The 131,224-nt window shown below is 42.2% G+C and overlaps 7 protein-coding genes and 1 long non-coding RNA gene across 11 annotated transcripts in view; 4 read left to right on the forward strand and 4 right to left on the reverse strand.

Moving 5' to 3' along the window:
- LOC147200950 (tubby-related protein 3-like) overlaps nucleotides 1-3,626 on the forward strand; it is a 17,140-nt gene extending 13,514 nt beyond the window's left edge. For both annotated transcript variants that reach the window (XM_086118356.1, XM_086118357.1), the window contains 5 exons: nucleotides 37-149; nucleotides 609-717; nucleotides 790-888; nucleotides 1,524-1,695; nucleotides 3,479-3,626. In XM_086118356.1, coding sequence (XP_085974482.1) covers nucleotides 37-149; nucleotides 609-717; nucleotides 790-888; nucleotides 1,524-1,695; nucleotides 3,479-3,612 — 627 coding nt within the window. In that variant the 3' untranslated portion in view covers nucleotides 3,613-3,626. The remainder of the gene's footprint in view (nucleotides 1-36; nucleotides 150-608; nucleotides 718-789; nucleotides 889-1,523; nucleotides 1,696-3,478) is intronic.
- A 30,260-nt stretch (nucleotides 3,627-33,886) lies between these two features.
- On the forward strand, nucleotides 33,887-68,536 carry tead3b (TEA domain family member 3 b). The gene is made up of 14 exons (XM_086117373.1): nucleotides 33,887-34,017; nucleotides 45,666-45,730; nucleotides 48,136-48,198; nucleotides 48,356-48,418; nucleotides 55,859-55,870; nucleotides 57,322-57,447; nucleotides 57,526-57,569; nucleotides 57,715-57,771; nucleotides 59,160-59,224; nucleotides 59,308-59,444; nucleotides 63,336-63,509; nucleotides 63,963-64,106; nucleotides 64,196-64,348; nucleotides 65,403-68,536. Exons 1-14 carry the CDS (start codon nucleotides 34,011-34,013, stop codon nucleotides 65,514-65,516), a joined length of 1,224 nt encoding a protein of 407 aa, XP_085973499.1. The 5' UTR covers nucleotides 33,887-34,010; the 3' UTR covers nucleotides 65,517-68,536.
- Nucleotides 68,537-69,007: 471 nt separating this feature from the next.
- On the forward strand, nucleotides 69,008-80,101 carry smpd2b (sphingomyelin phosphodiesterase 2b). The gene is made up of 11 exons (XM_086117930.1): nucleotides 69,008-69,316; nucleotides 70,923-70,991; nucleotides 71,066-71,162; nucleotides 71,612-71,688; nucleotides 71,983-72,076; nucleotides 73,433-73,522; nucleotides 73,601-73,683; nucleotides 75,407-75,539; nucleotides 76,663-76,767; nucleotides 76,897-77,065; nucleotides 77,372-80,101. The coding sequence occupies exons 2-11, from the start codon at nucleotides 70,942-70,944 to the stop codon at nucleotides 77,776-77,778; spliced, it is 1,305 nt and encodes a 434-aa protein (XP_085974056.1). The 5' UTR covers nucleotides 69,008-69,316; nucleotides 70,923-70,941; the 3' UTR covers nucleotides 77,779-80,101.
- A 155-nt stretch (nucleotides 80,102-80,256) lies between these two features.
- On the forward strand, nucleotides 80,257-91,543 carry pkp1b (plakophilin 1b). The gene is made up of 13 exons (XM_086117929.1): nucleotides 80,257-81,173; nucleotides 82,411-82,475; nucleotides 83,057-83,424; nucleotides 83,545-83,686; nucleotides 85,035-85,242; nucleotides 85,460-85,628; nucleotides 86,670-86,787; nucleotides 87,037-87,213; nucleotides 87,281-87,451; nucleotides 88,344-88,497; nucleotides 89,361-89,547; nucleotides 91,087-91,171; nucleotides 91,324-91,543. The coding sequence occupies exons 1-13, from the start codon at nucleotides 80,978-80,980 to the stop codon at nucleotides 91,396-91,398; spliced, it is 2,115 nt and encodes a 704-aa protein (XP_085974055.1). The 5' UTR covers nucleotides 80,257-80,977; the 3' UTR covers nucleotides 91,399-91,543.
- A 1,712-nt stretch (nucleotides 91,544-93,255) lies between these two features.
- On the reverse strand, nucleotides 93,256-101,000 carry LOC147200954 (troponin T, cardiac muscle isoforms-like). 2 transcript variants are annotated; one of them, XM_086118117.1, is made up of 11 exons: nucleotides 100,985-101,000; nucleotides 98,114-98,134; nucleotides 98,007-98,025; nucleotides 97,744-97,807; nucleotides 97,517-97,633; nucleotides 97,362-97,439; nucleotides 97,058-97,159; nucleotides 96,884-96,990; nucleotides 96,725-96,815; nucleotides 94,695-94,735; nucleotides 93,256-93,412 (listed from the first exon to the last, which is right to left on the reverse strand). In XM_086118117.1, the coding sequence occupies exons 4-11, from the start codon at nucleotides 97,786-97,788 to the stop codon at nucleotides 93,373-93,375; spliced, it is 621 nt and encodes a 206-aa protein (XP_085974243.1). In that variant the 5' UTR covers nucleotides 97,789-97,807; nucleotides 98,007-98,025; nucleotides 98,114-98,134; nucleotides 100,985-101,000; the 3' UTR covers nucleotides 93,256-93,372. The 2 variants fall into 2 exon arrangements, with proteins under 2 accessions (XP_085974243.1, XP_085974242.1); XM_086118116.1 differs by lacking the exon at nucleotides 100,985-101,000 and adding an exon at nucleotides 99,397-99,412.
- A 2,103-nt stretch (nucleotides 101,001-103,103) lies between these two features.
- On the reverse strand, nucleotides 103,104-103,762 carry LOC147200955 (uncharacterized). The gene is made up of 3 exons (XR_015101636.1): nucleotides 103,530-103,762; nucleotides 103,407-103,458; nucleotides 103,104-103,307 (listed from the first exon to the last, which is right to left on the reverse strand). It is a non-coding gene; the product is annotated as an uncharacterized LOC147200955 (long non-coding RNA).
- Nucleotides 103,763-107,560: 3,798 nt separating this feature from the next.
- LOC147200956 (troponin I, slow skeletal muscle-like) lies at nucleotides 107,561-110,170 on the reverse strand. Of its 2 annotated transcripts, none has more exons than XM_086117645.1 (5): nucleotides 110,041-110,170; nucleotides 109,835-109,966; nucleotides 108,096-108,182; nucleotides 107,852-108,028; nucleotides 107,561-107,790 (listed from the first exon to the last, which is right to left on the reverse strand). In XM_086117645.1, exons 1-5 carry the CDS (start codon nucleotides 110,047-110,049, stop codon nucleotides 107,689-107,691), a joined length of 507 nt encoding a protein of 168 aa, XP_085973771.1. In that variant the 5' UTR covers nucleotides 110,050-110,170; the 3' UTR covers nucleotides 107,561-107,688. The 2 variants fall into 2 exon arrangements, with proteins under 2 accessions (XP_085973771.1, XP_085973770.1); XM_086117644.1 differs by having other exon boundaries at nucleotides 108,096-108,185.
- Nucleotides 110,171-111,180: 1,010 nt separating this feature from the next.
- Nucleotides 111,181-115,977, reverse strand: csrp1b (cysteine and glycine-rich protein 1b). The gene is made up of 7 exons (XM_086117643.1): nucleotides 115,959-115,977; nucleotides 115,777-115,865; nucleotides 115,183-115,292; nucleotides 113,820-113,988; nucleotides 113,151-113,280; nucleotides 112,982-113,075; nucleotides 111,181-112,573 (listed from the first exon to the last, which is right to left on the reverse strand). The coding sequence occupies exons 3-7, from the start codon at nucleotides 115,289-115,291 to the stop codon at nucleotides 112,497-112,499; spliced, it is 579 nt and encodes a 192-aa protein (XP_085973769.1). The 5' UTR covers nucleotide 115,292; nucleotides 115,777-115,865; nucleotides 115,959-115,977; the 3' UTR covers nucleotides 111,181-112,496.
- Nucleotides 115,978-131,224: the final 15,247 nt, after the last annotated feature.

The raw sequence follows: 131,224 nt of genomic DNA on the forward strand, positions 1-131,224 counted from the left end.
TGATGATGACAATTAATAGTTTACATTTCTTTGCAGACATTTCTGTTGGCTGGCAGGAAGAGGAAGAAAAGTGCCACCTCCAATTACCTCATTTGCATTGATGCCACGGATTTGTCAAGAGGTGGTGATAACTTCATAGGAAAACTGAGGTACCTCGGCCATTTTTTCAAGGATGCATTTACACTGCAGGTCCAAGCACCCAAATCTATTCCCATGCACCGTATCTCACAAAAGTGAGTAAACCCCTCACATATTTGTCAATATTCTATCATAAGTTACAAACTGTAACACTGAAAACTGACACTTTGCGACAATGTAAAGAGGTTGTATAACACCTAAAATGTTACACTTAACGCACAGCCGTTGATGTCTGCTGAGAACAAAAGTGAGAACACCCTTAAGTGAAAATGTCCCACTTGTGCGCAAAGTGTCAAGCATTTGCATGGCCACCATTAGCTGTTGTTCGGCAGTGAGTTTAGCAGAGCTTCACAGGTTGCTACTGGAATCCTCTTCCCTGTGTAACTTGAATCATGCGGTGCAAATCCAGCCAAAAATGCAGACCCAAAGTAAATACTGATTCAATATCTGCTTTTTCATGTATTTTCCAGGTCTAATTTAATGGGCACCAAGTTTACTGTCTTTGACAATGCTCTAAATCCAGAAAAGGCCCTTCCAGACATGTCCAATGCGCGGCAGGAGTTAGCAGCAATAATTTACGTAAGTTATTAAAAATCTTCAAAAAGCTCCACATGTCACACTGAAATTGAAATCTCTACTTCCACGCATCAGGAAACAAATGTTTTAGGGATGAAAGGGCCCAGAAGGATGTCGGTCATCATTCCAGGCATGGACAGGGACAACGAGCGAGTACCACTCCGACCCAGAAATGTGAGTGAGATGAGCTCAGAGCTGCAGATTGACTAGCAACAGACATTGGGCTCTATTTTGTGCCAGTCGGGCACAAAACACGGCGTAAATCTCTGAAGGGGCGGGCTGAACTGATTTTCACAGACCCCCGCAGCTTGCTGCAGTTTATAAGGATTGTTTTGCGTGATGTGAAAAAAGCTGACTTGATTTGCTGCCGGTTGAGACAGCTCCTCTCATTCGGCGAGCAGAAGGAGAAACTGATTTGCTGGAGTCACAGGAGGTGACACAAAGGACATTTATAAGAAACTGCAAGCAGAACTCCATGGGCAGATGATTTAAAGTTGGCTGGACTGTAATGGCCCACAAGATGCCATCAGATAGCATCAAAGCAAAGCTGTGTACAGTTTCAGTGACTAAGCAACTTTGCAAATACTGCAAATACTCATGTAGGTGTTCACTGTTTTCCTTTCTTAAAATTAATTGGGTGATTAGTCTGTGTATGAGCATCTGGGTATGAGTTGTGGTATGAGTACTTTCATTTGGAATTTGTGTGGAAATTACAAGTTGGAACACTTGTAAGTCAAGGTCTCAATGTATACATAACATCAAATCATGGGAAGTGTGGTGTTGTTGTATGATTTTATGAATCTTCCCAGGACTATGACGGCCTGTTGATACGACACCAAAATAGAAGGATGGAGAATCTGATTGAGCTTCACAACAAGACACCTGTGTGGAACGAGGAAACAGCATCGCATGTGCTCAATTTCAATGGCAGGGTCACCCAGGCCTCCATCAAGAACTTCCAGATCGTCCACAGCAAAGATTGTGAGTTCCAGTCGGGCTACCTTGCTGTAAACACTTACATATTCTCCCATTCACGCTTTGTCATTTTTTTATGCACCTGGCTTGTGCACTTTTATGCTGAAGTCAGACTACAACAAATGTAGCCCAACTTTGAGCCAACAGACGTGTCGTAGACAAACTTCGTGTCTCGTAGACCAGCGATTGCCAACCCCGGTCTGCAGACCGGTACCGGTCCGTGGGTCATTTAGTACCGGGCCACACAAAAAGAATAAATAACTTTCGAAATCTGAATGATGTTTTATTTTGAAAAATTACCAGATTCTCTGGAACGGGGAAATAGTGGAGATTTTTAAGGACGGGGGTGATGTGATCACGAGTGCGGGTGTGGGTGGGAAGGCGGGGGGCGGCATTCTGAATGTACTGTAGTTTATTGAGGAGTTTGGAGGCTGTACCGTAGAGCAGGGGTCCCCAACATCTTTTGCCCCACAGGCCGGTTTATGTCAGAAAACATTTTCAGGGACCGGCATTTAAGGTGTGGCGGATTAATACAACAAAATAATATGGTATGAGCTGCATGAAAACTGTGGTGTTTTCGAAATATCATGATAAACACAAGGAGCGTCTAATCTGGACGCAACACTCTGATCGCTGTGGTAATGTTTAATGCCTACAAAATACGATACAACGCAAATTCAAAGTGCATGAAAATGACGACTCACCACAGCCCCGAGCTTGATTTTCTGCAACCAGACGGTCCCATCTCGGGTTAATAGGAGACAATGACACCTCAAGTGTGTGGTTTATGTCCAGTCGACTTCGTAATTTTGTTTTAGTCGTCGTTGCTGCAGAAAACCCCGCCTCACACAGGTAGGAAATATCAACAGTTCTATTGTGGCGATCACAGAGTATTCAGCCATAACTTTAATCCAGTTGTCTCGAACGTACTTTTAAGGCCGCTGTCATTTGCGATCTCCAGCAGTTTTTTTTTACTCATTTTGCGAGCTCAAGCGTTTTGTTTTTAGCGTAATTGGTCACGTGACGGAGAAGCATGGCTTGACGTGAGTCAAGCGTGACACAGACAGATGTAACGGAGAATCCGGTAGTTTTTCAAAATGAAATAACTTTCGTAATCCGAAATAAATAAAACTGAATTAAGGCAAGTTATTTCTGTGCGGCCCGGAACCAAATGCCCTGCGGACCGGTACCGGTCCGTGGACCGGCGGTTGGGGACCCGTGCCGTAGAGGATGCTATTGCAGTAGTCAAGGCGGGAGGTGATAAAGCCGTGGATGAGGGGTTGAGCGGCATTGAAACAAAGTGAGAGGCAGAGGCGAGAAATGTTTTTGAGGTGGAAGAAAGCAGTTTTGGTGATTTGGGTGATGTGTTGGTCGAAAGAGAGATTCATAAAAAGAGGACAGTAAGCTTGCGACAGTGAGAGGAGGGGAACAGCGTGGAGTTGTCGATAGTGAGGTGAAAGTTGGAGGCTGTTTGGGTAAGGGACCTCAGACCGATTATTAGCAGTTGAGATTTAGTGCACATTAAACTGGTCCGTCGGGCAAAAAAGGTTGGGGACCGCTGTTGTAGACGATTTTGAGTTGTCTAGACTCATCACAGCCCGTTTAGTGTGACATACTCAACGATTGGTCGTGAGGCGTCCGAGACGCCACATTTACATACACACACACACACACACACACACACACACGCACACACACACACATATCGATAATTTTTTTTTAAATCAAAACAACAACCACCTACCTCCCTACTGTCTCTACCTAATCTTTCTTTCATCTCGCCTTTCAGTGGACTACATTGTGATGCAGTTTGGCCGAATTGCTGACGATATTTTCACCCTGGACTACAAGTACCCCATGTGTGCAGTGCAGGCCTTCGCCATTGCGCTTTCTAGCTTCGATGGGAAAATCGCCTGCGAATGAGTCCCGATTGTTGCCTCTAAGGATCAGATTCATTACACACACACACACACACACACACACACACACACCTGTCAGAATAACCCAGGCCTTTCGATATGCCGTCGGACATTTCTTAGTGATGTGCGCTGATAACGAATGACAGATGTGTGAACGTGACAATACCTGCTGTTGTTCCCGCCCCGGAGGAATTCAAAGCAAGAAAAAGATGTACACGCTGTCATTTGATCTGCCTTGGCACAAGGAGAGTCCTCTTTTGATTCTAATTTTAATCAGTGGAAACATTTTGTGTCATTCAGTATGTTATCTCATGGGTCACTGGAAAATTCATTGCCATCATCATCATCATTATTATGGGAATTTTTTTTGTTCACTGTTGCAACATACAGTATTTGGTGATTTATGACATGGACATTTGTAGGAGGCTAATTGAAATATGAAAATACCCACAAAAGGGATGATGTATTTAAAACAAAATCACGACTATTTTGACGATAATTTGAACAAATGTGCAGATCATTGCTGCCCTAGAAAAAAAACCCATACATCTCAATTTTTTAATGGGTGAAATATGTCAAAATGCGAGAATAAAACACCCCCAAATTTAAGATTTGGAGATACAGTTGCTCCAAAAAGGCTGTACATCCCTGTTCAAATGACAGGAGAATCCTAGTAGAACATCTGAACTTTATAAAGGGTTAAGTGAAGGCACTTCAACTCGAGGCTGGTACATGCTCCTACCCATTTAACATCAGTTTGACATCCCAGTAATCAGGGGGTGTGCACACTTTCGCGACCACATGATCCGGAAACATGGATTTATTTTCGGTTGAGCTCTCCAGGTTATCAGCCACAATATGGTGGAAAAAGTTTGAAATGGTTTTACAAAAACCAGGAATTTGAACCAGGGTGTGGAGAACGTTTTTTTTTTTTATTTAAATATCAAAGGTCAATTTGTACAGTCAATTTGTCACATTCTGAACATATTTCTGGTTTTATTAGTTTACATTTTTTCCCTGCTTTAATCAGTACAAGCAAATATCTCATACATACAAACTGTATCCAAAATGTGTTTATTTTTTGTTGTATCGTGTTTCTTTTACCTTCTGTAAGGTACCTGACTGAACATTTTTGTGACATTGGATTTTGTTGAATTTCTCGGTCTTCTATGACAGTGTTTCCCAACCGACACTGAGACATGGTTTTATTTTACATGAACTAAAAATGGTCATTGGGGTTCACACCGGTAGACGAGAGGGTTGCCTCCCTCCGCCTTCGGGTGGGCGGACGGGTCCTGACTGTTGTTTGTGCATATGCACCAAACAGCAGCTCAGCATACCCACCCTTTTTGGAGTCCTTGGAGGGTGTGCTGGAGAGTACTCCTGCTGGGGACTCCCTTGTTCTGCTGGGGGACTTCAATGCTCACGTGGGCAATGACAGTGAGACCTGGAGGGGCGTGATTGGGAGGAACGGCCCCCCCGATCAGAACTCGAGTGGTGTTTTGTTATTGGACTTCTGTGCTCGCCACGGATTGTCCATAACGAACACCTTGTTCAAGCATAAGGGTGTCCATATGTGCACTTGGCACCAGGACACCCTAGGCCGCAGTTCGATGATCGACTTTGTAGTTGTATCATCGGATTTGCGGCCGCATGTTCTGGACACTCGGGTGAAGAGAGGGGCGGAGCTGTCAACTGATCACCACCTGGTGGTGAGTAGGCTCCGATGGTGGGGGAAGATGCCGGTCCGTCCTGGCAGACCCAAACGTATTGTGAGGGTTTGTTGGGAGCGTCTGGCGGAATCCCCTGTCAGAAGGAGTTTCAACTCCCACCTCCGACAGAGCTTTTCCCATGTTCCGGGGGAGGCGGGGGACATTGAGCCCGAGTGGACCATGTTCCGCGCCTCTATTGTTGAGGCGGCCAATCTGAGTTGTGGCCGTAAGGTGGTTGGTGCCTGTCGTGGCGGCAACCCCCGTACTCGCTGGTGGACACCAGCAGTAAGGGATGCCGTCAAGCTGAAGAAGGAGTCCTATCGAGCCTTTATGGCCTGTGGGACCCCAGAGGCAGCTGACGGGTATCGACTGGCCAAGCGGAAGGCAGCTTCGGTGGTCGCCGAGGCAAAAACCCGAGCGTGGGAAGAGTTCGGTGAGGCCATGGACGCCGACTTCCGGACGGCTTCGAGGAAATTCTGGTCCACCATCCGACGTCTCAGGAGGGGGAAGCAGTGCACCACTAACACTGTGTACAGTGGGGATGGGGCGCTGCTGACTTCGACTCGGGACGTTGTGAATCGGTGGGCAGAGTACTTCGAAGACCTCCTCAACTCCACCAACACGCCTTCCTTGGAGGAAGCAGAGCCTGGGGACTCTGAGGTGGGCTCTCCTATCTCTGTGGTTGAAGTCACCGATGTGGTCAAAAAGCTCCTCGGTGGCAGGGCCCCGGGGGTGGATGAGATCCGCCCGGAGTTCCTCAAGGCTCTGGATGTTGTGGGGCTGTCCTGGTTGACACGCCTCTGCAACATCGCGTGGTCAACAGGGAGAGTGCCTCTGGATTGGCAGACCGGGGTGGTAGTCCCTCTTTTTAAAAAGGGGGACCGGAGGGTGTGTTCCAACTACAGAGGGATCACACTCCTCAGCCTCCCTGGTAAGGTCTATTCAGGGGTGCTGGAGAGGAGGGTCCGTCAGGAAGTCGAGCCTCAGATTGAGGAGGAGCAGTGTGGTTTTCGTCCCGGCCGTGGAACAGTGGACCAGCTCTACACCCTTAGCAGGGTCCTCGAGGGTATGTGGGAATTCGCCCAACCAGTCTACATGTGTTTTGTGGACTTGGAGAAGGCGTTTGACCGTGTCCCTCGGGGAGTTCTGTGGGGGGTGCTTCGTGGGTATGGGGTACCGAACCCCCTGATACGGGCTGTTCGGTCACTATACCACCGATGTCAGAGTTTGGTTCGCATTGCCGGCAGTAAGTCGGAATCGTTTCCAGTGGGGGTAGGACTCCGCCAAGGCTGCCCTTTGTCGCCGATTCTGTTCATAACCTTTATGGACAGAATTTCTAGGCGCAGCCGAAGCGTTGAGGGGATCCGTTTTGGGGGCCTCAGTATTGCATCCCTGCTTTTTGCAGATGATGTGGTGCTGTTGGCTCCTTCAAACGGGTCTCTCCAACTCTCACTGGAGCGTTTCGCAGCCGAGTGTGAAGCGGTTGGGATGAAGATCAGCACCTCCAAATCTGAAACCATGGTCCTCAGTCGGAAAAGGGTGGAGTGTCCCCTCCGGGTCGGGGAGGAGATCTTGCCCCAAGTGGAGGAGTTCAAGTATCTTGGGGTCTTGTTCACGAGTGGGGGCAGGAGGGAGCGGGAGATCGACAGGCGGATCGGTGCAGCGTCTGCTGTGATGCGGACGTTGTATCGGTCTGTCGTGGTGAAGAAGGAGCTGAGCCAAAGGGCGAAGCTCTCAATTTACCGGTCGATCTACGTTCCAACCCTCATCTATGGTCACGAGCTATGGGTCGTGACCGAAAGAACGAGATCCCGGTTACAAGCGGCCGAAATGAGTTTTCTCCGCAGGGTGTCCGGGCTCTCCCTTAGAGATAAGGTGAGAAGCTCGGTCATCCGGGAGGGGCTCAGAGTCGAGCCGCTTCTCCTCCACATCGAGAGGAGCCAGATGAGGTGGCTTGGGCATCTGATTCGGTTGCCCCCTGAGCGCCTCCCTGGTGAGGTGTTCCGGGCATGTCCCACCGGGAGGAGACCCCGAGGAAGACCCAGGACACGCTGGAGAGACTATGTCACCCAGCTGGCCTGGGAACGTCTCGGGATCCCCCGGGGAGAGCTGGAAGAAGTAGCTAGGGAGAGGGAAGTCTGGGCTTCCCTGCTAAAGCTGTTGCCCCCGCGACCCGGCCCCGGATAAGCGGTAGATGATGGATGGATGGATGGATAAAAATGGTCTGTCTCAACTATTCACCAGTGGACTCGGTGTGAAATGTGGTCCTGTTTAGATGTACACAAAGCTATTAATCAGTTCTATGTATGACAACAGATGGGTACACGTCTTTAGTTGTACCTTCTGCCATGTAGTGGAAGAGCATTGAATTGTTCTGCCGCTCACTTTTCATCGCTAGCATAGAATATAGGGATATAACGATATCTAATTGTCACGACACAATCTCCCGATATGAACTTGTCAATACGATAATTATCACAATATTGTGGCTAGGGTGGCAATTTCTTTTTGAAAATCGCACGAGTATATATGAACTCACGATATTGTATAAAATGTTAATGTTATCTTTTTGTACATCAAAACTGTTGTGATCAAGAAATAGGCTTGGCCAATTAGTATTTCAATGTTATGGATTTTATTGGCTCAGCGAAGCAAAGTATCATGAGCTCTGTTGTTCACAATGCTTTGTTCGGCTGAAGCGGGCGAAGAGTACGGTAACATTTTTTTTGATGGAGATGTTCTACTTTTAATATCAGTACATGAGGATGATGATGATATTATGACAATTTTAATATCGCAATATCACCCATATCGTTACATCCCTAATGAATAGATGATCAAAGATAATTATTTAGTCGTAAATAACCTTTTTTTTTCCATGTAAGCAAAATGGGCCACAGCACAGTGGTTGGGGATCACTGTTCCATGAAAACATGATTTAATAAAGTACAGTATGTCAAATCAATGTCCTCCACTTCAGCTTTAATTGTGTCATGAGTATGCATGTATCAAGAATACATTTTTTAACCAATCTTACCATGACTACAATGACTTTAACTGGGGACAAAAACAACTAAGCAGGTTGCCCTCCTTGACTGGGGCCATGCCCTGCAGGCTTTGTTGACGTTTTAGATTTATATTATAAACGTTTTACAGATATGTTCTGCGTTTCGCCGGCGGCTTGCAGATCATCTGACAGGTTTGAGTCGCCCCGAAGCTGCGCTCCAAATGAAAAACCTGTTTGAGGTGACAGCTTGGAGGCAAAGTGAGAGAAAGGTGTGTATTCTGCCTCAACCTGCTCAGGCAGTTGTCCAAACTCGCAGGTTAAATGAAGCCTAAAAGCTGGTGCCTTTACAGGATGGACGCTCTTAAAAGGAGAGTTCTTCCTCACTGTGACCGGCTGCAACAAACATTGCTGTTTTCCTTTTTTAGATGTTCATCAGGTCATCTGTTCATCTTATTTGTCCAGGCTGTGGAGGAATTATTCTTTCAGAAATGCTGCAACCATGTTGTTAACCAAAAGAAGGAGCTGTTGCAGAAGGAGAATTCATTGATGGGCTGCTGTTGTTTTTCCCCTAAAACAAAACACACATTGAATTTTTGAATTATTCTGCTTACACACACAATAAATGCAAGGCTGCCTTTTTATTATTATTATTATTATTTTTACATTTTATCAAATAGCGTCTTCAAACACCTCCATCCCATAACATATTTCCCCATTAAAATGAGTGGAAACGCCATTAAGCTCTTCAAGGCCCCATAAAACCCTGAAAATGTTGCAACATGAATTTTCTGAAGAAAAATGACACTCTATAGTACTGTTCATCATAATAACATAACGGAATAACATAATTTAATAGATTGGAAAGATTCAAAGTGTTTGTAAAGCATGATTGTTGGCATTCATTTTACATCTCCTTGTGGTATGCAAACTTTGGCCAACAGGTGACACTATATATATATATATATATATATATATATATATATATATATATATATATATAGGTGACAACAGTAGTCCAGTGGTTAGCACGTCGGCTTCACAGTGCAGAGGTACCGGGTTCGATTCCAGCTCCGGCCTCCCTGTGTGGAGTTTGCATGTTCTCCCCGGGCCTGCGTGGGTTTTCTCCGGGTGCTCTGGTTTCCTCCCACATTCCAAAAACATGCATGGCAGGTTGATTGGACGCTCTAAATTGTCCCTAGGTGTGAGTGTGGGCGTGGATGGTTGTTTGTCTCTGTGTGCCCTGCGATTGGCTGGCAACTGATTCAGGGTGTCCCCCGCCTACTGCCCGAAGACGGCTGGGATAGGCTCCAGCACCCCCCGCGACCCTAGTGAGGATCAAGCGGTTCGGAAAATGGATGGATGGATATATATATATATATATATACAGTATATATATACAGTATATACAGTGTATATATAGATAGATAGATAGATAGACACAAATACACACACACACACACACACAAAAAGATAAAACTATACTTTTTTTCTTTTTCAATGCATATATAATGGCAGTTCATTATGTGTATTTTCACTATTTGCTGGTTAGCCTATCCCCTTTGAATAGCAGGGGGACTCTTGTTTTTCATAGAGGATAAAGAATAATGCCAATATGAGTATTGTTATATTGTCTGTCTACATTAGCTGCTGCATCATTTGGTTTCAAAATTCAATTCTTAAGGGGTTATAATGCTGCAACATTAATGGTAGTTTCGTTATCCCATCTATACTGTTTTGCATTGGGAAGTTTCGTAGCATTTGATTAAATGCAATGTGCAAACGCCGTCTTTGAAACAGGCACTTGGCCTATTGTTGAAGAATTGTTTACTATTTGCCAAGATGCTGCTTGTTTTGAAGCACCCGGAGAGATCTTGTCATTTTTACTCGCAATCCAAGACAAATAATCAGCCGAGTGATGGATTGTATCTCGACACACTGGTAAATTTGGTCACTCGCAAGTCGAGGCACCACTGATTTCAAGATAATTTTAGAGCCAGCTACATTTTGTTTCAAGACAAGTACCTGAGGTCAGCCCTTATCCCCTCTTGCAGGATGGATATTGGAGTAGATACGGAGCGGGAGTAGTTCTTGCTGGAAGGGAGGACATTTTTAGCTAATGTTAGGATTTAATGAGCACATTGTGGACCTTCACTTAACAGCGTGACTTGGATAGCAAGCTAACTTGGATAGCAAGCTAACTGTTTCACAAATATATGCAGAATTTCTCAAAGGGCTTTAAAGCAATTTAATATTCCACTACGACAGAGTGGACACATTTAGGTGGATAACATCCATCTACACACATTTCATGAAAATTATGACACTTATTTTGCAAACACCACTGAAGATAGGCAAAACGAAAGTGAAAACATCAGACAATTTCTTAAAGCAGTGGTTACTTCATTATGAGATGCGGACAGCATCTTCAAAAACCATGCACATTATTCAATATGATATTTGAAATTGAATGTACTTTACATGATCAAAATGTTGTCTTTATTTGACCCAAATAACTTATTGACAATAAAGACATGTATGTCTAATTGATTTGGTATCCACCCAATTATTACACACACTGTAGTTTGCAGAACAATGTGTGGGACATGCCAAAATCACATACATTCCATTTTAAAAATGATTATTAAAAAAATGAAGGAAACATACTTTAAGAGCTCAATCAGTGTACTGGTATGTGTGCAAATGTTTGGTCAGCAATAATAAAAAAACAAGCTCTAGAAACAAAGTTGAGTTGAGTAGGGATTATTTGACATTATACGAGAGCTACTATTGCTAAAACTCTTACTTCTAAAATGTTCTTCAAATTCTTGAATGTTCCAAAAATGAAAATTCATCAGAAAAAATAAATACAGTTGTGAGTTGAGATATAAGTGACCTCTTACAATTTTTAGACTTTGACTTGAGAGCAAAATTTGAGAGGTGAGTGCTGCACTACACCAAAAGGAGCAGATTGGCAGAAAATGACCAATTTCTCAAAGAAAAGAAGCTTCAAACTGTTTATTGCCACTCCTAGTCAAAGTCTACTGTCAATGTAAACAACTCAAAAACAGAAATACGTTTTTAAAAAAATGTAAAACAAACAGAATTTTACCTTCTGCTAGCTTAATGCTATCAGACAATGCAAAATGTGATTGATGGGAAAAGGATAGCATTGGTTGTCAAGGCGATAGAACCCTTTGGGCAACTGATGTTTTGAACACAAATGATGCAGCAATACATGTAGACAGATGTAATATTCAAATGATAAATATTACAGTTTACTCAGTCACAATAGTTGTCAAAGTCTTTGTCAATGACTGCATGGGCCCCTGGTGGCCAAGTTGCAATGAATTAATCATTACACACAAAAGGATTAATATCTTGCTTTCTATTTGTATAATTACGATGCTTGATTATTTAAATATTATTGACAAATTGAAAAACACTACGATATTTTGCATTTATCTCATTTATTAGTGTGGGGCTATAATGCATTTATGGCATTTTCATAAATTTCAGTCCTGTTTAACAACTAGACCACTGTTGTTGATTAAAGCTCAGTTACGTTCTACTTAAATACAGTAACGAAGTACAGTATCCCCTCCACGGCAGAGAAATGAGTAAGTTTGTCAAAGTCCCGCCCCGAAGTTTGTTGATTGACGCACACCAATGGCTCCTCAGCGGACGTCTTTTTTCTTCCTCGCTCGGTCTCTCTCTCTCTTTCTCTCCCTCTCCCTCCCTCCTCCCTTCGCCTTCCAGTGTAGTGCGTTGATTTCATACCAAAGTCATACTTAACATTCCACTTATACTGTCAAACCTCTGGAGAAAATATTGGAGCAAAACAAGGGCGCCGGAATTGGCCCAAAAAGTTGGCATATTGAGCAAGTTTGTGTGGCGGGAAGAGCAAATTGTAACAAGGTAAGTTCCACGCAAAATGCTTCTTCATACCACCGAGGTTTTTTTTCCTCCCTCAACGCTCTCTCGCTCGCTGCTCTCCCTCCGTGAAGTTTTCGGATCATTGTCATTTTTGACATTTTTCCGCGGAGCGGGAGGGAAGGGAAGGAAGGAAACGCGCTGGTGTTGCTTAGGCTGTTCTGTTGGACTCCTTTTACCGGAGAGTGGGATGTCTGCTGTGGGGAAGAACCGCCAACAAGCAGGGGGGACGAAAAGCGACAAAAAAGAGCTCCGTGATGGTGTTTTGACAGCGAACAATCGCACCAACATGTGTGCTTTGTGTGTGTGTCGTTCCACGCAGCGGTTCCACCAAACAAGCACAGCAGAACCGTTTTGGAGCGACTTTAAAGTCGATCGGTTGAGTCTGGGTCGGAACTCTGCTTTTGCTGAGGTAAGAGAAACGTTTTTTTTTTTTTACTATGTTTGTCCGAAACTTATCATGTGGTTATAGAACAACGCGCACATTGTTAAATATTTTAAAAGACACTCAAAATAAAGTCTATCTATCTATCTATCTATCTATCTATCTATCTATCTATCTATCTATCTATCTATCTATCTATCTATCTATCTATCTATCTATCTATCTATCCGTCCATCCAAATTAAAATTGATTTCTTGGGACAGCTCGGGACCGTGCGCATTTTGTCCATATCCGATAAGATTTAATACTGGTTTAAATGCCTGGTTATGCTCAATGAGATTGTCGGTGTCAAATTCAAATTACACAATCTAGCCATCCAAATCAAATTTGATTCCTTGATAGACCTCATGAACATGCATATTTTGCCAATATCAGACATGATTTAATGCTGATTTAAGGGTCTGAAATAGGGTGTCAAATTTACATGTCACTCTAATTATCCATATAGATGTCTCTCTATCTATACGGGAATGTCTGTATTACTGGATCAGATCTGCAGTGACTTTGGTTTCATGTTACAGCCTGTGAAAGAAATTTACCAAGTCTGATCGTATTTAACAGATTTTCAAGTGCTTTGTCATCTTTTATTGGATTGGTGGTGTAACATTGAAGTTGAATTAGATTTGGATTTAATGTGCTTTCAGGACATAGACAAAATTGGATTTGATTTAATAATGGTTTTACGGCCTGGTCTTCCGAATAGAATTATTGATGTTAACTTCAAATGGGATCAGTATATGAGCCTGCATATACTTAATTATCTATCAATATATCTATCTACGGTGTACGGCAATGCCAGTGTTAAATTCAAATAATTGTTTTCATTACTTCAAAATTAAATTCCAATTGGATCAGATCTGGAGTGTATTTAGTTCATGGGAAATCTGAAAGTCATGATTTGTCTAAATCAAATTAATCAGCAATTTAAGTGTCTGTTAAATGGATTCTCAGCATTAAATTCAAATTGAATCAGATCCACACTAAATTTGGTCTCAGGATACAGCTTTTGCCAAACTGTCAAGCCATCAAGCTGCCAATCTGTTTTATCGATATGGGGACAACAGTGTTAAATTCAAATTACTGACTCCAAATTAAGTTCAATTTGGATTGGATCTGGAGTGAATTTGGTTTCATATTACAATTTGTGAAACTCATATTTTGTCCAAATCAGATATTACTCAACAGATTTTTAGTGCCTGTTAATCAGAATCAGATTTATTGGCCATGTATGCAGAAAATACACAAGGAATTTATTTCCCAGTTACAACCCGTTTAGAGGAACATAGACAAGACAGCAATAACCAACATGGGGAAAACAGAACGATACGTCTGTCGGCTCGATGTTAAGCGCCCCAATATCTTAGCTGTGGAAGGAAAACAGTCGGGAAGAGGAGGGGAAAAAAACCTTCAATGGGAGGATCGTTTGAGCTAAAGAAAAAAAAAACTCAGCACATAATCGGATTGTTTGCGTAAAATCCAAAGTGGATAAGATCTGGTTAGCATTTGGTTGATGCACGATATGGCTTCAGACCCGCACATTTTGACTGAATCCGATACAATTTAACTCATGGCTGTTGGTAGTGAATTTGATTGTTTGTCTCCAATTCAAAGTGGATCTGTGTCTGACCTGCGTACAGCTGTCTAATTATGGCCTTCTGAATCTGTATGAGAAAGTCAGTTTTAAATTCAGATAGTTTGCATTGCATTAAAACTGAATTCAAATTGGAACACATCTTGTTGTAAATTTGGTTTCATGTTACACTTTGTGAAACTCTGATTCTGTCCAAAACAGATACAATAATATTGAAGAGACCTTTAAGTGCCCGATCATGCGAAATGGGATTGTCAGTGTTCAAAGTAAAATTGAATCAGACCTGTGAATTTGGTTTTGTGTTACAGCATGTGCCGCTGCATCGCAAACTTAGTCCAAATGCAATAATTTAACAGGTGTTAGGGCTTCTTCGTGTTAAATGGGATGGTCAATGTTAGGTTTAAACCGAATCTGATCTATCTATCTATCTATCTATCTATCTATCTATCTATCTATCTATCTATCTATCTATCTATCTATCTATCTATCTATCTATCTATCTATCTATCTATCTATCTATCTATCTATCTATCTATCTATCTATCTATCTATCTATCTATCTATCTATCTATCTATCTATCTATCTGTCTGTCTGTCTGTCTGTCTGTCTGTCTGTCTGTCTGTCTGTCTAGGAAGCTAGGTTCCTACTGAGGTCCATAACTATGCTTATGTTACCCAGGAGTGCTAATTATTGTGCTCCAGTTTGTACTTTTTTTCCCATGGCAAAACTGGCACTTGTGTGTTCGCAACTTGTAAAAGTGTTAAAATATAAGGGTCACATGTACAAAAGCAGACACGTTCGAGTATACCACCCAATGACAAGCCATAGTAGCGGGTTCTTAGGCCAATTATATATCAACAAGGAGTGTCACCTCACCCTATAGCGGCTTCTTGCTTTTTTTTTTGTTCACTCCTCTTTGACACGAGCCAAACGTTTAGCCCGGATGGCACTTTTTTTTTTTAATCGTTTGCAGCTAAAATCACAGGTTTGACACAAACGGTAGAATGTAGTCTGTCAGGTTGGCAGCAGCTGAGCCGAAGAACCTGTTAATGTTTCGGTTTGGGTGCCTCATCGTTACAAACTAATTATGTTGTCACTTTGTCATTTTTAGTTTGTGGGACTGTTAAAATCAATACTGCAGACATTTAACAGACATTTTCTTCTGCTCTCTCACTTTATTTTTTTTACATTCAACATAAGTTCTTCAGTAACTAATCCATGCATCATCACAACAAAACAATTAAAGTCTACCTTTGTGCACATCAAAACGAGGGATGCACTGATGCCGCCTTTTCTCTTGGTACAATTACTACATATGAGTACTTGCCAATTCCAAGTACCAATACTTGTGAATGCCATTACGTAGTTACATACTGTAGTTACCAGAAAAGCGCACAGTCAACTTCTTCCTTTTCTTCTTCTTATGTGTTTTTTCTGGAAGACGAGATGCCCCGTTGCACCGTACTGCCTCTCACAGGTCAAATTTGGAACCATGCCAGAATTGTAGTTTGGGAGAGGAGCTTCACCAGTGAAATATCGTTTTCAGGACAACGTGATTAATCAGCTGGGCAATTAAACTGGCCGATGTTATCTCTTTTAAAGTTGGCAAAAAAAAAAAAGGGATTTTTCAGATTTTTTTAAAAACACATTAACACATTACAAAACAAGATTAATATAATTATATTCAAGGATTTCACCCCCACTCTGCCCTAAAAAAAAATCATTTTTATTTTAGTTGTAAAGTTAAACAAATACTGCAGCATAGTGTATTGTAAAAGAGTCAAACGTTCTGTCAGTACCGTAATTCCTATCTAAATAGTTGTATTTAGGGACCAAAAATAAGTCATCTGTTCCATCCATCCATCCATCCATTTTCTGATACGCTTATCCTCACAAGTGCCCGGAAAAAACCCACACAGACACAGAGAGATCATGCAAATTTCACACAGGAAGGCCAGAGCCGGAATCGAACCCTATGAGGCAGACACGCTAACCATTCTTCCACCAAGCCTCTCGAAGTTATTTGTTCATCATATATTTTTGTAATTGATGGGCTGATTAATCAATTATCTGATTTTTATTCTGGAAAATCTTGGAAACGGCATTGCCCTTAGAAATCCAGATTGGTTGGGCCCCCTTAATCGCTATGCGGGTCGTAGGCTATATTGGTGCTCTTGAGTACAACTCACGAAAGGAGAATTTTTTTGTCATAATTTGGTGTCTCTCATGTTTTTTAAAATAGGTTCAGATGCTTAAAATGAGAACTTGTTTGTGTGGGAACTGCTTAGTGACAAGCTGCCGTTTCAGCCATCCTGATAGGCGACTGTGGACATGTGGAAGTAATGTTCTTAAATGCAAACAAGCCGAGCCAAACATTGTTGTCCGGGTAAAACGTGACACGCCAAGAAGATGCTTTATATTAGATGCTGTTGGGGAGAGAAAATCTGCAAGGGATTAAGTATTTTGCTGCTCTGACAGATTTTCTCCATTGTTCTTAAGAAGTGTGAATGGTTGCGGCCTCCACGTGTTTCTCAATCACTGCGGATATACTGTAGCTTGTGCGAAGGCAAGGTTTTTCAACTCAGCCCATGTTATTGAGGTCAATTAGATTACTTGGTAGTTTTTGTCTCCTCAAAGTGTGTGCTTGCCTTATTTTTTTTTTCTTTGCCCCCTAACCCGTACCCAGCTGTGTTCCTTCAGGATGTTTCAGCTGCGCAGAGATCACGTTTGTTTGTTTTTTCTTGAAGAGCATCCACAAATAAAGAGAAAGCATCTCATTTCGATGTCATGGAGGAGCCTGGAGTGCATCCTTTTGTTTGTTTGTTTTGGACACTGGGCCGTCGACCGTTTGGTAGCGGCGACTTCACCCATTTGTGTTAAAATCCGAAGAAGAAGGGTTTAATGAGCTCTGGACCCCCATTTGTGCGCAGCTTGCTTTTTCCTTTTTCGCAGCAGTCCCAGAAGTGGTCGCACAGCCCAAATGGTGGACACTTGCCCTTCTGTCGAGCCAGCCTGGAACCAATACCACTTGTGAATGTGTATGTGTGCGATGAGCACACAGCGGGCCTCACAGTGAAGCGCAAGGCTCTCAGCACAAGGACATTAATCTGACAATTATGCGGCACAATATGCAGTTTGATGGACACACTGCCGAAAGGCCAGATTGTGCTCCACATGCTGGCCCTTAATGTTGCGTGCTCAATTGGCAAAAACCTCCTGAAAGTATCTGGTCGATGAAGCTAATGTTTTATAATACAATTGTTCTGTGGCTTCTATAACGTCAAGGCCACTACAGCCTCCAAAATAGTCTTTAAAATAAACCCATGTGGATAAAATGGAGTGCAATGCAACAATCCTTTACAGTTATTTAAGCCAATTTTGTACAAAACATGATGCAAGGGGACTAGTGGAAATCTGACTATGAATAAGCAATAATAGAAATGTAAATTGATTTCATACTAAATGTTCCAGATTTTGTATCCATGACAATTGGTTACCACAGTGTGGTCACGTATAGCCTTCAAATAGATTAAATGAAATGCAACATTTATTTGGAATTCTTAATTACAGTGCTTTTGATTTAAGTTATTGCATTACTGGTTAGTAGGTAAAGGAAATACCTGCTCACCAGGTCTTTGCCCTCCAAATCAAAAGGATTTTCAACTAAAACTCGGGCACTGGAATTGGTGAGGATATGTAGTTTTTTTTTTTTAATGAATGAATTTTACGGCAGTGCTAGGTCAAATTGATAAGGCTAACTGATGTCTTTATGAAATGCTTCTTTGTGTCATACTTATGTTTTTTTTTTAATTCGCCCAACACAACAGGTTGAGTTGATGCCAAATAATTCAATTTTGGGCTAATCTGGCCACAGTCCTTCTCCCAAGCCTCCTTCAGGTCATTTATATGTTCACTGGCTAACTTGAGGTGGGCCTCACGAGCCTTCCCAAGCAGGGGGGACCTTGAGAACACTGGAATCCCTTCCGCAGTGTGTTACCAACTGTTTACTTGGTGGCTGGGGTCCCTGCCTTCAAATCATTAGCAAGTTCTTGTCGTGTACTTTGAGGCTGCTCCCTTAACCTTTCCCATGATCATGCCTAGATCTTGCGTGGAGCTCCAGAATGAGAGCTCCTGATGTTGATTGTGTCTTCCACACGGAAATAATGCCACCAGTAGCTGTCACCTTTTCAACAAGCGTTTTTTTCTGTTGGTTTTGTTACTCATTCCAAGCTTGTGCAGTTCTTGTTGCTGACATTATTTGTCAGCGCTTTAGATATGGCGGAAGAGAGATTGGATGGTAGGAAAGTGATTCATCGGACAGGTGTGCTGAAAACACATGTGCAGTTAAGATCAGGAATATTGGTAATTGGTTGAGGTTGCAAAGCTTTGTGCCAAATAGGCAGCAGCCAATCTGGCCAAACTGTAAGGAATCAAGTACTTTTTCATTGTCTTTTACATTTTGTTTGTTTGTGTGTGTGACTTTGAACACGCATGCGCACACGCATGCCATGATGAGCAAGAGCCATAATGGCCCCTAACATGAACGGAACCGAAAAATAAAGTACATTAGAGATTTTGTGAGTTTGTGGAATAGAAATCACTGCCTACCTTAGTAGAGACCTGCTCGAAGGCACGGGACACATTCTTTGCCAGTGCCATCGGTGAATTGCAGATGAAACAAACTTTCAATAATAATAATAATAATTTTAAAAATATATATTGCAACTACTTTGATGCAAGCTGCAACTAACAACTTCCGGTGATGCAGGTCATGCACCACCGTAGGTTATAGATGATCTTCTTTTTTATTTTATTTTATTTGTTAAATACTTTTTTGTGAACATGAAACTGACAGGAATGCTAAGCGGCTTCAGTGTGCACTAACACGAACATATATAATATAACCCTTTCAGGGACAACGTTTTCCACAGTGGACAGTTTATCATGTCATTAGAGTGTACGAAAGGGATAGTAACACGCACACAGACACACAATTTTGGGTTGGTTTTTTTTCTGCCCCAATTTCCTTCAATACCCCTTGTGATAATCTTGGGACCATTCCCTGGGCTACAGGTTGATCGTGAGCGACTGTTTGGGCACCCCTGGTTTAGGTCGACATTATACTGCAATAGTTGTAAAAGAGTGTCTCGTCCACTGTCGTTTGTGTGGATGATAATACGTGGCACAGGTTTATATCTCCTCAAGCCCATGAGCTTTTCCCAGATAATTCGCTCAGGCGATGCAGGGGAGTGTTCGGAAACACTGTTTTCTTTGTTTTTGACTACTTTCGCTGTGCCCTCCGATTGATGTTCAACATAAAAGTACCCTAAAAAAATGGAAGAGTGGAAATAACGGGCTATGAGGTTACAAGTGTGTGGGCTACTGTGATAAGCGTTGTGGGTTACATGCACATGCTTGCATGCACGCACACAAACTCACAGTGTGTCACACTCCAGTTCTGGTGACCCAAGGGCACTCATGTGAAACCACTTTAATCCCCTCGTTCAGGCTGTTTGGGTTGGGGGAGGATCTCCCGCTGTGTCTCAGGAGTATTAATCTTAGTTGCTCTTATTATAACAGTGCGCGATTGTCCAAATGGTAGGCTTGTTCTAAATAGGCCCACATTAAGTGTGCACCAAACTTGGCTCAGTTCCCTTGATGAAAATGCCTTTTCACCACCACCCCTCCCCTGAAACCCCCGTGCAAACAAAGCTTGGCGGCATTTAATCGCTTCTTTCTGCCAAAATTTTTATGTTGAGATGAATCCACTGGCTGCAAGGCCGTGCATGTCCTGGAGCGTTCACAAATTATGACTTGTAACCGCTCCTAGCCACAAAATGACCAATCCAGACGAAATTGGTTTCCCTCCGCTACATTCTCTGGAATGTTCCCGATTTTTTTTCCCTCCCAAAATATGCTGATTCAGGCTTTCAGGAGCAAAAAAAGAAGAAAAGAAAGAACAGCAGTAAGACTGGCGCGCTGCTCGCTTCACTGCTTGTCAGTCTTTCCTTTCCAGATGGATAAATGTTTAATACTTACACAGAGGATGACAATTGGAAGGTGATCAAAGTAGTGTTTGTTTCCCTTGACGGACAGACTCTGGTCCGCTTTACACTGCCTGTAAAAACTGGGTATTTTTTTTCGTTATCCATCCATCCATCCATTTTCCTTCCCTTGGGGCCAGGTGGCAGGGGCAGCAGCTTGATCAGGGACGCCCAGACTTCTCTCTCCCCAGCCACTTTGTCCAGTTCTTATGGATGAACCCAAGTCTCGCCAGGAGACATAGTCTTTCTGGCCCGTCCTGGTTTGTCCATGGTGTCTCCTCCCAGTGCGATGTGCCCTGAACAGGGAGGCATCCTAACCCAATGCCTGAGCCCAGCTTAACCAGATGCCCGACCCACAACCTGTGACCAGCGGTGTGGGTAGGAACGTAGACCGACTGGTAAATTGAGAACTTCGCCTTTCGGGTCAGCTCCTTCTTCACCATGACAGACCGATACAGAGTCTGCATCATTGCAGATGCTGCACTGATCCGCCTGTCAATCTCCCACTCCATCCTCCCCTCATTCGTGATACTTGAACTCCACTTAGGGCAGGATCTCATCCCCGACTTAGAGAGGGCAATCGACCCTTTTCTGACAGAAGGCCATGGTCTCAGATTTGAAGGTTTTTTTATCCAACCGCTTCACAATTGGCTGCGAACTGCTCCTGTCAGTGTTGGAGATTGCAGTTTGATGAAACCAACAGTACCACACCTGCAAAAAGCAGAGATGCTCTCTGTGAGACCACCAAACTGGAACCCTCAAGGCCTTGGCTGCACCCAGAAATTCTGTGTGTGTGTGTGTCTATCTATCTATCTATCTATCTATCTATCTATCTATATACTGTATATATAAAGTATATATCAGTGGCGGGCCGTGCATTTCAACCTTAGGCCTTCAGTGACGTCACGTACATTAACACAATACAGTATAGGCTCGTCAAGCAGCTCTTAATTTCAGGAGCATTTAAAAGCATCAAGTATGCATTCACAATTAAGAGCAGGAAACTAAATGTATAGATATTGTCAAAAATAAAAATATGATTTAAAAATACTAAATAAAATGCCACCCAATTACGCTGTGTGGTCTTAAACAAGTCTGTCCAATAAATTGGGCAATGTCGCAGTTTCAGATAAGACACCAACCAAACAATAACAAAACAAACTATTCTTTGAAAATAAAGGAAACAGATTATTGGCATTTTGAGAATCGGCTATACAACAGCAAATAACTGACAATGTTGAGCAGCTGAGATTGAACGAACTTTAGTGCACAAAGGTGACTACAATGCGCCATTATAAATTGCAGGTGAGCAGATTTATTTGATACATTTTTGTATCTTTGTCATTTTATTTCGTTACCATTAATTTAATACGTACGAAATAAAATGACAAGAAGAAATGTAAAATAAAATTCATTTACTCACCAATGTAGTGCCTGTTCACTGAGCTGCACATCTACGCGAGTGTCCCCAAACGTTTTTAAACGCACTGTAGTTTGTAAGTGCCAGCCGTGCTCTGATGTTTCCTTGCTGCCTTGGTAAAACAACTTAAATGGATAAATCCAGTGTGGCTCCAAACACCAAATCGGTCCGTTGCAAGCGATCGGCTATCCCAGCAGTACAATTTGAAGCGTTTCTCAGAGGCTGTGCGCCATGGGTACCGTTCATAATTGCTCGTCTGAATATGACGGACAAACCCTTTTCCTTGCTGGGACAGGCTAGCTAGCGCAGGAGTTGGGCAACCTCTTCGCACAATATCCAGCTTTTCGTGGAAGGTCCGTCTTGAAAATTGTGTGGAAAGTAGTTCTGCAACCAGATCAACGTCTTCTTCTTCGGCCATTTTGGGTTAAAATGCATTGATAGCTCCCTCTAGCAGGCGCTAATCCAATCACCGAACGCGCACGTCCAGTCTCGACGTAAGGCATTCGAGCTGGCCCCGGTGCGCAGATCTGATGATATGCTATTGAAACCTGACTGTGCCCGTTCATTTACAGCACACAGGGGCCTGCTCTGTTTAATCTGAAGGCCCCGAGCAAATTTAATTTACCTAGCAACACAAGCTAGCTGAAATATGATTGGTTAAAATCTCTACCATAATAAATAAGTTATTTATCGACCTCTTCAATGTTATTTAAAATAACATTGAAAGCCACTCGACTAAGTGGAAATAACATGACGTAAAGAATACAGAGAATAATTTTGTTTAGATATTTATGAAAATAAAATAACATGAATTAAATTTATGTTATTGTATGAATGTTTAGGCCAGCAGAGAAGGCCATGCTGGCCCTGAGGGTCCGCCATTGGTATATACAGTATATATATACTATATATACAGTATATCTGGCATCTCTACCAATGCCATTCTGTGCTTCGCTCATGTATTGGTCCATGTGTCCACTTATCTTAGCCGCAATGATGCCTGACATGAGCTTCCATGTTGTGGAGAGACAGGTTATTGGCCGATAGTTGGATGGGACTGCACCCTTTGAGGGATCCTTCATGATCAGGATCGTTCGCCCTTCGGTTAGCCATCCTGGGTGAGTCCCATCCCTCAGCAGCTGGTTCATTTGTGCTGCTAGGCGCTCATGGAGTGCTGTGAGTTTCTTTAGCCAGTAGGTGTGGACCATGTGCCTGGTGCTGTCCAGGTCTTCATATCTGAGACTCTTTCCTGTATGTCTGCCACTGTTATGGTAACTGGGTTCTGTTCAGGGAGGTTGCTGTGCTCCTCTCTCAGGGTCACCAGCCATTGTTCACTGCTGTTATGTGCAACCTCCTTCTCCCATATGCCTTTCCAGTACCTTTCAGTTTCCAGTCTTGGTGGGTCAGCTCTATTGTTAGGACCCTGCCACTGAGCGTACACTATCGCAGGTTGTCTTGCGAACAGCCTGTTTATTCGTCTGGTCTCATTCTCTTTCGTGTACCGCCTTAGGCGGCTGGACAAGGCTTGGAGCCTGTGTTTGGCAGTTTCGAGTGCTTCAGTTATGGTCATCTGGATGTACCTCTCGGGTATCGGCCTTTTCATCACACCTCTCTGGGCCTCCATCAATTGACTCACATCTTTCCGAGCCGCCTTGATCTTAGCCTCCAACCGTCTTTTCCATGGTGGGTAACGTATCTCATGGCTTCTATGGTTGCTCTTATAGCCAAGCATCTCTAGGATCACTGATGCTGAAGCGTATATCAGCTCATTGGTTTCCGTGATCGTTACGGTAGGGATCGCCCTCAGTGCTGCATTCACACTTTCCATGAGACTTTCAGGTGGTACTTCACATAGCCGTTGTAATCGGTTTCTAGGTTGCCCAGCTTTCATTCTCGCCATGATCTTAGCTTTCAGGTCAGTTGCTGCCTTGCTCAGCATTTCATTCATTGGGGCTGGCCTCCCAATCTCATCATCTGCATTCATTGGGGCTTGCCTCCCAATCTCTGGTATGACCTCCTCCTCTGATCTGGCAGCCTGGGGCCCTTCACCATGGAACCTGCGTTGTACCTCATCAATCGCAAGTTGTGACAGCAGTTGCCGTTTGTGGATATTGGAACACTGAGCTACTAGTTGTTTCGTGGTCAACCGTGACTGTGGGTTTCGAAGTAACCATTTAGCCCACATTCTCTGCATGTAACCCCCCTGACTAGGGTTGCTTGAGTAGTAGCATTCCAACAGAGCCATGTTATCGCATCTCGCCCATCTCCGCTTTGTTCCAGTAGCCCATTTTTCATCAAGGAAAATGCAGCACCTTACGCAGACCTTGTTTGGCCAGGCGACGTCTGAGCCAGCATGTCATTCGTTTTATTGTCTCTCATCATTGTATGAGGTAGGCATTAGCGTGAAGGATCTTGCCCAAGGACCCACACTGGATGGTGTTATGTGCTCATGTTTTTTTTTTGCCCCAAGCCGTCTCCCGTATGGCAAACCGATGCCTTACCAACTGAGCTATCCAGCCGGATGACGTACTCAGAGAATGTGTCAGACAATGGGGAACAGAGGATGAGGCACTGGAAGAGGGAACATCATGGGAGCACAACCCCCTACACGGGATGTACCACCGGCCATAACCAGGTGGCTGGCATAGTCTACCGAAACATCTGTGCTGAGTATGGACTGGAAACCCCAAGGTCAAAATGGGAAACACCTCCGAAGGTGGTGGAGAATGACAGGGAACACGAGAAACTCAAGAAATACCAAGGGCTCAGAGAGGAGCTGGAGAGAGCCTGGAAGGTAAAGGTGACAGTCGTGCCTGTGGTGGTCGGAGCACTCGGGGCAGTGACCCCCAAACTAGATGAGTGGTTACAACAGATCCCGGGAACAACATCGGACATCTCAGTCCAGAAATGTGCAGTGCTGGGAACAGCAAGGATACTGCGCAGAACCCTCAAGCTTCCTGGCCTCTGGTAGAGGACCCGAGCTGAATGAGGGACGGACACCACCCGAGGGGTGAGACGAGGATTTTTTTTAATGTGTGTGTGTGTGTGTGTATATATATGTATGTAGATGTGTATGTATGTACATGTATGTATGTGTGTGTGTGTGTGTGTGTGTGTGTGTGTGTGTGTGTGTGTGTGTGTGTGTGTGTGCCTCTCCCTCTCAGCTCTGATTGTTTCCTGAGCTCTGCGCCAGATAGGAAGTAGGAGGAAGTTATTGCAGGAGCTGAAGCAAATTTATTAGGGCCAAACACACACTTACGAGGAGGAGGAGGGCAGCGTGGTTTAAATTTTTGCATATTCTGGAAAACGGTAAGCAAAACGTCCTTTAAATGGCGTGAGGACGGGGCTAAAGCCATGTTCTTGTCACAGAGCAGTAAGCTAAAATGTTTTCTTTCTCCTGTAATACGACCTTTGAGAGCAGCTGCTTCTTTCGCCTGCCAAGTCCTGTTGTTTCCCCTGTTGTGTGTGTGTGTGTGTGTGTGTGTGCGTGCGTGTGTGTGTGCGCGCGCGCGCATTGAGGAGTTGTTCATGTCTCTCATACAGACCAAAATCGCTTATTCTACATCTGTGGGCGGCCTTCGCCACTCAAAGAGCTTGTGGTTTAGCGTCTGGAGACCAAACATTTCAATTTCAAGACAATATCAAATGAAAAAACCCTCACTGATAAACACAACTGACTTGGTGGAAATGTGTTTGTGATGGGAAAGTGAGTCAGGGTGCTGGTAACTACGAAAGACACCCAACATTGAATTACGTACTTATTCGACCCCCATTCACATAGGTGTTGGGGAAGTTCCAGGACTAGCATCACAAAAGATCAATTTCAAACCCAAACTACAAATGACAATTTTTCCTCTTCAATATGTGCCAGACAATCAAGCAGCATGTCTGCAAAGAAACAACATGCTTTCTCGCAGTGCCCTGAGAATCTGACAGTTCCGGGCCGAGAAGTATATCACCATGTTGTTGCTGGCTCCATGTTCTTTCTTTATTTTTCATCTTTACTAACCTCAAGGTGGTTATTAACTCATTAACTGCCGTGGCCATTTAGATTCATTGCCTGGAATCCAAGATTGTACGACCACCGACTAATATATTCATCAAGTGCGTTTTTCAGAGGGTCTCGTTCAGCTTGTCTATTAAATCATCTTAGAAAAGCATTGTAATGACCAAAGGATCCCTACAGATGGCACCAATGCATTGGATTGGATTTGAGGTCTGCGCAGCTCATGAGTAACAGGTAAAGATCGGGAGAGATTCTCGGCTTGTCACGTCGATTGTGAGGAACAGAAACGCCAACTTTAGGCACCTCATGTTCGAACGGCATATTCATATATACAGTGTATGCTATAAACCAGTGTTGTTTGAGGTAATGATGTTCGCTGTATTATCGATACATTGCATAATTTCATGCTATCTATTGTTCGATATAACGATACAGCCATCTTGTCTCCCGTTTGAAAATAATTGGCTTATTGTTCTGCCAAGAAAAAAGCAAACACATTGCTCTGTTGTCCTTTCTTGTAAAATGTACAAAATAAATTGTTGTCGTCTCGTTTGCTGTTCTCGTCATTCCCTGTGCTGTACAAAGTCCCTTCAATGGATTCCCTTTTTTCCTGGAATACCAGCTGCTTTCCTCCATGTGACGCAGCAGCCCAGCAAGTGACTCAGTAGTAATGACTGGAATCAGTGGCATGTTTCGAAATTCACAAAATCCTCTCCCTGAAGAAGAAGGGAAACGGCAATAACATTCATCCGGTTGCTAGTGGGACTCACGGCTGAGCTAATCCGATTGCCGAGAACAGGAAGTAGCGAGATGGCCGTGGTCGGGTGCTGAGTACACGGATAGGAAAAAAGGATTGTGTGCGTTGGGCATGAAAGGCGGCATTTGAATGAACGCGCGCATGCAGCAGCACTATTTACATTCCTGCTGCACATTGGAATTTTCTTGCATGTTGGTTTGGCTGTCCCGTGGCTTGACTCCCAGAATGTGGGAGGAGTGTTGTGTGTCAAGTTTCAGTGTTTCATTGTGTGTCATCTAATCACAATGTGAGGCTTTTTGGTTTTGAAGTTTTTAGTTACAGTGTCAAGTTGCCTGATATTGTATGGTTCTCTATAATCAATGGAAAATAAAATGACCCGATTTTTGAATTTCTTCAGTTCAGCAATTTGGGTTAATTGTTAATCACCGGAGGTGTGAAATCCAAATCTAGAAAGTGAAAACCCTGACACAGTTTGTCTTTAGCCACATGTGGTTCTACTCAAGAGCTCGTTTACCTGTCGGTTTCGTCGAAGCACCTCTGGCTCAAGACAAACTATGGGAGGGTTTTTACTTTCTGGACTTGGATTTGACACCTCCTGTTAATCACTTTTGATACTTGTCACAACCAAGAGAGGCGCTGTTGATTTGAGGCTGAATTAATTTGCACTCTAAAGAAGAACAACACACTGTCGAATTAATTTAAGCGGTGTACACACATTCAAACAATTTGGTTTGAGTTTTGCATTTTTCCTCCCTGCAAAGTCAGCCAAGATTCCCATGGCTGAAACAATTATTCAAAAAGTTGAAGCAAAGTGTTGCCCTCAAAGCATAGCAGTGTAAATTTTCACGCACGGACTCATGTTACTGCATACTCAGGGAAGACCCACTCTGTGTTGAAATAAACTGGCACAGTAGCAGAGAGCTAGGATGAATTTTGTCTCAATACTTTATTTATTGATAGAATAATACATATATTATATAGCTGCAACCCTACAGATGTCCCTGAAAAATTATTCTGTGAAGGCTGACCTCACTATCTGAAACATTGTTCAAGCCCAATGTTTACAGAGCGGCGTGAAGTTTTGTTGGATGCACAAATTTGCATTGCTTTAGGGGGAGCACATACCTGAATTCTCTGTGAAAATGTTGGCATGATGGGAATGGGAGGGTGTGATTTGATGTTTCTGCAACATGAACCACATGCACTAAAGTGTTTCAAGTGATGCCGCAGCAAGTGAGAATATTTTTATTAACTTCATGAGAGTTGGCCTTCTTCATACACTGTGGGCTCTGCTTCCACCAGGAGAAGGTACTTGTCTCATTCAATCTTACAATGAAAGCTGAACTCAGCATTTTTTCCACCTTAGAGGATGACAGGATGGGTGTTCGCTCATTTTCATAAAATTAATTTAAATAACGGTGTGTATTGTAAGTCTTGAGCATTGGGGTATTTTGACAAACGCCCTTCAGTCATAGGTTATGAAGACACTTGAAAAAAGTTTTAAATTCTGTAAAAAAAAACGAGAGATAATAGGGGATATGTTTCTTTGTCTCTTGTCTACTTGTCTACAGTAAACCCTGCTATGTATTTATTTTGGGTGTAATTCCTCTTTCGTCCACTAGATGGCTGTACACTACTGTGTTTAACACCATCTAAATTTCAAATTAAAAAAGTGGAAACAGAAAGTATTTCAACTTCCACCAATTTTTTTGCGGGCGAGATTAAGAAAAGGATATTGAATGTTTCAGTCCTGCGCAGTCATGCTTTTTATGCCTACAGAAAGCAACACCTGTATGTTAATTTTACAGTGAACATCTTTGGATATATTTATTAATGTCCATTGTGCACATGATGTGTTAAATTTGTTGGGAAAAATGGGGTATATGTAAACACAGAGGGATCATTACACTCCTACAGTGTGCAATATTTTGGTCTTTTCCATTGCTGTTAGTCTTTCTGTCTACATTCAATGTTTAAAAACGGTATTTCTGTGTTGGTCAGGAAAATAACCCCTATGATGGAAGGGGTTTACTGTACTTCTTTTAGATAGTGCTCCCTACTGTTTAGACCTAGACATCATAGAAACCAACATTCCTTGTGTTGCAGGCTACATAGTGAAAATGGAATGTGTGGGAAGACTTTTAGGAATAAGACACGGTTGGATGTTAAAATGTCAATGCAGTTGTTTTATGTTCTTCAACAATATTTGGTTAAAATTAAATTATCATCACAATTGCAAGACATAATGGCATTGTCAAGTATCTGTATTCTATTGGTGAATACGCAGATGTAAGAACTTGTATATGACCTCAAAAAAGTGGTGTTGATGCATCCCTAATTTTGTCTTTCTTTCAGTGCTTGGTAGAAATGGTGAGATGTAGAACCAGTGGATGCAGTGAAACAAATTGTAGCTCCACTTCCAATGCCCCCACCCCTTTCACTGTGCTGATGTTGCAGTCCCTCTGTTTTCCAAACACCAAAGTGGAAGCCAAAATTGGACAACACCCCCACAACAAACCCCCGTTGGCCCCCTCCCCTCCTCAGTTACCCCTCCGCTCTCCCGACAAACTAACCAACTCTCCGGCCGAGCCACAACCACCCCACTCCTCCCTTACACTGGTCTCTTGTCCTTATTTGGGTAGAGACGTTCTTAACACTGGGAGGGGAGGTCGGAAAGGGAAAGGGGGGAGTCTATGTCGGGGGCGTCGGTTTGACACAGGGGAGGCAGGAGGAGAAGCAGTGAGCACTCGCAGCCCTTTCTTAATAAGGACATGTCTGGAATTCAGGCCGCGCTCTGGGCAAAGCACCTCACTTGACCAAGATCGTGGTGCCCTCACATCTGCATGTTGTTCTTCCTTCTGCTGCTCTCTTAGTGGGGGGACAATTCTTCTAGTCATCCCACCCTCCACTCACCACTCTATTATTATCATTTTTACCCAAAGCCTCACACCAAGTACCTACCGTATCCCCTGGGGATGCCTTACATGAGTGTCTCCTAGGGGGGCTCAGTTTGCAGTGTTGAGTTCTAACGCCATGAACCTGTTTAATGGGGTTGCCGCCAACGAGGGTTCGCCTGTTTAATTTAGCCACCTGACGCAGGGTAATTTGTCAAACTCTGGTTGGGGTTCGGTGATATCGTGTGTGACTGAATGCTGCTGCGTCACTCGAGAGCAAAATCAATTAAAATGAATACCTTCCTCTTAAATCAATTTTGTCCATAAGCAAAGTTTCCAAAACTCAATTTTCAACAAAAGCTATAAAAAACAATTTTTCGAATTAATGTTTTTTGTGCAAGTTAGGAGGAGTTCCCTAAAAAGATTTTGAGTAGCAAATTTTCCGAATAGCGCGGTGCACTAGTGGTGAACACATTTACCTCACAGTTGAGAGGTTCTGGTTTTGAATCTATGCAATTTGCATTTGTCAGGCTTCCTAACCCACATTCCTAAAAGTGTTTGATTATCAAAGACTCTAAATAGGTCAATAAATGTGAATGTGAATATGAATGGTTGTTTGTCTATATGGACATTGCATTTTGCCAGTGACTAGTCCAGTGTGGACACTTCTCGCCTTAAGTTAGCGCAGATATGTTTCAGCTCACTCGTAACCAAAGACCAGGGGTACACATAAGTTGTGCCCTGGTCCGCATGGGCACTGGAAATTGAATATATCACCTCAGTTCAAGTCAGTCATTGCATTTATGCACACTAAAAATAGGTCAGCCCAGACTTAAATAGAAGTCAAGTGAGTCAACTTCAAAATAAAATCTCGGTCAGGCATTGCTATCCATGTACACTATTACTTGTTGCAGCTGCTGAGGTGCCAGCACGGGGCCTTGCCTCATTAGCCTGCCACCATAGAGGTTGGGAAGCACAAGAGACTCACAGCCTGTGAGACGATCACTCCTTGATTGGAGGTGGAGGGATGGTTAGGAGCAGGTCGTGACATCTGTGGCTCGATGGACTGTGCCTGAGTCTGCTGGGTCCACAACTGGTCAGTATGTACTGTCATGTGAGGAGTGGAATTAGGACCCAGGAGCAGACATGACACGAAAGTTGAAAAGTCAAGGTCTTTATCAATGAAAATACAAAGTAACTACAGAGAGTAAGGCTGCATGCAGAAGTCACGGAAGAGCTGTCACTCTGATGGAAAGCTCGACGTACTGACAACCTGTCACCTAATCATGCAAGTTTATAAACTGTGAGACATCAAGCCTATATGACAGAATAAAGATACAAATACTATACAGAGTGATCCTTGCTTTCCGACAGAGTTCCGTTTCTAAGGCGACAGTTGTAAAGTCATAATTACAGCGAATATTTTCGATTTCATTTGGACATTTCTTCCACCCTGAAGACAATTCAGTTTCATTTGAGCTTGTACGACTGGAACCTGTTTGTTTTGTTGAGCAGCTTTTATGGTACATGTACAGTATCAGGTTTAATCAAGATTAAGTAGTGTGGCGTAAATCATTGGGAAGTTGGGTATCCGTTTCGTTTTTGATATTTTCCATTTCTGGTGGTCAAAGTGGTAATAAGCATGTACTCCTTACAGTTTTGAGTTTCAAGGTCCGAATCTCAGCTTTGGCTTTCTGTCTGGAATTGTTGCATGTTCAATTTCTGTTTGGATGACTTTTCCTCCGGCTACTCCAGCTTCCTCCCACACTCCAAAAGCAAGCACATTAGCTTAATTGAACACTAATTTGCGCAAAACTATTAATATTAATGTGAATTCTACTTTGGCTATCTACTCTGTGACCTGCAACAATCTGGCGGCCACTACAGGATGTACCCCACTTCCTGCCCAAAGTCACTTGGGTTACGCTCAACCTTACCCACAACCCTCATGACGACAAGCGCAAAAGAAAATGGATGGGTGGTTGTTTACATATTTTCCCTCATAAATAATCCCCTGCAAATGAGATTATTTTCTAGCATGCCGCTTTAGGCAAGCCACGAGAAATCACGTTAATATTGCGACCCTAACATCATTACGAGAAACATTGATCATTTCTTATTCATCCTTCCCACTCAACTGCATCTGCACGAACGCTTAAGTAGAAAAAGAAGCTCCCTGCGGAGGGAGTCTTGTGGTTACTTCATAGACTTCCATCTGGGAGACAATGCAAGGCTGCGGAGACAGCTTGAAAAACACTTTGGATTTCTGCTCGCCGTCGGCCGCGATCTGACCGCGTTGAGACACAGTTCCTACAGTTCCGAGGCCACAAACATTCTCCGAGGCCAGTCCTGATTAGTTAGTTCTTTAAAGTTCATTTCATGGTCTATCTTGAATTTATTTTCATTCATTCAATGTAAAGACACAAAATTTGAGGAATGATTTGTCATGGTGTCATCTGTGGCATTGCTATATGGAGGATAAATTATTGAACTTGTTGGTACTTTTATCTCAGACAAGGTTTTTTTTTTTTTTTTTAGGTTGTTTCGGCAGAAGTCTTTTGCCTTATTCAGAGTGTCACATGATGGTGTGTGACTCATCTTTATCATCTGATGTTGAATGAATTAGGATAACCAAATGGAAGTTAAAGATATATAGGACAAGGTGAATTGATAGATGTAGTTCTCACCGGGCCTGCGTGGGTTTTCTCCGGGTACTCCGGTTTCCTCCCACATTCCAAAAACATGCATAGCAGGCTGATCGAACACTCCAAATTGCCCCTAGGTGTGAGTGTGAGTGTGAGCGTGGATGGTTGTTCGTCTCTGTGTGCCCTGCGATTGGCTGGCAACCGGTTCAGGGTGTTCCCCGCCTACTGCCCGAAGACAGCTGGGATAGGCTCCAGCACCCCCCCGCGACTCTTGTGAGGATTAAGCGTATCGCAAAATGGATGGATGGTATATTAACTCATTCAGTACCAGCCAATTCTGGACCGAGTCTGAAAAGACGTTTAAAAACGTCTTTGGGAGTGAATGAGTTAACAAGTACAAATCATCTTGTTTGTACGTGACTTCTCGGATCACATCCAGACTGAATATGGTTTAATGTTAACTTTTTCTGGGCCTGCATACATACATATGACAGGATGAAAATGTTTCACCAATCGGCACATTTCTGAATTTATGGGACCAAAATGACTATTGTCAAGATAAGTGCAAATCCGTTGAGAGATTTTTCTTGGGGTAGGGGGCTTTTGGCGTTGCGTTTGAGCAAGAGGGGAGAGAGAGTGACCTGCGCGACAAGCAAGTAGTTAAGCAATTAAAGAGCGGAACGGAACGCTCATAAGAGATTAACAACCCGTCAAAGGTGTTTTGTTTTTGTTTTTTTCTTGTGCCTTTTCCAGTGTGCGTCCATGCGAGGTGAGTGTCGTTAATCTGTTGTGTTCATTTATTGGTTACATTTAATTCCTGCTGCTGCGATTGGCTGGCAACTGATTCAGGGTGTCCCCCGCCTACTGCCCGGAGATGGCTGGGATAGGCTCCAGCACCCCCGCGACCCTAGTGAGGATCAAGCGGTTCGGAAAATGGATGGATGGATGGATAATTCCTGCTGCCGATGGATGTACATTAGCGTACATCCATTGGCAGCAGCAGCAGTTTGCATTAGCTGGCGCTAAATTGGCCTAGCGCATATTGTCATGCGTGCCTGTTTATCTAATTTAATGTGCCTTATTTCTTTTTCTGTTTGTTTGGATGAGATCTTTATTCAATTTGCTTTCATGTTGCAACTGATTACCCAGCATACATTCAGCACAGTTTGTCAAATTTAGATATGAGTTGACAGATTTTTGCCTTGCTCAGCATATTAAATGTGATTGTCAGTATTGTATTTAAATTGTACGCAAACATGTTACAGTTTCTTACTTGAAGACACACACATTTTATCCGAATCAAATAATTGGAAGTATATGTTCATGTTAAATCTAAGTGGATCATATAAGAATTTTATTTGGTTTCATGTTAATGTTTGCGACAGTGGACACACATCAGGAATCAGCTCCTCTGTACTTTCTGGTGTTTTTGTGTGGACACTGAATGTTTGTTTTAAGCCGCCATCGTCTCACTTTTTATGTTGTGTGTCTCTTGTTACCATCTCTGATGTCGTAACATCTTGGGACCATGTGTTCTTGCATTAGCATTTTCTTTTGAGGTCTGCCTCTGTAAATAAATAAATTAGGACTTTCATATGGCTTTGTGGAGAATCACGCAAAACGTTTCCTCTTTCCTTTCAAATGTAGTCAAAACTAAGTGCTTCACTCTGTTGTTGTTGGTTTTTTTTTTTTTTTACAGCTTTCCTATCGATCCTTTCGTATTGGGGCTCGGGGTCGGGCCCAGGGGGAGCCGCCACCATTGCGTCCCACGATTGGAGTGCCAACGGAAGCCCAGAAGATGGGCTTGATGGCGGGGACAACGAGGACAAAGCCATCGATGGCGACGCCGAGGGGGTGTGGAGCCCGGATATTGAGCAGAGTTTCCAGGAGGCCCTCGCCATCTACCCTCCTTGCGGCCGGAGGAAAATCATCCTGTCAGACGAGGGCAAGATGTACGGTGAGTCGACTGTATGACGAGCGATGCCGCCACAAAGCTTAAACGGTTATTTGTTGAATTGTTACCAAATGTTTGCTCTCGATCGGATCCAGATGGGATTTAGTTTGACAGTCCAGTTTTCAGTTTGCAATCACATAGCAAATGAAATCAAAATCTGACAAGTTGTAACAGCGATGTCCATCCATCCATCCATTTTCCGAACCGCTTGATCCTCACTAGGGTCGCGGGGGGTGCTGGAGCCTATCCCAGCCGTCTTCGGGCAGTAGGCGGGGACACCCTGAATCAGTTGCCAGCCAATCGCAGGGCACACAGAGACGAACAACCATTCACGCCCACACTCACACCTAGGGTCAATTTAGAGCGTCCAATCAGCCTGCCATGCATGTTTTTGGAATGTGGGAGGAAACCGGAGCACCCGGAGAAAACCCACGCAGGCCCGGGGAGAACATGCAAACTCCACACAGGGAGGCCGGAGCTGGAATTGAACCCGGTACCTCTGCACTGTGAAGCCGACGTGCTAACCACTGGACTACCGGGCCGCCTGTAACAGCGATGTAAGGACCTAAACATGTAGATTGGGGTAGTCCCTGTTTAATTCAAATTAGATCATATTTGGAGTTAAATTGGTTTGTACCTCAGAGCTTCTTAGCCGGAATATATATCAATGTCATTTTTTTCCACAGCAGATAAGATTCAACACATTAACTGTAAGTAATTTTAAATGGGATTGTCAGTATGTATTGGATTTAAATTAGATTGGATCTAGACTGTATTTTGTTGAATATAAATGCTTCTGGCACTCATTACGCATGACAAAATTTTGTCCAAATAAGAACATTTAACAGATATGGGACTGGTGTTGGATTTAAATGGAATCAGATTTGGGTTGAATTTTGTGTCGCCTCAATATTGAACACTGGATGAACATGGCGAATTAGACAGAGGTGTCAGGACCTGAATTTGTCAAACGTGATTGTCGTGTTAGATTCAAAGTTGCTCAGATTTGGATTGAATTTGATTCATTTTGCAGCTTCCAAACCTGCAAGCATATTGTAAATTACAGTATATCAAAATCAGATCAGGGTCGACAGCGATGTCAATGTCTGATCATGCTCAATGGCAATGTTCCGACTCAAATTTGATCAGATCTGGGTTGAATTTGGTTTCAAGTGTTAAGTAAACTTGGTCAACCCTCTTTTGATTAATACTTGTGGCTAAAACTATTTTCAGCATATGTTGTTTGTTTTTTTGTTTTTGTTTTTGTTTTTTGAAACACAACCCTCCCGGGTTCATATTTAGAGCCATAGCAAACGCGCTTAACAACGACAATACTTTTGTTCGGCAATCTCCGACGTGTGACGTAATTTACAGAATGCAGAGTCATCACTCAGCCATTGACCTGCATTGTTGAATGTCCCGTTAAATGTTCTTTACCATTCTTATCGTGTATCCTGCGAAATGCCTCCGCACCGTGTGGCAACGCACTCTTCACATTCAGGCAAACACAAAAGAAAAGAAGAAGGCACATAAATGTCTGATCCTGTCGATTCGTCATGAGATTTTCAGTGTTGCGTTCCAATTGGATGCTGAACGGATTGAAGTTAGTTCCATTTTACAGCTTTTGACTTTGTATGTTGTTTGACGTTTGGCTTTGAAGTTCCTTTTAGTCAGGGGTTACAACAGCGAGTTACCTGTATGAAATATATTTGGCACAGTTTTTACGCTGAATGCCCTTCTTGATGCAACCCACCCACGACAGTGTATGCAGTGACACATTTGTCCATACTAGACACATTTAAAGTTCCTGATCATAATACCGGTAAATGAGATTGTCAGGGTTATCTTGAAATTGGGTCAGAGATGGATTCAATTGATTTCATGTTGCAGCTTGGCACCCTGCAAGCGATTGGTAGATTTTGTCCAAATCGGATTTAGGTAATGGGATTGTCAAAGATGGATTTGAATCAGATCAGACACGGACAGAATATAGCCTAATGTTAATTCTTGTGACCATGCATACACTTGGCAAATCGTGTTGTAGTCCAGTATCTTCAAACTTTACACAACTAAGAACCCTAAAATTAAAGAGCATGGACTAGTAATCAAACCATAATTAAAACACTATAGAATTGTGCGAACAAAGCAAACCTGTCATTTCTTTCTCTGGCGCCTGTGTGGCAGTTTCAATATGAGAGCCAGTTCACTCTCCACCCTCAATTCTATGCAACAAGTCTGTGCACGTCATCCTGTGACCTGGGGGCAGGTTCTTCCAGTCGCACCAGCACTCGGAGCAGGTTTTTGCTGTTTCGAGAGCATCTCTTTGCTTTATTTACACCAGTCCCTTTCTTTCTCTTTTGCTGTCGCTGCAGTTTGAGTCCTGAATTTGATGTAGGACATTTACAGGGAACTATCATAGTCGGAATCAGGACGTCTCAATGCAAAACAAGTACACATGCTTGTTTAGAGTCGTTTCCTGTAGTTTGTTCATTAAACTGCAAGTGTTGAGCCCCTAATGTCCCACAGAGCTCTAGATGGATTCGTTTTGGCAAGTCCTCATATCGAATAAGTGGCACACAGGTGTGGAGAATTAAAAGCCTCACCCTCAACTTATTCTGATGTCTCACTCTCATCTCGTCTAATGAGATTCTGAGGTCGGAAATTTTGCCGAGCAGCAGTGATTGTTGATTGACTGGAAGCATTCTGGGCCCTGCACTTGGGCCCTGTCCTCAACAACCCTCTCAGTTTTTTTCGACTGTTATTTTCACCAATGAAATGAATCTCTCCAAACCCTTCCAGTGGTGCTTTGTAAATCTTTTTCTTGCCCTTTAATTATTGTCCATCAAGTCCCAAAAAGTTGAAATCGATGTGGCCATAAAGAAACATCAATCACGTCCAACAGAACATGTATTTTAGAGGCATTAGTTTTCATTTTAGTGCTTTTGGGTGGTTTTGCTACTGATGAGATCACATTCTTTGTGGGTTTTCAGTTGGACAAAACTGTATTATTATTATTATTATTATTATCATATGTGTTATTATTGTTATTACTGCTATGATTGATTGTCGACCAGTCCAGGGTGTATTCTGTCTGCCTTTTGCTCATGTCAGCTGGGAATGGCTTCAGCTCCTTCGTGAACCCTATACAGGCTAAGTGCTCCAGAAACTGGATGGATGGATCCTTAACAATTTAATTGTTAGTATTTAACTGTATTACAATAGATTTAGAAATCTACATATTCAACGGTATCACCTTAGGCCCTAAGAAAAAATGAGTTGATACAGTCGTATAGTTTATATATTCTGAAACAATTAATTTTGGAAAAATCCCAATTCATCTTTTATTTTGGAATTTAACGCTGAGGTTCTTGCGGAGTCAGCACTCAAAACACTTTCAACCACTTTTTTCCTGGCTTTCCTTATTGTGGGCGCCATTGGTGAGATGTAAGCATGTTTTCTCAAGATTCATCATAAGCATTTTTGAGCTCATGTTTCAAAATCCATATTCAAATCAGGCATGTGTGGCTGTCAGATGTCTTGCTCGAATATCTGCTGGACTGTGGACAGTTTTCATGCATGTGCTTTCAGTGGTTTTCTCCATGTACGCCAGTTTCCTCCAAACACATGCTTCTTATCTTGACTGAAGACTCTCAAATCATCTATGGGAGTTTGAATGTGAGTATGAATGGTTTTGTTTATATGTGCCCTGCTATTGGTGGGCAACCAGTCCAAGGTATACCCCGTCTTTCACCTCAAGTCACCCACAAGTAAAACGAGGGCAAGCGGGACAGAAGATGGATGGATGGATGGATGGAGCGGTGTTCATGCAAAGGTGACACAGAAACGTGAACCTGGCACCTCTTGACTATGAAGCACACATCCACCGTGCTGGCCGGAAAAATTCTCAACTTCAACAAACTTTCTGGAAAAAAAAAAACACTAAGTTGCATGCAGGCGTTTCAGCTGATTCTGCTTTAATTCCTTTTTCTTTGTCGCACATTCAACAAGTTTCCTGAAAAAATGCCAGTAAGGTTTGGGAGAAATTCAGCTCAGTGATTTTTTTAAATTGTATTTATGATAAGTTTTCACCTTTTGGCATTTAACCCAAACCTGGCTTAGTGGGATTTAATAGCTCTCAAGTCGTGTTTAGCAGAGGAGTGTTGCATCTACATTGTGCAGTGGTGCGTTGACAAAGAGGCAATGCGCTCACAAATTGGGCCCCCTTAGCGACAAACTGTCAAGACCCCCTCTTGCAGTCCCCCCACCCCCACCCCCCTCCCCTATTTAACACCATGCCCTCTGAGTTGACAATCCAGTTGAAACTCAGATGTCTAAAAGCTGCTGTGACGTGAGCTTATGGGAATGTTAACAACTACCATTTTATTTTTGCAGTCTCACTCTCTCTCGAACGGCCGCCGAATGGGCGCTAGTCATCTGTGACCATTGGGAATTCCAGACATTCTGCCCAGACGCTTCTGGCTCGGTGGGAAAGCCTTGAAATTTCCATTGCCTTATCAAGGGGCCTGGCTACAAATATCGTTTCGGCTCCACGCGGCCGTCTAGACTTCTCAGTAGCATCGCCAGTCATTTCCATAACGTTGGCGGCGTGGCGGCCAGTTCAAGCAGCTTGACTCTCCAATGTAATAAGTCACACATGTTAATAATAATGTCGCTTCTTTCTCAACATGAATGATTCTCTGTTGAGCCTTTACAACTGTGATAACAAAATTAATTATAAATTATAATTATTAAAGCATTATGGTATCCTTTCAACCAGTCTTTCTAGCCCGTTTTGAAGGGGTGGCCCAGTGGCATAGTTAGGATGGCGAGAATGACTTTGGGGCATTCTTCTGTTTTTTTAACATAGTCTTGTACTAGGCTAAGCCGACTGTGCTGAGTCGACGTTTCCAACTATCATTGTTGTCACTTTCCTTTTTGACATCGAATGATTTATAGCCAGGAAATCTCTACCGCGGATACTTCAAGGATTAGCAAAGCAAAAACACTTTCAATGCATTCGTTTCTGTTGTCACACAATTTTGCGAGGTGAGTGTGTGCATGTGTGTGTGTGTTAGCAAAGTTAAAAATGTCACCTGGCTTGTTTTTCTTCAGGGCTGTTTTTTTCACTCACCAACAGGTGTTTCAAGTACATTCACGCACACACGCACGCATACACACACACACACACGCACACGCACACACACACACACACACACACACACACACACACACACACACACACACACACACACACAAATTCCGCTTCCAATAACTTAGCTGTGCAGCTGTCATTGCTGCAATGCACTCTGGGTAGTGACAAATAAAACTATTAGTCTTGAGGAAAGCATAGATCACCTTAAATTGTTTTGTAATAAAAGGTGTGCAAAGGTCAACGCGTACAAAAGTAGTGCTTGTGAAGTTCCACGGTGATGACGGCGCATGCCTGGTGCTTCCCTCTCAACCCTCACTGAGATTTTAGGAATGTTTCCAGTCATTGCAGAGCAGTATGCTAGCAATTTAGGATTACCTCAATGTTATGAGAAAGAGGGGAGGAAGGGCAGAGGCGCAGTGGTGGGCTGGAGAGAGTTGCTGGTGGGGAGGGCTGTTACGTGGCGTGAAAAAAGAGATTACCTTTTTGCTGACTATTTTAGCATGGAAGTGGAAAATTCCAGTGGTGGTGCGGTTGAAAAAAAAAGGATGATATGGGGGGGGCGGTGTGGCCTGCCAGGAAAAGAGGTTGCAGCAGTCTCAGGGGGATGTCGAGGGATCACAAAAAGACACGGAAGCAGCACCCTCAGTCGTTTACTCCCGCTGTGCCACCGCTGCCCCCACACAATAGTGTGTTCTGTTGAAAATTACTCATCATAGAACCAGTCCGACTGGCTCATTGTTCTGACAGTACGTGGTGAATCATTCATGATCACCTCCTTGTACTGTTTGTACTCCTCAAATGATATACACGCTTCTTTTTTGAGAGGATTCCCATAATTACCGCCACTGAGGACATTGTGTTTTAATTGTTTAATTTTGTTTACCAGATTGCTTAACTGCTCAAACAACTTTATTTCCACAGAACCTTGTGAAGGTGGAAATAAGACTTACATGGGCCAAGTAAGTCTTGTTTTTGCCGTGATGGGATTTCCATCCATCCATCTATCCATGCATCCAACCATTTTCTATTCCGCTTATCCTCACAAGGGTTGCAGGCGTGCTATCCCAACTGTTTTTGGGCAGTAGGCAAGGTACAGCCTGAAATGGTTGCCACCCAATCGCAGGGCACACGGACACGAACACCCATTCGTGCTCACACTCACAACTTTGGACAATTTTGATTGTTCCATGAACCAGCCATGCATGTTTTTGTAATGTGTGAGGAAACTGGACTGATCGAAGAAAGGTCACGCAGGCACGGGGAGAACATGCAAACTCCACACAGGAATGGTGGAGCCAGAATCAAACCCTGCACCTCTGCACTGTAAGGCGGACTTGCTAACCATTAATCGAGTAATTAGATACAATTTGATTTATTTTCTAAAACTAATCAAAACTAACCTAGTGCATTTTCAAAAATAAAACAAATACAAATTATCAAACTAATTAAAAATAATTGAAGTAAGAAAATAACAAAAGTCAAAATTTAATAAAAACAAACGATAATGAAAAATCCCAAACTATTATAACCCTGGTGCCTGGGCGTCAGTTGTAGCCCTTGTGCATTGTGCCTGTGGGCAACATTGATCACTTGCTGGGGCAACTGTTGACCTGCTGTTTTGGTACCCATTGCTCTTTATTTCCCTTGTTATGTGTCTTTTACACACACTTTCTTTGTGGCTCTTCACCATCGCGCCGATTTAACAGTGAATCACGTCGTATAGTTTCCAAAATGAATTCAGCAAATTCAGGAATGCCGAACTTTGAAACTACAAGGGTTCACTACTTCACTGGATTCTTTGGTGGGGCACCACCTGTCATGGTGGCCAACCAATAGCAGAGAACATGTTGACACATTCAGGTAATTTAGTCTTCAATGATTCTAACATATGTACATTTTTTTGGAATGCAGAAGGAAAGTCTGGGTGCTTAGAGAAAACCTGTGCAAACATGGGGAGAACATGTAAACTCCAAATGGGAAGGCTAGAGCTGATATATGAACCCTGAACCTTGGAATTGTAAAACAGACATGGTAACCTCAATTCCACTGTCAATTTCAACGGGTCTAAATTTGAACAGCATATCATTTTGTCAGTTTGAAGGAAACTGTTTTCACGACTGAAGGTGTGCAATGAGACATTTGTGCAACCTGTGGCAGAAGTGACGAGATTCAGCGTGACAGTTGGTGGGCTTGGCATTGTTCTCCTTCTGCCATCATCTACTTGGATGGTCAGCAGCAGGTGTTGCCGCCTGCTTCGTGCCGGGTCACACAGTGGTGTTTTTTGGCAGGGGGTGGACTGCCCTGGCCCCGTCCTCCTCCCCTACGGCCAGGTGGCAGTTGTTGGCAGAGACACTGATTGCTTTGTGTTGCCTCCAAGAGTTACAGCATCAGCTGCCCTTTTTGCCCCCTTGCCCTCTTCCCCCCTCAACCGTCAACCTTCCACCCTAGTAGACCCATGGCCCTCACCCCGACCGTAACCCCTGATGTTACCCCTTCGCCTCCCTGGGCTACTGGATGTGTGCGTGTGCGTGTGCGTGTGTGTGTGTGTGTGTGTGTGTGTGTGTGTGTGTGTGTGTGTGTGTGTGTGTGTGTGTGTGTGTGTGTGTGTGTGTGTGTGTGTGTGTGTGTGTGCGTGTGTGTGTGTGTGTGTGTGTGCCGCCAAGCTCTGGCTGTGTTTGCAGGCCCGGGCCAACCAGACTGGCTCGCACAGATGTGTAAGGCTTGGAGGAATGCAAGGAATGTGGAGGCGCCGGAGCGGGCGTGGCCATCCTTTGGCCCCAAGCGAAAAGTGGGCGGCGCTTGTTGGGTATCGGGCAGGCTGTTTGCGAGGGCCATGCTGTACTTTTATGGTCACTGCGAGATGCAGGGCCCTCTGGAGGCTACGTGCTAAAAAAGTGGGTGAAAAAACAGGACACCTTTCCTGTTGTGTTTCTGCATGGAAAGTTCTTGAACAATAGCGTTAATTACATGTGGTACACACTAATGATGCACTGATACCAATTTGTTTGGACCCAAAATGGCATTTAATCTTGTACATTTTAAAAACAGTAATGAAATAAGTAGACTGTTAACAGTTATTTCTTTTGCCTCATTTCTTGCTTCATTTCAATGGACAATGTGCTGCTCCTTTTGGTTGCACGCTTTGGCTGGCTGGGGTCAGACACATGAATGGATGTACAAGGATATGGTGGTTACAGCACAGTAAACAGCAATACTATTAGTTGTTCTTCACAGAGGAAAAAGAAAATATACCAATGAGTTTTATGTAGTATATGAGTAGGTTGTAAAAACTGTCTCTACGTATTGCTCTTTGTCCAAAAATCCATTGCTAAAGGGGTTATAACCGGCCCGGAACCGGCCCGCAAGGAGGTTTGATCAGGCCCGCAGGATAATTTAAAAGTGAAAAAAAATGCATAAAAGACACGGAATGAATATTTTTAACAAGGTGCAATTCATGGAATATCTGCTAGGGGGACACACTGTTTTGATCAGAGGAAAAGACAACATTGTTTTGATCAGAGAAGAAGACAACAGCAGCCTCAGTCTGTCACTGAGACAGACCCAACACAGCAGACGCTATCAAGGACATGTGAATACTTTATTCTTTACACATATTATAGCACTCCCCTTAGTTTGTAAGGTGTAGGCAGGGATTACATTTACATTTTATATGCTCATGTAAATAGTTTAAAAATTCCTTTCTTTATAAATCTCGTTTAATCTTAAAAGTGCATTACTATATTTTTCAATACCAATTACTTGTTAAGGTTTTGTGCCCTTGTCCAGTCAGTGGGATCAGTTGCAATGCATATACTGTATGTGAATGATAAAAGTCAATTGCAAATTTGTCTAAGGAAATCTTAGGTGCTTCATGAAATGTTTTGTAAAATATATTTTCATTAAATTTCAACATTTTCCTCGTGTTCTTGTGCTTCTTTAGACCAAAACAAAGGACAGACATATTATTTTCGTTATTTATAGCAGAGTATGGTATAATTTTTAATGGTCCGGCCCACTTGACATCTACCGAGGCCGTATGTGGCCCACAATGTGAAATGAGTTTGACACCCCTGCTCTAGGATATATTATCTTTTCAAGCCACTTGTTTGAAGAATTGTTCACTGTCTGCCAAACTGCAGCTTTTTGAGTTGAGTTAACCGCCACCATACAACGTTCGATTTTCAAATTTGTGATTGCAATTCAAATCAAAAGAAAAATTGGCTTGAAATCTCTAAAAAGGCACTCTAACCATACTTAATAATATACCATGGCATTAGTTTCACTCAAATATAACACTTATTAGACGAACAATTTATCAGTAGTGACATTTTACATCAAGCATTGGCTTGTGCGTTGCAAGCATTTCTCTTCTGTAAAATGGAATCACAGTTGTAATTGACCTCAAACTGTAAAATCCATATTTTCAATTGTGAAGAAAGTAAATGGTGGTTTGACCCAATTTTTATATTGTAGCATTGATACTCTATTTCAATATGTTTTTTTTTTGATGGATAAAACACGTTTGAATTAAACCCTACCCTCTACATTTACATACACATTGAAAACTGTTTATTTGTGTATTATTGATACCAGTCTCATGTTTTGAGGTTATGGCAGGCTTCAGAGCATTTTCAGATTTCAAACAGGGCCTCGCCGCTCTTGGGAAGGACTGTGTTACTGTTTGATTCTAAACATGCAAGAGAAAAACGTTGAGCAGTTTTCCTAAGTCCAAGCTTATGTCCACGAGTGTATTTTTTTCCCTTTGAGTAGGTTTGATGTTTATATTGTCACAGAACAGAATAGTCTATGGGTTATGTGCTGAAACCGCGGGCAATATGGGGAGTTCTGCTTTGAAAACTGCTGGCAGTGAATGACTTGATCATCTGACCACCTGTGCTTAACTGTCTCTGAGCTTTACCTCAGCCAACCCGTTGTTTATTTACTTAGGTCTTTGACCATGGAAAAGAACAGTTGAACGCAAGATGATAATTTGCTGATAAAATTGCTTTTCTGCGGAACAATTTTTACCCCACAACCGACCCAATGCCTCCCTTCATTGAAAACCCATGGCTACACCCATGGCCACAGGGCATCCAGACTGCCAGAAGATACAAAGAAGAAACATTTGTAGGACACTTAGGAGCCCTAACTAGAGGAAAAAATCACTCTTAACGCATCCGACACCGCAGGGTAATCCCTCAGGATAATCTTTCACATCCGACAAGCTGCCTTTTGCTGACTTTAATTGGAAGGGGTGAAACATGCTGACATTGTTCGGGATTGTCAGCAAGTGTGTACACTGCTTTAGTTTCACCTGGGTGCTGTTGTCCACCGTCTGAGACCTCTGCCTTTGGCCTGCTTTGAAGTAACAAAAACTGGCGTGACTTGAAATTAAGTAAATTTTTTTCCTCCGGGATCATATTTTCAGCACTTGTCATACACCAGAAACATAAGGAGAATCACGCGTGCCCAAAATAGACGTGCAAACAGTTTGTGCAGAATGTCGCGAGTGGATGTGATGTCTGTTCTGTTTTCCATCTCGGTAATTAGGCTTGTGGTGAGAACCTGCTTACTAATCTCCAATTTAAATACCTGTGGGCCATTACGTGCCAAATCACTCAAAAATCTGACTATTTTAACCAAGTAAAATTGAATTTTAATGAACCTCTCAAAATTTAGGTCTGTCGAATCAGGGATTTCGGAGCTATGGCCTCCTTATTGCTGCTCAGCAAAATAAATTATATTTCTGAAAGCTAAATATAGTTTAGAGAACACGTGAGATTACCATTCATCCATCCATCCATTCTCTACCGCATATCCAGGGCTGGGTCATAGGGGCAACAGCTTCCCTCTCCTCTGCCACTTTGTGACATAAGAGAAATAATTTACATGTTTTATCCCATCATCCAACTAAATAGCAGAAAATACTCCATAGCCCACTTATGTTGTCATTTCTACGTGTGCCTTCATCTACTTTCAAGATTATACACACAACAAGATAATGAATTGACAGTAGCCATGACGTTAACCAAAACAACTTAAGCCTTAAATTAGCCCATTTGCGTCAGGAGTTACGTGGAAATCTTAAGCTTACAATGATATATCCATTTACAGTAGCATAAGTTATCAAGTATCAAGTACAACTTTATTGTCAAGTTAACAGGAGTGGTTGTGACTTACCTGTGAAAAATATCAGCCTGGTTACAGTCGTCTATAATGAGTTGTGTTGTTTTTTTCTGCTTGGTTGTACAGAAAGTATGAGAGTATGAGAATTTTGGGAAAATATGTTAATTTTCTCGAACGCCGAGCATATTTACGGGCTGGTTTTGGGCATCGCCCCTCTTGTCAACAATTTTATTTGGGCACATTACTGATGCACTCCTGCTGCGACTACGTTTCAAAGCATGATGGCAGCAAACACCCATGCACGGAATCAATACTTTTTCTCTACAGATTCCTGGAGGTTCGTGTTTACTAATTTGCCTTTTTCTCCACACAGGTCGCAATGAATTGATAGCGCGGTATATCAAACTGAGGACGGGGAAGACTCGCACTAGGAAACAGGTAAATCATTTTAAGCGTTGTTTGAGTGTTAAACAAATTTAATGGATCATAGATGCATTATTTTTCAATTAATTCACACCCCTACAACACCGGAGATGCACAATCACCTTTTTAATAACAAATAAATAACACCAGAATTATTGTTTTCTTCTTGCATCAGTCTTTTTTATGTTAGTGATAACACCATGTTGTAATGCTGAACAGTATATGTATACTGTTGTATATTTCAGTAAATTAAAATGTGGTAAAAATTTAATTTATTTCACTCTTCCAATTCAAAAAGTGAAACATACCGTGGCACTCTGAGACATGAGTTTAATTCGGTCCGCTCTATTTCCTATTTTATCTCAATTCACTTGCCCATCTATGGCGTTTTGCATTTGTTTGTTGTCAATCAGCTCCAGTGAACAGTTTTATCTAAACAAATGTGGTTGTTTTAAATTGTAATTACACTGGTGAACAGCACATTTTAATCAGAGATGGCTTTGTGTCCCTAAATATACTTTAAAAATGTCTTTACTTCTTCTCTAGTTAGGTTTGAAGATATTTTCATTTTTCATTTTTAAGTGTGACCTATAAATGCTTGGGATTTCACCAAGTGTTGTAATTTCCAGCTATGACGTTTCAGAAAAAAATGAACCTAACCTTACATTCAGAAGTATTGCGAAATACATGACTACATTTTGTTGTTTTGTTTTTTATTTTTTATTATTATTATTATTATTGTCGTTTTATTATCATTATAATGAAATCATGATGTACTAGAGAAAACAAATGAGGGCAATTTCAAAATTGGCTCAAAGAAATCATCTACAAAAATGTACTTTCATCCCTGATTTAAACAAATGTAATGTAAAAAGTAAAAAATTGTTGACTAGTGTTATCTTTGTGACATGTCTAGTTTGACACTAAACTTTCATCGTTAGTGACAATAATCAGCCTCAAACCTCTTTTCATATGAACTGTTCACAATCTGCCAAAACTGTCGTTTGCTGTCAAATGAGTTGACATAAATTCACTGCCACTACACAGCGCTCGCAGTCAAAGTGAAAAATCAGAAAAACGACTTGTCTCGTATTTCAAGACATCACTGTACCATACAGATTCATTATATGAAGTGATGAAAAAGGAAAATACTTTTCAGAAGGAAAACTATTACGTAATTTCTCTGTTTAAGATAATTTGCATTGTTTCAGATGTAATATTCAAGCTGTAAGATGCATTTGTTGCAAGTAAAAGATGGTGGTTCATGGTGCTTCTTATACTTAAATTGAATTCTACATTTGTTTGCATGAGCTGTTTGTTCATTAATGTAAGTACAGTGGGAAGTCTAAGATCAGACACATGAAAAACAACATTATAATTGTAAAGACAGTGTTTTCAGTCCCATTCTCAACATTCTCAAGTGTGAAAATACAGTATGACATTATGTTCCATAAAAACAATATACAGCGCCCTCCATAATTATTGGTACCCAAAGCCCCATACTGAAAATTGTAGACTTGGTTTGCCAGACACAGGATCAAGCTCCTCCCATGGCCATCTCAGTCCCTAGACCTCAACCCCATTGCAAAACGTATGGCGGGGGCTATAGAGGAGAGTGCATAGAGAGGACCCAGGTCTTTGGATAATTTGGAGAGATTGTGCAAAGAGGAATGCTTGAAGATCCCTCTTTCTGTATTCTCCCATTTTATGAAACACGATAGGAGATTAGGAGCTGTTTTGTTGGCAAAAGCAGTTTGTACAAAATATTAGCATGAGCGGTGCTAATAAATGTGGCATGCATGATTTTTCTTTTAACATTATTATTTCTTAAAAGGGAAGTCAACTCAAAAAAAAGAATCTTTACAATCATGTTTTTTTTGTGATATAATTGTGATTATGATATAATAAGTATTTGTGGACGATAAAATAAGCAGCAAAATCCAGCAGTTTTTAATCCATCTGCGGGGGCAGCCATTTTGCCACTTGCTGTCAACTGAAAATGAGATTACAGTCGCTCAGGGCTCAGGTCATGACCAATCACGGCGCAGTTTACAAATGTCACATGACCAAACTCAGAAAAAAAGGTGATTGGTGGTTACCTGAGTTTGAGCAACTGTGATGTCATTTTCAGGTAGATCCAGCCTTAGATGCTGACTGGGCTGAAGTCTCACGAGATTTGCCAAAATTGTCCAACTTTAGAACTTCCACTGTACAGGTGTGAAGGGTTGCACTCCGAATGTGCGTGTCTGTGTGTGTGTGTGTGTGTGTGTGTGTGTGTGTGTGTGTGTGCGTGTGTGTGTGTGTGTGTGTGTGTGCGTGTGTGTGCGTGTGTGTGTGTGAGTGTGTGTGTGTGCGCGTGCGCATGCATCCTAATGCATGTTGTGTTTCTTGTGTTCAAAAACTTTCTCACACCCCCATAGGTGTCTAGTCACATACAGGTGTTAGCACGGAAGAAAGTTCGTGAATACCAGGCGGGTATCAAGGTAGGTGATGGCGACCTGCCCCCCGCCTCTCCGGCGACACTGAATGGGCGTCTCTTTCCTCTTTTGGTTACGGCGTCTCTCTTCCCTTCTTCTTCTTCTTCTTGTCTTCTCTCTCCTTTGCCTCCTTCCCTCCCTCTTTGGCTATTCTTCTGTGCAGGTTTCTAGCCACTTGCAGGTTCTCGCCCGAAGAAAATCTCGCGAGATCCAGTCAAAGCTAAAGGTATGCGCTTCACGGCGGGCTCAACTGGGGCTGGACCATACAGCTTGGCTTTGCACTAACCACCTCATTAGAGTCATAGCGCTGAATTAGACGCAAGCTAGGCTGACAAAATCCCGATTTGCATTGAACTAATTGCAGATTTATTGAAGAAGATTCTAAAGAAAATACTCTTGCATGCTGTGGTCAGACAGACAGCACTCTTTAACATCTATGTCTAACTGACAAGTTTTAAAGGGGACATATGGTAAATGGACTTGTCCTCAGTATATGGTGGAGTTCCGTTCCAATAGTGGTGACATAAGATGATTTTGTGCGGATATCGGAACACTCTATGGTGTAGCGCTTTTTTACCCCCCTTTTTATGGGAAACAGAGCAAAGGCTACTACAGATGTGCATAATAGGCATGTTTTGAAACTTTGTAAAGACAAGCAGGTACCAGAAGTAGAGAAATGTTTTTATGCGCAATTGACAATGTTGTTAATACAATCCCCGGTCTCACACAAAATCGACCAAAACGTTTTAAGGTGCATGCCAGGCCACGAGTTGGTGGTGGTCTACACATTTGTTTTCACATTGGGCGAGCCAAAGTTCAAGTATTTGGTTTACAGTCAATAAGAAACGCCACTCGGTTTACGTTTTCTTCCTTCATAAGCAACGTACTCCAAATTTGTATGTAATTTGGAATTTGCGTATAAAGTCATCATTACAGTAAATACCTCTATTTGTATTAAAAAAAAACAGTAACCCGTAAATATATAACAACAATAAGTGAGACGGTAACTGAGTGTGCCACCTTCTGCTGTGTGTCCACATATTCTTTTAGTTAGGACCTCCCATATACAAATAGTTGGGTTCATGGAGGGTCTTGCCCACCCATTAAATGTAAGATTGAACGATCAAGTGAGTCTTTTGTGAGCTGCCATTTCCAAAATATGTCTGGAAGGGAGCTGTTCAGAATTTTTGCTAATTTACATAACACTGCATCCGCACCGAGTCTCCCCACCCTTGACTTGGGCAAGTTGGGCAAAGATGCGCGAATCGAATGCACACAGGTCAAAGCTGCAGTCTTGTAAGGATCTATTTCGACACTAATTGACAAGTGTAATTCTGCAGCTAAATGATGAAGTGCTGCCTCCACAACTGGAAATAAAATTGATGCTTTTATTGTTTTCACAAGAGGTAGTAGCAGCTTGTTTCATTTCAAGCCCCTCCCAAAGTTGTGAGCAGTGGCTCATTTGCATGAGATAAAACAACCCCCTCAAAACAGGTTGAGTTCATACTGGTTTATTTTCTTTTTGGAGGCTCGCACTTGCTTTAGAATGCTCAACAAGCTATTTATCTCCGCCTTTGTCATTATGGTAGCAAAAGCCGTTCTTGACTTAGTTCACTCAACTTGTCTGATAAAGTTGAGACACCTATGGGCAACTCCTTGGGTTATCATTTTTGACCGTTGGCGTATATTCCACATGCCTGGATACCGAGGAACTATTTTCAATGATGAAATGAATGCCTAATATGTCTCCTTTAAAGCATAGAGGCTGTCTCCACTTAAACGATCGCAACACACGCTGTTACGAGTAGCCCATGAGAAGCTTTTGTCTTTCACGCTTCTTCAGCATGCTCTTCAACAACCTCTGAGACTTGTCTCCCTTCTTTCATCTCTGACCCTGTAGCTCCTCTCTTCATGTTTGTAAAGATGCACATAAAAAAAAATCTTCCTCTCTCTCTTCTCTTATTGCCTTTTATGTTTGTTTGTTTTTTTTCCCCCAAATGAAAATTCACCTTTACATCATATGCCCACAATGTTACATTAACCTCTTACTGGTACGTAACTAATACAGCTGCAGCAGAAACATGTAGACAAGTTACTTTAACTTGAAAGAAATTGTAGCTTTTCTAAGTTCTTTAACAATAGTGTTGAGTCATTGGGCAAGTTTCTTTGCCCTCCTGTTTACATGGTACATCCATTATGTTCACAAGTCAGTGTTCAGCCTGAAAAAAAACACACAAGGCAACACCATAGGCTCCTTTTTTTTGTGGATGGTGCAAGTGAGCCCGGAAGTAAAACCTGGCGCATCATGATTTTCATGCAGGTCTAAGCCTTATTTAGTGTGTTTGGGAATTTGGCAGCTCACGCTGCACCGTGCTATGCGTTCATGCAGACCGAGGGCATTTCCTTTTACACACCCCTTAGCACACCTGAGAATTTGGTGGCTGAAATTTTTCGCGATGTTCAATACCACCTTTTTTATTTCCAGACCAATACCAGTACAGGTACTCAATTCTTTAGTACTTACCAATACCGATATCACGTACCTGACACCACTCATACTTTTTATACAAAAATTTCAATTAAACGAATGATAGATACGTTTCACATAAGAGCTTTCAATTATTTCTAACAAAAGACAGGACAGTCACCCTGCAATACAGAATTTAAGTCCAAAATAAAACATAAAGAACTATCTCTGAATTTAGGATTTATTTGTAATAAACTAACAAAAGTGCATCATAAAACTGACTCCCTGTTGTGTAGTCTTTGTGCAAAATCGTAAAGGTTAAAATGACACTTAATATTGCACCGTATAATCCCAAATGCATTCTATTGTATTTTTTTCAGTTGATGAAAGTAGGTACATCATACATACATTGAAATAAGTACAGCATATGCATGAAATAACGTAATGGAGAAAGTCAGCACATTGCCCAAACTGAGTTAGCAAATTAACATTTGATGTTGGTAACAGTGCTCTAATAATGCAGTCTAAGAATTAATTTAAACCTTATGAAAAAAATGTATATACTTATAGAAAGTGCATTTTCATGGGCGTCTGAGAGGATTCGCATGGATGGAATTCAAAAGAGAAGCCATGCAGAAACTGAGTTAGCAAATAAACCTGTACAATGTGGGTCGCATTTGCCTGCAGTATGAACCTAGCCAAAGTCGACCAGGTCGGATTTGAAAAAAATCTGAAATGAGACTGTCATAAAAAAATCAGTTGCAGGTCGTGTATGAGGAGGGTGAGAACATCTGATCTGGGTCGGATTTGCTTGCTATGTGAAACTAGCCCAAGGGTAGCGACACACTGCATGCAGCTCAATCTTTTTTTCCCCCCATATGCAACACGTGTTTGATTTTTTTTCTTTTTTTTTGTGCAATTCAGATTATTTCAAATTCAACCTGGTGCTCTTTCGTTTGTGAATTTAAATTGGATATGTACGTGATCCATCGGCAATATGAACGTAACCTCAACTGCAAGATGAATTTGCGCGATATTTGTGAATCCCAGAGGATTCATCTTGTCCTGAGCCAGCTGATTTACTCTGAGCAGCACCACTAAAGCAACAGTTGTGTTTGTAGGCGGGATATGCAACCGTGAAGAAAAATGTTCTCGGTTGACAATCAGCTTGATTAAAAAAAATCAATGTCGTGTTATGCAAGACGCTCTTTCGCCACATATTTACATTCCAAAAACGACACCATGATGCCATCTGTACCATCATCGAGATAACAGGACTTAGCTGGTCAAACAAGGTGCATGAGGGTGATGCCATTTTCATTCGTTGATGGGATTGGTCAAAGCAAAAGTTTGGTAGGCGTGCTCTTTAACAATATACAAGTCGCCGCATTGCCCAAACAAGTATTGTACTGAATGTCCCGCCTTTCCCGAGCAGACTAGATTGGAGCAGTCCCACATTGATATTGTGGCGAACTCCTTTGAGTGATTCACATTATCCATCTGGCGCTTGCCAGGTTAGTAACAACACTTGTCTGTGCATATCTGACCGATATCAAAAGCCAAATATGCACTCCATGCGGGTGGGGGGTGGGGGGGGTGCGTGAGATGACTGAATTTGCAAAGATGTTTGATTTGACTTTAATTTAATGTCACTTGAAACATGAAGCACAAAGTCGACGTTTGTGGTGAGAGTAGTACAGTAGTTCATTCATGCAAGTGGCTCATTTGTTATGCGTGGCAACGATGTGACGTCATCTTTAGTGGATGTCTCCATCACCTGAGGAGATCAAGGAGCATCTCCTCATATCCCTCAAATATTTCCACCCCTCCCATCTCGCAACTCTTTCCTTATATGCTGATAAAATGAGCTCCTACACACAGGATCCCATGTCCTTCCGTAAACACTGCCACGTGATTTTTTTTTTTAATCCACATCACTCGACGTCGTGCTTTGTGCGCACGCATGTCACATCACAGATGTGTTCCATTCAAATTATAAGTCACATTTGTTTTCCTAATATGAATGAGCACGTAAGTAAAATCGGATTGAACAAAACATCTTTATTAGGCCTCACTCACACCTGCTGTGTGAACCTAGCCCAAGTGCTCACTTCACAGCAGTAATCTGTGATCACCCTGGCTAACTATACATCATCCGCAAGTGTAGATTTTACAATTTGTTAAATACGTACTTTGCACACGACAGTGTCTCCTGGATGAACTCCAGCAAGTCAGTTTCTGTATCCGCCATGTAAATGGTGCACCTTTCCTGCGCTGGAGTCAAAGTGAAGAAGAGGTGCAGCTTTCATTGGCCTGGAAGCACTTTGGCTGTGTTCATGCCCATAACTGTACAAATACCCATTGCTAACTGCACGTGTCCTACAAAAAGAAAACTGAGCCGCACAGTTAGACCGAACTTGCGCACTGGGCATGAAAACGGGGCCCCATCACTAAGTACTCAGTCAATAGTTAGTATTTGGTGTAACTACTGCAAATCACTTATTTCTGTTTTTATATACTGTATATATAAAGAGAGAGAGAGAGAGAGAGAGAGAGAGAGAGAGAGAGAGAGAGAGAGAGAGAGAGAGAGAGAGAGAGAGAGAGAGAGAGAGAGAGAGAGAGAGGCGGCCCGGTGGTCCGGTGATTAGCGCGTCCACCTCACAGTGCAGAGGTACCGGGTTCAATTCCAGCTCCGGCCTCCCCGTGTGGAGTTTGCGTGTTCTCCCCGGGGTGCCAGCGTGGGTTTACTCCAGGTACTCTGGTTTCCTCCCACATTCCAAAAACATGCATGGCAGGCTGATTGAACACTCCAAATGGTCCCTCGGTGTGAGTGTGAGCGCAAATGGTTGTTCGTTTCTGTGTGCCCTGCGATTGGCTGGCAACCAGTTCAGGGTGTCCCCCGCCTACTGCCCGAAGGCAGCTGGGATAGGCTCCAGCACCCCCTGCGACCCTTGTGAGGATGAAGCGAATCAGAAAATGGATGGATGGATATATATATATGTCTATCTATCTATCTATCTATCTATCTATCTATCTATCTATCTATAGATATATATTAGAGCTGTCAGTTTAGCGCGTTTTTATTGGCATTAATTTAAATGAATTTTAACGGGATTAATTTTTTTCTCGCGAGATTAACGCGGCACACGTCACAGCGGATGTTACGTTGCTCTAGAAATAAACCAGAAACAAAACAACAAGCGCGCTGCACTGGTCCACGCACGTTTGTTTTGCCAGCCACGGCAGCACGAGACACCGAAAACGGATACTTAAAAGAGTTTCTGAATGGAAAGTTTACTTTTAAAAAGTCGCCAGATTGTTCCACTGACTAGACCAAAGTTACCTGTATGTTTTACAGTCGTAAACTGAGCTATCGTAGCCTGTTGAATACATGTATGCCACTGACGCGATTGTTACTTGTTTGGAACTATTTTGTGTGGAAGGTTACAGTGTTCCGTGTCCATATAAATAAAGCGGGTGGATCTTCTCTGTGTTCGTCTGACAGTGACGGCACATCGAGAGTTCAGCGGTGGTAGCGAACCTAGCGACCTAGCGAACACACTGAAAACAAAACGTCTCCAGTGTTGTCATCGAACCAAGTGTAGTCATCCGAAATGATGTCTACACAAAACCGTAGAGAGACTTCCGCGCAAGAAGGACCAACAGAATCAACATAGCCTGACTGCTGTGTTCAAAGCAAACTTGAGAAAAACGAAATATGCAACCATGGCTTAAATCCACTATAAACTGAGTACTCGTTTACCTTCGATGTGCACTTTATAATTTTATATTGCTCTGTTTTGATTCCATAAAAAAAAGAGCTGTTAAAGCAGCTGTTGTGTGACAAAATATTTCACTGTTGTTGATGCACAGTAATATTGTGTGAGAGATTAGTGTGAATAACTGCTCCAAGTGAAAAATGTTCATTTAAAATTGAAAATCGAAATTTTTATTTCAGTAAATATTTGCATTTTGCACATAGAAAACTGATTCATGATTCCATGTTGATGAGAGCATTAAAATGGGGAAAAAATAGAACAAAAAAATATAAAAGGAAATTCAGAAAAGATAAAAAATGCGTGAGTAATCACGATTAATTTTTAGTTCATTTGAGTTAATTATGACTCCCTTTTTAATTAGATTAAAAATTGTAATAGTTTGACAGCTCTAATATATATACAGTGTATATAAAAAAAAAATTCCTCGTCTCACCCCCCCTCGGGTGGTGTCCGTCCCTCATTCAGCTCGGGTCCTCTACCAGAGGCCAGGAAGCTTGAGGGTTCTGCGCAGTATCCTTGCTGTTCCCAGCACTGCACATTTCTGGACTGAGATGTCCGATGTTGTTTCCGGGATCTGTTGCAACCACTCATCTAGTTTGGGGGTCACTCCCCCGAGTGCTCCGACCACCACAGGCATGAGTGTCACCTTTACCTTCCAGGCTCTCTCCAGCTCCTCTCTCTCTCTCTCTCTCTCTCTCTCCGTCTCTCTCTCTCTCTCTCTCTCTCTCTCTCTCTCTCTCTCTCTATATATACACATATACACACACACACACAGACAGAGAGAGATAGAGAGATTTGTGTGTTTTAGACAAGGCCGATGCAACTGCATTGCTAGCTTATTCTTGATGGAGTATTGCTAAAAATTTGACCAGTTTGATGTTGGAATATACAATCAATTGAAACGTAAGAGAGTTAAAGTAAGTTAAACATGTCAATTGAACCTGAAACCTGATATATATCTTCTTGCTTCTTAATTCCTCAGTTCCCAAAAGCTTATTGAGTATTGTTGAAAGGGAAGGTGATGTCATACAGTGATAATTTACGAGGTTTTTTTGAAAGGTGCTGCAGACATCAAATTTAAATTGAGTGAATTTTTACCCCCCAAAGCAAATAAATAAATAAATAAATATGTTTATCAGAGTTTATCTGTTTGAGCATGAAATGACTTTGTAGTATAGTCAAATGAGTGTAGGTTGAGAAGTATTTGAAAATAATTCTATTCTGTTGTTATGTACACTTTACACCTGCTCCCAAATTTGTTGGAGCTTGGGTTTGTAATTTTTGGCCCCAAATACAGTACATGACGTTATTTCCCATGGCACACTAATGTATTAGACTACCCTGTCCATTTCCATATGGCCCATAACTCCTATTAAATGCATCAAACTAACGGTTCTTTTCTCTTTTTGTTTTGCTTTAGGCGATGAATTTGGTAAGTGAATCTCATTCGTGCCGTATGCTATGCTTCCCCGACTCGCATCATCGGCATCAATGCACCTCCGTATGGCCCTCTGCTGGCATGGCATCCCCCCCATCCTTGCCCCTGCCTCCCTACCTACTTCGCTACCCCAAAAGAAGGCGCGGTGCTCAGGAAACAGCCGCGCTTTTGAATACTTTTTTGCATCCTCGCTTGCTTTTTTGAGGTGCTGCTTTGTTGTTTTGGGGCTCTTGTCTCTTGAGACAAAAGCTTGGTGCTTTTGCAGACAAAAACGCAAAAAAAATGCTTGAAACAATTCAACTTTAAGGCCATATGTTACTTGTCATTCCCAACTTTTAGATTTAAAATAATGTGACTACATCATGATTCAACTGTTGTTTCGTATGCTGTTCTCCAAACATTCATCAGTGCAATGCTGCTCTCCTTTTGATTCTATGGTGACCGCAATAACGCTCCGCTTTTACTTTGCTTTCAAAGTTTAAATGAGCAGTGGAAGCTGTCTTTGGCATTATCTCGAGTTGCTTTTTCACTACTAATGCCTATGTATAACTGAGTTTAGACAGAAAGTCAAGCGCGGTACACACATACAATCTTTACTTCTTATAATGTTGAGGCCCAAGACAGAGCACCACACACCTATTCATATCTCCAGATCAGGGAGGGAAAATCCATGTTAACACTCCCCACACCGTAGAACTATCGCAGAGGATAATCTTGTAGAGGCATCCAGCAATCAGCCCTTTGCTGACCTTGGCTATCGTTAAGTTTCACGTCACAATCCAGGAGACCTTGGCTCCGCCCAACTCACTGCTGACCACACACATAGGGATTTGTGATTGTAAATACTGTACTTGAACATCGAACATTTAGCGCCCACCCCTCCCCCCAGGAGTCCCCCACACACACACTGCGGGATAATTTATCAGGACAGTGATCCCTCTTATTTTGCAGTGTTTATGTTCCATATCACCCCAGCATCAGACAAAATCCACAAAGTAGTGAACAAATAGTTATTTCATTATTTACTTGACAGATATTTAATGCGTCATGCTTCTAATACCAACATATATGCAACCTCACACCACAGGATAATCTTTTATAAACATCTTTGATGGAAAGGGAGGGAAAATGCTCAAACGTGGCCTTAAGTGGCTGTCCCTCCATTTCACATTACAATCACAGAGTGTATGGCTGGGCCCAACTCATCAAGTATATTGACCAGGTTTAGTATTTTCGATTGTCAGCCCGACAGAAAAATCACCCTTCATGCACCACACACTTCAGGATAATCTCGCAGGATAATTCTTTGCGGACGATTGGGCCTTTACTGACAACTCAAATTTGGCCCCATTATGGGTATGTGTGTACCCCGCTTTAGGAGTCCTGTGCACATTGTGGCACCCCCTTGTGTTTGACGTGCCTGCTTCCCATGTGCCGTCACACAGGATCAGGCATCCAAAGACAAAGCCCTGCAGAATATGGCGGCGCTCTCGTCGGCACAGATCGTCTCGCCCAGCATGATCAAGAATCATCTTCCACCAGTGCCCCCTGCACCCTACCCGCCAAGCAGAGTGAGACCCCCCCTCCAACAGTCCTGCTTTGTTTCACATGTTATTTTTTGAAACTGAGAACCCTCTATCATTTTCCAGTTCTGGCCCGCTGCAATTCCGGGACAGCCTGGACCCTCTCAGGAGTAAGTAGAACCCCCCGGCCCCTAAAACTCGGGGGTGGGTGAGGTGGGTGAAGGGGTGTTTGGGACGCCAGGGTTTATGACAGTAGACATAAATCATTAGCGGCATTGCAAAGCATAATTAACACGTGACATTTTTGCACATCAGGCTGGTTCTAGAGCTCAACCCGGGAAGGACTCCTGGGCTTGGTCGCACCAGCCATGCGTAAGTTCCCCTCGATAGCTGAGCTCCTGTCGTGAGCACCAAAGCACTGCTACTAACTTCCACACTCTTTCTCTTGTATGTTTCCTGCACCTGATTGACTTCTAAATTCTATCACCCCAAAAATACAACCAAACACGGCCCCATGCTCTTTTGTTTGTCTTATTCAAGGTTGGAACACAATGAAGCAGGTGGACTTACGCTTTGCTGGTGCAGCAACACATGCTTACTTGTACACCAACTAGCAGTCAACATTTAAAGGAGACATATGTTGTTGTTTTTCTCCCCACAATTTAATGACATGTTTGGGCCTGCTGTCAAAACAATATTCCCAAGAATCAAGAATGACAGTGGATTTTCCTGCTTAATTCATATTCCACAAACACAGTATTAATCAGAATGTGTGTTTCAACTAATGGAGCATATAGAACATAGTGTACCGGTAATGAAAATTTTTGGGGTTGATTTCTCTTTAAGTTTCACTCCACCAAGCCCTATTGCGGGGTGTGACAAGGCGGCCTGACGGCTTTTTTTACCATGACAACTAGGAGCGGAGCAAGCCAAAATGTGAATGAAAAAACAGATAACACGTAAATAAAAGGTATCATTTGTATTTTCCCTCGTGAAGGCAGCGCTTCATCACTCTGTTTCTAAATTCCACTTGTTAATTACAGTAAAGACTGAGGCCTGCTGCTACTCGTTACAATTATTACTCTTTACATTATTTATACAAATAAAGGATTTCCAGATTATTAGATATTTGGAAGTGCCCATGTACACTGAAGACTCTCGGTAACTTCCACTAACAACTCAGGCTAAAATGAACAGACACACTATTTTGTCTCTCAGTTGAGGTACAATTTATACTGTAACTGTAACAATACCACCTTGACACCTGTTACTACTTTCCATTAGCAAGGGCTTTGGTGCCATTTTGTGGCATTATTGGACATTACTAAAAGAACAAAAAGTAGTTCCACAGACAAAAAAAACGACGACCGGTAGTTTTGATTTGTGAAAAGTGAAGCACAAATACTTTGGGGTTCATTGTGCCGCTTCTCAGAAGCGAACTCTAATTTGTACTTTTAACCCTGCAGTTCTGCTTAATTTTTGACTTGAACTTGAAAGTATTTCTGTGTAGTCTGACCTGTGCTTGAAAATGGCAGATCCACTGCCAAGTTGTGGGGAGAGAAGCTTTTCTAAAATGGGTGGCTTACAAAAGATTTACTCAGTAGTTTGAGTTTTACTCAATTTCCCACTTTTTGTCTGCCCAGGGAATTCACTAAAAGTACAGTTTTAATGATGTGGTCCCTTGAAAGCATTCAAGCATATCAGCCAAACGTGTTCTTTCTTGTCAAGTTTGTCTCACCGAAGCATTTGTCGTCTTCTAGTATCAAACCTTTTGCACAGTCTCCCTACCAAAGCCTATCAGGTCCTGTACCACAGTCCATACCAAGTAAGCCTAATTTTGTGCAGACTGTTTATATACCGTATGACCTACTCTGTGATATGTTAAATATTTGTGTGTCTGATGTACAGGTTACGAGCCCTTGGCGCCACCTCCCCCGCCCACAGCTACAGCTGTGCCAGTGTGGCAGGACCGGACTATTGCCTCGTCAAAGCTGCGCATGTTGGAGTACTCGGCCTTCATGGAAGTCCAAAGGGATCCGGACACTGTGAGTTCAGTTTTGGTGTTGTTTTTACAGTATTGAGATAAGAGATATAGTAATAGAAAAAATGATCACTTAGTGACGTTTTTTTTTTTTTCATTTCTCTGCATTTCATTGTTCTTTATTGACCATGATAATGGAAAGAAGAAAAGTCTAAAATTCATAAATAAATAAAAAGCAACAGATATTTGAACGTAAATGGTGGAGCAACACACATAACAGTACTCACTGGCAGATATTCATTATCCCCTGTGAAGAACGAGTAATATTACTGAAGTGTACTGAGAAGCTGTGACAGTCATGTATAATCATATGTCAGTATTTTACTGCCCTAAGGTGCACACATCAGAAGGAGCAGAGTAATGTCCAGGTGTGCACATAAGCGAGTGTGTATGCTAAAAATAATCATGTGCACGCCAGATTCGATTGCCTCAGTACGCATTTGCTTTCCAAGCATATTGCAGGCACACTTCTGTGACGGCAGCTCAGTGCCCACAGTCGAAAAGTCCAAGTCAAGTGAGCAGCCACAATAATTGCTTTCTAGGGTCAACTTCTGAATAAAAGACAGCAACATCCATTTACATTATTAGTTGGGAAGTTTTATTTTGTTGCCATTGCGGCTCGTGAGTGGCCTGGCTTCATTTTGCTGCCGCTAACAGAAACAGCGGCTACTTTCAATTGGTGGTAGTGGTGGCGGCGAAGGCGGATACTTTCGATTGGTGGCGGCAGCAGCCGAACGCGCGCAGACCGCTGACGGGAAAGTAATTTGGTCTCGCTGCGCCGTTTCTTCGACGGTCCGTCAAAATACATGAAAGTGGTCTGTGGTTCAATAAACATTGGGTACCGGACCACTGCCCAGATCTATGCTGAATCAGCTAGCGGTCTCACACGGTCTCAGATTACAAATTGTAGTTGGCCAATTCATTTTTCAAGGCTGCCATGTGGAAAAACTGAAATGGTTGTCGATGGCCACGCCAACATTTCACACACAATTGTATCAAACATGAATTTAATGTCTTTATTTAATTGTATCATAACTACTGTAGCCTCTGTTAGAGCTTGTTCTTGGAAAATTAAACTTAAAAACGGGTGAAAAAAAATCAGTCATCAAAATGTCATATCTCCATTAAATCACTACCTACACAAAAAATTACAATTTCTACAGTATCTGTATAAGTGTGCTGACATAAGCACACACCACTACATTATTAGCTGTTCTTATGACTACTAAATCATTACAAGGGCAAATTCCACTTTCCTCTCCATTGTGCAGAAAATACGATTGCTGTTCAAATTAGACTGTTGCTATCACGATGACCACAGTTAGTGTAGGTGCTATTCATATCTATATTTTTTAAATAGTTGCTCGAATGGTCATAAAAGTCTCTGATTACAGCAACAATATATTTGAGTTGGCAACACTGAAAACAAATCGCTGCTCTTGTTCTCTTGCACTGCTGACACACATGCACATCAAATTAAAAGCCACGCATACTTGACATTTTAGTTTGACTTCCTTAAGGCTGCAGAGACTATGCACATGTGGTTCGTGGGCCCTACTTTACCCGCCAGATGTGTTTTAAATCTTTATGTTCATCCATGAGGTCGGCGGGCCAAGAAAAGAATGAGCACTATTGGGGGAAAAAATTAGCACCATACAACAACCTATCGTGCTCTTCTGAGAACCACAACAAAATTATGGGAACCCCAGATAACGTCCTTTGACATGGAAACAAAAGCTACTTTACATTCTGTTTAATTTTGTCATTACTCTACTTATGTTTGCATAATACATTATGTATTAGCACAAGGCTGGAATGGGTTACAAAACCATCAGCAAAAGGCTTGGTGAGGAAGAGATGAATTATGACGCTAATTATTCCAACATGAAAGACACACAAAATAAACATCATTCACAGTCTGTCTGCATACCTGTCAACTTTTCGGAGCGCCAACCTGTATAAACTACCAAAAAAATCCTTATAAAGAGCAAAAAATCCTTGATGATGTCTAATCATCATTCTACTTAGTGGCATTACTGTGTTCAGAGTTGTATTCCTGCGTTACTTTTTTCACCAACTCCAAATCATTTGGAGTTGGTGAAAAAAAAAACCTGACATTTTCAGAATCCGTATGATTTGTGCGATACGGCCATATACGTAAGATTCACCACAAAATCCGTATGAACTATGGCTAAACCGTATGAGTTGACAGGTATGTGTCTGGAAATCTCCATGCTCAAGAAGATGTACAGTAAATGTGTTATACTGTAGTTTCATCGCATGGAATGAGTCATTAGAGGGCACAATTAATTCATAACAACCATGTTACTCAATTAATGGCTACAGTATTCCCCTGAAAGTCAGGGGTTCACATAAGATGTGTGATGATATGCATGCGTAGTTAAAATATTCACCTATAAACCAGATTTCAGTGCCCATTTGATTCCTTCAGAAAGCTAACTTGAAAATAAAAGCTGACTAAGGCATTGATATCCATGTCGTACAGTACCTTAGTACTTATTAGCCGTTTATTTTGAAGTTCACCCTTGTGGCGCATTGCATCGTGGCCTCATGTGAAAGCGGACCATGGTGCAAAAAAAGATTGGGCACCGTACCGCTGCTGCTAGAGAACTGTGCTAAATCAGCAAGCCAGTGGCGGGCGGTGAGTTTTACCTTAAGTGGGTATTTAGTGATGTAATTCACCTCCTAATGTCTTTTTATAAAACAGTAACCTGCCACTTGTGTAGCACTGGTATCTTACTTGTCATTCGGAAACAAAAACTAAAATGAAAACTGAAAAAAATACATAGAATCAGTCACAGTAAAATGACATCTTTACATATTAACCATTCATCACTATTTTATAATAAACATTTCTACATGTCTACGGTGAGCATTTTTCCCAATATTGGTAAAGTGTTCTGACATGATGAGCACAAACCACTTTTAGCTGTTCTAGGGCTCCCAAATTGTTTCCAGGGCAAATTCCTCTTCCTTTGCAGGAAATTAGATTGTTGCAAACATGAGGACAGCAGTTGGTGCTGTGACAATATCTTAAAGTTGGCAAAACTGAAGACGAGTTACTGTTTTTGTTTGCTTGCTCTGCCGGCATGCGTGCGCATATAAAAAAATAAAAGTAGCACATAGTTTGTAGATGTTTTAATTTGACATCATAAAGGCTGCACAGACTTTAAAAAGGCTGGATGAGGCTCATAGGCCCTACTTTGCCCAGATGTATTGTAAGTCTTTAAGTTAAATCAGGGGTGGGCAATTATTTTTTGCATAGGGCCACATGAGAATCAGAAAATATTATGGAGGGTCGGATCAAAAGGGTGAACTAAATTCGACATAATATTAATTGGATTTCTTTATTTAAAAAGCAGTATTTTGCATTTTTTGGCACATTTTTCAGACTTTAAGAGTACATTATTCCGTCGTATCAAACGTGATTTGCTTGACTTGGCGCTACTGCGGGCTTCCGTATCGTCTCCCCCTTCCTCCCTATGCTCTGCAACTTCAAGTAACTGTGCCACCTGGCGTTGAAATGCCTGTCATTACAAGTCCAAATGAAATGAATGCAGTCGTTGACATCGAACCGTAATTGTCTACCAACCTTTGGCGGGCCGGATTAAAAAGACCAACGGGCCGGATTTGGCCCGCGGGCCGTAGTTTGCCCACCTCTGAGTTAAATCATGAGGTCAATGGATTGGATAAAAAAATACTCACCAAACAACAACAGCTGGTGCTAGTTTGAGAACCTCAATAAAATTCTGTTGTGGCGCACCTCTGCTTCTACTCTTATCATACATGTTTCGTCAAAGCAGCTTGATGCTGAACATACAGTATATTTCCCTGCAGGATTAATTGTGCCCTTTCTTGTGTCTCCGTTTTGCAGTACAGCAAACACCTGTTTGTCCACATAGGACAGACAAACCCCTCCTACAGTGACCCTCTCCTGGAGGCTGTAGACATCCGGCAGATCTACGACAAGTTCCCAGAGAAGAAGGGAGGCCTCAAGGAGCTTTACGAGAAAGGCCCTCAGAATGCGTTTTTCCTGGTTAAATTTTGGGTGAGCAATCAAGTTTCATTTTTGGAAGTCATTCGTAAGGGTGGTCGATATAAGCCCAGAGAAAATCTCTCTCTCTCTCTCTCTCTCTCTCTCTCTCTCTCTCTCTCTCAGTGTGTGTGCGCGTGTGTGCGTGTGAGAATCTGCAAGTATGGTTCATTGACAAGAGTATCTGCATACGTGACGTGACCTATTAAAAATTTAGGACACTGTTATTCAAGTCTCACCTTAATTAGCCAGTTTTGCGTGGGTGGTCTTTGTCTCATGCAAATGAGCCACTGCTCATCCCGATCCCCTTTAGTCTGAGAAGGTGAGCAGATATCATTCACCTAGGATGTAAAGAAAATAAATCAAGTGGGTGGGCAAGCTCTCCAGGGAGACAATCGTACAAAAGCCATTATAGTTCCCCATATGATGTCCCTTTTTGAAGGATTACATTGATTGCGCTCTCTGCAGGCCGACCTGAACAGCAGCGGGATGCAGGATGGCCCTGGTTCTTTCTACGGCGTCACCAGCCAGTACAGCAGCGCTGAGAACATGACCATCACTGTTTCAACCAAAGTCTGCTCTTTCGGGAAGCAGGTGGTGGAGAAAGTCGAGGTAATGGCATGTCAGGATCGATTAGCTCCGTAAACATGCAGTTTGTGAATTGAGCTATGTGTGTTTTCTCCTGCCTGCCCCCTCTGCAGACAGAGTATGCCCGCCTGGAGGGGGGCAAGTGCGTTTACAGGATCCATCGCTCCCCCATGTGCGAGTACATGATCAACTTCATCCACAAGCTCAAACACTTGCCTGAAAAGTACATGATGAACAGTGTTCTTGAAAACTTCACCATCCTGCAGGTACACACTTCGATATGGGCACACATTTCAAACATGTGTTTTATTTACGTATCGCTGGTGTAATCCCAGGAAGGCTTGGAATAGATAGGTGTCAAAGTCCAGTCCTGGAGGGCCGCTTTCCCTCATCTTTTCCATCTCTCCCTGCTGCAAAACACCTAATTCAAATGATCAGCTCATCAGCAAGTGCTGCAGGAGCCCGATAACGATCCTGGTCAGTTGAATCAGGTGTGTTGCGGAAGGGGCGAGATGGGAAAACAAGCAGGATAACGGCTCTTACCTCTTTATCGGTCAGAAAAATAGCGCCAGGAGGAGCGCTGACTGACTTAAATGTGTGCCTCAGGGACAGAAGTATTACTTTGAAAATTAAAGCGATGGTAGCACAAATGAAGAATTAGGTGACTAAAGAAAGAGATAAAAAAAAATGTGTGGCTCCACTCCATGCTTGCCTGACCACATTCATTCCACGTTACCACACCAGACTCATCCTTCCACTTTCAAGTCATTTAAATGTCAATGCAACACCTTTGTTATTGATCCCATTTTTCATGAACTGAAATCAATCCAAGACTTTTTATGCATTGACAAGATTTGAAATTTCTCCTCATGTTAGGCACAAATCTGTCCAAATCCATGTTTCTGAGATAACACGGTTGGTACTGTATATCAAGATGCTGATTAGACAGCATGATTATTGGACAGGTCTTTCCACAATAAAAGGCTAGTTTGAAGTCATGTTCAGCTCATGAAAAATACAAGCAGAAGCAAAAGTGTTTATGTTTTTGTTCAGAGGTGGACATTTACGCCTGTCGTCACTTCTCTGTCAGTAACGATGGAAGGTCTGTGGGTCCGTCATTGACGGACTCCCATTTTCGGTGGCAGACTGACGACTGGGTGTAATTGAAACACTGGCAGAATAAGTGCCGACGGAAGCGATTTTCGGCCAATGACGTAATAATCAACACTATCTAAAGAGGTTATAAGTGTGGAGGTCAAGGAAGGCTACCGTGTATTTTCCTACCTGACATTGTTACTTCCATCTCTTTTGCTCCCCTAGGTGGTAACGAACCGCGACACCCAGGAGACGTTGCTGTGCATCGCATTTGTGTTCGAGGTGTCCACGAGCGAGCATGGCGCCCAGTACCACGTCTACAGACTTGTGAAGGACTAAGCAAAAAAAAAAAGTGAAAGCATGCCATCCCCCTCTCTTCAGCCAGCAAAACCAGAAACAATGCTAGAGAACTAACACTAACACACATAAGGAATAAAAAAAAATAGTCCCACACATGCATTTGACAGATCAGTATCGTGTGCTTAAACGTGCTTTGGATGAAGTGGAGGTACGCCATGGCGCTCGAGAGAACGAGAAGGTGTCGAATGAGAAGATCACTCAGAGCAAGGAAAGAAGACAGAACTGGACCACAGATGAGGAGGAGGAAGAGGAAGTGGTGTTGCAGTAGATTTTGTCAGGAAACAAAAGTGCCTTTTTTTCTCCAAAGATATAATTGCCTGCCACTTTGAATTGCCTTTTGTACTACCTCTTTTTTTTTTTGTCAAATGATAGATCATCACAGGTCACAGGGCAAGTTCATTTGGAACCAAGCCCAAGAGCCTTTTCACACCAACATTTATCAGTGAAAGGACTTGATGCCCTGTTCTGGTATTGCTTGTCTGTGATTTTAATCTTGTCTTAAGTGGGGTTCACACATATCAACTTTTAATATCTTGGTGTACTTCAGACGAGCGGCACAGCACGCCACACACATAACGAGATCTCCAATAATCGCGAGTCTCCTCCCCCAAACCAGATGTCTGTCAAAGTATTAAGTCCGACCTGTAAGAGGCAGCATGAGGCCACGGAAGAAAGACAAGTAGTAGAAGAAAATTGTGAGTGATATTCATGAATATTGAACAGGGGTACAGGTACATTGTGGGGCCCAACCCTTTTCAGACCAGGTCAGGGAAGATAGATCAACATAATCTTTTACAGGCAGACATTCGATAATCAGGCCTTTGCTGACTTGGTAAAGTGGGGGAAATGCTCAAATACGGCCTCATTACAGGTACGCATGTATTGCACTTAAATCACACACAAAAGGATTTACGATCGTCAATATTGAACGAGTTTCCATTGATAATTGGCAGATAAGCGAAGAAAAAAAATAACACATCTCGCACCACAGTATAATCACTCATATGAATCTTTTAGGGACATCAGACAACTGGGACTTTGCTGACTTTGATTAGAAAGGGGAATGCTAAAATGTGGCCGAATTATCAGGATCGGTATTGACAACACACATAGGGGTTTGTGATCCTAAATATTAAAAAAAGGTTTAACATGTATGATTGTCACACCGACCGTTTCCCAAGCAGATCAGCAAGGAAAATTACTCTTCACACACTTCACATCACAGGATAATCTTTTAGAGACATCTGATAAGAGGGCCTTTGACTTTGATCGGAAAGGGAGGTGGTGCTCAAACTTGGCCCGATTGTCGGTTTGTGTATGTCCCCTGCTTAATTGATTTCACATCACAATCGTGGAGTCTGTGGCTCGGCTGAAATCGATGTTGATCACATGAAAGGATTTGCTGTTGAACCGGTATAATATTTATGATTGGCAGTCCCAACTGTCTTCCAAGCCGGTTGGAAAAGGGGGGAAAAGATTACTCTCCACACACTCCACACCACAGAATAATCGTTCAGGATAATTATTAGAGGCATCCGACAATCGGGCCTTTGCTGAGGGAGTAAAGTGCTTCCATTTGGCCCACTTATCTGTATATCACACAAGAATTTGTAATTGTAAATATTGAACAGGTTTAACATGTACGATTGTCAACTGTCTTCCAACAAGGTTGGGGAGAGGGGGAAAAAAAAACACTCTTCAAAAACCCCACACCACAAGATAATCACTCAGGTTAATTCTTCAGCGGCATCCGACAATCAGGCCTCTGCCGACTTTTGATTCGAATGGCTGAAATGCTCCAAAACATCACGATCTACAGTATGTGTGCAAATCAATGATTTGTTCAACCCTATGGATGCTTTTAAAATTGCTCATCCTTCATAAAGCTAGCGCTTGCCCCCTGCCCCTGTACGACCACGTCCACCAATCTTCTTGTTACACTGCTTTATTGGAAGACGTGAGTTCGCACAGCTGCCCTGAGACGACCAGGGTGGTGGTTGTGGTGTGAGGCAGTGTAGACCAAGTGACAGCAGTGTTTGATTTTTCTGCCTTGACGTGTATGTAGCCCGAAGTGAAAACTATATTGTTTCTGTACTGTGAGTCAAGTGGATCCCTAAAGGAATATGTGTCACATAGGAGTATTTTTATTTTGAGGAGGGGAGGGGATGGGGCTTTATTTGTGATTAAGTGTCCTGGCACAGAGAGAGCAGAAGAGAACTAGCAAATTGAAATCAGTGTTTCTTTTGATGAAAAAAGAAATTGCATGCTGTGAAGTCATACATCTTCACTCACTATGCGGAGAAGCTTCAGTTTTTCATATTTAAGATGTAATATCGACACCCATCTCCAACCTGTTGTCTCTGTGCTGCGTGCAATGTGATCATTGATTGTTATTTATGGGTTTGGAAAGCAGATTCTAATAATAAGGGCAATGTGGGGTTCACTACTTAATGATCATTTTTCCATTAATTTGGAGATGGTTCAACGGAAGTCTGTGCGTATGTCTGCGTGTGTGCGTGTGTGTGCGTGTGTGTGGCTCACTGGACAATTTCCATCCATCCATTATTTTTCGCCGTAAAATTGGACATATTTTGACAAAAGTGCCTGCCTGGCTTTGAATGTCGTATTTTGCAACTTAGACAAACACAACAATAACGCTCCTTGCTCGATGTATTTTTTGTATACAGTTTTCTTGCCAGTATCAATATTTGTCCATGTTTTGATTCTGTCGTTTTTTTGACTGTGAGTGTTTTGCCTCACTGAAAAATAATGTGTGATTGTGCTGACATTGATAATTAATAATAAGATATATAATGTATCATATTCTGAATGGTGTGGGAAGGTGTTTTGTTGTTTTTGGTTAAGGTGGTTTACTAAGGTTTTTGCCACAATTGTGAATTGTAATTTTATACTTCCAAATAGAGGTTGGACTATGTAATCAAACAAATGTATCTAACAATAAAAGACACATGGTGCCTTTGGGGGCCATTTCCCCATGATACGCTGTGTGATTACCTTTGTCCACGACTTTTCTTCTTTTGATATTATTAGGTAACACAGCATATAACAATCGTATTATAATACTAAATACAACATTTTTGTTCATGTTATGATCTGTATCAGAATTTTATAAGTACTGTACATCCATGATAAACAATGTACATACGAAGCCAAAAGGTGAGGCTAAATTCAATATTTTCCAATATACACACAGTATATTATCTATTTTACTTATAAAACACACACTATTGTTGTATTGTAACACATTAAAAACGCACAAAAATACTGCTCGAATTAGCTAACTGAGACAACTTCATTTCCCAGAATTCAATGGGACCAGAAATAATACGGAAATCACCAATAAACCGTAAATTAAATGAGTACATTTATCAACTCCCGATGGTCTTAGAATATGCAATATAAAATATGTATTTATTTATTTGTTTTAATTAAAATCGCCCTTAGCTCTGTGCTTTGTTTTGGAAGCGATGAGTCGGATCGGATGTGAAGAACTGAACGGATGCCCCAATGCCGTCACTTGTGAGCAAACATGTCATTCCTTTTATGCGCTCTGTTTACACTTTGACCGTACTGAAGAGAAGCCGCGTTGCCGAGGGACTTGCTATGTCGCTTTCAACCATCATGAAGTAAGAATAACTGACGACGTTGTGGGCCTCCTTCAGTCGGTTTAGCTGGCCGGTAAGAGCCAGGAAGTATCCTGGACCCGAGACTGTTAGAGCCCCAACCGCGCTTCGTCCCACTGCTAACGATTCGTCCAGGTGAGTAAAAAAGAATACACTTTTAAGCCTTTAACAATGGTTTAGAACATGATGAAAATGTATTTTGATGCCAAGTCAGTACTCTACTTAATCACGATAGAGCTAGTATGTGTAGCTTTCCTCTCGTTTAAAACTTAATTCATTGTCTGCAAATTGAAGTAAACACAGCTTTTGCTGTTAAAAATTATTACAGTTTTAACTAAATGTACTGTTGTCAAGATTGTGTTTGCAACTGTGTGTGGGTACAAAACCAGAACATAACATAAAGGACAACCCTTTGTCATAAAGGGCAAAGGAATGTCCTTTATGTTATTATAAATTTATCTTTCATCAGCCAGATTGATCAGTGCCTGAAAAAGATCCAATTATAAGAATGGGATTTCAATTTGCATTACGCGCTCACAATATTTACAAGGTTTGGCTCGTGAATTCAAGTTGGATGTGGTAACACTAACTTGGTCCATATGTCATGGCCAATACGAGCCCCATGTGCTACTGCAGGGCAGAAATCAACCCTCAAAGTTACACAGCGTCTTCTTGGTTGTGTGTCATAAAATCGAAACAAAATAACTACTCAGCCATTGTCAGGAACGCAGATATTGGCATTTTTCTGTGCCTGTGTGGGGAGTCTCTTCACATTTGGATGAAATGGAGGTTATTTGGAGGTGCATACATGATGATGTATTACTGTAATCGCAGCATTTTTGTACTGGGTTGCCAGGTGGATAAGTAAGGCCTATGTAAGGTTCAATGCTTGCCTCATTTTGTGGTTACATCAAAACAAAAACAAAGAAAAAGTTTGATTTAGCTCCAGATTGTGAGACTGATTTTCCAGAAAATCGGAATTGATAAAGCTCTCAATGCAGGTCGTGTTTGAATTAGAAACTCTTCACCGAAGATGGGCAACTTAAATCCTGGCGTGGCTACAATTTTTCTTCAGCGCTACTCGAGGACCACAGAGGACTACACACTTCCTAACTAGCTAGATTTATGACAAAAAATGCCATTTTACATACTGTATGGATGAAATGGGTGCAAAATTTGTGCTCTTTAGAAATTTCATTTTTGATTATACATTTTTCAATGCATGCATAAGATACACCATCCTTACCCAACAACAAAAATGCAACGTACCATTCAAGGTAGCATAATGCTTAACAAAGAAAACAAAACAGGCATGGTGAGACTGAGAATCTCTCGCCGTCTACATGACCACCCCCCCCCCCCCCCCACACACACACACACGCACACAACAGCATTTCTCCTTTTTCTATATAAGCAGCGCGTGACCCAAGCTCTGCCTGGTCAGCTTTTTACACCGCGCACACACACACACGCATTGTTGTCACATGTTGACCTTGCTAGGCAGCTGATATTAATGTACCGGTAAATACATTATGTGTGTTTCTATACTATTATATTCTATACTTATCAGTCGATCTCAGTTGCAAATTGCACTTGCTTTTTGTTAAACAATCCTTACTTAGTGGACCTTACTTTACTTACTCTAGGGTTTTTTGTTGTTTTTTGTTACCAGATAGTTAAAACAAACAAATAAAAACAAGACCACCTGTGTTGTTGTGACGTAAGTAACCTTCTGCATTAGGATCTGATGCGCCACAACCATGGATCACAAGGACTCTGTCAGCATCCGAGTGTTCTCTCTCAACTGCTGGTTAGTGCGCACACACACAAACGCTTTATTCGTAAGTTCATAGTTGAGATTTGGTTTGTGCTTTTGTTTGTCAGGGGGGTGCGTTACCTGAGCAAGCACTGCTCTCAGCGGTACGCCATGATCGGAGACATGCTGCTCCAAGAAGAGCACGACGTGGTCCTCCTCCAAGAAGTGAGTGGATACAAAGAACAAGTGACATGAAAAGTATCTGCTTTCAGCAGCTTACATGATATTTATCTGCTCACTTCATCATTGTTTAAACCCTTAAAATTACAGATTGTTATTCATATCTATCTACAGTGATCCCTCTCTATTTCGCTGTTCGTTTATCGCGGATTCGGTGCATCACGGATTTTTTCAAACATATTCATATACATGGAGTACAGTACTGTATATGTTGCTCTATGTGCCTCGCTGTTGCTTTGCAGCTTCTCATGGACTGTTTGCGGACTTAAAATTTGTATTTAAATTTTTTTTTTTACCTGTATATGTTAATTAATTTATCTACTTTCTGTCTTACGACCATCAGTAGATATATATATTTTTTTCCGCTGCAGACAACCACAAATTGCTTATGTCATCCTTATTTTCAACTGTCCCATTGATTTTATGTTCTACAGGTTTGGAGTGAAAAAGACTACCTGTTCCTGAGAAAGAAATTGGCCAGTAGCCACGTTCACGCACATTACTTTAAGAGGTAACATGTTTCAAGATGTAATCCTCTTGCAAAATGGTCCAAAAGGTCTTTGATGTGCTGGAGCAATTTGATCCACCTGCTAAATGCTCCTGACTGAAGGATTAACACTCTTTAATTCTCTCTTAACCTGCATACCAAGGCACAAGAATCTAATCTTGACTACTTGTTCATTTAAAAAAAAGAAGAAACTCACAATTGTTCAGAATTAGCGTGATGTCGGTCTATGTGGAAACTACTTGAGGTGTATTCCATTCAAATATCTTGTGATGGCTCACCTTTTTTCTTTCCCGCCAGCGGGGTTATTGGCAGCGGTTTGGCTATTTTCTCCAAGCACAGAATCCAAGACACGCTTCTCTACCGCTACTCGCTCAATGGGTACCCATATATGGTAAGTATTAAAGAGAGAGTGTATAGAAATATTTGATTTTTCAATGTTCATTCATTTTTAAAACCTACTGTTCATTGCATTAATATGCAAAACAATGTGTTCTATCACATCACTGTACATTTTGTAATTATAATAGTATGGTTTTAGTAATCGCTAATTATAAGGGTCACGCCTCTCCTGACAGGTGGCTGACATGTTTCACCGCCATCTTTTTTGCTGCGGTTAATCAAAAGAGGCAAACTTTGAAAACAAACTTACCTGGATCAATGACGACAGAATGTGTAAAACAATGCAATGCACTCATTTTGTCACTTGAAGGAATGCTAAGTTGTTTGTGATGACATTCTTGCTTGCACCTGGCGGTAGGCTAGCGAGGTGTGGTCTCTCAGAGGCACCGTAGTGCACACGTTTCCAATTTAGGTAACCTCTAGATCAAGCAGTGTACACACATTCTTACACAATTTTAATTTTTTTAAATGTTAGGAACTCAGCACATTACGGGGAAATAATTGGCCATCCTACTGCTAGTATATGGTTAGCTGTCTTGGAGATGATCATCATATCCCATGAGCACATGCACGCACGTCCTTCCCAAACCAGGTGTCTATCATCGTATTAAGACTGACCTGCTGCAGGCAGCAGGGTAGTGCAGAAGAGTAGTAGTAGAGGTGGAGTTGTTAGTTTACATGAGTATTCGGCGCAGCCCAATGATGTCGCTTGTAGGCGATGCGCACACACACAAACTGACAAACATAAAAACAAAGGACATTTTCACCATAGTTAGTTGGTTTTAATTAGCATTGTATACAGAAGACGTTAATTAAAATCAACACTCTTGCTTAATTCTATTTCGTTTCTGAAAATATTTTTGCACTTTTTTTTTGTTTTGTTTGTTTTTGTTAGCTTCGATAACCTGCATTTGATTTGAAGGAGAGGGGAGATGCAAAAATTTAGCGTACCTGTTTAGAAAGTATGTAAACTCGACCCATGAGGATCTGCAATCGTTAGTTTTCTTCTGTTAAGTGCCTAATTCCTGTGCTTCACAATTACAAGTAAATCTTAGGTTCGCTTAGTAATTAACATGACTTCTCCATCCGTCTTTCTTTGTCATCCCTTCGTGAGAATGATACTTGTCAGAAGTGTAGCTTATTCGTCGCCACAGAGGCGATGATTACTGAGTGACCCCACAACATATTTCGCCGGACTAAAAGCCAGCCGAAGCTCATTGCTAGCTGGTTGGTGTGGCGTAAGTAATGCACTGACTCCCCGCAGTATGTGGATTGAGGATGCGTCCAGTCTTGCAAATTCCCAAAATGCACCAGGCCCCTCAAATCTTAAGAGTGCAATACATCTCAGGCTCACCACGGGGACTGGTTTGGAGGCAAAGCTGTGGGGCTGGCCATCCTGAACATCGGCACGCTGACCGCCAACTTCTACCTGACTCACGTAATTGGCGCCTTAAAATACACGTCTCATCCGAAAATATGCTGGATGCGTTAATTGACGAGAAATCTGTCCTTGCAGCTGCACGCCGAGTACTGCCGGGAGAGGGACGCTTATCTGCCTCACAGGGTGGTCCAGGCCTGGGAGCTGCAGCAGTTCATCCGGTACGGTTCCATTGTTATCTTCATAATCGTAAAGTGTAGGCGTGTCCAGCATAATGCCGTTTCACTTTTCACACATCTGCCTAATCTCTTAAGATTTATTCTAGGCTAGTGCTATATAAGTAACAGGCCATTTACCGTTTACCATCTTGCCTCCGTGGCGGCGACTAAACTACACTGACAAGTATCGTTTTCACGAAGGCATTATAAGGAGTAATTAACAAAGGTAAAGCCATGCTAATTGCTCAATTAACTTATATAATCATTAACGAATGTAATTTAAAGTGCTTGGGTGACTGAGTACACTTCACAGAGATCTTGCTGGATGCACGTTAATGCAGAGCGTATTCAACTTTGGTCAGCAAAATCGAAGGCAAAGAGTGTTGGCACTACTGTTGTAAAACACAATTTGGCTGGATATGGACATGAATATGGCTGGTTGGGTCTAACCATTTACTCGTATGAAGCAATCGCTATCTTAAAACGGGGAAACAGATTTATTGTGTGTGCTCCTGGCTTATTACTTTGATCACTGCAAAAGGCATAATATGCTTGTGATTTATTTGTATTATCGTTTTTAATACACTCAAAATTTGTGCTTCAAATGGATAGGATCATAACCGACACACAATACTAAACATGGACTTCTCGCAAGGTGCATGCATGTACCGTCGGACATTTCACACTCAAACAGAAAAAAGTCCCCTCACTGGAGTAAACGTTAATATTTACAAATATTTCAATGTAGGCTTTCTATCATTCTATTGAAGCTGACTTATCAAGAACAATGATAGGGGTGAAGTCACTTTTCTATTTTACTTAATTGCCATTAATTAGTCCATCTTGTCACATATGTTACCCTACACGATAAAATCACTCGGCTTCCATTCCATCCTTCAGTCGAGTGGTTAGGATGTCAAACATTAAATATTTAATCAGAACTCCCCAAATGCTTAAATAATAAACAGCAAATATTTTTGTGCCCTAAGACTAAGTCCTGGATAAAACTGAAAATATCAGCCCTGTGTAAAATGTGTTGACCGTTTTTCTTGTTCAATTGTTCGAAATTGTTTTTTTTAAAAAAGTTCGTATTTTTTCTTGAAAGCTTTAGAGAGGGACAATTATGTCGAATTACTAAAAGTAAAACAAATTTGAAGTTGTTTGACTGTCAGCTATTTCACTGCATTTTACTTATGTTAAGTTTTTGCCATGGTATTTACTTTTTTTGTCTTCTTTTCAAGGTATATAAGATAACTGACCTGTTTTTTCAGCCGCTGCCTGCTCCAAACGTAGTTGTTGTGGCACCAAATACTTTGTAAATACTGTATAGCTTCAGTCACTGTCAATTTTTACATCATATGAGACTATTGTATGCTAATTGAGACGACTCTACATCAGCAAATATGGTCTTGCTGTACCACCCCAAAAAAGTGCGACCAAGTCTTGCTGGTGTGACCAACTGAAAAAGTTGCCCGCAACAGTGCTACCAATGCAAAAGTTAGTGTAAAACTCTGGGAATTTATACTCTGTTGTTTGCTTAAAACTTGCATATTTGCTGTTTTTGTGCTCACTGGTGGCTTGAAGTGGGCTGAGGAGCTTCATATACACAAAAGTAGTGCTTGGCCACTGTCATATGGTGTCCGTAGACAATTACAAAACCTTTTGGGGCGGGTATCTTACTTGATGTCGATTTGTTGACAAATTTAATTGGGTTTCATGTTCCTAGTCACACATCCGCAGGCGCCGATGTGGTGGTCCTCGGTGGTGACCTCAACATGCACCCTCAGGACCTTGGCAACCGCCTGCTGACGTCTTACACAGAACTGCGGGATGCCTACGCCGAGACCGATAACTTTGACGTAGGTCTTTAGAAACATGCAAAGACTTAGGACTCAAGAAGTCTTATTTAGGGGAAGGTAAACTTTTGTGGTCAAGGCCACAAGGAATTTTTCGAAACAGATCATTCGTAAATGAGGTCAACTAAATAAAGTGCCCCCCAAAGGTGGGAGTGATCCAACTTTGGAGTTTTTTGAGATACGAGCAATCATTTGGACAATTTTGATGTATTTTATTTTTTGCTTCAACTTGTGAACTCAAACTTGAGATATGAGCTTTGTGCCATGGCAGTGACCTCAACTCGCTTCACAAGCAGCAGTTTGCCAAATAGAGAAAGAAACAACTGACCAAAGTTGCCTTAAGAATGGCCCCTGGTAGAATAATGCTAACAGAATAGAAAATGCCACTGACGTGCTCACAGTTAGCATTGACAGTAGTGGTTTGCTAGTAACAGATGTTAAACACAAATGATAGAACAACACTCTGGAGACAGATAAACAGCAATATTCACTGGCATATATTTATGCTCTACAGAAAATGACTAATATGACATCAACTTATTGAGTCACTGTGGTGGTGGTAGTTGTAGTAGACGTCCATTCTTTGTTTGCCTGCTTGACTGCATTATACAGCACTGTACAGTGTCAAGGCAGGCACGGGATGGCAGTATTAAGTCATGCACAAATTCGAAAAATTGTATTATGGTGCGCTATTGTAGATTGCTATAATGCAATATTTTTGACTTCTAAATTGTATTTATACACACACATGCACACAGACACACAAATTTGAGTGGTATCGGTTACTTTGTATCTGTATCATTAAGTAGTAGAATCATTAATGAGTGGACAACTCGTTCTGGGGAAAAAAAAGTATCAAAAATCCTGACTTTGAAATACAGAATTTCAGTCTGAATTCAAAGAACGTCCAGGGAATATACTGTATCTAGTTGATTTTATTGTTGTTCAACACAGGGTGGTTGATGTCACCCAAATGAGTAACTTTCAGGGAATAGTTCTTGTTTCCTGTCGTGATCCCGATCAATAGACGTCTACCTACCACCTTGTTTAACGCGAACTGAGTTGATGTCTCCAAATAAGAGTTATCAAATGCCAAAACGAGAAGTTGACGAGTTGCATGTTTTAGGGATGTGAAGATGGTCTGACTCTCATTCTGGACAATCCTTTCATCAGCCAGAAGGTGATCGCTCCGTTTGAGAAAGGCATCAGAATCGACTACATCCTCTTCAAGGTGGCACACACATTCAATTCACCTCGTGGCATTGCACATTATGAAGGAGACATGATGCATATGAACACAAAAAATTCACTTTTCCATTTATTTGTTCCATATAAATCTTTGCTTTTTGCACGGGTGTAGGGTTCTTGCAAAGCCGACATCCAGTGTGTGTCCATGCGCACCACCAAAGGCTCCATCCCAGGACAGGCTTTCCCCTACTCAGACCACGAGGCTCTGACAGCCGAGTTCACCCTCGCTCCGAGCGAGGCTGGCGGAGACTTTCGGTCGAGCAATCGTGCTTGTGCACCAGGTATTTTTGTGACCGCTTGATTCACATTAATCTCCCACAGGCAGGCTCACTTTCCATGCGAATATTGGAAAAAAAGCAGCTGTGATGTGAGGACTCCCAGCGATATGAATTAGACCAGCCTCGATCGCGCTTTGAGGCTCTCCATACAATATGTTGCATTGTATGACTTTTTACTAATCAACAAATAGATGATGGCACACTTTGCGAAAGATGTGGGCGATAATCATGAAAGTGTGGAGATTAAAAGGCGAGTCGAGATTGTATACAAGGAATTAAAAAGGCAACTTTGAATCCTCTTGTCCTCAGGGGACGTGGCCAGACTGGTGGACATATTGACTGAAGCCCGCACTGAGGTAAAAGTGGGTGTGCACTGCGCCGAGCGGATGCGCTACACGGCTGCCCGCACGGCCGCTATGGGCCTGGCCTTGCTGCTGCTGGAGCTGGCCATTGCAGCCGTGCCCTGGCTGACGCTGGGGGCGGAGCAGGCCTTCCCGCTCACCACCTTCTACTTGCTGGTGGCACTCTGCTTGGCCATCCTGCTGTGCACCTCGCTGCTCTACGTCTTCTACACCATGGAGCTCAAGTCCCTGCAGGGCACCGAGGACCAGATGAGGCTGTCAGTGGGTGGCCTTCAGGAGAAGCTGCGGGCCTTACCCCTGGCCCAGCCCACCGAGGGTGTGAAGCCCGGCAACATGTTCTGTGCTGAGGAATAATAGGCTTGTTCAAATCTTATCCATCCACTTTCTGTACCGCTTATCGAAGCTTTTTCTTAACCGAAATAGTGAATGCTTCATTTAACGATCTAAGTCAAACATTTTAACACACTTGTCAGCTCAGGACGTGTATCAGAACTTTTGACAGGTTTGCAGGACAGTATAGTGAACAGCTTTAACATTTGCAATCGTCGACTGCAACTATTTTCCGAGCAGATTAGGGAGAGAAACATTTCTACGTTTACACCGCAAGTAATTATGCCCAACTCTTGATTTATTTTTATTTATTTTTTGTAAAATCTGATCTTGATACGTACTCGTTCACATTACAAAAACAAACACGACGTACAATGTGAACGGATGGCATCCATGATGTGACACGCATGTACACACAGCACAATGCGGAGTCATAACGCACAAATAATGATGTCGTGTGGCACAGTGTTTACTGAAGTAAAAATGCTCCCGCGTATCGGCGCTTATTTCAGAATGACAGGTTTGAGGCAGGAAGAGTTTGAAATATTTTGGGAAATGCGATGAAATTGTTCGATCTCATTTCCTGGAGATGTCTTCTAAAGATGATGCATGCAACATATGGAACATTTTGTGGATGAATTACTACTATCACCTCAATCATCCACTTAATGCTTCATATTTCTGGTTGGATTAAATTAAAGTCAAATACAAAAGTAACACTCGAAACAACCTAGTAGGTTCACGGACTCTCCACAACCTGCACTAAGCACCTATTTTACTTTTTATGAACATTGGTCGGATGTGTACGAATGAGCATTCTTACTGCAGACGCATCCGATACATTTATGTCCACATTTTAAAGTGGCCGCGTCCAAAAAATCTTGAGTTGTACCATTCACATCATGAAAAAATCAGACACATGTCGCATATGGTAAAAAAAAAAGGAATTTACCTGCGGTGTGAAGGTGCCTTCGTATATCTCACTCCACAAGCTAGTCGCTCAGGATAATTGACAATTGGCCTTCACTTTTTAATTTGTTTTTATTTTATATTGGAATACAAAAAGCACTTATAAGAAAACAGTTGAAAAGAAGCAGAGGAAAATAATAATTGTAAAAAATCCCTTTAGACTATAGTCAACATGATTTTTATTTAGAAGAAAAAAATGTAAGACATTTCTTAACAGACACACACACACTGCACCAACAGGATAATCTTGCAAGGTCAGATATTCTTGTGTGTACCAGAAATGTTTTGACACACTTTGCCATTTTGAAAATGTATCAAAATTGTTGCCACAAAAGAATTTTGGATGGCTAATATTAACAGATTTAACATTTGCGATTCTCAGCGTGACCAATTTTGAGATAGATCAGGCGGGAATAAAATAGCACACCACAAAGCAATCATTCAGGATAATCTTTTCGAGCCATCAAAACATCGGGCTTTTACTGATCTTGATAATTCTCACCACGTGTGCTTAATACACTTCAACTGTTGGCCACTCAAGGATTTGCAATCGTATTGAACTGGATTAACATTCATGATCAGCTTCGACCGGTTTTAGAGCAGATTGTGGAGAGGTAAACTCATTCATAACTCACCACACCCCACTGGATAATTGTTAACGGGAATGTGTGTACCCTGTTTTGCAAATGCAATAAGTAGAAAACGTGCGGGTGTTCCTCGAGACAACCCACAACCTCCATATAGAAAGCTAACCTTGTGAAGCCCCCTAAATTAACCGAAAGCCATTTTGCTATTTTAATAATCTGGAGTCTTTTGCTCTTTATGGTCACTACAGCTGCATGGTGACAATGCTATAGCGCGAGAGTGGTTTGCGTTTTTTTTAGGCCAGCAATGCAAGTTTCATTCCGCCCACCTACCACTTCGAGGGGGGACCACATGCAGTATTCCCATTACTGTGTTTACTAGTTATACTTGAACATTCTCTGACTCCATCCTACACATTTCAAGATGCAACCCTTTTCCAACACATTTCACTCCCGGCCAGAAGTAATTTTAGGAAGTACTGTGTAGGAAGAACTTTCTCAATGACTTGTCTACCATAACATATTGTAATGGACACTCCTTGATTTGAGCCGTAACATCTCTGGATGATATGTGAAAAAAATTGTAAATGTATCATTTCAGTTGATCTTTAAATTCATCAATGATAGAAACCTCTTCCGAGTGTAATATAAACATGGCTGGGCCAAATCTTTCACTGGTGTTATTTTAATGTTTTAAGCTTTTGGGGCATTATGAGAAAATGAGATTCATTCCAACTTACTACTGTATTTTGCATGATGTTGAAAGCAAAAAATAAAACAATCATGATGGCTGAGTCGCCTCTTGAGGGCAACCTCAACACTTTCATGTCTGAAGATGGGCTAAATGAACAATCACTACACTTATGCACTGTTCAAGGTGTTGTTATAAAATGATTGAATAATTTGTGTCATAAACCAAAATGTTTGTTTCATATTATGAGGATGTTTTATGTATTTTTATTCCATTCGTTTTGAAATTGCTAAAATACATGATTGGTTGTCATTTTCGGGTACTGTACTGTCGTCTTAAAATCCCAAGTATTCCTCAAAGTGTGACTTGTCCTGCTGCAGATTTTTTCTATTCAATGTTTTTTTTCTGGTTATTTAGTACAGTAAGGTTTATGATTTGTTACAATATTTGAAAGTATTTGTTCTCTGAAGTCATTCTAATTCCTCATCCAGTGATTTTGGTTGAAATTGGGCTAAAGTATTCGGCAAATAAGAGCTGTGCTGTCTTCAGGCAGGGGTGGGGGGGGGGCTTTTTTTTAGCCCTATCATTTGTATGTACTGTTCTCAAAAGTATTTTAAGAATGAGAATCTGTTTTATGATTCCTCTTATTTTGAAATTGTTAGCTATACTATTCATTCATTTTGGGTCTAATGTTCTTACAATAGCTCAAATAGAACATCAGTGTTGACTGTTGTACTCTTGTCTTCCAGCAGGTGAAACTGGTAAGCCAGGTGCACCATTCAGTGTTGACACACCCAAAGATTATTTAAAAAAAAAAGTCCAACTCAACGTGTCAGAAAGGGCGCGGTCTGGATAAGGTGTGCCAGCCCTCCTCCCCGCTCCACAGCTTCTCCCTCCCAGTGTCCCTCCCTCACCTGTCTACCTGCCCGACTGGACTCATTCATCCCCGCGTCGCTTGAGCCTCGGAACCTCCGTCACGATGGCCGGCCTCCAGCCGCTCAAATCGGCCCTGTCCATCTCCCCCGTGGACGACACCTCTCTGGCCTTGCCCTCGGCCCACCAGCAGTACCGCTCCGGAGAGCAGCGCGTCCTGGAGCAGGTGCAGAGCGTGCAGAGGACCAGATCCAGGCACTCCAGCAGCAGCAGGACTGGCTCGACCTCTTTGTCTCCGACCAGTAAGAAGTTTCAGCAATTCGTTCAGCGTTGCACAAACGTCTACTAATTGGCCTTGATTATACAGAGCAGCTCTTATAAAGTTCGGTTTGTTGTATAACCTGCAACTATTAGTGCACATACTAATTTGCTCAGCACAATGTTGCAACTCAACATCCATCATAAGAGAAGGTGTAATACCATCTGGTTAGTACTGTTTATGCAATAATCACTCCATAAATCAGTTTTTTTTTCATTCCGTTGTGCAGTGTTCACTCTAAAAGCGCTATATCTATTTGCTTTACATTTTAGTAATACCTGACTCATATTTTACCATTTTATTAAATTGCTGTAAATCTGCAGTTGTCAAATGTCTTCCAAAACTAACTTTACCAGTATAAGACCAAATCCTGCAAGCTTGGCATCTGTTCTCAATTCAGCTTTTGCTGTATATTTGTTCTATTTATGTGTATTTATATATTTTGTGTGTGTGATTTTATAGTGGCTTAATTTTTCACTAGATACACAGAATATATTAATGTTATTCCTGTATATTTTATTTGATTCCGATTCTGTAAATATTGCCCATATTTCATTGTTCAGTAGTGTTAGTTTTTGGTTCATATTTTTATAACCCCCTCAGTCTGACCTTTTATTTAATTTTTCATTTTATTATTTCATTGAAGGAAACAGCAAATGATTGTGTGCGCCTGGTCATAGTTCAATGAGCAATTGGTGTATTGAAGGTGGAGACCATAAAAGTGATATCCGCCATAAACGTTCAGTACTATCACACTGTTTAGATATTATGTAAGCTCCAGAGGGTTTACAGTATCACTTTCCAATAGGCGGGCTTGTGCATTTTTATAGCCTGCCTTAATAATACGGTGTAATCATGAGACAGCGCTCAGTGTGTTGCAGTTCTACGTTGTCAAATCCAGACATTGTAACTATAAGCAAACAGGTTTTTCTAAATTGCCGCCTCATTAAAATACTATAAACTCCTTTTGACCTGTACGCACCCATACTTTTGAGTATGTACTTCTCTGCAAGACTTTAGATGTGCCCTCCGCTGCCAATTCAGTCTTTTAGGAACATTGTTCATCCGATTAGTTTGCTAAACCGCTTTGAACCACAGATCAGTCAAAACTCGGTCTGTTGGAATTAGAGTGATGATCACTTTGAGGTACCGGTAATCAATCTGCGGCTGCAGTCTTTGATCTTGCCCGATCAAACTTTTTTTTTCCTTTCCTCTTTCAGGCCCTTTGAATGATGCAATCGTTTCTAATGGAAATGTCTTCTTTGGGAATGGTTACCTAAAAACTGTGAGTATGTTTTAAACTTCAGGGTTAGTCAGGCCTAGTGTTTAGGGGTTTAGTGTTAGTGTAAATAGTACAGTCAGTAGAGTTATTGTCAATGGGTTAGTCTAGTTAAGGCGTTGTCTTACGGGTTCGTAGGATCAGTAGGTTTTACTAACCCGGTGGAACCAGGATTGCATCTGCGAAACAGGCAAAAATTGCCGCACTGTTTGTTTTGAGCTTTCTGAAAGGAGTATCTATGAATTTAGCACTCTCAATATTATTTCTGAAAATTAAGATGAAGTGTGTGCGTCTTTAAATATTGCAGCTGGAAGGCAGATGAAAATTAGGATGCAGCGCTGGCAAAGTGAATGAACCTTTCCACTTTTCTATAAACATTTTTGGGTTAGGTTTAGGGTTAGTTGGTTTAGGGTTAGTCGAATGATCGTATGGTTCATATGTAACGTTTTGTAGGTATGGTTGGCCAGGTAAGGGTTTTGAGTTAGTAATAGTCCAGAAGTATCATGATCCATATGGTTATGGTTCGTGCATATGCGTATGCAATGCATTTGTTGTCCTGCAAACACACTTGTGTTTTGTCCCGACAGGTCCCTCTTGAGAAAAGCCTCAACCGGCAGTCATTCAACAGCACACCTAGCGCCACTGTCAAGACCACCAATACCTTCAGTCGTCGCTATGAATTCGGCTACACTCCCATGGGCTGGGTGGCCCCCAACCGTGAAGAGCCCGACCTAGGCTGGCAGTCCTCCTTACCCAAGCACCGCGAGCTCCCGCAGAGGCTCCTCTCTAACCGCAGCACCTACAAAACGGAGATGCTCCGCAGCAGGAATCACTTCACGGGTAACAGTCAGCATTTCGTCAGCAGTCCGCTTGACGTCAAGAAAACACAGTCCAAGCCTCTGCTGCTGGACAGTCTGCCCAAGCAAAGCAAGCTGCCCGGCAAAGTGGATTCTGGGTAAGGGAGGACGACATGGTGATGTTCTTCACCACTTTATTACAACCACGTTTTGTCGATTTAGGGTTCATGTAAAGCAAATCAAAACGCTTGTCAACATCCATGTTATTAAACATACAGATCAAGCGGAAACAGCGCGGTGGCTGACATCACCATGAAAGAAGCCGTCGACTTCCTGTGCAACGAGGATATCGAATACCAGCACCGCGGAGCCTCCTACATCCAGCACAACACTTTCATGAACGACAAGGCCAAGGAAGAGGTGACTTATCTCACTGGCTAAGAGATTAGCGCGATAGCTTCAAAGTGCACATTGTTACTAGAGGTGTTAAGTGTTTTGCCTAACACAGGAGGAAAAGAAGAAGGATCTTAGCTGTGTGACGGAATAATAATAATAATAATAATAATACATTTTATTTATAAGCGCCTTTCAAGACACCCAAGGACACTTTACAATAACAAAAAACACAAAACAATACGGGTTGAGCAGCGGCAGCCAAAACGCGCCAGCGTTCACTCAACCCGAAGGTCAGAAAGAAACCACAGGGGAGGGAGAGAAGGAGAAAAAAACCCACGCTCGAACTACCCTCATTTTGAGGATAATTTGAGTGAGGCAAAAAAACTCCTGCACAAGCATATGACAGTTACAACAGGTCACAAGACATAAACAATGAAGACGGTGAATCAAGGGAATGTATGAGGGAGGGGGTGATGGTGGGGGACTAGCTTCCGTGCATATTTTCATCAGGGGAAGGTCAAGATAGCAGATGTTGTTTTGGTAGCAGGCTGCCCAAGAATTTAAGACAGCCTTGAGTCCGTGGCTTATGTCTCTTTAGTGGCGTCGATCAGCCAAATCTGTGATTTCAGTCAGTAATTGAACACGGATTCCAGTTTTCTCCAAGTTGTTGTCCATTCTGCTGTGACGCTCCAAACCCGCAACAGTTTGTGGTTGAGCACAGTCTGAGTCTGAGTGTTGGACATCCGCGTTATGCCATCCTTAGACCGGCAGCCTCTTCACTTCCAATAGAGCCGCTCCCATCGGTTGAATTTTCGATAGATCAGGAAACAGCTCACACCAAACAGCAGCATACCTGTTATCGGAAGGCCGAAAATGTAGATGTCGTCCAAATCCTCAACGGACAGTGTTGACAGGCACACCATTCTCCGCTTCCTCCAAGGATCTAGGGTGTACCCAGCAGCAAAAGTCCCCGAGGGGCAAGTAGGCTCCCCACTGCCTGCTCTTCTCATCGAGAAAATGTTGTCGATGGCATCGAGAGACCAGCCAACCAATTCCATGTTTGTTTTTAGGATGAAAATACGACAGGAGGCTAGGAAAAGTCAGACAAAAGACAGCACAAGGACTGAGTGGCGAGCAGGGAAGGGTGGGGACAGCGCAGAAAGCAAAAGCGTCCGCCTTCGTCGAGAGCCAAGCAAGAAGAATAATCCGATGCCCCAATGTATTGCCCTATCCATTTTGTGTCAGATTTATCATTTTCTGTCTCATTTCTCCTCATAAATTTGAGGGTGAGTTTGAGCTAAAAAGAGCTATGAACAATGGACGTATGCGTGATTGAGGATGGAATACTGGAATACTTGAATATTACAAACAGGTAATGAAGCGCAACGGGATTGCTCCCTTGGTGGCGCTGCTGCACAGCCCCAACCCGACCTTGAGGCAGACGGCCTCGGCCGCCCTACGCAACCTCGCCTTCAAGAACAACGACAACAAGGCGGAGATCCAACGATGCGGTGGCATCGCGTCTGCTGTGGCCCTGCTTCGTGAAACCGACACCCTTGAGACCCAGAAGCAGCTCACAGGTAGATCACGCAGTTTATCCTGCTCCTTAATCCAGCTGTCAATCAGTCATAAGGCAGAAATTCTGGGTGATGCTGCTTTTACATACCAATGACTGAACATTGATACAGTGCATTCGGAAAGTAGGCTATAAGAACAAAACGTGTGTTGAATATTGAATATTTTCCAGATTCGCTTCTCAATGTTTTAGGAAACGACATTCCTTTTGTGTCCCTCCAGGTCTTCTGTGGAATTTGTCATCCGCCAACAGCCTGAAGACGGACCTGCTAAAAAGCACGCTGGCTGTTCTGATGGAACGCATCATCCTGCCTTACACCGCAAGCCCAGAGCGGGACACAGCCAGCGGTCCGGATCATGAATCCTTCTTTCACGCCACCAGCTGTCTGCGGTAAACCAATTTGGCAAAATCATCTATTTTGTTACAGACAAATGTTGACAATAAAATAACCAAAAGATTAAGAATTCAATCATTTGCCAAACCACTTAACCTAACTAGGGTCGCGGGCGTGCCGGGGGCTATCCCAGCTCTCTTTTGGTGCGAGGCAGGGGACACACTGAATTGGTTGCCAACTAATCGCAGCGCAAAGATTCAGAGTTGTAGTACCATTTTCACACGTGTTTGCTGAGAATGTGGTCTCATACAACTGAGTGACTATAGGTATACACCCCATATACTGCTGAAGCACAGCCCATTATGTGAGGAATACACAAACATCTTATGAGACAAGAGCAGTATTTTTACTCATGGAGGCAGCACTTCAGAGACTACACTGTGTTTAAGTATGGAAACATCATCAAACAAATGGAATGAACCTATGCTATTTGCGGGACAGGAACCGAACTCTGCCGCAAATAGCGAAAAAGCCACAAATAATTAATGTCTTTGAAGAGGTTTTTTGAATTGTTTTTCGATGCCAAAAGCAAAGCATTTAAAATGGAAAGGATCATAAAGCATCAACACCATGCTCCTTGCACCGGGATAGGCAATTTAAATGATGGAACGGGCCCCAAATTTTCATCAATGTAGCCCCGCAATAGTGCTGATGCACCAGATTTATGAGAAAAATGCCATTTTAAATACGGACAAAATACATGCAAATGTCTTTTTTATTGAGCCAATGCACACTGGGCTCATCACAATATCCTCTTGTATTTCATTTTTGTAATACATTTCTCATTGCATGTAGAAAACAAAGGGTTTGAATAATAATTGTGATTCCTCCCATCCCCCCATGCAAAGGGCTCTCATCCATAAAAATGACGATTCAAGGATGGCATAAAACTGCTCAACAGCAAAGTTACATCAAGTGCAAGAAATATGAATGTTTTTCACATTTTATATACATCTTCTAATATACTGTACATATATATATGTATATGTGTGTATGTATGTATTCCAATCTGTATATGTGTGTTTTGTTTGTGACAGAAACCTCAGCAGTGGAAACCAGAGCAACCGGCAGACCATGAGGAAATGTCGAGGTTTGGTGGATTCCTTGGTCGCTTACCTTGAAGACTGTGTGGATGCTGGCAGGACAGATGATAAGGTAATGACATATTGTGATTCCGAACCCCCACCCCACCCCTTGTTAGTGAAGAGTGACCACCGAAATTGGTTTTGACCACACATGCATCAAGATTTCTGACAGTAACTATTGAACAGGTTAAAATTGACTACTGTATAACCCTAATCATTTTCCCAGCAGTTTGGGAGCAAAAAAGTCTCTTTTGAAACCCCGATAACTGTTAAATGTCGATATGTGTGTGCCCCAATTAAAATGCATGTTTCCAAACAGTGTGCGGAGAACTGCGCGTGCATTCTGCACAACCTCACCTTTGAGTTGGAATCCGAGGCCCCGGCTTTGTTCAACCGCATTACAGCACTTGCCAAGCCCGTTGGCCCAGTGGAGAGTCAGGGTGACACCGGGCCCATCAGCTGCTTCAGTTCCCAAAGCAAAGGCTCTGACAACAAGGTAAGGCGGCATATTTCTATCAACTATCTAATCCTATCCAATGGTGAGCTTCCCCCTCTGCCTTCAGCGCTACTTTGATTTCCCAGTGGTGGAGGACCCCAACCCGAGTGGGGCCGGCTGGCTCATCCACTCCAAAACCCTGCAGAACTACTTGTCCTTATTGGACTCAAGCCATCGGAAGGAAACCCAGGAGGCTTGCTGCGGAGCTTTGCAGAACCTCACAGCACAAGACGGCATCGTAAGCACCAGACCAGTCGTATTGAAGATGTACGGTGTTCTCTCGCGACATTGCCGTTTATCGTTTTCCCTTGCGCGTTTTTTAAAGTGACCCTTTATCATAGTTAGGCAAAGTTACTTTTCACATTTGAACTGGTTCAGTTCTGATTACTGGTACATGGAAATTTGTACCGGAACAATGTACTTTTATGTGTTTATGGCAATACGCATTATTTGATTAATAATAATAATAAGCAATAATAATAATAATCGGTCGACTGCCCTGGTTAGCACGTCCACCTCACCCTGTTGAGGTGCAGGGTTCACTTCTGGCTCTGGCCTTCCTGTGTGGAGTTTACATGTTGCCATGCCTGCGTGGGTTTTCTCTGGGTACTCCGCTTTCCTCCCACATTCCAAATACATGCATGGCAGTTTAACGGAACGCTCTAAATTGTGAGTGTGAGACTGGCTGCTTGGCTGGCAACCAGTTCAGGGTGTATCCCGCCTCATTCCCGAAGATGGCTGGGATAGGCTCCAGCACACCCGCCACCCACGTGAGGATCAGCGGATTGGAAAATGGGTGGATGAAGGACAATAATAATCAAAATAAATCATGTTTTTAAATGTGTTTTCAAAATATAAACTTTGAGTGACAAAACCGTCATGCATTTAAAACAAATAAGCCATAGAAACAAAAAAATAAATAAATAAAAACAATCAATTCAGAATTACAAAATACAAAGTGTGACACAAAGTCCTTTGCAATGAATTGCACGAGGAACAAAGTCAAACAGTAATAAAAGTATTACTAAAAAGTACTAATATTAGTACAACGTGCAGACTCATATAATAACTGATTTAAAAAAAAAAAAAAATGAAAATGGGTCTTCTTGCATTCCCTGCCTTGTGTTCAGGTTTCCAACGTCATGAGCCAGACGGTGGTGCAAAAGCTGGACGGCCTGCAGGTAATTACGCCACTTTTGAAGTCAAACAAAGTCACCCTGCAGAGGAACGCTGTGGCGTTGATTCGGAACTTCAGCAAGAATCCCAACCTGCAAGGCATCTTGGGTGAGAAATCACATCAATGACCATTTATCACAATTTCGTAGGATTTCCTATCAAAAAAAAAAAAAGAAGACACCCAAATGCCAAAAAGCCTAATATTCTATTACAAATATAAAAAAAGCTAATATATTTTATGCGGTACAGTGTATAGCATAGATGTCAGGTACAAAATGCAGCAAATAATCTGATTTCTGCTGTAAATGTGTTAATTTATTCGAAACAAAATATAGCACTTTTGTTCATTTATTAGGTACAAAACGCAGAAAATTAATCAAGTTTCTTTGGGACAAAATGGAACAAATTAGTCAATTTATTCGACTCAAAATGGAGTGGATTGCTTAAGGATGTACAACATTAATTAAACGTCAGTACAACGGTCAGACTTGACTTGAGCTTTAGTTTGACTGTTTTTGTGCTTTCTACTGTCTTTATTAATTTATTGTTTTTTGTCGCTTGCTGTGTGAATTATTTTGCTCCGTGTACAGCACTTTGTATGCAGCGGTGGTTGTTTTAAAGTGCTCAATAAATACAGTTGAGTTGAGAAATGTAGTGAGTTTATTTGCTTCAAAATACACAAACTACTTGGTTCATTTGGTCCAAAAAATGATCTTATTAGTCAATTGATTAGGTACTAAATGGAGAAAGGGGGTGATTAGTAGGTACGTTTTAGCTAAAGAGTCAATTAAGTAGAACAAACAAAACTGCTTTACAAATGCATACATATCGAGCATTTATAATTTGTTCCTCCAAGGTCAGTGAAACGTTACTCAGGTTTTATAAACTTATATGTGGCTATTAATGAGTGAGTTATGGTTTAATAAAAGTTTTTCCGAGCTGTGTTGACGTCAGACATTTTGTTGTCGCAGCTCGCAAGGTGTTGCCTGAGCTACTGGGCATCCTGAGTGCGGGGACCAAGGAGGGCAACGAGTCTGACGACACCCTGGCCATGGCGTGTCAGACGGCCAACTTCCTGGTGGCCAAGGAGCCCGAGACCAGCAAGCGCCTGCTGAATGGCGGCTTGATCAACTCGCTGAAGGAGCTCAGCCAGAACAGGCCAGTAATGCCGCATGTCAATTGTTAGCATCTTGAACGATTCTTATTAAAATGTGAGAGACCCCACAAATAACAAATACAGTTACTACTAATACTCTTTGCAACGTACCTCGAGGGACATAACGAATCTGTACGCTATAACCGTAGGTCGTCCTAACCGTTTCCAATAAAATGGCCGCCAACCACGAAGTATAATACAGTATGAACATTTATAGATGTAAAAACATGAACATGTATTACAGTATAAACATGTCAATTACAAATACGTGGATACAGTATGAAGAAAAACATGATTTTATAAGACATGAAACAAACAGACGTGGTGTGGTGGTCCAGTGGTTAATGGGTCGATACCGGCTCCGGCCTCTCTGTGTTGAGTTTGCATGTTCTCTCCGGGCCTGCGTGGGTTTTCTGCGGGTACTCCGGTTTCCTCCCACATTCCAAAAAACATGCATGGCAAGTTAATGGAACACTCTAAATCGTCCCTCGGTGTGAGTGTGAGTGTGAGCGTAGATGGTTGTTAGTCGCTGTATGCCCTGCGATTGGCTGTCAACCGGTTCATGGTATCCCCCGCCGACTACCCGAAGACGACTGGGATAGGCTCCAGTACCCCCGCAACCCTTGTGAGGATAAAGCGTACCGGAAAATGGATGGATGGATGAAACAAACAACTGTAGCATTCTCACTTCATCTCTGAAAATATTAAGTCAGCAAATGTTACCCGCCATAGGCAACTGCCTGTGCCGCCGACGTCTGGGCAAGTCCCTTTCGAAAGTGAGAGACAATTTCAGCCTTCGCAGACGGCAAGATTCGCTTCCGTTTACCAGACATGTTTTCAGACCATGTGCTCAGGACCGCGCCGTGCCTCCGTGAGTTACGACAGGAAGGACAACAACGAACCAAGTTGATCAGTGGTGTTGCTAAGCAACAGAGGGGAATCCGGCCTGATACATCTTATTCTTAAGCAAGGCCGCCGCGGCAATTAGCTTCCCACGGTTCGTCGTAACGAAGGCCTTTTCACTATCATGTGGGAAAAAAATCTGGTCGTTATAATGAAGTTTGCATTGTAAAGGTGTTCGTGGTAAGCAAAATCAGCAAATGGAAAATGAATTTCGTGAAATGGGGACTTTGAAATGTGAACGTTGCAGGGGTGAAAACGGGGTACGTTGAAACGAGGTTTGACTGTACAAAATAAAAATGAATTGACTTACTGCACATACTGTATCATGTTTGGTGTCGGGACCCGGTCGATTAGCGAATAGCAAAAATCTACATGTACGTATTGAAATAAATTATCTGGATTGTTATCGGGGTTCTACAGAGCTTGTTAATGAGCTGATCATTTGAATTGGGTGTGTTAGAGGAGGGACACATCAAAAACATGCAGGATAGGGGCCTTCGACACCCAGAGTTGGTGACCCCTGATTCCGAAACATCTGAAAATTGGGCCTTTGCTTAATTTGATCGGAAACGAGGGGGAAATCCTTATTTTTGAGCTGACCTTTAATATATGTTCTTGATCCCGACTGGTTTTCACAGATATTTCCCCAAAACCAGCAAGTCAGCGTCTGTGTTCCTCTACCAGCTGTGGTCTGACAAGGATATCCAAAACCTCCTGAAGAGGGTGAGTTTGCCTCCCTGCTTCCACGCCTCTCACTGGTGTTCGTGAGAAACAGCTCTCAGGATTAAGTTCCCAGGAATGCGGCGGCGCAGGTTATAGAGGAGGCTTTCTGTGGCGGTTGCACTGATTTTGTCTTTTTCATTTTTGTCCCGCAGCAAGGGATGAACAAGTCGTCGTTTATCAACGACATCACCACGGCGGCCCACAGGTCGATTCAAGTAATCGACTAGGATGCGGGGGCCCACCCACTTTGTGCGCGGGGACAACCTTTCTCATTTCATTTTGTGTTCTCCATCTCCTTTAAAAGTGGATTGGTGAGTGAGTGTTTTTAAAAGAAAATGTCAATAAAGTTTTCAGGGGCAAAATTGTCCTACATTGACTGGTCGTCACTGGCCCTCTGGCCTGAGCCTACTGCCAAAACTAAAGGAAAGCACACTTTTGCACTACAATCTGCTTGTTGAGTGCTTAACTTTCGACCTCAGCTTACCTTTATTTGGTGCTTAATACAACAATTGTGTCACTGATTCCATTTATTCGGTATTCAATGCAACAGGCTATCATTTATTTAGATATTTATTTAGATATACACAATGCAACAAATCGTTCAGTTAATTTCCAAATGATTACGCAAATGATTATTCTCTACAATAATAATAATATAGTAATAATAATAACAAAAATAACAATGAGGATGATGGTGATAAAAACAATTGAAATAATTCAATACTAGGCACAAAATGAATTGAGTTGGTTAGGTTATTGGGTACAAAAGAAAAATCATGCGCAAGTTTATGAAGTACACAATGCTTTTAACTCGTCAGCTAGGTACCAATATAATAATAATAATTATTATTATTAATATTATATAATAATAATTATTATTATTATTATTATTAAGGTACACAATATGTTAAATCTGTTACTTTATTAGTTACAAAATTAAGGGGTACAAAATGCAGTAATTTAGTCAATTTATATTAACATGCATCCAACAGCTCAATTGATTTGTTTTTTTTGAACATATAAACAGATAACAGAAATTTGTCAGAAAGTAAAGGCAAGTAAAAAAAACTATTTGATACAAAATGGAGCAAGATAAACCATTTATATGCATTGCTATTTTATTGCTACCTTAGTTTATCAGGTAGCAGTTGGTCATTTACTAGCAGTTTTCGGAGCTAAACACTGCTCATTGACATTTTCATTGGCTGTCAAATTGCTTTTGTCTGGCTTGCAAGAAAAAAAAGAAAAACAATTCTTTCTACTCTGCACACCGGGTTGATTGCTGAACTTTTGACTTTATCTTACCTTCTGAGGCGCCCGCTGGCTCACTGATGTCGTTTACAATTTATGAGGCCTTATTTTAAACACATTCAGGCACTCATAAAAAAAAGAACAGCCTGTATGGATGCAGCCTATAAAAAGCATGTTGACCTAATGCTGTGACATATCAGTTGAGACTGTGGTCGGCAGGGGCAAGTGGGCAAGTGCCCCATTGGGCCCTTCGGATGGCACCGTGTGTCACCCAGTTCAGAATTGCAAATGAGATTCTGTTCTCAATTGCTTTATCCGGATAAATTAAGGTTAAATGAATATACAATTACGCAACATGCAAGTAATGAGGCATTATTTGTTCTGTTGGATTAGTAAATTAATGAGGCCCAAAGTGTAGTGCGATACTTGATTTTTTGATTTTTGATTTTTTTCAAATTGGGCTACAAAATCTTGCTCAGTAGTCAGTTCATTAGGTATGAAATTGAAAGAATTGGTTTCATTTTCATAAGTTGATCAAATACAAAATGCATCAAAGTAGTCAATTTATAAATTGCACTTTAAGTACCAAATGCAGCAGCCAGAGTCAATTCATTACGTAAGTACAGAATATAACATAGTCATCCATTTAGTCAATACAACACCGAACAGGTAAGTTACAGTGGAGCAGATATCAAAAGAAAACCTGATTGGCACTCTGGAAACTGGGTGAGGCTAAATTGTAACAATAATAATTAAGAGTAATGACGTTGATGATATGTCATTAGGGCCTTTTAGTTCCCACAAGTTAAAGAAACACGCAGACAGAAATGATGTCATTTTGACACTTTTATTCATGCAGGAACTTTACTTGACAGACAATCATGGTGATGATTTATTATTTTTAGAAAGTAAGGCCAATGAGGAAACATGAGGACTCTGTGTAGTTGTTGTTACTTCCTCAGGCCTCGCTTGCTCGTGCTGCCCTTTGAACTGACAAACAAAGTTAAAATCAGTACATATCAGCATTGCCTTATCAATTCTGCTTCGCAACAAGTGACCTCACAAACGTGAGGCGACTGCGTGGAAGAAATGGGACGAGGCCTTTGACATATGAATATGCTAGCTAACTAACATTTAATGTTCAAATTTTATTAATCTTTAAACAAGCATGAATGCATACATTTATTGTTGACTCATTTGCAGTTAGTGGCTCACAACCCGACATTGTTGAGCCAAGACTCTTATTTATACCCAGAAGTGACTCAGTGTTAGTTTGTGATTGTAGTTGTACATGAGTGACTACGTACATTGACAGTTGACCTGTTGTCATTTTCGTAAAGATTCTTGTGTATTTATAACATTGCCACCACGGGCTAAATCGTTGGCTTATCAGCGTTGCGATCCTCAGTCAATTTGGCGTGCAAATTTTTATGCCGCGACCAATTTCGCCTCGCCACAAGTGACATAGCTCACAAAATGTGACGTGATTAGGAAGGAGCTCGCTCGCATTTCATTAATTGGTTTATAATTGTGTTCACACGGAAGTTTAAATGCATACATTGACTGTTTTCGTTCGCAGTAAGCAGCTAACAACTTGCGGTTTTCAAGCAAACACACTTGTTCACATCCAACAATGACTCCATGGGTTACGCAAACAATGTATCAATGTTCTAATCTTTGGTAGGTTTGGTGCACACACTTTTTAATGCCGCACCAATTTTAACCGAGGAACAAGACCCCATGCAAGAGAAGCTGCCAGCTAATTTACTTTATCATTGGTGTGGGATTGTTTCTTATCCAGGAATTTAATGCATAGATTAACTGTTGTTAACAGTTAGCGGCTAAAAACTTGCTGTCGTTTTTTTAGCGAACACTTTTGTTCACATCCAGCAATGACTCAATGAGCTAAGTAGGTGGTGTATCAATGGTCTGAGGGGGAGTCTAGCGTGATTTGGATGGCGGTGGGGTCACCAAATGATCATGTTGCACTCAAGATCTCTCAGCTGTTGTACCTCATCCCCTCTGTCCCCCACTTTGGGACCGTCCTCGCTATGCTTGTGTTTGTCACACAACCTCAACTTTTTGTCCCCCTCGTAGCCCCCCACTTAGCAGGCTGGCAGCTGACCCTTGCAGCTGCTAAGGGGCTCACTGCCTTGTTAAAACCCCCACACCGTTTATTTGGCCATGAGATTATCAAGTGATCCAGTCAGCATCTCTGAATCTTGATTCATTATTTGTGTGGAAAGCTAGAATATTGATTGACTCTACTTACATTTTCTGATGGTCGCTGACACGGTTCCTCAGCACAGTCACCTGCATGTGTGCAGTTCCATGTTAGTCACGTCATAAGATCGCAATCTTTAATGTATGAGATGCAAAATTCTGCAGATTTGCCAGTTGATAGTACAAAGAGCTTGTCAGTTAATGTGGCTAAGTAGACATTTTTTGGAGTGCAAAATGTAAAAGAAAAAAAAATTAAGAAAACCTTTAAAATGGTTTACACTGCAGCAAATTAGTCAATTATTGGGGACAAAATACTGCGAACGTGTCACCTGTCAATATTCAACAAAATGCAGATTTCTAGTCAATTAAGTTATAACTCACTTGACATTGTAGATGTGGAAAATATACCAAACTGGCAAGTTAAGTTGGACACTAAATGGAGTAAATTGGTCAGTTCAAAAGTTACAAATAGTGTTCTTATTTGCTACAAAATCCACAGTTCACAATTGTGTACAGTTCACTTAGTTTGTGTTGGATTTACCTGTGGCTTTAAGAGGGGCGGGATGGCACTGACAGGTGACTGTTCGCGTGACGTTTAAAAAGCGGCATCGCAGTTTGTTTCAATTGAAAATCACTCACTTAGTCGTCAACATGGCCCCAATGGTAAGTTACGTTTGTGTCTGCTTTTCTTTGTCAGATCTGTCGAGTTATCATTTAGATTCAATCATGCTTGCTTGCTTTGTTTGTCTGCTCTGCTTTGTATCCATAGCGCGTTGTGTTTGCTGCATCGCAATCATAATTAGTTGCTGTTCGCAGTCGGCAGTTTAATCAACGTGGGCAAACGTCAAGTCTTGTAATTACAGCGGTGTCTTTGCTTAGTTCTTTTTTTATTGGAGTGTTGCCGTGTCATGTTTGTCTGGCTGTACTGGAAAGTAGAATGATCATTTTGCGTTAGAGCTGGAGTTAATAGTACCGGCGCTCCGCTTCCGGGTTTGACCGCTGGGATTTGTAGTCCTTTTGTTCGGTTCTACTTGTATGGTTTCTTATATTTAGACAATTAATCTTGATGACGTTATAAATGAGTTTGATTATATATAAACTAATTCGGGAAGTAATGATGGAATTTACAATACATCACGTAAAATCATAGTTGATAAATTTATTGTTTAGGTGAAGGTATTAAGTTTGATTAATTCATGTCAATTATATACATTTACATGATGCATGAAGATAGATACATTTATTTTGTTGTATTTATGTGTACTTTTAGGTTATTACCTGCCGTGTGCTACAATAAATGATCAAAAAAGTACATGGCGAGTAATCCTTCCATGCTGACTGACGATCCCTACTCCGAGGGCTGTAAATAATGTGAATAACTGAACAGTTTGTTTATTACATACAATGTACGGACAATAAATGTCAGTTTAATAAGTCACAAATTGGATTAGTCTGTTTAGTCGGTGCACAATGTTAGAAACATTTGGTAAAAAATAGTTTTCTTAATTTGTGAGGTAGAAAACACGGTTTAATTTATTACAATGGTGCCTTAAAATATGGGTTTCCAGTCGTTTGACCGCGCTTATATCTCAAGTCACCCGTATCTCACAACGTCTTTTACAAATAAAATGAATGGAGATGCCATTACAGTATTGCACTCCTGCTTCCCCCTTGATAAATGAATAAAATAAGAAATTTTCTTTTGCGAAAATAGCACATTTTTAAATTGATCAATGGCATAATTAAATAGAATTGGAAATAATAAAACAAATTTGCCGCTCCTTCTGGTGTACCTGCCTTGGCCGCTTGGGGGCAGTGTAAGACAAGATAAGATCGCACAGGATAAAAAATTCTGACGTGACTATTGTTAGTGTACAGCAGCTCGTATCACAGGGGTAACTCGCAAGTCGGGTCACTCGTATCTCAATGCACCAGTGTTGTTACATGTTGCAGCATTGTTTACTGGGTATAACATGTAGCAAACTAGTCAATGTATTAGGTACAAAATACATGAAGGTAGTCCGTTTATAAAGTGCAAAATATTGTGCTGTAATATATTAAAATGTTTCTGTTTCGCACCTCATATTTCTGCTTCGAGTATTTGTACTGAAGTTCAAACTTCTCCGACTCCAGCTGCCGTATCCAATCCATCAATTCTTTGGCTTTTTCCCTGCATAGACACAAACGTACGTAGATGAACAAATTGTTTGATTGACCGATGGGCTAATTGATTTCCACCTGAGTTTGTCCTCCCTCAGATGCTCAATGTTTAACTCCTTTCGCCTTTCGTTGAGGATCTTCTTCTTCTTCTCTCGCTCCGTTTGTCGCTTGGTTCCCGTCTGTGTCTGGCGAAACCCAACCAAAAATATTAGGAACACCAAATACACATCAGAAATTATTATATTGTATTACTTTATAGCCGGTAAAGGTCAGATTGCTCAGGATCGACTTCTTCCTGGCGTCATCATCAGCTTTCTTTTTGGCCTCTTCTTCCTCCTTTCTTGCTTTCTCCTCCTGAGGAAAGAAAATAATGCAACAACGTATTCATGAGTTAATTAAAATGTTTAACTAGTCAGTCATTCTTTTTCAGATTGCCATAATTCTGCATAGCACTGATAATATATTTTTTTGTTTGTCATTGACTCAAGGTTATTTCCAAAGCAAACACCATCGAAGGAAAAAAAAAAAAAAAAGACTCAGACCGTGATGGACTTACGGCCATTTTGTTGTGTCGTTCTCTTTCCCTCTCCGCTCTGATCTTCATCTGCTCGGCTCTCTCGGACCTGCGCTTTTCCTAAAGAGGCACAAAGGGGAGAAATGGAAGCATGTCGCTGGTTGATGATGTTACCCTGAGGCAACAGGGAGCCTCACGATGCGGTCAGTGAGGCTGAGGAGCTCCTCTTCTTCCTTCTTGCGCTTCTCAAAGTGATCCTCGATCAGTGTCTGGAGCTCCGTCAGGTCTTTCTCCATGCGCTTGCGGTGGATGTCCTGAGACGATGCGCATTTGTGACCAGTCAGTCAATCAATCACTCGTGGCCTTTGAAATGGTGCATCAATTGAGTGTCATCATAGAAAAGCCATCAATAATATTAACTCACGTCAAAGTCCACTTTTTCCCCATCTGGGATTTTGGGGGCAGCCATACAGGGAACAAAACCAGGCCTGGCCACAAATTATAATCATTACAAAAAATTTGGAATATTTAAGAATGTTTTAAATATGTTGTATATTGCGTTTTTATATTTATTTGGTAATAATAATATATTCTATGGAATAAATATCAAACAAACTATAATAACATGCATATAAAAATACATATAATACCATTTTGATTTACATAATTGAATGAAACATCTCTTACCTTGACTTCCTCTTGGCATCTTTTACATGCAAAAAAAAAAAGATGCAAAAATGTCAAAAAATCATCAATAAAAACACTTTGTGCGTGATATTGTGAGCACTTCTTACCGTCCTCAGACTCGTCTCCATCTAGTGAACGTCACAAAAGCATCACAAAAAACAGTGGTTAAAAAATGTCATAAGGTGCGGTCCCGCTCTATCTAAAGTTTGGAGACATTTCCTCATGCTTGTTAAGGAATTTGCCAGTCCTGCACATACTGTAATATTTCCTCTGCATGCGCCATCTGCACGGATCTGCTAGGCTAATGCACAGAATGAATTGTCGCTTTGATGATGAAGTGCTGCCCCTGTCAGTGAAAATGCAATCAAATCTTGATGAGCGCTCGCTTTATTGGGGTGATTTTGTTAAATTTGGGAGTGGTGGTATTGCGCAAGCGGCAATCATTTACAGTCTGGACACGAAGCTGGTAAATATTTCCAAAGTCTCCAATAACACTAGGAAATATTTGTTACTAGTCAGTATCTTGAAAATTAGTCATTAAATGGGGTGGAAAAGTAATGGTACGGCTCTCTTAATGGATATCATTAGGTTGTGCAAGTGTACCTAATGAAGTGGCCTGGTGGACGTCTGTCATTTGGAATGACTGACATTACAGTACAGTTGCCTTTTGCATGTTAAGTGTTTCACTTTCAAACAAAGAGGTTTTTCCAGTTGATGGGGTGGAAAGACAACAGTCAAAAGACAGCTGAGTGAGAAAAGAAGGAAGCAGCTGCCTGTCGACAAGTGCTTTCACTGATGATGGAATGAAGGTGTGCGCGGGTTTGTTCAGCGCACGCCATTAAAAATAATTCGGGCAACATCTATGCAAAAATAGATGCAAAATCATAGATTAAGAGTGAGCATTTGCACGAGGCATTCATTTGTTCCTATTTGATATATTTTCAGTTTTTTTTAATTGAGTTTAAATAAACGCATATACTCAAGTAAAATTTTTTTCTTGTAATGTTTTCAACAGTGGAAATTGTACTCTATAATACTGTAACATCAAGTAAATCTTTTTTTTAAATGCAAAACGTACAAAATAAACAGTTTGTGCATCATTTTCGGCCTCACTTAGTTATTTTTCTTTGTAATAATAATTACGTTTTTGTGTACGTGTAATACGATTGTTGATTAAAAAAAAGCTAAATATATTTGGAGATTTATAATTAGCATGAATTTCATACATTTTTCATAATCTATTCTTCAATGCATCTCATAAAAAGTGAAGAATACTCATCTGCCATATTTTATTCTAAGTACACAAAATTGATGTACACACACACACACACCCCGGGTGTTACCATATTGTACGTGTTACAAGAAGTATAAGCTGCAGCAGCGAAACTACCTCCATCATCCTCTGCAGCCTCTTCCTCTTCTGTGCAAAGCAAGCATGAAGAGTTAGCAGCAAACAAAGCAATATAGACATAATTATTTGGTGATGTAACCATAGAACAGAAAATGGAAGCCTGCCCATGGTGCGCAGTGCAAATGCACACAGAAACACATGAGCCGACATTCTTGACTGTGCTGCGGCTCTTTGGCTGGTTCAATGCGGCTCCCGGGCTTTCACATGACAAGTGTCAAAAACGCATTCAAACAACGACGCTAGGTACACTAAAATTTACGAGATCAGCCTATCATCAATCCCGTTACTTGATTGACATACAGGACAACCAGTCAGATGACAACTGAATTTTGACCTTTATGTCACCGCTCATGAGCAAATAACAGTGCTAAGTGCTAAGCTAGTAAGGCAGGGCTGACCAATATATCGATCACGATCGACCGGGAGCCAGCGGACTGGTCCCAAGTCAACCGTGAGGGGTGGCAGGAGGAAATTGGGTAGAAAAAAAGATTTGTGTGTCTGTGTGTTTCGGTATCATTCATGTTCGGGCCGTTCTGGCTGTTGCTCATCGTGGCATACGAGTGTGGTTGCATATGCGTGCGAGTGCATAGTTGGGCGCCTGCGTGTGTGCATGTGCGTGATCGGGTCAGTCGCGGGAGGTTGGTCGCGTCAAAAGTTGATCTTCGGTCAAAACGTTTGGCCACCTCTGCCCTGCGTGGCAAGTTGACCCGAGTAGTAAGTAACCGCTGCAGCTTGCCTACAACGGAATACAAGCCAGATTTGAAGAGGGTTGTTCAAGAGAAGGAATGCCAGAGGTCCCCGCACTAAAGCGCTAAGCTACATGCATAGTAAGAGAAAAACGTTCTTATATTTTTGTTTGTGGACTTGGTTGAACAGAGAGTTTGTGTGCGTGACACGGTGCACACAATATGCATTGTTGAAAATGACTGGCCTGTGGTCTTAGTACCGGAAGTGTCCATTTTTGTCGTTTTCTGTTAGTGTGTGTGTGTTTATGAGGAAGGGATGGGGTGATGTTTATGTGTGCCCATGTGTATGATGTGGCTCTTTGCCGTAACACGGGAAAAAAATTGGCTCTTAGTCTCTGACTGGTCGGCCACCCCTGCCCTAGAGTGTGGCTCTGGGTCCTGTTGGGGGTAATTCTATTGGCGGTTGTTGTCTTTTACCTCAAGGGAGGCCCAGGGAGCGAATCAAGGTGTGTGCTTTTTTAGAGGAAATGTCTGGGAAATAGTTCAGGTTGTGTCATGTAAAAACGAAAATCATCAGGATGCATGCAGTTGGGCCCTGATACTTCAAGGTTGGGACGAGCAACACTTGTGGTGGACTGGTTCCCTCCAGTGGTAAGCAAATGTCATTGATTTAAATGTCCCAACTGTGCAGTTTCATAGATTTTTTTTTTTTTTTAAATTCAGTGCAATAGAATAAGTAAAGTTAGTTTAGTAAAGTTGAGTTGCATTGAACTTTTAATTTCAGCTCATTTGCAATTAATTTATCTCTAATAAAGTAAAAAGAAATACTGTATCTTGTACATTTGGCACACCAAAGAGAAGAATGTTATAAACAACCTTACCAAATTTGAATGATTAAAGAGATCGCCGAGTATATGAAACGAGGCTTCCAAATCATTAAAAATCACGCCACCGTCTCCGCTCTCAAATGCTTTGAGCGTGCCTGCTGATTGCATGACCGCTCTACAGCTATAAAACAAATAATGTCCTCAGGTTGTCAAGGTCTTGCTCGTCTGAAGACCCAAACACAGGGAAGCAGGTAAGGAAAACCAGGGAGAACATGGAATCCAAAAAGTATCTTTTCAAAAGAGCAAAAAGGCAAGCAAGGGAACTGGATTTTACAAAAGCGCCCCCCCCCCCCCCTCAAAAAAATGCTACAACAGGACTTGACATGACATGACATGAGCTGGGGACGTGACGACTAACAGGAATGGACAACCTACAAAGACAGAAAGAAAACAGGGAAAAAAATACAAGCAAGCTGAAGAAACGACAAATGACATCTGGACTCGACACGAGTGGCAAAGAGCTGATTGGAAGACATGGAAGTAAAAAAAACTGAACAAGCAAGGAAAATGATGAACCGCAAGAAAGCAAGACAACATCAGACAAAACAAAAACACATCATGACATCGATTGCTTGAGTCACCTTGGGACTTGACACACATTGAGAAGAAATCAATAAAAAAAAAAATTAACACTCCATCTTTGACAACAACAATGGCGGATAATACAAGGGTCAAATAAAATTGAAACGTTCGTCTCCAACTTCATGAACCACAATGATTCTAAATCAGCCAATCCTAAACTGAGAGCCACTTCTCACATGGTGACGATTCTTCACATTAAAAAAAAAATCAAATTTTTTTAAACGTTTAAAGCTTGAAATGTGGCAAAAGGCCAAAAAACGGCCCGTATTTCCTTCGCACGCCACTGTAAGCCAGCGACGCTGCTTTATTTTAATGCTGAAAAGTATGCGACATGGTGGATGAAAACCAAGAGGATGCATCCGCCCACTGGGGGATAAAGGTCAGCACGGTGGACAGGCACAGCTGCTTATACAGTGGCAACAGGACAAAAATACAAAAGAGCAAAGGAGCACAGAGAAGCCGGCGGCTTTGCGCGTGGCGCGCAAAGCATCAGGCTTAGGTGCGCAAAGCAGCCATTAAAGTGGCAGGAAAAACACAAGCAGCTGACTGGAGGGGTGAGCTTTGCTGCCTCAAAAGCCCGCTCAGACTGTACAACAAACTACTGCAAATCACTGAGCGGTAGTTTGAAGGAATTGTGCGAACACTTTACGTTAAAGCATATATTGAGAACCATAGATCAGGAAACGGAAGTTGCAAATGTGACATCATGGGGCCATACAAGCTACAGTAAATGCATGAGACCACTTTACGTTATGCCATTGCACTTTCAGTCGAGTGAAGTTATTTTTTTGCACCTGTTTGACAATTTAAAAAAAACGTGTATCGCTGCACATTTTATTGATGACGCACAGTATGGAACGTATTATTATTTACCTAATGTAAATTAAGAATGTATTTTATGTTTCATCTATTTTATTTACAGTTTTATTCGTATCATTTGTAACATTACCCTAAAATGACATTGAGCATTTATGTATAAATCTATCTACTGTATGAGAGAGAAATATGTACACGTATACATAAACTTTCTAATTAAATTTCATTGAATAATTAGATTAGCAAAATAGACTGCTGCGCACATCCGCAGTTCTCTCTGTGCCTGTGTGGGTTTTCTCCGGGTACTCCGGTTTCCTCCCACACTCCAAAAACATGCGCGGCAGGTTAATGGAACACTCAAAATTTTCCATAGTTGTGAGTGTGAGCACGAATGAGTGTTCATATTCGTGTGGCCCGCAATTGGCTGGCAACCGATTCAGGGTGTCCCCCGCCTACTGCCCGATGTCGGCTGGGATAGGCTCCAGCATGTCCGCGACCCTTGTGAGGATAAAGCGGTTCAGAAAATGGATGGATGGATGGATGGAAGAATCATTCTATGTACATCCCTGTACATTTTAATGTATAAAATTAGCATTTGTCAAATATACAACAAAACATATGATCATCATTGTCAGTCATGAGCCTAATAGCATAATTGTTGAAGTCCTATTTAGCACACTGTCACAATGTTAATAAATAAATAAACATACCGATATGTTGAAAATTGTGTATATGTCTGTGTAGTTATCCAAGTCATGTTAATCCGCAAAAGTTGCTTGGAGGCAACTTGACTCTGAAATGTTGAATGACTTTCTTCATGTTTTCTGCCAATTTTCCAAAATGACTTCAGCAATTATGCTATTAGGGTAAGGACATGCATCATTTTACATTTACTGTGTCAATCAACTTACGGTGTTCCCTGCAACACAACACACACACACACACACACACACAAACAATGCATTAGTCACCCATGTCGCCAACATGTCATCGCACCGCCATCTTTCAATGTACTCACTCATACGAGGCCTCCTCGCTATCCCACATATTGCACCACAAAGCACCTGCACCTTTATAAAGACCAAAAAAGTCATTGTATGCTGAAGAAGAATATCACAAAACACAACAACTGTAGACTCACCGGACGCTTCTGGAGATGTGGCGGAGTGTGAAACGTTCCACGCTGTCCCCCCCTCCCCGTAAGCTTTTAAACCGGGCGCCGGATCACATGGCGGCACAATGGCGGCGGGCACATACCTGCAAGCAGATGGCGGCAGGCATTGAAATGTACATTCTCACTGGACGTGCTTTGACTATTTTTACACTGCGAAAAACCTGGACATGGGCACTATAAGGGGTCAAGGGGAGATTAGAAGACGGGCTTAGTGAGACGTGTAAACCTACTCCAGTGGGCTCTCAGCCCTCCCCCAGCCCGCTTCTTTGATTTGCAAGAAGACTTTTATTGTGGCCTTGGCTCCTGAATGAGTGCCACGGTTGTGTAATCACCACCAAAATGGAGCCATGATCCAATCGTGAGCCCCCTCAATGGACCATCATCAACCTTTGATCAACGCGGAAACACAGCTGCATGCGAGAACCTTTCGCTCAGCTTGGAAAAAAATAACTGGATTATTAATTGCATGAATGGCACTGACATTGACTGGGGGGTTGGTGAAGTCCACCTGCTAGTACCAGAGACAAGTGCAGATGGCGCAGCCCCTTTTACACAATTATGTAGGTTTTCGAAACACCGTTGTTCATATGCCAGGTTTGGTCATATAAAAACTGATGATGTGATAGCAAAAGCATGGAACTGCTAGACTCTGTTTCGTGTTAATTTGACGCACTTTAAAGGGACTCGTGGAGGGGTGTGTAACGAGTGCTTCCTTGTGCAATCAAAGTGCCCTTTTGTCTTTTTTTTTTTGTATTTTTTTTATTGCATGTAGTGCATGTGTCTGTAAGCCTCTAAGTGGCTTACAACAATACCATCCATCCATTTTCCGAACCGCTTGATCCTCACTAGGGTCGCGGGGGTGCTGGAGCCTATCCCAGCCGTCTTCGGGCAGTAGGCGGGGGACACCCTGAATCGGTTGCCAGCCAATCGCAGGGCACACAGAGACGAACAACCATCCACGCCCACACTCACACCCAGGGACAATTTAGAGCGTCCAATCAACCTGCCATGCATGTTTTTGGAATGTGGGAGGAAACCGGAGCACCCGGAGAAAACCCACGCAGGCCCGGGGAGAACATGCAAACTCCACACAGGGAGGCCGGAGCTGGACAATACCATTTAATACAATTCAGATTTGAATCAAATGGATTGTAATACAACTAATTAAGTAATCAATAAAGTGAACGAGGGTGGCCCGGTCATCGAGTGGGTAGCGCATCGACCTCTCTGTGCAGAGGTCGTGGGTTCAATCCCAGGTCCGGCCTTCCTGTGTGGAGTTTGCATGTTCTCCCCCTGCCTGCATGGGTTTTCTCCAGGTACTCCGGTTTCCTCCCACATTCCAAAAACACTCTAAATTGTCCCGAGGTGAGAGTGGGAGCGCGGACCGTTGTTCGTCTCTGTGTGCCCTGCGATTGGCTGGCAACCGGTTCAGGGTGTTCTCCCCCGCCTACTGCCCGAAGAAAGCTGGGAGAGGCTCCAGCATGCTAGTGAGGATAAAGCGGTTCGGAAAAATGGAAAAATTGATCAAGTGAACGATTGGTTTGCACATCCGCCTCACAGTGCACAGGTCGAAGGTTCGATTCCTGCGCCGACCTTCCTGTGTGGAGGTGCATCCTGTTTCGACTGACTCTCTGTTGAGATGTTTCTGTTACTTGAGCCTAATCCACCTGTGGTACTAAACTCAGTTGCTGGACATGATTTGTAAAGACTCCTACCTGTCGATAAGGTCACACAGTCGGCAAAGCATTCAGTAAAAAAAAAAAAATGTAAAGAAAACAACAACATCTCAAACTCCAGGACAGGATCGTCTCGATGCACAAATCGTGGGAAGGGGACGGAAAAGTGAGTTGCTTTCAAGGTGCATATTGGTCTCCATTGTTTGTAAGTGGAAACATTTGGGGACCACTAGGAGCATTCCATTACCTGGTCTAGCCGGTTTAAAAGGAGGAATTGGAAGAGAAAAGGCCTCAGGGAGGTCTGCTAGAACTCCAACGTTCTTCTGTGGAAAGACAACCTTACAGAAGAACAATAATCTAAGCATCACTCTGTCTGCGTTGTGAATTGACAACACCACCATGTGGTCAAGATGAAAACTGACAAAGACTTGGCTGGAATGAAAGTGGTCAAAAAAAAAAAGTGCTCAAAGTCACAATCCTAAAATCGCTACATGCTATGATACATTGACTAGCATTAGCACGACAGACCTACATTTCTTTAAGCATTCCCTGAAGTTTTGTTAAATTTTGAAAAGTCATCCTGAAGATGCATGTTAATCTGACAGATTTTGTTAAATCCAGACCAAATTTGAATTTGCTGCAATCGATAGAAGATCACATTTTTACCAAGAGGTTTTATCATTGCGTGTGGGCTGAGCATGTGGCATAATTTGATGACTGGATAGAAAACACAAACTGATACCTCCACTCCCAAATACAGCCCCTGAAGCCAGTAACAGCAAAATGACATTTGGGGAGACTTCATGGGTAGAACCACAAAAAATAAAAAAGTCGCAAGGAGCCAGCTTGCTGAAGACAGGTGAACTCTCCAGTTTTGCTCTGAAGTGGCCATTTTAGGCTCATTTTGCTCATTTGCAGAGTTCCATTAATGTCAAACGCTTCCTAAAGATTTTGTCTTATTTGGATCAAATTTTAACTGCCTATATTAATTACATTGACAATTAGATGATGCCAAATTGTGATTTATAGTTTTTGTCATTGCGTGAGGGCAGAGCCTGGTTGCAAGATTTGATGATTCATCAATAAACTCCCAAAACTTCATTCTTAGCCTCTGAGGTTAGTTTTGTGAAGCACAATGAAATTTGGTAGGCCTGTCCATCGAAAGTAGCAGTATGAAAAAGCTCAGCGATTTTATGGCTATTTAGGCAACGATCAGCGGTCACACAAAGTGACACCATGTCCTAGAGATTTAGTCTGACTGCAACAAAATTTGAACAATTTACAGTGGCCTCAATAATTATTGGCAACCCTGGACGATATGTATTAAAAGCAAATTCCATTTTTATTACGGAAGCATATTCTCATACTGACAACTGAAGACGTGATTCACCAGATAAAACAATCCCCAGTCTTCAGACTTCAACCCCACTGAAAACCTGTGAACTGATCTTAAGAGGAGAGTGCACAGAAGGTCACTGGATGATTGTACGAAGAGGAATGGTCAAAGTTCTGTGTTCTCCCTTTTTGCGAAACATTTTTGAAGAGTAGTTGTTATTGGGGGCGGCCCGGTAGTCCAGTGGTTAGCGCGTCAACCTCACAGTGCAGAGGTTGTGGGTTTGATCCCGGCTGCGGCCTTCCTGTGTGGAGTTTGCATGTTCTCTCCGGGCCGGCGTGGGTTTTCTCCGGGTACTCCGGTTTCCTCCCACATTCCAAAACCATGCATGGCAGGCTGATTGAACACTCCAAATTGTCCCTCGGTGTGAGTGTGGATCGTTGTTCGTATGTGTGTGCCCTGTGATTGGCTGGCAACCGGTTCAGGGTGTCCCCGGCCTACTGCCCGAAGATGGCTGGTATAGGCTCCAGCACCCCCCGCGACCCTTGTGAGGATAAAGCGGTTCAGAAAATGGATGGATGGATGGATGGATAGTTGTTATTGGGAAAAGTATGAACATTAGGGTTGCGAATCGTTGTGGCACACATAATTTGATGTAAAGGAACTATTTTTTTTAATGTGCCCCCGCACACACACGCACACACCCACACAAAAACATACACTCACACACCTTCCCTCCCCACTCACTTCAAAGGTTGGATTTTCCTCAGAATTTTGGCCCTGCATATTGCTTTAAGAAATTACTTTTATGAGAAGCTAGAGAACACTTCTTAATGGGGGGGGGGCAATAATTATACGCAGTGTGGCAGTGTATACGAGACAGACGGGCAACTCTATATTGTGAAAAGAAACTCACGTTTCTGTCATTGCGTGTGAGTGGAGCATGGGAGTGACATTGAATGACTTGCCATAAAACACAAGAGACAAGCTCAGTTTGTGCTGCGTGTTTATTGGGTAGGCAATGAAAGAGATCACACTGACATAAGCTCAGTGAGTGTTTTTGCATCACCTTCTGCTGAACTGAAATGAATGGAGAGGGTTTCTTCTGTTACAAGATCTACTGGGGAGGACCCTGGGCGTCAAACATCTTTTTGCGGCCTTCCATGCCCGACATGGCCTCCACGTTCTTCCTCCAGTCGCTCACCTCCGCTGTCTTCTCCTGAACAAGACACAGTCAGCTGGGGGGATTTTTTTTTTCATTGTTATTCTCGCACACTGACCTTCTCCGTGTCTTCCTTTTTGACCGACTTGAGGTTGGCTCGCAGGTCCAGGGACACTTTGTGTTTGGAGCCCAACAGCGAGCGGAGGATGGCGTCGGCCGAGACCCTCACCCGCCGAAGGTTGGGTCGCTTGAACTTCCCCCGTAGGTCCACAACCTTGATGTTCAGGTCTTTGATCTAAACCACACAGCAGAAGAACTGTGAACAAACGGATCACTATCGACATTGTCTGTGTGGCATTTACCTCTCTGGTGTTGTGCTTGACTTTGGCCTCGATGTCGTATCGTTCCTCATCCACCACGTCAATTTTGGAGTGGAGTTCTTCACATAGCTTCTACAAAGACATGACAAGGATGTCATTGCCTGAATACACAAATGGCAATTTTAGGGCCTTTTCCATTTCCTCTGGATTTTGTCTAGACAATTATCACATGAGGCACAGGTGTCAAAGTCAAGGCCCTGGGGCCAGATCTGTCCCGCCACATCATTTTATGTGGCCCGCCAGAGCAGCTCCAACATGTCAACTTCCATGATCCTTTCTAAAATGTCTACCAAAATTTTAAATTCTCATATGTAATAAATAAGAGAGATATTCTAAGCATTTTCTTGTGACCAAACCCCTCATGATAGTAACTTAAACAATAGTTAAATCAACAGTAATTCTTGACTTCTTTATATGGTTTCAGTCATAACAGTGAAACGGTCACTAAAATGTGGCCCGCGCCAAAAATGAGTTTGACACCTGTGACATAAGGGTATTCAGCAGGTGTGTGACATGACGCAAAATTTCCATGAACATCAATTTTCGTCGGATTCGGGTGGCGAATGGCGGCAAAATTTGCAGCACGGTGGCAAAATTTGCAGACTCTCGATAAAACTTCTAACTTCATAACTTCACCCCAAAGTGCAGCTCCTGGAGCCAGATTCACGTCACTTGAAATTTGTTTGACACGTCTATCATGACTAGTTGTCCAAAAAAAAGTCTCATTAAGCCATGCCACCAAAAGACAGAGGCAGTCTGCCCTTTTGCTTGCTCATTTTGGCCATTAACAGGCATTGACAGTTCATGTCAATCTCTTCCTGAAGATGTGATCTGATTGGTACCAAATTTGAAACGGGTACCCAAGACCGAAGGACAAGGTGATTTTTGATTACTTGCCATAAAATGCAAAACTATCAAAAGACCTCTCTTGAAAACCAGCCCTCAAACTCGGCCTCATTTATCATGAGTAGACTCACAAAAAAAAAAAAAAACCCTCTCAAGAAGCCAAGCCTGTAAAGACACTGGCAGTCTGCCATTTGAAGCTGGAATTCCACAGTGATTTCAGACATTTCCAAGGTTCCTGCCGAAAATAGAACTGGCCCTCGATTTGATCAAAAAGCTTGAAAACTTGAACCATGCATTCTATTGAAACGGATCATGGAAGCTTGGCAAGAGTTGGAGTTTTCATCATTGTGTGTGGGCACAGCAGGAGGCGTCTCGTAAAATAAAACAAAAAATAGTCACGTCACTCCAAAATTCAGCCCCTGAAGCCAATTTAAACTTCGGAACATGGAACTTGTTCGATATGTCGAACATGATTAGTGGCAGAAAATAATCTCCAGAACCCACGTTGCAGAAGGTGCAAGAATTTATTTTGCTTTGCTGCTGCAATTTTAGGTTCATTTTGGCCCTTTCCAGGATTCTTTGAAATTCAAATTTGTCTTTGAGATTTAGTTGGATCGCTTCCAAACTTTAACCACGAATACTAGCAGATGGGTGACGCAGAATCGCCTCAAATTTGAGTTGTAGAAAACAATCTCGAGAACAAAAGACACCGTCGTTTGGGCTAGTTCTAAACTCGTCCTGGAAATATTGTGCGATTGCTACCAAATTTTAAAAATAAAACTATAGGGATGGACAACCTATACTTGTCAAGAATTGAACATTTCTAAAGACCAAACTAAAATGAATGGAAAAGCGGCATCTTGAGGTATTTGTACCTGCAGCTCCTCCAAGCTCATTGAGTTGATGTTAAACGGGGGTGCTTTTTCCTCCATGTACTTTTCCTTCTGCTTCTCTTTCTCCACCAGCTCCTGTTCAAGATCCTCTTTGGCCTTGGCCACCATCAAACTCTGCAGCACAACAACAACTCTGACTGAAATAGTTGACTTCTTTCGTATTTGCGCACACACGATTGAAGCCTCACCTTCAGCATGAGCTTGCGAGAAGCTGAGATTTTAGATTTCTTCTGCAGAAATCAAGAAGGGCGCATGCGTCACAAGCGAATCGGCGCGGTTGAACATGTCGAACGCGGCTTTTAAAGTCTTACCTCGGGCCTATAATGGAAGCATTGGAAACAAACAACGGCATTAGTGTCACGGCAGAGAATCTGTTTCCTAATCAGGATCTAAAAATAAACACAGATGAGAGACGCCAAACACAACACTTACACTTTCTCCGGCATCTTGACTATCTGAGTTGACCCTGAAAGACAAAAATAACACCTTTTGGGGGGGCCCCCAAAGGATCTTAATACACTTTCCACTTCAGAAACATTCCACCGCATTGATGCATGTCTGGCTTTGCCAGAATGGAACTGCCACCCCCCCCCCCCCCCCTCCAGCGAGTATTTATTGAATTGCTCATGTGGATCTTGGCGTACGTGCGATTCTTTTGTTGTTGTTTTTTTATGTGTATGCTTAGCTCGCATTAGTGTGAGTTAGTTGTAAAAAAGGCCTGCTGGGTAATATCAAGCTGTCAACTGACCCACCATCCCTGGAACACCCCCTGTTGTCGTGCCCATTGCATTCTTGCCTTAGCCAAAAACAGCCAAGTGATGGCAGACATGACTCAACAACATGGGAGCAATTACTGACAATTATTTATAAAAAAATATAAATATTCCTTCTTCCAGGAATGCTTTAAGCTTCCTAAAAAGCCAGTCAACGCAGACATTAGATGACAGATCTAACTCAGTCACCATAGACTTAATTATAAATCCGTTGAGCCAATCCCGAACTCCATTGTCACAATGCAATGTAACAAGCAAAATGTTTTAAGTTTTTTTGAATAAAATATTTGAAGACTAACAAACATTCTTAATCAAATGTCCGGTTAAACTGACCCAAGGAGTGTATTATTTCAAGCACAAAAGAGAGTTTTTTTTTTAGCCTTTACATACCTCTTTTGGAAGATGAAGTGACACACAGCAAGTGATGCGTGGAAGAAGAACAGACGGGATATTTATCCCACACCCGCCTTTGTCCCTCCTCTTTCGCTCGATTTGAATGCACAGGCGCACACACACACACACGACTTCCATCAACAATAAAACAGGCGGCAGTGATGAGGGTACTGGATCTTTATTTTGCATCTCACCAAGCTGGCGTTCAAGAGGCAGCAATGTCAAAATCCATAAAGTTCAAGTGTGCTTGTTTGTGGCGATTGACCTCTTTATGTTTGCTCTTATTCTTCTCATACACATGCTGGCAGTGAAGTACGTTACGTTGAAAGAAATAGCGATATCATGGGTTACTTTTCAAAAGTCTTGGTTTATTATTCTTTGCTTCGTGTGTAGTGATGGGAAAATGAAGCTTCAATATGCATCATGAAGCAGTTGTGTTTATTCAGACCTCTAGCTATCACACTCTCTGTTTAACATCTGGCTGAAAGTACAACCGACTCGGCATTTCTGAAACCCATTTCTTTTCACCAACAGTGCCATCTAGAGGAATCAAAAATAGGCAACAACTGGCTCATGAAACATCTTGAAGCATCGTTTTCCCATCACGACTTATTTGTTCGCAGAGGTTCTACAGGTTCATAGCGACTGGTCCATTTCTAAAAAGGGAGTATTCGGGTCACTTTGAAAAAAGAAAGAAAAGAATATTGATTTGAAAAAAATAGTCATACTATTGAGAGAGTTGTAATCTGAGAAAAAAGTAAACGTTTTAATCGTAATAACTACAGTACTTTACAATCTTACAAAAATGACACTTAAGTGCATGTTTCACAAACAATTGTGTTGGCCTATATTGTGAAAAAAGAAACAACAAAACATATTTTCCCCCAAAGTATTGCACTTGAAAAACATAGATCTTTTAAATATTATGGCTCGCTCCAAATGATTTGTTTTTTTAGATGACTATTTTTCTCATTGTGATTTCCCCCCTCTTAAATGTGTCCTTTCAGTTTACACACAATGTTTTCTCTTGAAACATTTTTTTTGTCAAAACATTTTTTCTCTCAGAATGTGAAAATTTGTTTTTCATGTAATATTTTCTTTTCTGTTCATTCTGCAACAAACAGTCTACTTAACACCCACCTAACCCCTTAAGCAGCAAAACTGCACCAAGCAACAATTACACTATGCCTTTAACTATTTTCAAATGGCAACCTTTCGAAATGGTGATACTGTATATCAAAATTGAATATTTTAATGAAAAAAACTCTGGTGTCTGAAGGGTTAAGTTGTGCGTTTTAAGGGTTTAACTAAAAACAAAACGGTAACATGACGTCATTATTTACACAAACATTTACAATATTTGGGAACACTTGTGACTGTCAAAAATGTGCTTTGTTTTTAGTGTAGCTGTATGATGTATGATGTCGCGTGATGAACGGAAAGAAGCAGCTTAGCTGATGATGTAGACAAACTTAACTTCACTGGGAATGAGCCAGAGCTCCTGCACCCTGACCAAAACCAAAACCCTTGGGTCCGAAGTTCTTGGCGTAGCAACCTGTGAACACATAGCAGGCCAATAATACAGAGCGATTCAAATCCTTGACTGACACATATAAGGCTAGTTTACACGGGGGGAGTTTGGTTAGTTTGTTTCTTTGTATTTTTATCTCGACCTTTCACGGTATCTGTGATGGGCCATTTTCAGGGGGCTGCAGAATCTCAGAGGCTCAAAGGCGTGCTAAGGTTGCCATGTATGTTGCCTCCTGGCCCTTCAAGTTCTAATGGGCCCAACTCCAGTGGGCGTCAGCGTGGGGGACACATATTTTGATGACCGGCTTTTAAGCAAATCTAAATTACTGAATCTCTTACTTACTATTGTACCGTTACTATGACTGTAGTTCTAGTAGTGGAAGTGTTGCGTTTGCCAAAATCTCCAAAGATTGGGCCGGGAATGCCTTAATACCTTTACAGAAGATCTCGCCGTCTCTGTCTGCGACAGTGGTGGACTCCAGTCCTTTGCCGCATTTAGCGCAACGGAAGCAACCCTTATGCCATGACTTGGGAGAGAAAGAAATTGTCAAATCTTGAACACAACATTTTAATTGTCATAAAATATTAGAGATTTCTCTTACATTACCGCCCCCGATAACCTTCTCCGCCGCGTAGACCGTTTTGCCACAGCGTGGACAAATATCGGAGCTACCAGCTTTCTTGGCGAACTTGGAGGCGTTGGGGTTGTTGGTGGGATGATGCGGAGTTTCTCTGTCAAGAAAATATTGGGTAATATTACGAGAATAGTCCAAAACTTACTTTAATTTTGCTTTTGTGATATTATGACTGAATTGTCATGAATTTGTTGAAATAATGCAATTTTATGCTGTCAGACATGTTATGATTTTGTTATGAAGTTGACAATTACATTTTAGCAGAACTTTTTTTCCATATAAACTCAGATTTTTTGTGTAATGCTTTTCAGATATAATTACCGGTAGTCGTCTCTTGTATAACCTTTATTCGTGTTATAATTGTAATGTCATAAAATTGAGACATTTCTTTGAATATTACCACTTTATTGTTTTTTGTATTTTCTCTCTTTATAGTACAACTTTATGATAAGGAAGTTAAGATCAATTAAGATTTTACCCTTCTAATACAACTAATATCTTCTCATTTCCAATTTTTTCTGCTGTTGGGGCTTTACTATGCGACACCTCTTGACTTCTAAAAGGATGCTGTGTGATATGGTTTTCTTCATTACACAAAAACAATAATACATACAATACATTTAGGTTTCATCTTACACTGGAGGCGTAATTCCAAGCCCCTCTCCCGTGTCCATTCTGAGGGTCCCTGCTCCTCCGCCGAAGCCGTAACCTTTTGGCCCGTACTTCTTGCCGTAGCACGACTTGCAGTAGATCTCGTCCACGTGCACGGCCACCGTTGTGCTGTCCAGGTTCTTCTTGCACACCACTTGCAATGAGAGGGGCGTTAAAATGTTTCAAATACTGTATTTACACTGAATGTCCAAGTGTCAGATTCCAATTTAATGCCTATTTCCAATTGACCCATTGCAGCCACGTCACGTGAGTGCATTGGACGTACGGAAAAAGTTAATGACGACGGAAAACGGAGTGATTGAAGGACTGTATGAGTTATTTTTGCATATCCTCTTACACTGGAGCTTATTTAAAAGTTTCTGTAAGTCTGGACACCTAACAGTTTTTTTATGGCTGGCTGGACGAGATGCGACGGTCACTCCGGGGGGAATAATGGTGAAGGTAAAATTTGCTTATGATGCTAAATGACTTTTTACATTTTAATTTATTTGATTTTTTTTGCATATTCTGTCCGATGCTTGCGCAAAGCAACATGGGAAATGTAATGATTCAGAGTAAAATATATGAACAAAGATCTACTAACCCTGTAAAAAAAAAACGATGCTGCAAATCCTCATATATTTTGAGGGCTGCCAGTTCTTTCGGTTGACTGCTGATATCCGTTTTCATCACAATAAATTTTCATAAAATTGCACTTTTCCCCTCCTTCATGCACCATTATGACAACTGTTCTTGCAACATTGACTTTTTGTCTTATATTTTGACGTTTTCTCTCATAAAATTTCCCTCAAAACTTTGTGTTTGAAAGAATGGGATTCAACATTCATTTCTGTTCAGAGTGGCCGTCATAATCCATTGAACGACCAAATAGTTTCTTGCTGGATTTTGATGACATCAAGCTGAAACTGATACACGATATCTGATCTGTGGGTTTACACTCAAATCGTCAGATATCTGATATGTACTGGATTTTTCGACGAGGCCATCTTGATTCCAATCATTTTCCTTCTCTTTATGCTGCTTGACGAATATCCCAATTATGCCACAAAATGAATTGTGGCACTGAACCCAAGCTCTGTAAACCCAGCCTACATCACTGTAAATGGCCCATGGCATTATAAAAGAAAACAACTGTGTGTCATAGATAAACACTATGCTCGAGGGTGAGCGTGTGCGCTTTACCCATCCATAAAAGGACAACTTTGTCACATGTTTCCAGCACATCCATATAAGGCACCGATGTGTCAACGCACAAATTTGCTTGCCAGAATTCTCTGAATTCCACACTGACACTTGACAGTTATCATCTTTGAGTCGATGGACTTACTGCACAGGAAGCAGGATTTATGCCAGCTCTTTCCTTCGCATTGCACTTCCTCTGCAAAGTAGACAGTCCTCTGGCAGCAGCCACACTTGTTCCCTCCTCCGAAAGGCATCCTATATACATGCAAAGTTAAACATTCAGTGGGTGTCTTGGTGCAACCACACAATACCTTCACGTGGGGAAGAAACAGTTTCGAAGTGGAAATATGCAAAAGAAGTCTCTGAACAGAGCCCGAATACACTCGGAAAACTCACAGCCGCTCAACCTGGCAAAATGTCAATGGCCTAAATCTACTGGACCGGTCTTTATAAACAGGACATTCCTTTGCGGCAACATCAGTTGACGATAACGTTTTCCTGTCTTTGAAGAGCATTTTAAAAGAAATGCTGAATTAAAACCACACTTTGCTACCCTCTGTTACTTCCAAGGGCCAAATTTACTTCGAACAAATGCCTTGATAAACACTACTCACATAAAAAAAAAAAAACATAACTGTAGCGTGAACTTTTTACATTTCCCATGAATTTCACCTGAAAGCCAAATATCCCTACATTTGTGTAAGTAGTGTATTTTCAGATAAAACAAAACAAAACCTACCTGCATAAATGTAGACTCTCTGGTGGTTCACGTCCAGTCAGAATATCCACTGTGATGATTAGGGCAAAGATTGGGCAGCTCACAGCACACTGATGTGATCAGAGGGAGGAGTTAGATGAGTGTGTGTGTGCGTGTCTGTGTGTCTTAAGCAGGGAAACACTGACTCCCTTCTCGCTATCCACCTCGTCCAGCTCTTCCTGGGTCATCGTAAGGTCTCTCCTGCAAGTCCTGGGTAGTCCATGGAGCCTCCTCTCAGAAGCACGTATCCGGAACAGCTCATCAGGGAGGTGTCCAGGAGGGATACGAACAAGGTCCTCGAGCCACCTCATCTATCTCCTCTCAATGCGGAGGAGCAGCAGCTCTAATCTGAGCCCCTCTTTGATGACCAAGCTTTTCACCTTATCTCTTAGGGAAATCTGCCAAAGAATATAATTTTGGTCACGATCTGGAATCTTGTTTTCTTGGACTCTGGGTCATGGTAGGAACATAAATCAAGATCATGAGCTTCACCTTTGAGCTCAGCTCCTTCTTCACCACTGCTTGTCAACCTCCTGCTCCATTCTTCCCTCACTCGTGAACAAGACCCTAATGTACTTGGAGTCCTCCACTTGGGGCAGGATCTCAATCATAAGATTTGCAGTACTACAAGACCCTAATGTACTTGGAGTCCTCCACTTGGGGCAGGATCTCAATCATAAGATTTGCAGTACTGATTCTCATGTTCTCCCCGGGCCTGCGTGGGTTTTCTCCGGGTGCTCCGGTTTCCTCCCACATTCCAAAGACATGCATGGCAGGCTGATTGGACGCTCTAAATTGTCCCTAGGTGTGAGTGTGGGCGTGAATGGTTGTTCGTCTCTGTGTGCCCTGCGATTGGCTGGCAACTGATTCAGGGTGTCCCCGCCTACTGCCCGAAGACGGCTGGGATAGGCTCCAGCACCCCCCGCGACCCTAGTGAGGATCAAGCGGTTCGGAAAATGGATGGATGGATGGATGGATTCTCATCCCAACTGCTTCACACTTGGCTGTGAACCATTCCGGTGAGAGATCCCGGATGAATGAAGCCCAACGGCACCACATCATCTGTTAAAAGCCGAAACGTAAAACCGTGGTCACAAAACTGGACCACTCAACATCTTGGTTGCACCTTGGCTAGACATTACTCAAGGTTATGATCTGAATTGATGACAAAGCGCAGGCTCGGTGAAGTCCAACCCTCATTCAATATAAATCTGACCAAGTGCCAGCAACTCTGACACAGCTCAAACAGGGAACCGCCTGTACTCGTGCGTCCGGTACCCTGTACTCCGGAAGAACCCCCAAAAGATCCCCGGGAACAGTCAAATGCCTTCTTCATGTCCACAAAGCACATCTAGACAGGTCGGGCGAACTCCCATGCACCCCTCGGGTTGCTTTCATGACAGGCTCTGACTATGGCTGCCACCTCAACAATGGATGCACAGAACAATGTCGACTCAAACTCAATTTACCCCCGCCTTCCCTGGGGAATGGGTGAAATTCTGCCATAGGTGGAACTTGAAGCTGCTTCTGTCAGGGGACTGCCAGACTTTCCCAGCAGACCCTGACAACAAGCCTGTGTCTGCCAGGACCCATAAGCATGTTCCCACCCATCAGAGCCAACACACTACGAAATGATAATTGGTTGACAGCTCCGCCCCTCTCTTTACCGAGTGTTCAAGAAATGCAGCCGCAAGTCAGATGGCACAAGTACAAAGTCAGACATCAAGCTGCGGCCTAAAGTATCCTGGTGCCAAGTGCACAGGTGGACAGCCCTATGTCTGGAAAGGTGTTCATTCATGTCTAATTGATAACCCTGACAGTTATCAACAATCCATGATGACCACAGAAGCCCAAACACAGAACACTGCTCGGGTTCTGATCGATGGAGCCGCTGCTCCTCACCATGCCTTTCCAAGTCTTACTGTCATTGCCCACCTGAGAATTGAAGTCCCCCAACAGAGTGAGGGAGTTCCCAGAGGAACCATTATCCAGGATACCCTCCAAGGACTCTAAACTCTAGAGTGGACTGGTACCAGAGATCAAACCATCTGTCAAGGTGAGGCCGATTAGATCGAGTAGGAACTTCTCAACCTTGCCCACCACCTTGGACTCCTTCCCCGCTAGAGACTTGCGGGATTCGGACTGCTAATGTCCCTGCTTTCAGCCGCCGCCGCCAATCTGTTATGCGGCTGACCTTATTGCCCCTTCCCACAGGTGATGAACCCATGGGAAGGGGGACCCATGTTGCCTCTTTGGGCTGTGCCTGGCTAGACCCCATGGGTTTAGGCCTGGCCACCAGTCGCTCGGCAACAAACCCAACCTCCAGGCCTGGCTCAAGAAGGATGCCCTGGTGACCCGCATCTGGGTGGGGGAAATCAAGAATTCAATCATCATAGCGGGTCTAAGAGCTTTACTTGCCTGGTCACTCACCGAGGATCTTTGTCATAGGGGACCCTGCCATGGTCACACAGCCCCAGACACCTTAACTCCTAGAATTATTGGAACACACAAACCTCTACCGAGTTAAGGGGGCAGCTTAAGGAGGGGCTAGGTCAATCAGTAAACTATTTATTGTAAACTTTACTGGTTAGTGTAGTGTTTCTCTCCACTCTCAGACTGCCAGTTTAAAAAGTGAGATCGTGGATTTGGGTGCTTGGAACATTTTAGGGTCTCAAAGACTGTGAGATCTGATAAAACATTTGGAACAATCCAGATCAAACAAGTGAAGGTTCACTGCAATACGCTCTTGAAAAGCTTGACCTCCTCTTTTATTGGTTCATTTGTAACATGACCACTTTTCTCTCTTGTGACATAACCACTTCTAGAAACGTGTTGACGTTTATTCTTGAAAGTTACGAATTCTCTCGACATTCAGATTTTTTTTTCCGAGTAATATTTTAGATTTTCTCTCATAAGATTATAACGTTTCTCTCTGATAACATAATCAAAATTGCTATTTTCCAGATTCTGTCCGCTTATTTTGCAGCTGTAGAACAGCTTCCACTCTTTGAGGAAGACTTGCTACACGATGTTGGAGCAAGTGATGTTACCCGCCTGTGTCGTCCTCTCTCTCACTTCAAACATCACACGAAGAGACAACGACAACAAACTCAAGACATCTATTTATAGCCAGCCTTTCGGACAGCGCTCACCCTCGCTTTGGCAATGCGTGGACTCATCTATGAAATAAGGGAGGGACAGAGAGAGACAGAGACAGCGAGAGAGAAGCAAGTGACAGGCGCTTGGTGGATTAATCCGGAGGAAGAGGAAGACGATGGGAGGCAAGGCATGATAAAAGGCAGCCGGCACAAGGAGGATACGGCTTTCAGCAGCTTCTCTCCTGCATGCGACTCGACCGGAAGATAGGACAAGATAAGGGATGAAGAGGTGAGCTGACGGTGAATCCGACTGCTTGACATTTTTATTGTTTTCTTCATTTGCATATTTAACCTTCAAAAATTCAGCCTTTTGCAAAGATGATGAGGCTTAATTTTGTTATATTTTGAGGCTTTTTGGCAGGCATTAACATAAACTACAGTCACTAATAAGCTTTTAGTGTTTTTCAATGTTTTAATATTTTAACCTATATGAGATATGACTGTTGCCACACATTTTAATTACCCCTCCTGTCATCTTTTTTTGTTTCAATGATTTTTAGAAATAGCTTTTGCCCTCAAACACAAGAACAGTATGCGATACTGTATGTGATAAAACTCATACCTTACAAAATTCAGTGACAATTATACACCCGATAGCACACATAGCCGAATACATAAAAACACAACTTAAAATTTTAAAATATCCTCTTTTTTTTATGTCTTTACAATAGAAAGGGCCACGAACATGGTGCTTGCAGGGCTGGACTGTTCTACAAATAGATCACTAGTGGTAGGAAATTGTGATTTCCTAGGAATGTTTTCAAATCAATCATTTGGAAACACGTACAGAGATTTATAGATATAAAATGTTGCTTTTTGATGTTTGACTCCAACGGTGTTAAATCATTATTGATACTGAGAGTGTATCAATATGATCAATGTCATCACATTAATGAATATCATTCATTATGAATTTTAAAAAATCATTAAGGTGATTTGAGAAAATCTTTTTTTTCAGTAATGTGTATCCAACTGACAGCCCTATGCATTACTCAGTCGGCTCTCACTTTCAAAAAGGCTGATCCACGTCAAGTTTGGTGCCTGTGATTGGAAATGATGATGTGTTACTGAAACCTCAAAGGTGGGCTTGGTTGTGGAGAGGTGCAGTTCTACCTATGTGACACTAGAGGGCACCAGTGAGCAGAGTTACTGACACACCCTGACTGTGCGTGCGTTCGTGTGTGTGCGTGTGTGTGTGTGTGTGTGCTTTAGCCAAAGTAGGACGTGCAAGCAGAGTGTGACATGCACAGTTACTAATTAGATGATAACGATAAGAACAACTGAAGAGAGAGGAATGTGGTTATCAGTCAGTGCTGTCATCTTCTTATACCTGCCATGTGCTGCTTTATCTGAGCAGCAGCTCTTATTAACTTGTGATTGTGTACACCGGGCTTGGGATGTAATATGACAGATAAGAATTAGGATGTGTCAAGGTCAAGCTCTGTCTGTGCTGCGCGTGTATACTGTGGTCATTTAACTGTATATGCTGCTATACCCTGGTGAGGATAAGTGATTTATGGATGGACGGATAGATGGATTGAAAAAAATCCTCCTTACTTATTGCTTGACAGTGAGTCAATAGAAAGATGAATGTTGGCAAAAGTCTGTCCACAAACATTTTTCTCCAATGTGCAAGACGGCCCAACAAAAAGGTGCCAATGCACCTCCCGCCATCTTCACACCAGTGTAGAAGTTGCCACATGACTCGCGGCCAATGTTAAATTTGGTCTTGGTCCATTTGGCTTTGAATAAATTGTAATATCTGCAAACTCCCAACACATTGATGAGCATGCTTGGCCTCTAATTCTTGATTTTGGAAACATGTTTACATTTTATTTTTTAAATTTAAAAAATGTTATCATTTTTTGCATGTGTGTGAGCGCTCGCGCGCGTCTGTGTATGTGTGTATATATATATATATATATATATATATATACAGTATATATACAATTCCAAGTGATGGAAACATCAGAAAGAAGGAACACGAGAAACTGGAGAAATACCAAGGGCTCAGAGAGGAGCTGGAGAGAGTCTGGAAGCTAAAGGTGACAGTCGTGCCTGTGGTGGTCGGAGCACTCGGGGCAGTGACCCCCAAACTAGATGAGTGGTTGCAACAGATCCCGGGAACAACATCGGACATCTCAGTCCAGAAATGTGCAGTGCTGGGAACAGCAAGGACACTGCGCAGAACCCTCAAGCTTCCTGGCGTCTGGTAGAGGACCCGAGCTGAATGGGGGACGGACACCACCCGAGGGGTGAGACGAGGATTTTTTATGTACTGTATGTATATGTGTATATATATATATATATATATATATATATATATATAATATGTGTGTGTATGGATATCCATCCATACATACATTTTCTGAACTGCTTTATCCTCACAAGGATCGCCGGGGGTGCTGGAGCCTATGCCAGCTGTCTTTGGGCAGTAGATACCCGAAACCGGTTGCCAGCCCATCGCAGGGCACACACAGACGAACAACCATCCGCGCTCACATCCACACCTAGGGACAATTTGTAGTGTTCAATCAGCCTGTCATGCATGTTTTTGGAATGTGGGAGGAAACCGGAGTACCCGGAGAAAATCCACGTAGGCCCAGGGAGAAGATGCAAACTCCACACAGGGAGGCTGGAGCTGGAATTGAACCCAACACCTCTGCACTATGAGGATGACGCGCTAACCACTGGACCATATATATATATATATAAAACATTCAATATCGTGTAATATGCTTTAAAATTTTTATTTCATTACAATTTATTTGGAGGAAATGTCCACGGAGTTATGACGTCTATATATAATGTTTAGCCCATGAGGGTGGTGCAGAGGGAGCCCGAGCTCCAAAACATGCTGTGACAATTAAAATCAGCCCAGTTGAACAGTTCTGGCTGTGAGCAAGAGACTGGGCCAAGCCGTTGTGCAGCAGATGGACAATTGGCTAAAATTGGGAACCTTTTCACCAGGTGCTACTTTTAGCTCTTGGAGGGAATGCTGCAGTTCGTCTGGTTTGGCATTTATAGAGAGGGCGCTGACTGTGACGGTGGAGGATGCGACTGGAGCGTGATTATGCAAGCGGGGAGGGGAACACAAAAAAAACCCGAGGCGACTGAAGGATGTTCCGCCCGGGGTGGAAAGAAAGACTTGTCAGGAGGATGCTTCATGATCACGCCAGTGTCCACCATTTGAGAGCTTCCTCGGTAAGTTGTTATTCTCGCCTGCAACTTCTTCGGATGGTGGTCATTAAGTGTGTAATTGGATGCAGAGGCATGTCCCGTAATGCACTTCTATCGTATGAAAATGTCTGCTGACTATTATAGCCCGAGTGAGCTTCTCCAGGCGCTTTTCACTGCTTCGTTTGCTACGGTATGTTCTAGACGGGCATCAGTCAAGCGTTGTTGACTCGAGAGCAAGAGACGCCACACAAGCTGCTTTTTCAGTGTAAGCATGAGACATTATGCATCTATCCATCCTTTTTTTTTTTTTTTTTTTTTTCTAAATACCCGTTGTCCTATTTAGGGTCCTGGGTGAGCTGGAGCCTATCCCAGCTGAGTTTTGACAAGAGGCAGGGAACACCCTGGAACAGACGTCAGCCCATAATAGCAAGGCACTTATAGGCAAACAACGATTTAAAACAAAGGGCAGTTTTCTGCCTTTAATGAACTTAACATGCATGCAGAAAACCAACGCAAGTGCTGGGAGAACAGGCAAAATCCACTCATGGAGTCCAAATCCAAGATTTGAACCCCAAACCATATTAGTGTGAGGCAGATGGTTCGAACCAATGTGTCACTGTGCTGCCCATATTATGTATTTTACCCACAAATGAAAATAGTTCCCTTATGTCTTAAGAGCATGTTTGATATGCTTTCGTTAAAATACCCCAAGGAGTATGAATAACACAACTTGACACTTTAGTTCTTGACTTGAGCATTAATTTCATTGCATCTTGCCAGCAAGTATATGCGTAACATTGGTTATTATATAAATTAGCCCCACTGTGACATATCGGAAACATTTCTTCCTCGTGCAACACTGCATCACTGCTGATTGCAGCATTCTTCATTTTACAAAACACCATTGTGTACGGTTTCCAGATTTGCTTTTGTGAGATCCTTGTGAGAAACGTTTGAGTTCGCATATGTTTGAGTTCGTTCATATCACAAGTGCAGCAGCAGCAGTGTTGTATTCAACCTGAATCGACTGCAGATTTAATATTTCTTGTTGTTGCTGTTGTTTGTTTGTCTTTTTTAACTTGGCTGCAGAAGACGGCAGATGATAAGTCAAACCCGACCTAGTTGGATGAACATGATACAAGACCATCACAAATGGAATCCAACAAAAACCTTCCGCAACATCATACATCATCAATCTTTTAAAGCAACGCCCAACAACAGAAACAAATGAACAACAGCCCACATTTCTTTTTGTCAACACTTTGACTGGGGTGTGTGTGTGTGTGTGTGTGTGTGTGTGTGTGTGTGTGTGTGTGTGTGTGTGCGTGTGTGCGTGCGTGCGTGCGTGCACGCATCGTGCATGTGAGTGTTTGTGTGTGATCCTTCATGTGTTTTGCAGACTTCCTTTCAGACAAAGCTTTTTGGCCACTGGGAAAGGAAATGAGCAATGTTGCTATATATAAAAAGTGGATCAAGAGTTGTTGAGAAAATGCAAACACACAGTGATAACAACGCACCCATTCAACTGTTCTTCTGGCGTAAGAGGCCATGGAATAATCCAAATTTTAATACAACCTCACTTCATGCTGAGGATTCAAAAAGGAGAATAACGTCTGAAATGTTTCTGCCAGGTTTGGTCATTTATATTTCATAACAAGAGCTTTTTATAGCATTGAGCAAATGGACTCCTCTGAAGTATTATGAGCTGCAGTGAGTGGATCCTGGTGCAAGTATATATTTATTTATTTATTTTTATTGTGGATGATTATAGGTTCCCAGCAGCAGACGCCGCTGCTCATTGTGCTCCTTCACGCTTATCCTCTGGTGGGAAGGGTCACCTTTGATTTGTGAACCCACGATATGCCCCTAAAGAGGGCAAATTTGTTGTCATCGTGCTAACGACATGGTTCAAGATAAAACCAGTGGCATTTTTTGTTGTGAATAGCATTTGTGTGCAAAAAAAATTGGGAGGTGACATTTCTCTTTTTTTACGCTGAACGCAGACTACTTTCTGTGAGCAAATTGTCGGATGAGTGGCGTGCAAGGCAACTTGGTGCGCCAGAACTCCCAGAAATGTGCAACACAGCCCCAAAATTTCATGCAGACGCCATCCGTTCCTGTTCCAGCAGTGCAAGTCCTGCGGCCGCCATCCGTTCCTGTTCAGGTGGCGCACATCCTGCAGCCCTCATCCGTTCCTGCTTTGTTACTGGGTCATTTTCGCACGTCTGGGATCCGTCCCTTGAGTCTGGGTAGGGGCGAGGGTGTTCAGGATTTGTTTGTTTTGTTCTCTGATTCGGCGCCGCATCTGTTTGTCATTGCCATTATCATCACCTGCCTACTTAAGGGCTGCTACGCTGACCACTTGCTGTCGGAATCTTGTGTTACTATCATGTTGTTTTGTTTCTCTTGCGGTCATGTTCATTTGTTTGTCAGAGTGGTGTGTTTTACTTCCTGGTGTTTTGTTGTTACTTTGAGTTTGACATTTTTTCAGGACTTTGTCAGTGGAATTGACTTAGTTGTTTTCAGTGTACCCGTGCAAGTGTTTTTGTTCATGCATTTTGTTCAGTACGCTCTGCTTCTCCTGTTTTTGGGCCCTCTACCTTCTCATATCCATGACACAAAACAAGTAGACTAGACTTGCACTGTCATGAAAATGAAGTCACACCCGTTTTGAGCTTTATTTATTTCCTACCTTGTTAAAACGCTTTTGATAAATGTGAGAAATGATTTACTTGATCAATGTTTTCACATTTATGAATATAAATGTGATTATTAACATGTAATAAATAATATTTGAGACAATGTCTTCAGTTTGGAGCATATTTGTTCAATTTCAGCAGTGTGTATAACACTGGAAGGCTTCACATTAATCAGTATCCAAAAAGTAGCTTTCACTTTCAAAAACGGTTCGTGGCCGCTGATTTAGAGTCTTCAATGAACCTGACATCTATTGTTGGAATGTGATCGAAAGCCAGAGTACCCAGCAAAATTTGAAATTTGGTGGAGACAGCATGGGTTCAGGTCCTACTCCGTGACGGTGTCAATGCTTTTTTGTTTCTAAATGTGACCTGTGATTAACCGACAACTACTCTCAGCATGTAGTTTGTCTAAAGTCAGCTGGAATAAATTCCAGCTGCTCAAGGCCATTATCAGGGCTATAGAAAATGGATGGATGTAGGCCATGTTTGTGGAATATGCGGTGACGAAGCCCCCGTTCTCCCCCTGCACGCACTACATCTTTGAAATGTGGCAGACCCGTGTTGGCACAGTCTTAAAGGGGCCATCCTCCTCATGCTGTGTGAGCCGAAGCGTGTCAGTCACAGCATGTTTCACACACCCGAGGACCATGTCTGCATTACAACCATATGCCGCCATTTGAAGTGTATTTTCTACCTTTGTTGTGTCATTTATTAAGTCCCCTCAAGCAAGCGTTCAAGTTTCATCGACTGGCGACTCTGTGGCTCGACTCCTCAAAAGCATCCGCTCCAATTCCCCCCGTCGCTGTCGTTTATTGTCCCATTCCGTCAGCAAGTCTGCGGTCAGAAACGTTCCGTCCGTGGCCCAGACGCCCCGTTTTGCACTGTCGCCATTAGTGGGTAAACCCTCACCCTTATTATGACTAAATAATACTTCTGGTGCCATTTTGATCTGACATGCTGCCACTTTGTCCCAAAATAATCCAACAGTCATTTGAAGTGTGAGTCAAATTCAGCAGAAGGTTCTTTTGAGACTTGCGCATTTCATCCCCAAAAGGTTTTCCACTGAACTTCATATTTGTTGTGTAAAGTAAATGTCAAGCTCCCACATTTTTTAAAAATACATTCATCGCAAGCAAACAACGTGCATGCAAACAGCAAAACATGAGCTTGCTGCCAGAGTAATTACATTTAATAACATATTTGGGTAGTTTAAGGATTTAATGAGCACATGGTGGATCTTTACTTGGCAAATGATTCAGATAGCAAGCTGACTCTGTACCGTTTAACAAACGTCTTGGGGATTTCTGAAAGGTTTTGACATCTGATGAAAACAATCGCACAAAGTTGAATCCTGCGCAAGCACAGACAGAACATGCAAACTCCACATCGAAAGACCTGACTTGAGATTTGAACCTCAACCTCTGAACGGTTTAGTGCTAACGACGGGCCCATTGTACCCCCAAGCAAATAATATGGATAATTCTGAATGTAATGAATCCATTTTATTTTGTCTCTGCAGGCGTAGCCATCTTAGAGCAGCATCTGGTTAGCGTCTACGCCGAAGCAGGATGCCTCTCTCAAAAGCCGACCCCAAAATGCCATACGGTGGCCTCCCAAATCCCACCACTCACTTCCAGCATTCCACAAGACGACTTCCGTCCCGTTCCTCTGGATCCTCCGAGCTACTGCTTAGAGGTTCGTCTCTGAGGAACCTTGTGCACCAAAGTTCCAGCGTATATTCGCAAAGGAGCCCGGCAGCAGCCACGCAGCGGAGTGATGGAACGTGCTCAGCATACAGCAGCCCTCGCATTCCCAAGAGGGAAGCCTCTCGTTCAAAGGACACCTTGGATATCCACACAGGAGCTCTGCGAGACCTTCAGATTAGAAGGAACACAAACAAGAACTGGACTTTTGGCAAATACCGGCAGAGAAATGTGGACAACGCTCACAGTGCGGACGAAGCTGCCTTTTCTCGGAAACATCACACCAAAGGAGGCAATAGGAATGTGGAATCTTTGGAGGGAGTAGGGAGCTTCCAAGGAGATGTGAGGAGCATCTCTGACCAGGGAAGGAGTACTTCCAAAACAAAACTTCCGGGAAGGGTCCACATGGCTGCTGTCGCCCCATTCAGGTACAGGTGAGGAAAGCTATACAGTATTATTATTAGAACAATTGCGGATAATACACATTTGGTTTTTCGACAGTGCTTGCCCACCCATCAACTGGGAAATTAATTAACCAAGTTAAGATGCATACACACATACCACACGATCTTAACCAATTTTTAAAATGCCAGACCCCACATATGACTATGAAAATAATGTACCGGTACATGCATGCTCTTACCCCCAAGTCCGATGTTTGTTATATACAGTATATTAGAATGACCTGGGAGAGGCACCAACAGTGACACAGGGCATTCAGACTGTTGGAAAATAGCAATAAACAAATATAGTTGTAATAGAAAAAGAAATGGAAGAATCTGCCATTGGAAATACCTGAATTGAAATTGCACTTAATCTACCTAACACCGGATAAACAAATAAGGATCATCTTTCAGAGAGAACCAATTGCCATTGCTGAAGAATGCTGAAATGTTTAATACGTTGCCTAAGCCGCTAAATGGGTCTCAAAGCAAGCCGTTCAGATATTCACTAGACAGTAATTTCACAATATGGCTAATTCAAATAATTGAGCACTCCCATTGAGTTTCTCCACCCATGACTGAAGAGCTGCCATTTTATTTATTTATTTTTTCACAAAGGATGCAGTTTACATGGATCCATGTTCACATCAAAACCAGAATCTAAACCCTGTTCTTGGTTGCACAGATTAGCTAACAGGATACATCCACCAACTACCATAAAAACTCAACTGAAGAGAACAGACATGCCACATCCTGTTCGATTTGGGACCCTCCAACTTATTCCGCAGCCATCTTTTGACAAGGGCGGCCCGGTGGTCCAGTAGTTAGCGCGTCAACCTCGCAGTGCAGAGGGACCGGGTTCCAGCTGCGGCCTCCCTGTGTGGAGTTTGCATGTTTTCCCCGCGCCTGCGTGGGTTTTCTCCGGGTACTCCGGTTTCTTCCCACATTCCAAAAACATGCATGGCAGGCTGATTGAACACTCTGAATTGTCCCTTGGTGTGAGTGTGAACGCGGATGGTTGTTCGTCTCTATATGTGCCCTGCGATTGGCTGCCAACTGGTTCAGGTTGTCCCCCGCCTACTGCCCGAAGACAGCTGGGATAGGCTCCAGCACCCCCCACAACCCTTGTGAGGATAAAGCGGATCAGAAAATGGATGGATGGATGGATGGATGTTTCGACAAGAATTCATGCTTTGTAATTGTCATGGTCATGCTCCCTGCAGTGGAAAGGCTGGTGGTAGGAGTGACAAACAGCGCGGTCCCTATGAGCATTTATTAAGTTTCATTAAATTTTATTAAGGAATTGTTTTAATTGAAACAAAGGCAAAATGGCATCCTTTTTAAAAAAATGATATGTTACTGTAGGTGTCAGGATCAGGAGGAGCCAGGGGGCACCTTAGAGGACCTGAGCGACTGTTCCTCAGACTCCATGGAGGTCTGCTGTGACGATATTGGTGAGTCCTATACCATCCGGTCATTTTATATAACGGCACTTATCCTCAGTCGAGTTGCAAGTGAGTCTATCCCAGTTGATGTCAAGGCCAGAAGCAACGTACCCTCTTCCAACTGGTCACCAGCCAATAGCAGGGCACATAAATACAAACCATCTTTCACACTTCACATGCAATCCTATGGCCAAGTTAAATAAAAAACAATAAAAAAACTGAATTTGTCTCCCTCTGGTGGCATTGCATCCTCAGAAAGCATGAGGAGAAACAAAGTTTTATTGCCCACAAAGTTCAATGTGGTTGTTGGGCATCTTTCCAGCTGAGCTTGTGCATCGCACACGGGCTGCATGTTGTCACAGGAGAACAACTGGCAATAAAAGCTTCACGTTACTGTGCACGGCCCACACCTGTTTTGTGCATCAACTGTTCCACATCTCCACCGCTTCCTTAGAGTCTTTACTTTTTCCTCAACTGTCAACATGGGCACAGTTTCTGGTGTCTGGGGGGCCATCGAGGCGCCATTCAAGTCCATTTCCACACTGCGTAAAACTTGAGAAATGTAATGCAGGGAGTTTTCATGCAAAGTTGTTAAAATAACCTTGTAGTTCGCTCTTTTTTGCCACTCACTTGAGCATATATTAGCACACACGGTGTTTCGTGGCCTCAGTAGCATCTTCATGGATTACTGTTCATTATTTATTCCTCAGACAAATTAATGGCCTTTTTGGAGGTTTCAAGATGCCAATGTTGTGATTTTACAAAACAATACAATACATCCTGATTTATATTGCGCTTTCAGGGTTCCAAAGCACAACTTTCAGAACCACATGAAGTAGTGCCCCCTTGGAAAGTAGAGAAATAGTTTTATTTCCACCCATGGACAACTCCCTAGTTTTGACATTTATTTCGCCATGCCCCAAAACTCACCAGGTCGCCAACATGACCACTGCAAAACTCACTTAGTCGCAGCCTCAGGAAAGTAAAAAAAAAAAGCAGCAAGTCCCCAACATCTATTTAATTGATCAACATAAAATGGAATAGACGAGTTCAACAAGACTGCATAAAAAAGTCGATAAGACTCCTGCTTGAAATTTAACAGGAAATTGGCCATTTTGCTTACAAGCAGCAGTGTTATTACTTGTGAAATCCAGGAGTCCTACCTCAACAAATTTCATCCAGGAAATTAGCCCAAATGAGCTCCAATCAGAAACAGGTATTCCAGACAGATGGGCGACACTAAATTGTGATGTGTTTTTGTTTGGCGTCAAAGTTTAGGATCATTTTGAGGACTTGCCAATAAAAAGTGGATGCAGGAGACTCATTCAGCTCTGCTTGCCGCTTTCATTTGTATCTGTTTCTAGCTTGAAAACACAAATAAAATATGTCATATTTTGAAAGGTTGACAGCATCATAACCACACCACAAATGACTGTTGCCAGGCAGATTTAGTACCAGAAACACAAATCAGTCTTTTCACAGCTGTCACTATATGTTGTATTGTATGTTGATACATTATGTGTAGCGGGTAAGACTTGTTTTCATTTCAAAGTGAATCCAAGTGGTATGAAGTTTTTGTTTGAAAAAAAAAAACAGTTCTAGCAATACAAGTTTAAAAACATGACGTTGTGGTTGAGAAAACTATGTTAGAGAATGACTTGGACCATTAAAAAAAACAAAACAAACAAAGAAGATGTATACCGTATACATCTTCTTAATTATCATAATGATTGAGATGCTCCCCTGGGAGACGCCAGACCAGAGACTAAGTGTGTCTGTCAGGAGTCTGGACCGACGCATATTTGAGTGCTTTGATGAGCGGATCAGATTTCATGTCACTTTAGTGTCTGGCTGCTCTTTTTTTTTCTTGTATTTGATTTACAAAAAGAAAGCAGCAGCATGTGTCACCAGGCTTCATCAACAATAGAAAAACAGCTGGCTGCAATAAACTGAAGCATATTTTGCACTGCAAAAATAAAATTTACACTTACGATTTGTTCATATTAATGAATTTTTCATGACTATTTTTGCGGCACGGTCGACGACTGGTTAGCATGTCCGCCTCACAGTGCAAAGGTCATGGGTTCAATTCTGGGCCCGGCCTTCATGTGTGGTAGTTTGCATGTTCTCCCCGTGCCTGTGTGGGTTTTCTCCGGGTACTGCGGTTCCCTCCCACATTTAAAAAACATGCATGGTAGGTTAATTGGTCATTCTAAATTGTCTGTATGTATGACTGTGTGTGCGAATGTTTGTTTGTCTATGTGTGTCATACGATTGCCCGAAGACAGTTGGGATAGGCTCCAGCATGCCAACGACCCTCGTGAGGAGGAGAAGTTCAATTAATGGATGATGGATGAGTATTTTTGGGGCAGATGATGCCTGGTTAGATAAATATGGACTGTGGTAGAATGTCATCATTTGCTCGGAGAGCTTGGAGAGATCTTGGAGTTTTTTTATCAATGTAATTTGCACATGCCAATCTTATGGATGGACTCCAACGAGTCCTTCCCCTATGTAGACGGTGTGTGTCTCCTTAAGGGAATGAGGGGAGTCACTTCCACTGGATGGCAATCAAGTCGGTTATGTTCCCTCCCACAACGGCGCAAACACCCCTTTCCACCTGTGCGCGTTTACCAAAATACCAAAAGAAAGAAAACTCCTCCCTTGCGCATGCTTACACAGCACTTTGAGCTACACTTGTGCTGAGCATGAAGTTAGGGCCCCTTATGTCAAAACACATCTGATCCAGTTCAGATCCAGACTCCACATTTGATGGAAAGGAATATCAAATCTCGTCAAATC

Source organism: Hippocampus guttulatus, chromosome 8 (genome assembly GCF_054856545.1).
Source record: "Hippocampus guttulatus isolate MCC_2025c chromosome 8, RoL_Hgut_1.0, whole genome shotgun sequence".
NCBI classification, from domain to species: domain Eukaryota; kingdom Metazoa; phylum Chordata; class Actinopteri; order Syngnathiformes; family Syngnathidae; genus Hippocampus; species Hippocampus guttulatus.

Excerpts from the sequence above, each read along its gene's own strand:
- smpd2b (XM_086117930.1), top strand. The coding sequence starts at position 70,942 with ATGGATCACAAGGACTCTGTCAGCATCCGAGTGTTCTCTCTCAACTGC. Across the intron at positions 72,077-73,432 it reads TCAATGGGTACCCATATATG|GCTCACCACGGGGACTGGTT; the intron begins GTAAGTATTAAA and ends AATACATCTCAG. Across the intron at positions 77,066-77,371 it reads CAATCGTGCTTGTGCACCAG|GGGACGTGGCCAGACTGGTG; the intron begins GTATTTTTGTGA and ends TCTTGTCCTCAG.
- tead3b (XM_086117373.1), top strand. Across the intron at positions 57,448-57,525 it reads CACCCTACCCGCCAAGCAGA|TTCTGGCCCGCTGCAATTCC; the intron begins GTGAGACCCCCC and ends ATCATTTTCCAG. Across the intron at positions 57,772-59,159 it reads CTTGGTCGCACCAGCCATGC|TATCAAACCTTTTGCACAGT; the intron begins GTAAGTTCCCCT and ends GTCGTCTTCTAG.
- LOC147200954 (XM_086118117.1), bottom strand. The coding sequence starts at position 97,788 with ATGGCTGCCCCCAAAATCCCAGATGGGGAAAAAGTGGACTTTGAC. Across the intron at positions 97,440-97,516 it reads TCAGCCTCACTGACCGCATC|GAAAAGCGCAGGTCCGAGAG; the intron begins GTGAGGCTCCCT and ends GTGCCTCTTTAG. Across the intron at positions 96,991-97,057 it reads TGACCTTTACCGGCTATAAA|ACACAGACGGGAACCAAGCG; the intron begins GTAATACAATAT and ends GGGTTTCGCCAG.
- csrp1b (XM_086117643.1), bottom strand. The coding sequence starts at position 115,291 with ATGCCTTTCGGAGGAGGGAACAAGTGTGGCTGCTGCCAGAGGACTGTC. Across the intron at positions 113,989-115,182 it reads TAAATCCTGCTTCCTGTGCA|TGGTGTGCAAGAAGAACCTG; the intron begins GTAAGTCCATCG and ends TCTCATTGCAAG. Across the intron at positions 112,574-112,981 it reads CGGCGAGATCTTCTGTAAAG|GTTGCTACGCCAAGAACTTC; the intron begins GTATTAAGGCAT and ends ATGTGTTCACAG.
- LOC147200956 (XM_086117644.1), bottom strand. Across the intron at positions 108,029-108,095 it reads TCAAGCACAACACCAGAGAG|ATCAAAGACCTGAACATCAA; the intron begins GTAAATGCCACA and ends TGTGTGGTTTAG. Across the intron at positions 107,791-107,851 it reads AAAAGGAAGACACGGAGAAG|GAGAAGACAGCGGAGGTGAG; the intron begins GTCAGTGTGCGA and ends TGTCTTGTTCAG.
- pkp1b (XM_086117929.1), top strand. The coding sequence starts at position 80,978 with ATGGCCGGCCTCCAGCCGCTCAAATCGGCCCTGTCCATCTCCCCCGTG. Across the intron at positions 82,476-83,056 it reads GGAATGGTTACCTAAAAACT|GTCCCTCTTGAGAAAAGCCT; the intron begins GTGAGTATGTTT and ends TTGTCCCGACAG. Across the intron at positions 89,548-91,086 it reads AAGGAGCTCAGCCAGAACAG|ATATTTCCCCAAAACCAGCA; the intron begins GCCAGTAATGCC and ends TGGTTTTCACAG.